This window comes from Oncorhynchus masou, chromosome 31 (genome assembly GCF_036934945.1).
Source record: "Oncorhynchus masou masou isolate Uvic2021 chromosome 31, UVic_Omas_1.1, whole genome shotgun sequence".
Taxonomy (NCBI): domain Eukaryota; kingdom Metazoa; phylum Chordata; class Actinopteri; order Salmoniformes; family Salmonidae; genus Oncorhynchus; species Oncorhynchus masou.
This window is the reverse complement of record NC_088242.1, coordinates 11,639,881-11,747,456: the sequence shown is the minus strand read 5'-3', so window position 1 is coordinate 11,747,456 and position 107,576 is coordinate 11,639,881. Positions and strand designations below refer to the sequence as shown.

The window sequence follows — 107,576 nt, the reverse complement described above, 5'->3', positions numbered from 1 at the left end:
TGTACATACCCCAACCAGAAGCCATGGATTACAGGCAACATCCGCACTGAGCCAAAGAGTAGAGCTGCTGCTTTCAAGAAACTTATAAGAAATCCCGCTATGCCCTCCGACGTGCCAGCTCCAATGCGGGTCGATGTGGCAGGGCTTGCAAACGATTACAGACTACAAAGGGAAGCATAGACAAGAGCTGCCCAGTGACACGAGCCTACCAGACGAGCTAAATAACTTCTATGCTCGCTTCGAGGCAAGTAACACTGAAACATGCATGAGAGCATCAGCTGTTCCAGATGACTGTGTGATCACACTCTCCACAGCTGATGTAAGACCTTTAAACAGGTCAATATTGACAAAGCCGCAGGGCCAGACGGATTACCAGGACGTGTACTCCAAGCATGCGCTGACCAACTGGCAAGTGTCTTCACTGACATTTTCAACCTCTCCCTGTCTGAGTCTGTAATACCAACATGTTTCAAGCAGACCATCATAGTCCCTGTGCCCAACAGCACTAAGGTAACTTGACTAAATGACTACCGACCCATAGCACTCACGTCTGAAGCCAGGAAATGCTTTGAAAGGCTGGTCATGACTCACATCATCACCATTATGCCAGGAACCCGAGACCCACTCAAATTTGCATACCACACCAACAGATCCACAGATGCTGCAATCTTTATTGCACTCCACACTGACCTTTCACACCTGGACAAAAGGAACACCTACGTGAGAATGCTATTCATTGACTACAGCTCAGCGTTCAACACCATAGTGCCCTCAAACCTCATCACTAAACCAAGGACCCTGGGACTAAACACCTCCCTCTGCAACTGGATCCTGGAGTTCCTGACGGGCCATCCATCCTAGCCATAGACTGTTCTCTCTGCTACGCACAACAAGCGGTACCGGAGCGCCAAGTCTAAGTCCAAGAGGCTTCTGAACAGCTTCTACCCCAAGCCATAAGACTCCTGAACAGGTAATCAAATGGCTGCCCAGACTAATTGCCTTGCCACCACCTCTTCTACGCTGCTGCTACTCCCTATTATTATCTATGCATAGTTACTTTAATAACTCTACCTAGATGTACATATTAACTCAATTACTTCGACACCGGTACCCCCTGTATATAGCCCCATTGTTGGTTAAGGGCTTGTAAGTAACCATTTCACTGTTGTATTTGGCGCATGTGACAAATAACATTTTATTTGATCATTTACAAGCGAAGCATGTGTTTAGTGAGTCCGCCAGATCAGAGGTAGTAGGGATGACCAGGGACGTTCTCTTGATAAGAGTGTGAATTAGACAATATTCCTGTCCTGCTAAGCATTCAGAATGTAACGAGTACTTTTGGGTTTCAGGGAAAATGTATGGAATTAAAAGTACATCATTTTCTTTAGGAATGTAGTGAAGTAAAAGTTGTCAAAAATATAAATAGTAAAGATACCCCAAAAAACGACTTAAGTACAGATACTTTGTAAGTACTACTTAAGTACTTTACACCACTAATAAATAAATGCATAGGCATGTGACATGTAAAGACATTTTAGGAGAAACATTTCAAATCCCAAAAGCGTTAGCAATACATTTAATGTGTAAGCTAAATAAAGCCTTACTGTAGACGTGTCTTATTGTCTTTGGAGAAGATGTTGCACAATCGTTCATGGAATGGATGGCTGATGTCATCGCCTTATCTGTTGCTTCTTCAAAAACAGTTTCAAACTTAGTGTAAAAAGCATGCAGTATGAATGCAGTAAGTATGCAACTCTGCACAGCTTTGATTTCTGTCTGTAAACGAAAAGGTCTCCACAAATAAAATCTATTATTCATTATTATTATTATTACAGACATTTAGTCAGCCACACACTTGCACACACAGGGGAGACGACAAAATCCAGAATTGACACAACGATGACGCCATTACTTGTATCAAATACACAGTGTTTATTGCTTTGAATGGTATATAAAAGTAATAAAAAGCAGAAGCCGTGTTGGAGTATCTAATGTACATGTTTGTGTTCGCACCTATGATGTGTTTGTTCAAACAGAGGCGTCTAGAGGGAAAGGGTGTTCATGGGAAAGGGTGAGGAGAGATAGCAATGGACGAGATAAGGATACGGCAGAGGCAAGGCAGGGAATAGCTGAAAGGAGAAAGATCTGTTCAGATAAGAGTTCGATGTGAGGCTTGCTGAAACTGTTGGCTTTCATGGGTGTGTACGATATAAGAACCTCGTATTTTATCAGACCAATCAAATCACTCAGGCCCAACTATCCAAAGCCTGATTTGCCATCACCTCAGAATCTTTAGAGAAGAGTATGTGCCTCAAAACAGAGTGGACCTTTGAAAAACACCACCTTTGAAACCCAGTGGACCATGTGAATGCACTTTAATCTTGATTGTGAGCTTTATGTGGGATTAACATAGAGTAGAGTTTGGGGAAAGTAGAGTTAAACGTAGTACAGTCGACTGTGAGTAGACTAGGGGTTTAGATGGAGTAGAGTTGCTCCTCCACGTCTCTCTCTGACACCTCCCCAAACGTCTCCTGGTTCTCCTTCGGCAGCTGGAAGATGGCTGCCAGCTGCTCCTGTTGCACCCTGGGAAAAACACAAAGGTTTACAAATCTGAGTGTCCACTCTGCTGCCCTCACCTGGCCATGGAAAAAGATAAAACACATTGGGACAGGCTGGTTTATAAACATCAACTCTAGTCTACATTCATGCACAGATGGTTAACGACAACTGGTTCATGAAAAAAAGTGCAGAACCTAGGTCAGCAAAGCTAGATGATGGTACAGCCCAGACAGAAAAAGCTATACGGACACTACTTACCTGCAACCTGACATTTAATTTCAGAATTGGATAAATGTGGTTATGTTTTAGATTTTGGTTATTTGTTTTTCAGGTCAGCAGTATTTTATAGTGTCTCCCAGCCCAACCCAACTCAGCCAAGCGCAGCATGGAGAAACACAAAACAGTGAATATGGTGTGAGTAAAATGGCCACTGAACCGATCTCTAAAAACAAAAACATATGACCAGGCAGGGTCATGCAATTATCCTACATGGATAGATTTGGATCAAATCTGAAACTAAAATAAAGTCAATTAATTGTTTAATCTTGATTAGCACACCAGCAAGCCAGGTACAAACTAATTAGCAAAAAGCGTTTGGTAATGCAGTGTACCACTCATTGGGGAATTGCTATCTGAGTTGTATTAAATGGGGGAAATGTCATCTGGCCTGCCGTCTGAGGTGATCACTAGAGACACACAGGTGACTGTTGGGTCCCAATCAACACCTTACCTACCATTGGGAAACACCTGATTTGTACTTAACACCTGGGAAGCATGGCAATGGCCTCAGGGGAGCTGGGGAGATGGAGCAGGGAAGGGGCTGTATCCATGTGGTGTTGTAGGGATGAAGGATATGGGACGGGTCCTTGAAGGCAGCAGTGTCTGCTGGTCTCTCGAGGAATGGAGTTGCGACATTGGTATTAGTGTAAGGCCAGGGGACTAGATGGTAGGTTACTAGATGATGATAGGTCACTAGATGATGGTAGGTCATTAGAAGATGGTAGGTCACTAGAAGGTGGTCGGTCCCTAGAAGATGGTAGGTCACTAGAAGATGGTGGTAGGTCACTAGAAGATGGTGGTCGGTCACTAGAAGATGGTAGGTGATTAGAAGATGGTAGGTCACTTGAAGATGGTAGGTCCCTAGAAGATGGTAGGTCCCTAGATGTCCATGCTAGAAAAGACAATGGGCTTCAAAACTGAATACCTTTGTTTTCTGGTAACAGTTTAATTTAGATTAAGTTTCAAAATCACATCGGAGGTTCGAGTTTAAGCATTGCACATCCATCCGCTTTAGCATGGTCAGGCAATGACGACCCTAATGAATTAGGGCAAATCATATGTTCATACTTTACCATGCTTTTATTACAACGCCCGCCCGCCCGTCCGTCCGCCCGCCCGTCCGTCCGCCCGCCCGTCCGTCTGTCCGATCGGCTTACAGAGAGATAAAGTCAGTGGTGAACTCTACCCTGCAGAAATAGAGATCAGGATACAGATGTTAAAGACAGACACCAGGCCTGGTTGAGTCTCTGAATACAGATGTTTACAGACAGACACCAGGCCTGGTTGAGTCTCTGAATACAGATGTTTACAGACAGACACCAGGCCTGGTTGAGTCTCTGAATACAGATGTTACAGACAGACACCAGACACCCTGGGTTTCTGCTGGAGTAAAATTAAGCTGCCCTCCAACACTGATCCAAGGTCTTATTTGTGTATCTCCCTCAACTCGTTGGGGGGTTTCCTCCTCTTTCTTTCTTTCGCCTTGTTTTCGGAGCCTTGGTCAGTCCTAAGTCCCCAGTGGTGCCGTGGATAGAAGTAGCTGCTAAGCAAAATCACCTCACAGAGACAACACTCACTGAAACACACACTGACGCTTGGAGAAAGGGAGGGGGGTTGTAAGGTAGCAGAGGACACTGGACAGGAGAGGGTTATACTGAGTTGGAAAGACTATTTACAATGGCCGTGTCTGAAATCTGTCTTGTCTACTACATCCGAAATCTACATACTGTGTACTAATCATACTACATAGCATTTAGAACATACTTTTTTAGTAAAAATGTATGCAGTAAGCAACAAAGATGAACATTCTAAGCTCATTCATACTGAGAATTTTTAAAATTTTAATTTTACCTTTATTTAACCAGGCAAGTCAGTTAAGAACAAATTCTTATTTTCAATGACAGCCTGGGAACAGTGGGTTAACTGCCTGTTCAGGGGCAGAACGACAGATTTGTACCTTGTCAGCTCGGGGGTTTGAACTCGCAACCTTCCGGTTACTAGTCCAACGCTCTAACCACTAGGCTACCCTGCCGCCCCAGAAGGTGTCATGTAATGCAAAATGGCGCTTGTTCCACGCCGCATTCACTAATCGGATAATTAGCTGTTGTCAAACGCATGTGGGTCTCAAAAGACTATCGTCTTCCTCAACAGTGTGCTGCAAATTCTACGAGATGAAAAGCTGAAATTAGTATGACATCCTGGCCTTTACTACATTTTCTAAATCTCACATCCTATAAAACATATTTTGGCATACCCAAAAAGCCTACTATATAGAACACAAGTATGGGTATCTGGACATGGCCAGTTACTGCTGGTAAGCAGTGTCACTTAAATAAGTGTAAAGGAGAGGAGACGAGGAGAGGAAGCCACGTCAGAGTATTGAGATGCAGCCCAGTCCAGTACAGACCTCTGTTCCTCCTCCAGCTCCTCATCTTCTCCATCTGGCTGGTCCGCTGCATCCTGGGGGCGTATTTCATGGGCGCACATTCTGCATCCACTTTCTTCCATATCTGCTAAAAGAAAAGACCACCCCTCAGGGAACTGTAGGTGAGCAAAGTATCTTCCTGGAATGTCCACCGGCGCTGAGGCGGGGTTTGAGTTCCAGCACTGTTGGCCAGACTGTCATAGATGAAGAGAGAGAGGAAGAGAGAGATGGAAGGAGAAAGTGAGGTTGAGAAACATTGGACTCAGGGCCGGCTCCAGGCACAAGCAGCATAAGTGGCCTCTCAGGACCACTGACCTTACGGCTTGGTTTTTGCACCGTGTCAATCATGGGACCTTATATAGACAGGTGTGTGCATTTCCAAATCATGTCCAATCAATGGAATTTACCACAAGTGGACTCCAATCATGTTGTAGAAACATCTCAACGATGATCAATGGAAACAGGATGCATCGGAGCTCAATTTCGAGTCTCATAGCAAAGGGTCTGAATACTTATGTAAAATAATGTATCTATTTTTTGTTGTTGTTGCTAAAATAAAATTTAAAAATACAGTTTTCACTTTGTTATGTTATTTTTTGTGTAGATCGAGGAGGAAAACATTTTTTTAAATCCATTTTAGAATAAGGCTGTAATGTAACAAAATGTGGAAAAAGTGAAGGGGTCTGAATACTCTCCGAAGGCGCTGTATGTTGTGCTGCTGCGGTGATTTCATGCCAGTCAAAGCGTGTTATGTAAATCAATTATATAGCTCATGTTTTTGACTTCTCCCTTTATCTGCTAGGTGCTGATCTAGCACTTGACTGTCTGTCTGACCAAGTCTCCTCTACTCCTCACTATTTATCTTCTCCTCCTTCTCCTTCTCCTTCTTCTCCCATTGCTTTACCCCGCTCTCTCTCTCTCAGGCTACTGACCTGACACCTAACGCTCCCCTTGTGTCACCTTGACACTCCCAATGACATAGGTCTGCTCCCTTTCTCTTTCCCTCCCTCCAAGGTGCTGACTGACACCTTAGCGTTTCTTCTCAGTATCTAAGGTGATGGTTTAGTCAGTCAGACAGTGGACTGGACTGCCACCCAACGTGCACTTCAGAAAATCTTGCTACAAGTAGCTTGTAGGCTACTAGCAGCATGGGCATGGCTAATTCAAAACTAAGGAGATGATTGTGGACTTCAGGAAACAGCAGAGGGAACACCCCCCTATCCACATCGATGGAACAGTAGTGGAGAGAGTAGCAAGTTTTAAGTTCCTCGGCATACACATCACAGACAAACTGAATTGGTCCACTCACACAGACAGCATCGTGAAGAAGGCGCAGTAGCGCCTCTTCAACCTCAGGAGGCTGAAGAAATTCGGCTTGTCACCAAAAGCACTCACAAACTTCTACAGATGCGCAATCGAGAGCATCCTGGCGGGCTGTATCACCGCCTGGTACGGCAACTGCTCCGCCCTCAACCGTAAGGCTCTCCAGAGGGTAGTGAGGTCTGCACAACGCATCACCGGGGGCAAACTACCTGCCCTCCAGGACACCTACACCACCCGATGTTACAGGAAGGCCATAAAGATCATCAAGGACATCAACCACCCGAGCCACTGCCTGTTCACCCCGCTATCATCCAGAAGGCGAGGTCAGTACAGGTGCATCAAAGCTGGGACCGAGAGACTGAAAAACAGCTTCTATCTCAAGGCCATCAGACTGTTAAACAGCCACCACTAACATTGAGTGGCTGCTGCCAACACACTGACACTGACTCAACTCCAGCCACTTTAATAATGGGAATTGATGGGAAATGATGTAAATATATCACTAGCCACTTTAAACAATGCTACCTTATATAATGTTACTTACCCTACATTATTCATCTCATATGCATACGTATATACTGTACTCTATATCATCGACTGCATCCTTATGTAATACATGTATCACTAGCCACTTTAACTATGCCACTTTGTTTACATACTCATCTCATATGTATATACTGTACTCGATACCATCTACTGTATCTTGCCTATGCTGCTCTGTACCATCACTCATTAATATATCCTTATGTACATATTCTTTATCCCCTTACACTGTGTATAAGACAGTAGTTTAGGAATTGTTAGTTAGATTACTTGTTGGTTATTACTGCATTGTCGGAACTAGAAGCACACGCATTTCGCTACACTCGCATTAACATCTGCTAACCATGTGTATGTGACAAATAGAATTTGATTTGAATTAGAGGTGTGACCGTGCTTCTACACCCACATTGCTTTCTGTTTGGGGTTTTAGGCTGGGTTTCTGTATAGCACTTCGTGACATCAGCTGATGTAAAAAGGGATTTTTGATTGATCATGTAAATTAGTTGGATGTGCAGCAAATATTTTCACCTTGGTCATGCGCATGACCTGCAATACCTTCCGGACCAAGGTGAGAAACTGTGTATTCTAATACATCAATAATGTTATTATTAAACATAATGGGATAGGCTACTCATACAGAACATTATATTACCATAATGCCAGATTTCACCATTTCCTGGTGCACGGCAGCGTGGATCCTCTCCTCCCAAACTGTCCTTCTGTCCGCTGCCACCGGATCCGTTATCTTCCCCACGAATCGGCATTCACTGTCCTCCTCCGGTTTGTCCGCAGAGGTTAGCCCTGCTACTGTCCCCTGTTTCTCCATAAGATTTACCGACGGTCCTGATTTAACTAATCCAGTTTTCACCTCATCGCTTACGGATTGCACCAACGAGCCCCCCTCCCCTGAGTGATCTGCTTTGGATGCTGCAAAGCCAGAGGACGAGTCAGCAGCAGAGTATCGCTGTTACTGAACAATGAGGTCACCAGAGTCGTAGCAAGAAACGTGAAGAGAATAGGCAATATAAAACTAAATTCCATTGTTGCTGACAGAAAGTGTTTAGAATATTCGAGTCAGCAAAAGATGATCTGTTTATCATATTGTCTTCTATTTGTGTCTGTAGGCTCTACCGTTTAGCCTATACCGGAGAAATACCGTTAAATTAGCCTTGGTATTCTCACTCATGTGGTAGTCAGTCCCAGTTTGCCTCCCCGCGTCCGGATGGCTTTGTTGCTGTAATATTACGGTTAACTGTGTCCACTAGTGTAGCTCGGAAAATGTATGGTGCTTTCAAGTCAACTGGTAACTCGTACAAAACGTGGTCAAATCAAGACGTCAGTGATCTTCTTTGGATGACGGTTCAAAACGATTTTACCCAATCGGAGCTATTTTTCCCGAGTTTCCAGTTGTTATGGACGCAATGACGACGGGATGCATCCGAATAACCAGTTTTTTGAACGCGACAAAGGTTTTAGGAAAGAAAAGGTGTTTTGACCACGGTGACACGCATGGAAAGGAAACGTAATTTCCTTAATCGATGCAGTGCACAGGTCTATGGTTCGTCACAGTGAACGGCCAAAGGCGGCGAGAGGAGCGCACGTCTCAAACGGTCAGTGCTATCCGGGGTACTTGGGACGTTCCTACACTAAACCCTCACCTTAACCTCTACCTTTAAACGTGTTAAATGTCCACGTCAAAGGTTAAGGGACTTCCCAATGATCCCGGATAGCATTGACCCTTCTCAAATCTAACAATCTTCACAGCACAACCATGTCGTCAACAAGCATTGGAGTGGCACACACCCAATGACAAGAGTGTGCAAAGCTGTCAAGGCAACGGGTGGCTACTTTGAAGAATCTCAAATATAAAACATTTGAATTTGTTTATCAATACCCCATAATGCATGATCCCATGTGTTATTTCATAGTTTTAAGTTTTCACTAGTATTCTACAATGCAGACGATAGTTTTAAAAAATAAAGAAAATCCCTTGGATGAGTAGGTGTATCCAAACTTTTGACTGGTATTGTACATCTCTTTTCCGTTAAATATGTTTCATTAGGAAGGCAGATATTTACATTTTATTTTAATCTGCCAGTCGGTTGAGAACAAATTCTTATTTTCAATGACAGCCTTGGAACAGTGGGTCAACTGCCTTGTTCAGGGACAGAACGACAGATTTTTAGCTTGTCAGCTCGGGGATTCGCTCTTGCAACCTTTCGGTTACGAGTCCAACGCTCTAACCACTAGGCTACCTGCCGCAGATGAAGTGTTATGAAAAGCACTCTTTTTTTTTTTTACGTGAAAACACAGAATCCTACTCATGACTCCACATGCCTATCTATGGTGCTTTCAAGACAACCGGGGGAAGAAATAGGTTAAATCATGACGTCAAACTTCAGGTCACTAAATTGGAGCTCAAGAAAGATTCCAGAGAATGACTTGGAATTCTGAGTTCCCAGTTTTCATGAACGCACTGAAGTCAGAGATAAATTCCCAGTTGTTTTGAACGTGGCAATAAGTGGTTAGCTGATGTTAAATACCCATCCAGACGTTGTAATATCCGGCAGGCGTCAGCAATGTCTGGGCAGAGGACCGCACCCATGACGTGGTTAGCTGTTATATAAAATACCCAAGGAGGTGCACGTTTTGTCTTTTGCCCTAACACCACACAGCTGAGATCTATTAGGCGTCAGTAACGCCTGGGCAGCGGAACATGCCCAAAGCTTTAGTAAGCTTGAACCTAGCAGCACCAAAACAAAGGGACTGAGTATTGGGTGACCATTACATTGCAAGCTTCTCACTTACACGTTGCCCTTTCAGCATGGCATACTTTGACTGAGAAAATGGCCTATGGGAATAGAGCAGAGGTATTCAAATTTTTACCAAGGTCCGGAACCTGCTCATTTTCTGTTCTACATGATAATTCATTGCATCCACCTAGTGTGCCAGGGTGAAAGCACTGGGTTATAAAGGAATGGCACTAATTGAGATCCAAATCGGTTTGAGTCAAGGGCTATGCAGTGGTTCTCAAACCTCTCCTCATAAACCCAAGACGTTTCATTTATGTTGTAGCCCAGAATTAGCTTACCTGGCTCACCTATTCAAGAGCTTGATAATGAGTTGACAAGTAAAATCATGCGTGCTTGCGCTGGAATAGCTCAAATACAGAGAACGGATGGAGGTCCCACAGGAAAGGTTTGAGAACCACTTGTATAGAGGAAGCACTGTGTCAAGAACTGGCTTGTGCACAGTGAAGGAATGGGTCTCACATTGTCTTTTGGGTACATAAGGTCTGTAGACCTATAGACTTTGTGTTTAATGGAAGATGAGCAAAGAGGAGAGCTGATGCCCATATTAAAGCAGACACATACTTGGTAAATATGGCCATCAGCTTCATTCAAGGTGTAGCAATACAATCATTGACTAAATAATATTACAAACATGTTTTTTTCATTTTCAGAGGTGTAGAATTGCTAAAATTGTAGTATGCTGTAACAACTCATGAGGAATCTAGTTTGAAAATCACTTAATGGGTATTGGCTAGCGGTGTGAAGGAGCCATTACCGACAGGCTCAAGGACTGTTAGGGCAGATCTTGTAACAAAATAGTGAATCAAATTAACCACAAATGTTTATTAGCATTCACCTAAAGCAGTTACAAGAAATCTTGCGAGGGTACACAAAATCCACAGATTCATTTGTTAAGCTAGTGGAATGCCCTTCATCAAACCCTCCCCTATCAAGCCTTTTCCATCAACAATGTACAACCAGCTCACAACAGAGGGACTAAACCACAGTTGGAGGGGGGTTTGGGATAGGCTGGTGGAACAAGCTTGATCGAACAAACGTTAAACGCGGGGATCAGGCTGGTTCCACCAGGCTAGGGTTGGGAGAGAGAGAATGGGAAAAAGGAGTGTATTTGCACATCAGGAATGGGAAGAGACCACATGAGAACAACACAGGGGGAGAGATGGCGTGATCAGATCTACCACCACAGCTGTAATTGACTCTTACAAACCAGAACAAGGCAAACGGCAGCAGTAGCACCAAGACGAGCGCCAGGCGACAACTGCACCGGGCACTCACAGGGTACCGCAACACCCCCGCCAGCCACTGCACTGCCACCTCACCATCAGCACTGCATCGCACCTTAACAGCTAACCAGCAATACTCAACTGCTACACAACTGCGCCTAATGCACAAAAGATAACAAGAGAGGAGGGTTAGAATTCACAGGAAAGCAAACGTAGAACAGAGAAACGGCAAGAAAAAAAAGATCTAGTATACATACGTTAGGCAAAAACAAAAACTGCTAGGCAGGTTAACCAATTACATAACACCTGACATTTGATACAATATTGGCTTATTATTGTTCCTTCTCACTTCCCTCTACATGTTACTGCTTTTGCTTAGAAAATAATGGAAAATATTTAGGGGCTATTCACTCTCCCTTTGCTAAAATCAACTCTGCAAAAAAACAAAACAAACAAAGTTAACTCAAAAACCAGAATCTGTCTGTAGAGAATAAAAGACTACTAAATACAGAGAAAAGCTGTAGCTACTTCACCATAAAATGTTTTATTAACAAGATCAAATCAAAATGCAACAAACCAGCACTAACAATAAGACAAAATCCAGTATTCACCTTACAAAACCTTTAAACGTGTCCTCTACTCTAGTCATGGGAGTTACATCGCCTTGGTAATTATATAGTAGAGTCTTTCTGGGCAACTGAAACCAAATAAATCATTTTAGACCAAGTCACAATAACCTTTTGGTCAGTATTCTGTGGGGCATAGAGGGGTGTCCACTGGCAGACTTATGATCTGGTTGGCGTCCGCAGCGAAGAAGTCTCCATCATATCTCACCTGGAAAGAAAAGACAAGCGGTGTTGGTGGCGGTCAAATGATACGCTGCTAGTTTGAGAACAGTTTGATTGTCTAGTTGTGTCAATCTAAAGTCAAATGTACAGATTGACCATTCCATCGTGGACTTGTCGGTTTGTTTTTAAATGGCGATTTAACATGTCAACTGTCCATGTTACTGGTACAGAACTGATCCTTTCCCTTGTGGGCAGGAAATAAGTTCTTAACAGCGTCAGTCGTCTTCACACTCCAAGGGCCCCCCACCCAAAGCTACCTCTCAATATCACAATTGTTTGCTTATTTTTACTCAGGCATTTATTGGACAACAAACCTTGGGGTCCTCCCTCCTTCACCAGTGAGACCACAGACACAGCGGTACAGCCAGCAGAATTCTGTCTGTGGTCCTGTGAAAGTTCCGTACCTCACCACCACCTCACACCTCACCAACTGACAGCACGGACCACGCGTCGCCATTGACGACCTGCTCCATAGCAACCGCCATCGCACCCACCAACTCAGCAACAGGCAGGTCACATGGGCGGGTCGCGTCACACCACACTAACTGCTCTCACACTGCCATCTCAGCCACACCCCCACCTCTCTGTTTGACAAGAGGACCGCAGCTTGGAGGAGAGAATTCCACATTTAGGTAAACGAATGTTTGATTTTAGCACCCCGCCATAAATATAGCATCTCAAAAATAATAGGCCCATTTTGAAAATATTGTAAAGAATTTTAGCTTACTTTACTTCTGACCTTCCATGTAGATAAAATCCTAATGTTGGCTGATGTGTCAGTTTGGTTGGATGTAAAACATTGGTAGACACCCACACACTTAAATAAATGCATTCAAGTGTACAGATATCCAGATTTATTTCCTGACTTGACTTTTGTACCCTGCAACTGCATTTTACTTGATGTGCACTACTTTCTGAACTGGTTCTAAAACCTAGTTTACAGTAGTTTCCCCTGCAACAAAACCCAGGGTCAGGATTCTGCAGTCTTGACTGGTACGCTGCAACGCTGGTGACTAAATAAGACTAAAGTGTCACACTCAATATCAGACTGTCAAGGCTGCAGAACACTGTCCAACTGCATTTGAATTTAAACCTACCCTGTAGTCTCTCCTACACGAACCAAACTATCCTTGCATATATGTGATGGTCACACCCCTTCTCCCCTTCCCTGTGTACCGTTTTAATGGCTCCGGGTTGGAGCTGTTGTTACTAAGAGTCGGTTCCGTTGTCCTCGGGGGACTTGGGCCTGCTCTTGGACCGCGACCTGGATTTGGAGCCTTTGTTGGAAGCCGGGCTGCGGGAGCGGGACCTGGAAGCACCGCGGGACCTCGATCGAGATGGGGACTTGCTCTTGCGGGGGGTGCGGGACTTGGAACGGGACCTAGAGTAGGAACGAGACCGGGAGCGGCTGTAGTCACGGCCACGGGAACGGCTCCGGGAACGACTGCGTCTGCGTCGACGGGGGCTGGCGGAACGACTGAGGGGGAAGAGGAGAAACATGGAGAAATCTTTACCCAGAGAAATTAACAGCAACGCGGGTTAAACAAGTCCCTGTCCTTTTGCTAGACTAATTGGAGATTTGCAACTCACAAACTCAACTGAAAACATGGTACCTAGTTCTCTACAAAAAGTAAACAAACTACTTCGCCAGACAAAAACCCATGCAAATGCTTAACTTGCCAACCAGTTAGCTTAGGTTTAAAGTAGTAGCCCAGTGAAAAAAATTGCAATTTCAAAAAACTCCTACCCAAACAAAGTGGACTCATCCTATAGTTTTATTTGTGGCCAACTCATAAAAAAAAAAATCTAAAACCCCACCTCAAAATTTTATCTCGTTTGAGATGGCAATTTCCCCAGAGGATGATGTCATCCTGAGGATTAGTTTACCAATCAGCCGTCTACTTGCATTTTTTTAACAGCGGTATATGCCCACACTATTCGGTTGGGGTACACCCACACAACTTCAACACAGGAAAGTTACTTTAACATACTGCCCAACTACAGTTAAAAAGCCGTGCTCAGCTGTTAGCAGCCAATACCCTGGTAACCGCACACAAGCGGCACACCGTGCTTCTACACCTACATTTGTTTGCAGTTTGTGGTTTTAGGAAGGGCTTTATAAATACATTTGATTTGACATTTCAGCAAAAAAAAAAAAAACTTGTATTGCTTACGAAGTTTAATGCTCAATGAAATAATTTGGTAATGACTCAAATTGCAATCATCCTATTTTAAATTGCCAGTAAGAAACTGCTAGCCATTGGCTGCTAACAGCAGAGAACTGGTAGCTAAATAACAAGCACCAACAGGGCCGATCGCCCTCTAGTGGCGAAAGTAAGAACAGCCGAAATTGCAGTCAGGATTTTTTTTTTTTTTTTCACATTGGAGGCTACCGTTACGTAACTCAAAATACATTTACATACTGTGTTAAGTTTAAGTGCAGGAGATTACAAAATGTATAAAAATGCTGGAAGTGAATGCTGTAATTAAACAATTAACCCATGCAAAAGAGAAAAACCCGTGTGCATTAAGGAAATAAGACACCTGGCTCAAATAAATACCATCTCTAATAACACTGATGTGTTTAGTGATTTAAGCAAATACACACGCATGGGCCACTAATTTAAGTTTTACGGCACTTAATTAGCATTATTTTTTAAGGAAAATTACTTAAAATATCGTATAATGATTCATGAAGATGTTATTCACGAGGGTTAATATTTTAATAAGGTAAGGCCAGTTACGTCATCGTTGCTGTAGTTTTCAACAATTGCAAGTTACGATGTTTTTTTCAAACTGAACCAATAACTTACCTCCTGCTCCTGCGACCATAGCCTCCGTGCCTCCTTGGAGGTCCACCGCCGCCTCGGCGCCCGAAGTGAGAGTCTGGTGGACGGCCATAGCGCGCCATCTGGACTCGCAGTTCCCGCCCGTCAAGCAAGGCCCCGTCCATGGCGTCCATCGCGTCTTCAGCGTCGCGGTTATCGTGGAACCGCACGAAAGCGAACCCGCGGCTCTCCTTGGTGTACCGATCGCGGGGGATGTACACGTCTCCCACCCGGCCGTACTTCTCGAAAACTCGTCGTAGTGTCTCAGGAGAAGTTCGGTAGGTGAGATTGTCCACTTTGAGCGAGGTCATACCCTCGACATCGGGCGGGGGCCTTCCGTAGCTCATCTTTACTCCTCAATATGAAACAGCCAGACGATTACAAATCGAAAACAAACTATTCAAGACTTGTTTTCCGATTAAAATAGTTATTTTTGGTAAAATGCGATGTTGTTTTGCTGATTTCCAGGCCTACCTCACACACGTTCTCTCAACTCCTTGCACGTGAAATGGCGGCGCCAGAGCTTCCTTGTTCTGTGTGGGCGGGTTCAGAACTCCTCCCGGTGCTCTACAGTGCCCCATAGAGGACTGGAGTAGTACAACAGTTAACGCTCACTGATCATGTCAAGGTGGAAATAGCAACATTGTTCAAGTGTATTTTACGCCTGCTACATTAGGTTATACAAAAGCATACCGTTTGTACATTATAGGCTGCAACGCTGTAGCTATCTAGCCTACGTGGCATGTTATCAGTTTCTCATATTATTTTATCACTGTTCAGTTCAGATACAAGCCTATACTTGCCAAATTGCCTATCAATAATGATGCGTGTAGCCTAAATTGATTGTCTATTTCTGTCCAAATTTCAAAGACACATTTCATTTTATATATATAATTACGCAGCTCTGCATGTCGTTGTAACAGTCACTCTACATTGCATTATTAAGCCATCATCTGCTGCAGCATTGCAGTGATTCGTTCCCACATTTGGGGAAGGTCACGTTATAGCGAACCGGGAGCTGCCTGCCTGCTGATATTGTACTGCGCAAAACCCATAGTCCGGATTTGTGCCTGACGTCATGGGTAGCCACCATTAGATTCGTTCTTTGACAATTGGAGCACGGAGAGTCCAAGCAAAGATAGCCATCAGCATCCCCGCACGGCCTTACAAACGGGAGAGAACAAACAGAAAAGATGTCGAGTGGACCGTTATACTGCGCTACATAGGGAGATACCTCGTTTTCCTCCTCAAAGCGGCCCCCGAAAAGCGCTGCAGTGAAGAGGAGAATGCGTCTCTAAGTGAAAGGATACATAGCTTTGCTGTTAAAGGGACGCAGTTGTTGCTTTTCTGCCTCTAAACAAACAGTGACAGTTCCACGGGGCTTTGGATAAAGCAATAACAACAACTAATCCCCAGAACGAGCACAACAACTAGGCTACGGCTGCTAACGGCAGGGAACCAAGGACATAAACCAAGAATAACAATGGAAACGGCAGCAGGAACTGGTTTAAGTTAAAGACAATAGAGATTTTTGAGAATAGCGAATGTTTTCTTGGTATGTACGTTAATTTGAGCTTTTATATTCTGTGGAAATGGGAGCTTTGACCAGCAGACAAAATGCAGGAGTGGAAGAGGTCGATATACCGTCCAACTCGGTGTACCGCTATCCACCGAAATCTGGTAAGTGGTGCCTGTGCCTCATTGGCGACAGCACACTCATGAATAGGAGCGAACCTAGCCTGGAAACGCCACATTGAATTCTATGTCAGGCATAAATGAGTTTATCAGGATAGTTTCCTGTTATGAGCTGTACAAGCCAGAATGTTGAATAGAATTATATTTTAAAGGCCCTTTGCAGTCAAAAACATGATTTTTTCCCCGTGTTTTTTATATATATTTCCATAATGAGGTAGGAATAATACTGTGAAATTGTGAACATGAGGATATGCCTTTTTTTGTGTTAGAGCTGTTTGAAAATACCGCCTGACATTTCAACCTTTTTTGGTGGGATGGAGTTTTGGCCTTCCATGCTTATAATCACCATGTGTTAAATTCACCAATAGACCAATAAGAAAGAGAGTTCCAAACCTCTCTGCCAATAATATCTCATTTTCAGTTTTCCCCTCTCAGACCAGTCCCCAAATTCTTGCTTGAGAAATTGCTCTTGCTAAGAAGCTATTTTTGTTTGTTTTTGACCATTTTAGTTGAGACCAATCACAGTAAGTCACTTAATTGTTACCCATACAATATTTGATATTAAAGTGTCCACTTACATTTTTCAAATAACCGATTTTAAATTCTGTTTATTTATGGCCCTGTAAATCGAACCCTGCCCTTATGCTAGGTATAAGATACAACATGAGTGGTAACGGATGTGTGTGTGTGGAGGAGGGTTGATATCCAAGGACACAGAGACGGCCAGTGTAACCAGACTCCCTGTCTGCCATTCTACTGCATCTGAATCTCTGGCTGCAGGTCCTTAGATTATGTGGAGGAGTATGTCTGGCTGCAGGTCCTTAGATTATGTCTCCCTTTGTCTCTGGTTATGTCCAAAAATGGCACCCTTCTTAACTGTGCTACTTCTGACCAGGGCCCATCGTTCACCATGGGTATAGGGTACCATTCCAGACTCAAACCTTGTTTCTGCAAAGGGAAGGATCCCTGCCGCTACCTCGCTCTACAACCAAGGTGCATAAATTTAAGCGCAAACTGAAGAAGAGAGGCTATTCAGCAACACTTGGAGGACAATGAAATTAAGTAAATAAACATCTTTATTGCTAATACCCATCCTCCCAAATGATCTGCATTCAGTTTGGATTCCCATAGGCATACTTTCACCCAGCGGTGCAAATTTGGTTTTAGAAGTGGGGGGGGGGGGACATCATTTTTATAATATTTTTTTAAAATCTAGCTGGATAACCACTCCAAAACAGTTTACACGACCGCTTGGAGGCATCAACATGGTCCTAAAGCACACCAGTGCCTCGTTTTGTATCACATTCCAATGATAAAACCGGGGGGGGGGGCAAAAATGCTATTTTAGAATTTGGGGGGGACGTGTCCCCTCGTTCCCAGTGAAAGTTGCGCCCCTGCGTTCACTTATCCAGTCATGACAGATATCAGTCATTGAGTTAAGAAGAGAGAATTGTTTTTTTTTTTTTTTTAAGAATGTGGTATAAGACTGTGTTAGCATGCTGAGCTAAAGCGTATGAATTAGTCTAGGGAGCTAACACAAGCCTTAAGGTGTGAGGCAAGGTGGCTCATCACTTGAGCGTTGTTTACTGAACCACTTCCATCACCGTTATTGAGTAGCAATGGCCTGGCCTGGGATCTCTTACTTGGATTGCTCAGCTTCAGCTTCGTGTGTGTGTCTGTGCAGAAATACACACAGTGGGCATTCAAGGGCAGTTGATAGGCTTACAATCCCTACAGCTGATTATAATTTGAATGGGGTCTGGCTGTCTGCGTTTCTATGACCCTTTCAAAACATACATTCTAATTATTTCTCTACCAGGCAGTGTCACAACAAAGGTGTTTTGTTCCTGATCAGAATCATCTATTTATTTAAACTGTACCTTTAGTTAACTAAGCAAGTCAGTTAAGAACAAATTCTTATTTTCAATGATGGCCTAGGAACAGTGGGTTAACTTCTGGGGCAGAACGACAGATTTGTACCTTGTTAGCTCGGGGGTTTGAACTTGCAACCTTTCAATTACTAGTCCAACACTCTAACCACTAGGCTACCCTGCTGCCCCAATTTCTGAGTTGAAAAACACAAAGTGCTTTTACAAGCACTGCGTGTGGGGTGGAAACAGCCAGAACAGCTACGTTGATTCAGACCAGCCAACCCGAGTCTGCTGTTTACCAGACATTACTTTACTGTGTAACCACAGATCTAGGATCAGTTACATTACCACAAACCGTAATTTAGAAAATAGGGGGTTAAAGACATTTCTGATATAAAATCAGTGCTTAGAGGCAATGTCTACTCTACCTATTCCCTATCTGTTTCTCCCCCTATTGGCTAAGATTAGAACCAGGGTTGGAAAACCTTGTCCTAGCTCGGTGAACTCCTTTAACTGTCCTCTGTTCAAGTAAAAGGGGAGAAACCTATTTGGGCTGTAGTGTCTGTATTGGGATCAGGTTTGCTCACTTCCTCTTCTTGTTCCCACAGGAAGCTACTTTGCCAACCACTTCATCATGGGCGGGGAGAAGTTTGACTCCACCCACCCCGAGGGATACCTGTTCGGAGAGAACACTGACCTCAACTTCCTGGGAATCAGACCAGTGGCGGTACTGATTCTCACACTAAGCTACACTACACTAAACTAAACCTGGGTTCAAATATGACTTACTATTTAAGGTATTTAAATTACTTTCAAAGACATTTGGAAGTAAGTATTCAAATATTTTTTATTTTAAAAGGCAAATTGTTGAATATTGGAATGTATTTAGAAATACACTTGGCAAGCATTTGAAGATACTCACATACACGACATCTCTCTCTCTCTCTCTCTGTGCCTTGCTCTCTCTACATTTTAGTCATTTAGTAGAAGCTTTTATCCAGAGTGACTTACAGTAAGTAGTGAGTGCATACATTTTTGTATTGGTCTCCTGTGAGAATCAAACCCACAACCCTGGCATTGCAAGCACCATGCTGTACCAACTGAGCTACACAGGATATCTCTGTGTCTCTCTCTTTCTCTGTCTCTCTCAAATTCTGTTATATAAGTCATCCTGCCCTCTCTAAGCAGATGGCAATGTAGAGCCACATCTCTCTTCCCCACTCACTACATCTCTCTCCCGGAGTTGTTAACTGTGATCTGCAGCACAGGTCTAGTGTATTTCAGATGACCCCTACTCTGGATTTGTACAGCTGTGTGTGTGTGTGTGTGTGTGTGTGTGTGTGTGTGTGTGTGTGTGTGTGTGTGTGTGTGTGTGTGTGTGTGTGTGTGTTGGTGTGTGTGTTGGTGTGTGCGTGTGTGTGTGTGTGTGACTGGAAGTACACACGCCTGTGATGTTGGGGATTTAGACAACAGCTTACTGCAGTAATTATGGTTGGAAAAGGAGAGTATATTACTGGAAACTTTTAAAGTTTACCAGTAAACTACCAGAATTCAATCTATCTTTCAAGGATTTGAAGTAATCTCACACGACATGTCGTGGCCCTTTTGGGTATTTTAGATAATCACAGGTGTCTGTAATTATCTCTGGCCCTCTGTGTGACCTTATCACGTGTCAATTATATCACACCATTAAATAAGATGATTTAAAAATAAACAAATGGTATGACAAAGTTTTAAAGCATTATCTTAAATATAAACCACAAAGTTAATGAATACCATTGGTGTTTAATGTGAGCATTTCAGCATAATATCCTTTTTAGGCACTTTTATTTATTTGACTAAAACAATATGTATTTGTTATCAATGTTTTGTGGTCAAACTGGTGGCAGTTGTGAAGAAAAGTCAATAACTGGAAGTGTTGAAGAGTTAATTGAAAATAATGCCGTTGTTGATTGGTTGTTTTTGTTCATTAATTAGGCTATTTTCTCTTGAACCATATGGTCTATCTACTAGAACGTCATGGAAAATATTGACATACAGTTGAAGTCTGAAGTTTACATACACCTAAGCCAAATGCATTTAAACTCAGTTTTTCACAGTTCCTGACACTTAATCCTAATAAAAATTCCCTGTCAGTTGGGATCACCACTTTATTTTAAGAATGTGAAATGTCAGAATAATAGTAGAGAGTGATTTATTTAAGCTTTTATTTCTTTCATCACATTCCCAGTGGGTCAGAAGTTTACATACACTCAATTAGTATTTGGTAGCATTGCCTTTAAATTGTTTAACTTGGGTCAAACGTTTCGGGTAGCCTTCCACAAGCTACCCACAATAAGTTGGGTAATTTTGGCCCATTCCTTCTGACAGAGGTTTGTAGGCCTCCATATATATATATAGCACTCACATCCATAGCCATGAAGTGCTTTGAAAGGTTGGTAATGGCTCACATCAACACCATTATCCCAGAAACCCTAGACCCACTCCAATTTGCATACCGCCCAAATAGATCAACAGATGATGCAATCTCTATTGCACTCCACACTGCCTTTTTCCACCTGGACAAAAGGAACACTTATGTGAGAATGCTATTCATTGACTACAGCTCAGAGTTCAACACCATAGTGTCCTCAAAGCGCATTACTAAGCTAAGGATCCTAGGACTAAACATCTCCCTCTGCAACTGGATCCTGGACTTCCTGACGGGCCGACCCCAGGTGGTGAGGGTAGGTAACACATCTGCCATGCTGATCCTCAACACTGGAGCTCCCCAGGGGTGTATGCTCAATTCCCTCCTGTACTCCCTGTTCACCCACGACTGCATGGCCTGGCACGACTCCAACACCATCATTAAGTTTGCAGACGACACAACAGTGGTAGGCCTGATCACCGACAATGACGAGACAGCCTATAAGGAGGAGGTCAGAGACCTGTCCGGGTGGTGCCAGAATGACAGCCTATCCCTCAACGTAACTAAGACAAAGGAGATGATTGTGGACTACAGGAAATGGAGGACCGAGCATGCCCTCATTCTCATCGATGGGGCTGTTGAGCAGGTTGAGAGCTTCAAGTTCCTTTGTATCAACAACAAACTATAATGGTCCAAACACACCTAGACAGTCGTGAAGAGGGCACGACAAAGCCTATTCCCCCTCAGGAAACTAAAAAGATTTGGCATGGGTCCTGAGATCCTCAAAAAGTTCTACAGCTGCAACATCGAGAGCATCCTGACTGGTTGCATCACTGCCTGGTATGGCAATTGCTCGTCCTCCGACCGCAAGGCACTACAGGGGGTAGTGCGTACGGCTCAGTACATCACTGGGGCTCAGCTGCCTGCCTTCCAGGACCTCTACACCAGGCGCTGTCCGAGGAAGGCCCTAAAAATTTTCAAAGACCCCAGCCACCCCAGTCATAGACTGTTCTTTCTACTATCGCATTGTAAGCGGTACCGGAGTGCCAAGTCTAGGACAAAAAGGCTTCAGTTTTTACCCCCAAGCCAAAAGAGTCCTGAACAGGTAATCAAATGGCTACCCGGACTATTTGCATTGTGTGCCCCACCCCAACCCCCTCTAACCCCTCTTTTACGCTGCTGCTACTCTCTGTTTATCATATATGCATAGTCACTTTAACTATACATTCATGTACAGTCGTGGCCAAAAGTTTTGAGAATCACACAAATATTAATTTCCACTAAGTTTGCTGCCTCATTGTGATATTTTTGTCAGATGTTACTATGGAATACTGAAGTATAATTACAAGTGTTTCATAAGTGTCAAAGGCTTTTATTGACAATTACATCAAGTTGATGCAAAGAGTCAATATTTGCAGTGTTGACCCTTCTTTTTCAAGACCTCTGCAATCTGCCCTGGCATGCTGTCAATTAACTTCTGGGCCACATCCTGACTGATGGCAGCCCATTCTTGCATAATAAATGCTTGGAGTTTGTCAGAATTTGTGTGTTTTTGTTTGTCCACCCGCCTCTTGAGGATTGACCACAAGTTCTCAATGGGATTAAGGTCTGGGGAGTTTCCTGGCCTTGGACCCAAAATATTGATGCTTTGTTCCCCGAGCCACTTAGTTATCACTTTTTCCTTATGGCAAGGTGCTCCATCATGCTGGAAAAGGCATTGCTCATCACCAAACTGTTCCTGGATGGTTGGGAGAAGTTGCTCTCGGAGGATGTGTTGGTACCATTCTTTATTAATGGCTGTGTTCTGAGGCAAAATTGAGTGAGCCCACTCCCCTGGCTGAGAAGAAACCCCACACATGAATGGTCTCAGGAGGCTTTACTGTTGGCATGACACAGGACTGATGGTAGCGCTCACCTTGTCTTCTCCGGACAAGCTTTTTTCCGGATGCCCCAAACAATCGGAAAGGGGATTCATCAGAGAAGATGACTTTACCCCAGTCCTCAGCAGTCCAATCCCTATACCTTTTGCAGAATATCAATCTGTCCCTGATGTTTTTCCTGGAGAGAAGTGGTTTCTTTGCTGCCCTTCTTGACACCAGGCCATCCTCCAAAAGTCTATGCCTCACTGTGCGTGCAGATGCACTCACACCTGCCTGCTGCCATTCCTGAGCAAGCTCTGTACTGGTGGTGCTCCGATCCCGCAGCTGAATCAACTAGGAGATTCAGGAGACAGGAGACAGTCCTGGAGACAGTCCTGGCTCTTGCTGGACTTTCTTGGGTGCCCTGAAGCCTTCTTCACAACAATTGAACCACTCTCCTTGAAGTTCTTGATGATCTGATAAATGGTTGATTTTAGGTGCAATCATACTGGCAGCAATATCCTTGCCTCTGAAGCACTTTTTGTGCAATGCAATGGTGACAGCACGTGTTTCCTTGCAGGTAACCATGGTTGACAGAGGAAGAACAATGATTCCAAGCACCACCCTCCTTTTGAAGCTTCCAGTCTGTTATTCAAACTCAATCAGCATGACAGAGTGATCTCCAGCCTTGTCCTCGTCAACACTCATGCCTGTGTTTTTAAAATTTTATTTCACCTTTATTTAACCAGGTAGGCTAGTTGAGAACAAGTTCTCATTTGCAACTGCGACCTGGCCAAGATAAAGCATAGCAGTGTGAACAGACAACACAGAGTTACACATGGAGTAAACAATTAACAAGTCAATAACACAGTAGAAAAAAAGGGGAGTCTATATACATTGTGTGCAAAAGGCATGAGGTAGGCGAATAATTCCAATTTTGCAGATTAACACTGGAGTGATAAATGATCAGATGGTCATGTACAGGTAGAGATATTGGTGTGCAAAAGAGCAGAAAAGTAAATAAATAAAAACAGTATGGGGATGAGGTAGGTCAAATTGGGTGGGCTATTTACCAATAGACTATGTACAGCTGCAGCGATCGGTTAGCTGTTCAGATAGCAGTGTTAATGATAGAATCACTGACATGATGTTAGCTGGTCCTTTTGTGGCAGGGCTGAAATGGAGTGGAATTTTTTGGGGGGGATTCAGTTCAGTTCATTTGCATGGCAAAGAGGGACTTTGCAATTCATTGCAATTCATCTGATCACTCTTCATAACATACTGGAGTATATGCAAATTGCCATCATACAAATTGAGGCGGCAGACTTTGTGAAAAATTAATATTTGTGTCATTCTCAAAACTTTTGGCCACGACTTTACATACTACCTCAATTGGCCCGACCAATCAGTGCTCCCGCACATTGGCTAACCGGGCTATCTGCATTGTGTCCCACCACCCGCCAACCCCTCTTATACTCTACTGCTACTCTCTGTTCATCATATATGCATAGTCACTTTAACCATATCTACATGCTACCTCAATCAGCCTGACTAACTGGTGTCTGTATATAGCCTCACTACTTTTATAGCCTCCCTACTGTATATAGCCTGTCTTTTTACTGTTGTTTTATTTCTTTTCTTACCTAACACCTTTTTTGCACTATTGGTTAGAGCCTGTAAGTAAGCATTTCACTGTAAGGTCTACACTTGATGTATTCGGCACACGTGACAAACTTTGATTTGATTTGAAGGTCCTTTGCTGTTGTCCTGGAATTGATTTGCACTTTTCCCACCAAAGTAGGTTCATCTCTAGGAGACAGAACGCATCTCCTTCCTGAGCTGTATGACGGCTGCGTGGTCCCATGGTGTTTATACTTGCGTACTATTGTTTGTACAGATGAACGTGGTACCTTCAGGTGTTTGGACATTGCTCCCAAGGATCAACCAGACTTGTGGAGGTCTACAATTATTTTTCTGAGGTCTTGGCTGATTACATTTGATTTTCCAATGATGTAAAGCAAAGCTGCACTGAGTTTGAAGGTAGGCCTTGAAATATATCCATAGTTAAACCTCCAACTGACTCAAATTATGTCAATAGCCTATCAAAGCTTCTAAAGCCATGACATTTTTTGGGATTTTCCAAGCTGTTTAAAGGCACAGTCAACTTAGTTTATGTACATTTCTGACCCACTGGAATAGTGATACTGTGAATTATAAGTGAAACAATCTTTCTATAAACAATTGTTGGAAAAATGACTTGTGTCATGCAGGAAGTAGACGTCCTAACCAACATGCCGTAACTATAGTTTGTTAAAGAAATTTGTGGAGTGGTTGAAAAACAAGTTTTAATGACTCCAACCTAAGTGTATGTAAACATCCGACTTTAACTGTACATAAAAAAATAGTACTATATATTCATACTTTAAAAAAAAAAGTTATTGAAGTATAAATTACCAAATTTATAATAGATTGTCACACATTTTCTGATAATTACTGAAGATTCCCGGTAACTTTGGTAGATTACTGGTAGCTTTGCGAACCTACCTGTAAAACAGAGTCACTTTAAGACTATAGAGAGAAAGAGGGGTGTGTGTGTGTGTGTGTGTGTGTGCTTGCATGTTCAGATCTCATAGCAGAACTCTTACTGGAGTGTGTTTTTTTTAATGTGTCGGTATTCCGTATTTTAACAGAAGGACCCTTTCCTGGAAACCACACACACACACACACACACACACACACACACACACACACACACACACACACACATCTCCCCCCACAAGAGCGGTGTAGAGATATCCAACCACATCCTCCCTCCCTACTGGATGGCATGTTCCATAGAGGTTCTTCTATACACATTTTACAGTACATTCAGTCATTTAGCAGACACTTATCCAGAATGACTTACAAAAAGTGCATTCGTCTAAAATAAGGAAACAACCGCAGATCAAGGTCACTAAACCTGTTTTCTAAAATGGCACGTTATCAGCCTGACCGTGCCAGGATGAATAAAGAAGTATAAACCACACCTTCAACATAATGCATTTGAGATGGTTTAATGCAGGAAAAGGTTACAATGTATGAATGTAGAATAATGTTATATTCAGAATTAATTTGAGCTCGGAATGAGGTTGGATGATTGTTAGATGGTTGTAGAATGGAAGAGTCATGAAAGGTGCCGTCAGAGATGGTGTTGTAAGACGAAGAGGAAAACTTGATGATTTAAGTGATGGTTCGGGATGGTTGAAGCATCGTGATGGTTCGGGATGGTTGATGGCTTGATGGCTCAGGATGTTTGGTGGCGCTTGATGGTTGGTGGAGGTTGATGGTTGGTGGAGGTTGATGGTTGGTGGAGGTTGATGGTTGGTGGAGGATGATGGTTGGTGGAGGATGATGGTTGGTGGAGGATGATGGTTGGTGGAGGATGATGGTTGGTGGAGGTTGATGGAGGTTGATGGTTGGTGGAGGTTGGTGGAGGTTGATGGTTGGTGGAGGTTGGTGGAGGATGATGGTTGGTGGAGGATGATGGTTGGTGGAGGATGATGGTTGGTGGAGGATGGTGGTTGGTGGAGGATGATGGTTGGTGGAGGTTGATGGTTGGTGGAGGATGATGGTTGGTGGAGGATGATGGTTGGTGGAGGATGATGGTTGGTGGAGGATGATGGTTGGTGGAGGATGATGGTTGGTGGAGGATGATGGTTGGTGGAGGTTGATGGTTGGTGGAGGATGATGGTTGGTGGAGGTTGATGGAGGTTGATGGTTGATGGAGGTTGATGGTTGGTGGAGGTTGATGGTTGGTGGAGGTTGGTGGAGGTTGATGGTTGGTGGAGGTTGGTGGAGGATGATGGTTGGTGGAGGATGATGGTTGGTGGAGGATGATGGTTGGTGGAGGATGATGGTTGGTGGAGGATGGTGGTTGGTGGAGGTTGATGGTTGGTGGAGGTTGATGGTTGGTGGAGGATGATGGTTGGTGGATGTTGATGGTTGGTGGAGGTTGATGGTTGGTGGAGTTTGATGGTTGGTGGAGTTTGATGGTTGGTGGAGGTTGATGGTTGGTGGAGGTTGATGGTTGGTGGAGGTTGATGGTTGGTGGAGGTTGATGGTTGGTGGAGGTTGATGGTTGGTGGAGGTTGATGGTTGGTGGAGGTTGATGGTTGGTGGAGGTTGATGGTTTGTGGAGGTTGATGGTTTGTGGAGGTTGATGGTTTGTGGAGGTTGATGGTTGGTGGAGGATGATGGTTGGTGGAGGTTGATGGAGGTTGATGGTTGGTGGAGGTTGATGGTTGGTGGAGGTTGGTGGAGGTTGATGGTTGGTGGAGGTTGGTGGAGGATGATGGTTGGTGGAGGATGATGGTTGGTGGAGGATGATGGTTGGTGGAGGTTGATGGTTGGTGGAGGTTGATGGTTGGTGGAGGATGATGGTTGGTGGAGGATGATGGTTGGTGGAGGATGATGGTTGGTGGAGGATGATGGTTGGTGGAGGATGATGGTTGGTGGAGGATGATGGTTGGTGGAGGTTGATGGTTGGTGGAGGTTGATGGTTGGTGGAGGTTGATGGTTGGTGGAGGTTGATGTTTGGTGGAGGATGATGGTTGGTGGAGGATGATGGTTGGTGGAGGATGATGGTTGGTGGAGGATGATGGTTGGTGGAGGGATGATGGTTGGTGGAGGATGATGGTTGGTGGAGGATGATGGTTGGTGGAGGGATGATGGTTGGTGGAGGATGATGGTTGGTGGAGGATGATGGTTGGTGGAGGATGATGGTTGGTGGAGGATGATGGTTGGTGGAGGTTGATGGTTTGTGGAGGTTGATGGTTTGTGGAGGTTGATGGTTTGTGGAGGTTGATGGTTTGTGGAGGTTGATGGTTTGTGGAGGATGATGGTTGGTGGAGGTTGATGGAGGTTGATGTTTGGTGGAGGATGATGGTTGGTGGAGGATGGTGGTTGGTGGAGGTTGATGGTTGGTGGAGGATGATGGTTGGTGGAGGATGATGGTTGGTGGAGGATGATGGTTGGTGGAGGATGGTGGTTGGTGGAGGATGATGGTTGGTGGAGGTTGATGGTTGGTGGAGGATGATGGTTGGTGGAGGATGATGGTTGGTGGAGGATGATGGTTGGTGGAGGTTGATGGTTGGTGGAGGATGATGGTTGGTGGAGGTTGATGGAGGTTGATGGTTGGTGGAGGTTGATGGTTGGTGGAGGTTGGTGGAGGATGATGGTTGGTGGAGGATGATGGTTGGTGGAGGATGATGGTTGGTGGAGGATGATGGTTGGTGGAGGATGGTGGTTGGTGGAGGTTGATGGTTGGTGGAGGTTGATGGTTGGTGGAGGATGATGGTTGGTGGATGTTGATGGTTGGTGGAGGTTGATGGTTGGTGGAGTTTGATGGTTGGTGGAGGTTGATGGTTGGTGGAGGTTGATGGTTGGTGGAGGTTGATGGTTGGTGGAGGTTGATGGTTGGTGGAGGTTGATGGTTGGTGGAGGTTGATGGTTGGTGGAGGTTGATGGTTTGTGGAGGTTGATGGTTTGTGGAGGTTGATGGTTTGTGGAGGTTGATGGTTTGTGGAGGTTGATGGTTTGTGGAGGTTGATGGTTTGTGGAGGTTGATGGTTTGTGGAGGTTGATGGTTTGTGGAGGTTGATGGTTGGTGGAGGATGATGGTTGGTGGAGGTTGATGGAGGTTGATGGTTGGTGGAGGTTGATGGTTGGTGGAGGTTGGTGGAGGTTGATGGTTGGTGGAGGTTGGTGGAGGATGATGGTTGGTGGAGGATGATGGTTGGTGGAGGATGATGGTTGGTGGAGGATGATGGTTGGTGGAGGATGGTGGTTGGTGGAGGTTGATGGTTGGTGGAGGTTGATGGTTGGTGGAGGATGATGGTTGGTGGAGGATGATGGTTGGTGGAGGATGATGGTTGGTGGAGGATGATGGTTGGTGGAGGATGATGGTTGGTGGAGGATGATGGTTGGTGGAGGTTGATGGTTGGTGGAGGTTGATGGTTGGTGGAGGTTGATGGTTGGTGGAGGTTGATGTTTGGTGGAGGATGATGGTTGGTGGAGGATGATGGTTGGTGGAGGATGATGGTTGGTGGAGGATGATGGTTGGTGGAGGATGATGGTTGGTGGAGGGATGAGAAATACAACAACAGATCACTGTTGACTGGTGAGGAGATTGATTGTTGAGTGGGGAGGAGATTGATTGTTGAGAGGGGAGGAGATTGATTGTTGAGAGGGGAGGAGATTGATTGTTGAGAGGGGAGGAGATTTAATTTGTTACAGGTGTCGTCTTTCCTCCCAAACTTTAGTTACTTTACACAAACATCATAATGTCAGTTAAATAGTTAAGCGTTGGACATTTTGTATTTTTGACCCACTCAACTCTCTTCTTACACAGTCAGCAACAAAAACACAGTACACCGGGGAAAGACACTCAGATTGTGCAAAGTCCAGTAATAAAAGTGGGGAAAGGAAATGTATCTATTGTTTTAAGTGGGTGAAGTATCCAGGACAATGCTTAGCACTAACCCACCTGATTCAACTGATCAAGGGCTTGGTGATTAGTTGATCAGATCATGTGACGCTTTTGTCATTGTTATTGATGTGACCTTTTGTGATTGGTTCCTTTACAGTTTCCCTATGCGGCCCCGCCTCCTCAGGAGCCAGTAAAGACGCTACGAAGCCTTATAAACATCCGTAAAGATACACTGAGGCTCGTACGGTGAGTATCTCACACAATTTACTTCTAGTTTATATCCCCTTCATTATTATTTTACTTATGCTTACAGATGTAAGATCTTAATTGCATCACCCTTTTGTTACTGAGAATTTTACCGCACAGTAGGAAACTTGTAGTGTGTTTGAGGTTTAAAAGGCTTCCAAAGTTTGTAATTTCCACTTTTAAAATGTTAGACTTGATTTTCTCAAAGGAAAATGTATCAACCCCTACAAAAAAGATCCATTAACTATAATCCACATAATAATTCATAATTCTTTAGGATTCTTTCCATCCTGTCTCAAACCGGCTCAAATTAAAATCCTACATCTGTAGTCTGTTTTATTGCACTAGTCCAACATCTCAACTTCTCCCCCCAGAACCAAATAGCTGGCCGGAGGCTTTCACAAGCTTTGGTTGTGGGTTGCCGAGTTTACTCCCTATACTGTAATTACATTATTGGAATGGTGTGTAGGTGACGCTACCTGTGTTTCTGCATGCTGCCAGGTGTAGTGAGGACCTGAAACTGCCAGGGGAAGATGTGGCAGGGAAAAGCAAAGCCTGTTACAACATAGAGTTCACCTTCGACGCTGACACACAGGTGGCCATCACCATCTACTATCAAGCTATAGAGGAGTTCCACAACGGAGTGCCTATGTAAGTGTGTGTGCGTGTGTGTGTGTGTGTGTGTGTGCGTGTGCGTGCGTGCGTGTACATGTTTATCTCTCTTAACTCTCTGCATCTCTCCTATAGCTACATTCCCCAGGACAGCTCTCTCCAGTCAGAGACAGTGCACTTTAAGAGAGGAGTCTGTCAGCAGTTCTGTCTGCCCTCCCACTCCATCAATCTGTCAGAGTGGGCCGATGAGGAGGTACGGTCTGTGTGTGTGTTTATGCTTATTACTAACGAAGTATGCGTGTTTTCAGTGTATAACCTCTCTTTCTCACCCTCTTTTCTCTCTTTTACACCAACCCCTCTGTGTCTCGCTCTCTCTCTTTTCCTCCACCCTCTCTCTCTGTCTCTGTCTCTCTCTCTGTCTCTCTCTCTCTCTCTCTCTCTCTCTCTCTCTCTTTTCCTCCACCCTCTCTCTCTGTCTCTGTCTCTCTCTCTGTCTCTCTCTCTCTCTCTCTTTTCCTCCACCCTCTCTCTCTCTCTCTCTCTCTCTCTCTCTCTTTTTCTCCACCCCCTCTCTCTCTCTCTATCCCTCTTTCTAGTTGCTGTTTGACATGGATAAGGATGTGTTTCCCATGGTCGTTCAAGCGACAGTAGACGAGGGGGAAGATCACATGGGTCACTCCCATGTCCTCCTGGCCACCTTTGAGAAGGTAAGGAGCTTTAAGTCTGATGTGCTGTAGGATCGTAAGTGAAGTGTTACATTTACAACGTGTTGAAGTATGTTAACTTTGACTCATTAGGTATCTTAATGTTTGTCTGAAATGTTTTGAAATGTTTGACTCTTAAAAGTATCCCACTGGGCACAAACTGGTTGAATCAACGTTGTTTCCACATCATTTCAAACACAAAAAGTCTATATAATAACATTGAATCAAGTTGGAAAACTGATTTCAGTCATCATCATTTTCAGTCATCCAACTTTTAAGCTCAATCCATTGACATGCTTCAAATGTTTGTTGATTTCACATTGAATTCACTTTGGTTGTCAACTCAACCAAATGTAAATGTAAAAGCCAGATGTTGAAATGCAGTCTGTGTCCAGTGGGATTGGATTGTTGTAAGCGTCAGCTAAGTATCTACTGTTTGTTCCACAGCACATGGATGGGAGCTACTGTGTCAAACCTCTGAAACAGAAACAAGTGGTGAGTCTGTTTCCACCAGGTCCTTTTCCTCTCTCTCACTCTCTTCTCTTTGTATTATCTCTCTCACTCTCTTCTCTCTCCTCTCTCTTCTCTCTCTCACTCTCTCCTCTCTCTTCTCTCTCTCTCTCTCTCTTCTCTCTCTCACTCTCTTCTCTCTCTTCTCTCCTCTCTCTTCTCTCTCTCACTCTCTTCTCACTCTCTTCTCTCCTCTCTCTCTCTTCTCTCTCTCACTCTCTTCTCTCTCTCCTCTCTCACACTCTTCTCTCTCTCTCACTCTTCTCTCACTCTTCTCACTCTTCTCACTCTCTTCTCACTCTCTTCTCTCACTCTTCTCACTCTCTTCTCTCTCTTCTCTCTCCTCTCTCTTCTCTCTCTCACTCTCTTCTCACTCTCTTCTCTCCTCTCTCTCTCTTCTCTCTCTCACTCTCTTCTCTCTCTCACTCTTCTCTCACTCTTCTCTCACTCTTCTCTCACTCTTCTCTCACTCTTCTCTCACTCTTCTCTCACTCTTCTCTCACTCTTCTCTCACTCTTCTCACTCTCTTCTCACTCTCTTCTCACTCTTCTCTCTTCTCTCTCTCACTCTTCTCTCTTCTCACTCTCACTCTCTTCTCTCTCTCTTCTCTCTCTTCTCTCTCTTCTCTCTCTTCTCTCTCTCTCTTCTCTCTCTCACTCTTCTCTCTCTTCTCTCTCGCTCACTCTCTTCTCTCTTCTCTCTCTCTCTGTCTTTTCTCTTCTCTCTGTCTTCTCACTCTGTATTCTATCTTGCCTCCTCTCTTTCCTGCCTGTTATTGCCTCTCCCTTCTCCTCCAAACCCTCTCTCCCTCTTTCACCATCCTTCCTGGTATGTTATATAGTGAAACCTTCTCTCTCTCATCCCCAACATGTTTCTTCTCCAGGTGGATGGGGTGAGTTACCTTCTTCAGGAGATCTACGGCATCGAGAACAAGTACAACAGCCAAGAATCAAAGGTACCAAGTTGAGAATTTGGTTGTTTAGGACATGGACTAGTGAACACCTGATTTAACTCATTGAGGGCATGATGATTAGTTGCCAAGTTGAATCAGGTGGTTTTTGTTGTTGTCCGGGGCTACAATAAAACTATGTTGGAGGGACTGGAGTTGGGAACCATTGCTCTAACCAGTTCTACAGAGAGTCATTTTGAATGTTTTGAACAAAAAGCATTGTGTGCAGTAGTCCATGCCCTAAACACACTGGGTTAGAGTATATGGACAGTGAATCTCATTTTTACTGTGTTTGACCAAGCTACCATACTGCTCTCGGAATGTAACGATGTGGTGATGTATTAATTGATTGATTGATGATGTTGTCACCAGGTTGCGGATGATGAGATCAGTGATAACAGTGCGGAGTGTGTGGTGTGTCTGTCAGACGTCCGTGACACACTTATCCTGCCCTGCAGACACCTGTGTCTCTGTAATGCCTGCGCCGACACTCTCCGCTACCAGGCCAACTGCTGCCCCATATGCAGACTGCGTGAGTCTATAATGTCTGTAATGCTACAAAAGACCTTTGTAAGCCATACGACGGCATTTGTGAGCTTCATAGCAAATACATCTAATACATTCTCAGTTAAATCAAATCACATTTTATTTGTTACATGCGCCAAATACGACAGGTGTAGACCTTACAGTGACATTCTTACTTACAAGCCCTTAACCAACAATGCAGTTTTAAGAAAAATAAGTGTTAAGTAAAAAATAACAAATGGTTAAAGAGCAGCAGTAAGATAACCGTAGCAAGGCTATATACAGGGTATTACGGTACAGAGTCAATGTGGAGGCTATATACAGGGTATTACGGTACAGAGTCAATGTGGAGGCTATATGCAGGGTATTACGGTACAGAGTCAATGTGGAGGCTATATACAGGGTATTACGGTACAGAGTCAATGTGGAGGCTATATACAGGGTATTACGGTACAGAGTCAATGTGGAGGCTATATACAGGGTATTATGGTACAGAGTCAATGTGGAGGCTAAATACAGGGTATTACGGTACAGAGTCAATGTGGAGGCTGTATACAGGGGGTACCAGTACAGAGTCAATGTGGAGGCTATATACAGGGGGTACTGGTACAGAGTCAATGTGGAGGCTATATACAGCGGGTACCGGTACAGAGTCAATGTGTGGGGGGACACGTTAGTCGAGGTAAATGAGGCAATATGTACATGTAGGTAGAGTTAAAGTGACTATACATAGATACTAAACAGAGAGGAGCAGCAGCGTAAACGAGGGGCGGGGACAATGCAAATAGTTCGATTAGCTGTTCAGGAGTCTAATGGCTTGGGGGTGAAAGCTGCTTAAGAAGCCTTTTGAACCTAGACTTGGCGCTCCGGTACCGCTTGCCATGCGGTAGCAGAGAGAATAGTCTATGACTGGGGTGGCTGGAGTCTTTGGCAAATTCTTGGGCCTTCCTCTGACACGGCCTGGTATAGAGGTCCTGGATGGCAGGAAGCTTGGCTCCAGTGATGTACTGGGCCGTTCGCACTACCCTCTGTACTGCCTTGCGGTTGGAGGCCGAGCAGTTACCATACCAGCCAGTGATGCAACCAGGATGCTCTCTGGTTCGGCTGTAGAACTTTTTGAGGATTTGAGGACCCATGCCAAATCTTTTCTCCTGAGGGGGAATAGGCTTTGTCGTGCCCTCTTCATGACTGTTTGGACCATGAAAGTTTGTTGGTGATGTGGACACCAAGGAACTTGAAGCTCTCAACCTGCTCCACTACGGCCCCGTTGATATGAATGGGGGAGTGTTCGGTCCTCCTTTTCCTGTAGTCCACGATCAGCTTCTTTGTCTTGCTCATGTTGAGGGAGAGGTTGTTGTCCTGGCAGTGCTCTGACCTCCTGCCTATCGGCTGTCTCATCGTTGTCGGTGATCAGGCCATACCACTGTTGTGTCGTCGGCAGACTTAATGATGGTGTTGGAATCGTGTTTGGCCATGCAGTCATGGGTGAACAAGGAGTACAGGAGGGGACTGAGCACGCATCCCTGAGGGGAACCCGAGTTGAGGATCAGCGTGGCAGATGTGCTGTTACCTACCCTCACCACCTGGGGGCAGCCCGTCAGGAAGTCCAGGATCCAGTTGCAGAGGGAGGTGTTTAGTCCCAGGGTCCGTAGCTTAGTGATGAGCTTTGAGGGCACTATGGTGTTGAACGCTGAGCTGTAGTCAATTAATAGCATTCTCACGTAGGTGTTCCTTTTGTTCAGGTGGGAAAGGGCAGTGTGGAGTGCAATAGAGATTGCATCATCTGTGGATCTGTTTGGGCGGTATGCAAATTGGAGTGGGTCTAGGGTTTCTGGGATAATGGTGTTGATGTGAGCCATGACTAGCCTTTCAAAGCACTTCATGGCAGACGTGATTGCTACGGGTCGGTAGTCATTTAGGCAGGTTACCTTAGTGTTCTTGGGCACAGGGACTATTAGCCTAACTGTTACCCCATCTGCAGACTATGTGAGTCTATAATGCTGCAGAAGACTTTCGTAAGCCATACTCTGGTATGCATAAGACCACCACATCAATACTTAAAGGCCCACCTCAGAGGAAGTTGCTGCACCCATTTCGAGTAATTCCCATCCTAGAGCTGAAATTCTCGTTTAGGTTACACCTCAAAGACTGTTAATACATGTTCAGGAATTGGAGGGTGGAAAATGTTGTGATTTTCACGTGTAGCAGAGAAATAACAACCAGTAAGGCATTGACTTTCAGCTGTCAGTGTAACTAACTAGCATGCTAACCTTTGCTAGCTAATGAAAGTTATGTGAGCACCATTTCAGTTTAGACGGGCACACTGTAAGTCAGGTGAAAATGATTATTTCAGAAAGAGACTAGCAGCCGACCTGTCGAGGTCAGTCACAGCTCTTACTGTTTGATAATTCCATGAAACTGTGTCGGATTCCAGATGTCATTAGTGTTTGGACATGCACACGGATAGGATCAAATAGCTCTTTGTTCTCTCTGTTAGCATTTTAGCTACCTCGCTAAATATCAATGCATTATCTAAACTGCACAGCTAGATATGAAAGCATTATCTAAACTGCACAGCTGTAAATTAATGCATTATCTAAACTGCACAGCTATATATTAATGCATTATCTAAACTGCGCAGCTATATATTAATGCATTATCTAAACTGCACAGCTATATATGAAAGCATTATCTAAACTGCACAGCTGTATATTAATTCATTATCTAAACTGCACAGCTATATATTAATGCATTATCTAAACTGCACAGCTATATATTAATGCATTATCTAAACTGCACAGCTATATATTAATGCATTATCTAAACTGCACAGCTATATATTAATGCATTATCTAAACTGCACAGCTATATATTAATGCATTATCTAAACTGCACAGCTATATATTAATGCATTATCTAAACTGCACAGCTATATATTAATGCATTATCTAAACTGCACAGCTGTATATTAATGCATTATCTAAACTGCACAGCTGTATATTAATGCATTATCTAAACGGCACAGCTGTATATTAATGCATTATCTAAACGGCACAGCTGTATATTAATGCATTATCTAAACGGCACAGCTGTATATTAATGCATTATCTAAACTGCACAGCTGTATATTAATGCATTATCTAAACGGCACAGCTGTATATTAATGCATTATCTAAACGGCACAGCTGTATATTACTGCATTATCTAAACGGCACAGCTGTAGATTACTGCATTATCTAAACGGCACAGCTATATATTACTGCATTATCTAAACGGCACAGCTATATATTACTGCATTATCTAAACGGCACAGCTATATATTACTGCATTATCTAAACTGCACAGCTATATATTACTGCATTATCTAAACTGCACAGCTATATATTAATGCATTATCTAAACTGCACAGCTATATATCAATGCATTATCTAAACTGCACAGCTATATATCAATGCATTATCTAAACTGCACAGCTATATATTAATGCATTATCTAAACTGCGTCTGTGAACCTACCATAGAAATAGAAAGAATATGAGCTCCAGTAATATGGAGAGCCTAAATATTAAAGCAATGGGCGAATTTGTTTTGCATGGCCCGGTGCCCCGGGTGGGTGGAGATTTCTCTTTAGGATCAACTGAATGGTCAAAAAGGAGCAAACCCCGCACACCCGGGGCCTCAGGCATTGCAAAACCATTTATCTTCGGGCGACAAGGGGAGTCGGGGTTCCAAAGTGCAATCATATCATGCAATTTTACTATCTATAATATGGTCATATTTTTTTGACAAAATAACCAATGCATTATGATCATTTTCTGGTAAAAAAAAAGGGGAGGTGCAAAAACTGTTTCACCGCGACTCACAAATGTTGTAGGTGTTTCTGATTAATAAACAATGCCATATTGGTGGGTGGAACCATTCAAATAAAACCCAGCACTGAAACAAACTTAGGCAAAAAATACTTTTGTGGTAATTTCATAGTAAAATAAATGTAATTGGCACGAATTTGCACAAAGCGTGCAGTTTTTGTCACTTCAAGCCCAAATTATATCATACTTTGACTAAAACAATTACTTATTGACTTACATTGTTGTGCAGCATCATGGGTAAGCTCTGGCCACCTTTCAACTCGAAAAAATGGAATTCTACAGATGTGGGCGTTTTAGTGATGTTATAATGCGTCCTTAGCGTTCCGGGCCCTACTGCAGATCCGAGCCATGAGGAAGAAGCTGAGTCCTCTCTCTCCTGCCGGGTTTAACCCCGTTATCACCTCCCAGACCTCCGACTCAGAGGAACACTCGGTATGATATATATACATACACAGCTTTTTTTCTTTTTAAATACAGCGCATAGCAACATGACAACTCATCTCCGTTTTTCGTTCACCCCAGGCGTCAGACCACATCCCCCCAGGTTATGAGGCTGTGTCTCTCCTGGAGGCTCTGAACGGGCCCCTGAGCGTGTCTCCCTCGGCTCCCCCTCTGCAGGAACTCTCTGGGGGCCACGTCTCAGGGACCCTGCCCCACTATAGCAGTGAGCCCCACCCAGCCCCGGCACGCTCCATGTCCCCCCTGGACCACTCCAACTCCAGCCAGGGACTCAAACTGAAGAAGAGCGGCTCCAAGTGAGAGGAGCATACACTTGAAGACACAGGTTGTGTCCCAAATGACACCAAATTCCCTAAATAATGCGCGACTTTTGACCACTACCCTATGGGCCCTGGTCAAAAGTAGTGCACTACCTGGGGAATAGAGTGCCATTTGGGATGCATACAAACATACTGTATATTTGAATATGAATTCATTTCCTAGGACTGTTAAAGGTTTAGCTAATATAATATATTTCTTTCAGGACAAAGGTAGTGTTGTGAGTGTTTGTTGTGGCGTTTATGATTCTGACTGCTACATTATGGGATGTATCAGGTCTCTCTCCCAGAATTCCTCGGTGCTGCCCGAGGAGGAGGACGAGAAGTCAGAACGCAGCGAATCAGAAGTTCAGGCCTGCCGCCGGAAACAACAACCGGAGGTACAGTGACACAGTGTGTGCGTGACTGTTGGTGTCTGTCTGTCTCCGGTGTGTGTGTGTTTGACCTTATTCTGTCTGCTCTCTGTTCCAGACTGGTGTAACTCCAGAGAGTGAGAATCTGACTCTATCCTCGTCTGGAGCCATCGACCAGTCCTCCTGTACTGGGACACCTTTCTCCTCCACCATCACCTCCCCTGAAGGTGGGCCTTCTGCTGGGGCTGGCTGGCAGGCCCTGCTAGGGGGTGGCTAGTGGGCAATAGAAAATGTGTCAAATTATAATACATTGTTAATTGTCTCTTCTTCTCTCTGTCTCTCCCCCTCTCAGACCAAGTGAGCAGTAGCCTGGCCCAGTCAGTCATGTCCATGGCTTCGTCCCACAGCCATCACTCTCAGATCAGCACTGACACCCTGTCTTCCATGTCTGGCTCCTACCTGGCTGGGCCGGAGGGGGAGGTAGAGGGGGAGGAGGGGGGAGAAGCAGAGGGGGAGGAGAACCAGGATGCACCCATGGAGAGCCGGGGACCCTCACAGCAGGATGGGGAAGTGAGACGGGGGAGAGAAGGGAGAACAGGGGTGGAGAGAGTGAGGGAACACCTAGAGAAGTGGCTTGTTGAAATCTCTGACATGGAGAATAACCCCCCCCCCTCTTTCTTTCTCCCTCTTTTTTTTGTCTCTCTCTCTCAGGAGCTACCCATGGAACCAAAAGAACAGAACTTCTCAGTCGCTGTGTCAGACGAGCAGGATTCAGAGGTGCATATATAGTAGGGTCGTTCCACGAAGAGTGCATGTGTAGTTGGGTCGTTCCACGAAGAGTGCCTGTGTAGAAGGGTTGTTCCACGAAGAGTGCCTGTGTAGTAGGGTCGTTCCACGAAGAGTGCCTGTGTAGTAGGGTCGTTCCACGAAGAGTGCCTGTGTAGAAGGGTTGTTCCACGAAGAGTGCCTGTGTAGTAGGGTCGTTCCACGAAGAGTGCCATTTGCGTCCCTTTGATATTTTAAGTAGAAACTGTGAGCAAATATTGCATTGTAAAAGCCAGGTATGTGGTGGCCTTTAATATAGACCACATGGAGAATTCAATAAATCACGTTGTTTACATGAATAAAGGCTTGCTAAAGTGACACAATGCAGGATTTTCACATGTCCCTCTGTCAACCCTGCGTTACTTCAAGGAACATTTTAACCCACTTAATCCCCCTCAAAAATGTTTCACCTTCATTGTAAAGTCTTCGTTTTTTTTGTTGCTTTAACAAATTCCTTTCTGAAGATGATTATTTATTTAATGTTAGTAGAGATTGTGGGGCAGAAGAGCCAAGCCGAGCCAGCATGTGGAATGCACTCTCCAGCACTGTTCCGTTAACGAGGGTGGGGCAGCCCTCTAATTGACTGCCTAAAGACTTAAAGGTGTGCCGCTCTGACTCTGTGGGGAGAGCATTCTGGAGAGCATTCTGGAGAGCATTGATTTGCAGCGCTTAAGCTTTTGCTTGTCCTGTAGACTTTATGTTAAAGTCTGACCCTGTAGAGCTCTGCAAGAGCCAGGATGCCATTTTCATTTTCTTCATAAAAGCCTCTGTTTGCGCTGCGTTCCTGTCTCCTGGGCCTTTACCTATGAGTCATTGCCTGTGAGTCATTGCCTGTGAGTCATTGCCTGTGAGTCATTGCCTATGAGTCATTGCCTATGAGTCATTGCCTATGAGTCATTGCCTATGAGTCATTGTGCCTATGAGTCATTACCTATGAGTCATTGTGCCTATGAGTCATTACCTATGAGTCATTGTGCCTATGAGTCATTGTGCCTATGAGTCATTGTGCCTATGAGTCATTGCCTATGAGTCATTGTGCCTATGAGTCATTGCCTATGAGTCATTGCCTATGAGTCATTGTGCCTGTGAGTCATTGCCTATGAGTCATTGCCTATGAGTCATTGCCTATGAGTCATTGCCTATGAGTCATTGCCTATGAGTCATTGCCTATGAGTCATTGCCTATGAGTCATTGCCTATGAGTCATTGCCTATGAGTCATTGTGCCTATGAGTCATTGCCTATGAGTCATTGTGCCTATGAGTCATTGCCTATGAGTCATTGTGCCTATGAGTCATTGCCTATGAGTCATTGCCTATGAGTCATTGTGCCTGTGAGTCATTGCCTATGAGTCATTGCCTATGAGTCATTGCCTATGAGTCATTGTGCCTGTGAGTCATTGCCTATGAGTCATTGCCTATGAGTCATTGCCTATGAGTCATTGCCTATGAGTCATTGCCTATGAGTCATTGCCTATGAGTCATTGTGCCTGTGAGTCATTGCCTATGAGTCATTGCCTATGAGTCATTGCCTATGAGTCATTGTGCCTGTGAGTCATTACCTATGAGTCATTGCCTATGAGTCATTGTGCCTATGAGTCATTGCCTATGAGTCATTGTGCCTATGAGTCATTACCTATGAGTCATTGCCTATGAGTCATTGCCTATGAGTCATTACCTATGAGTCATTGCCTATGAGTCATTGCCTATGAGTCATTGTGCCTATGAGTCATTGCCTATGAGTCATTACCTATGAGTCATTACCTATGAGTCATTGCCTATGAGTCATTGCCTATGAGTCATTACCTATGAGTCATTGCCTATGAGTCATTACCTATGAGTCATTGTGCCTATGAGTCATTACCTATGAGTCATTGCCTATGAGTCATTGCCTATGAGTCATTGCCTATGAGTCATTGCCTATGAGTCATTGTGCCTATGAGTCATTACCTATGAGTCATTGCCTATGAGTCATTGCCTATGAGTCATTACCTATGAGTCATTGTGCCTATGAGTCATTACCTATGAGTCATTGCCTATGAGTCATTGCCTATGAGTCATTACCTATGAGTCATTGTGCCTATGAGTCATTACCTATGAGTCATTACCAATGAGTCATTACCTATGAGTCATTGTGCCTATGAGTCATTGCCTATGAGTCATTACCTATGAGTCATTACCTATGAGTCATTGTGCCTATGAGTCATTGCCTATGAGTCATTACCTATGAGTCATTACCTATGAGTCATTACCTATGCCTAACAGCCTAGACGGTGTAAAACCCCTTGCACTGTCACAGTGATTAATTTTACATCTGTCCCTCATTTTAAGGTCAACCCTGTTACGTGAACTGAACTCTCGTTTTAATATGGTGAAACTATTCCTTGTTCAATGTATCTTTAGATGACTTAAAATCGAATAGTCAAATCATAGAGTTAAATCAGTTGAGCTGGTTCTACTCTTTTTGGCCATTTTCATTTTTTATTTTGTGGTGGAAAACTGAGTGGGTCGAGGATAACATGTCAAGCCTGTTACCTATAGATAGACATATATATATATATTGTAGGGGTGGGTGACACTTCAATTTAATTGGCACTCCTGTTGCACACAACAAGCTTCCATTCCCCCTGTCACAAGGGAATTTATGGCTGATATTAAGATTAAATCGTCAACCCTGTTACTTAATTTGGCACTTAACATGCTCTTTGTGACAGAATTTTTTAAAATGAGATGAAATCAAAAAAAAATTGTAGCCAAGTTGCACTTCTCAAAAGGCCCCGAATTGGTGGAATGTACCTAGACTATATAAATGGATATAGATACAAAACATATAAAATATACATTATAAAATAAATCTAACTGTCTCTCTCCTTCTCACAGGGGAATGATGTCACAGAGGAAGACTGCCCCTCACCTTCACACGAGCAGGGTAACTATGTGACCTCTTATTGACCTTTCCCCTCTCACCTCTGACTCCTCTGTTTTATCCTCCTCACTATTTGGCCATGCTGGAAAGGACAGAAGTATGGGGCAGTCTAACCACCAATACAATGTTATCCACTAATCTTAAAGCCTCCTGACCATTGCCATACATTAAAAAACCCATATAATAATAATCTCCAATACTCTCATCAATTCTGACGACATTGCCACTTTTGTCCTTTCTAACATGGCATTCTAGTGACTCACTACCCTGGTACAGCACCCTATACTTTGACCTACCATAGAAAGACCATTATTAGTGAGATAGCAGGGTGTTTTAAGTGGTGCCATGTGAGATTCTCTCTACTGTAAATTAAAATGTGGGCTAAAATACTGGCCATCGGTGAAATCATCCCAAATCATGCGTTTGCACCTGTGCACTTGGCTTAGTTTGCTCTGTATGTGTGTGTCAGTCAGACCTGGTTCAAATACCTATGTTATGTGTATTTGAGTATTTTCTAATACTGTAACCAAAATAAACGAGCCTACTTCTATTGAAATGATTTTCAAACAATTTCCTATAAAGAGTATACTATTGGAAATTATTTTCAAATACTATTTTCAAATACCTGGGTTAAATTGGAGTATATTTGAGTCAGTGTATTTGAGTATTTTAAAATACTTTCCAAGTGTATTTACAAATACATTCCAATATTCAACTACTTGTCTTTTCAAATAAAATATACAGTATTTAAATACTTACTTCCAAATGTCGTTGAAAGTACTTGAAATCCCCTAAATAGTATTTGTATCCAGGTCAGCTGTGTATGTGTGTGGGTTGTTAGCTTGCCAATGCTTGTGTGTTTGCCTGCTGTGCTCTGCATGTGCTGCTTTGATTCCACACCCTAATATGCAGTTGTATGTACAGTATATTTGTGTGAGTGTGAGTCTCTCTCTCTCTCTCTCTCTCTCTCTCTCTCTCTCTCTCTCTCTCTTTCTGTGTGGAGTTATACTCCATCTCCTCATCCTCCTCTCTTCCTCCTCCACTCCAAAGTGATAAATTGGGCTTCAATCTCTAACCCTGCCTCTCTGTGTCCCCAGAGTTTGAATGCAATGTGACCCCAGAGTTTGAATGCGTGTGATCCCAGAGTTTGAATGCGTGTGACCCCAGAGTTTGAATGCCTGTGACCCCAGAGTTTGAATGTGTGTATGTAATTTATGAATGTGTGTTTAAATGCTTGTATGTCTGCATGTTTGTGTATCTTGTGTGTATGTTTGTGACATCTTAATCACCATGCATGTTCTGACTAGTATACAACTTCTTAAGGTTTATTTTTCTCCAGCCGTAGTCGGTTTGCATGTGCGTGCGTGTGTACACATTTTACTATAATTGTGTGTGTGTGTACACATTTTACTATAATTGTGTGTGTGTGTACACATTTTACTATAATTGTGTGTGTGTGTACACATTTTACTATAATTGTGTGTGTGTGTACACATTTTACTATAATTGTGTGTGTGTGTACACATTTTACTATAATTGTGTGTGTGCGTGTGTACATGTTTTACTGTAATTGTGTGCGTGTGTACACATTTTACTATAATTGTGTGTGTGTGCGTGTGTACACATTTTACTATAATTGTGTGTGTGTACACATTTTACTATAATTGTGTGTGTGTGTACACATTTTACTATAATTGTGTGTGTGTGTACACATTTTACTATAATTGTGTGTGTGTGTACACATTTTACTATAATTGTGTGTGTGCGTGTGTACATGTTTTACTGTAATTGTGTGCGTGTGTACACATTTTACTATAATTGTGTGTGTGTGCGTGTGTACACATTTTACTATAATTGTGTGTGTGTACACATTTTACTATAATTGTGTGTGTGTGTGTGTACACATTTTACTATAATTGTGTGTGTGCGTGTGTACATGTTTTACTGTAATTGTGTGTGTGTACATGTTTTACTATAATTGTGTGCGTGTGTACACGTTTTACTATAATTGTGTGTGTGTGCGTGTGTACATGTTACTGTACTTGCATGTGTGTGTACATGTTTTACTATTATTGTGTGTGTGTGTGTGTGTGTACATGTTTTACTGTAATTGTGTGTGTGTACATGTTTTACTATAATTGTGTGTGTGTGTGTGTGTGTGTGTACATGTTTTACTATAATTGTGTGCGTGTGTACACGTTTTACTATAATTGTGTGCGTGTGTACATGTTTTACTATAATTGTGTGCGTGTGTACACATTTTAATATAATTGTGTGTGTGTGTGTACACATTTTACTATAATTGTGTGTGCGTGTGTACACGTTTTACTGTAATTGTGTGTGCGTGTGTACATGTTTTACTATAATTGTGTGCGTGTGTACACGTTTTACTATAATTGTGTGCGTGTGTACACGTTTTACTATAATTGTGTGCGTGTGTACATGTTTTACTATAATTGTGTGTGTGTGCGTGTGTACATGTTACTGTACTTGCGTGTGTGTGTACATGTTTTACTATTATTGTGTGTGTGTGTACATGTTTTACTATAATTGTGTGTGTACATGTTTTACTATAATTGTGTGTGTGTGTGTGTGTGTACATGTTTTACTATAATTGCGTGTGTGTGTACATGTTACTGTACTTGCGTGTGTGTGTACATGTTTTACTGTACTTGCGTGTGTGTGTACATGTTTTACTGTAATTGTGTGTGTGTGTACATGTTTTACTGTAATTGTGTGTGTACATGTTTTACTATAATTGTGTGTGCGTGTGTACATGTTTTACTGTAATTGTGTGTGTGTGTGTGTGTGTGTGTGTGTGTGTGTACATGTTTTACTATAATTGTGTGCGTGTGTACATGTTTTACTGTAATTGTGTGCGTGTGTACATGTTTTACTGTAATTGTGTGCGTGTGTACATGTTTTACTGTAATTGTGTGTGTGTGTACATGTTTTACTGTAATTGTGTGTGTACATGTTTTACTGTAATTTTGTGTGTACATGTTTTACTGTAATTGTGTGTACACACTTTATTATTCTTGTGAGTACCAGAAGTCCTCACAAGAATACTAAACCAACTAAAATTCAGAGAAGTGAGGATATTTTGTCGGTCCTCACTTGTAAAAAGACTATTTTAGGCTTAGAGGTTAGGTTTAGGGAAAATAAGATGTTGAATGGGAATCAATTGTTGGTCACCAAAAAGTCCTCACAAGTATAGTAAAACGTGTGTGTGTGTGTGTGTGTGTGTATGTTTATATGGAGTGGTGCCATTGGCTGTGGGCATTAAATAAACAATAACAAACAATGAATAAATGAGTTAATAAGGAAACCAAATGAATCCTGTCTCTATATATGTTCATGTGCGTATGATGTATGTTTGCATGTATCAGTCCCTGCTGCACCGTGTGCCAGCTTCCATGTGCATCCTCTGAGCCTGCTGAGCCACATGCTACTCATCACATGATCTATCCCATGCCCTCCTTTACTTACACACACACACACACACACACACACACACACACAAAAAAACTTGCTACACCCCTGGCCCCGTCCCCTGCTGTGCCTGGCTGCTGTTGTTTGACCTTTGCCCTCGCTTGCAGGTGGGCGGAGCAGGTGTCCAGAGTTGGCCAATAACAATCAGGGCGTCGCCCTCTGCGACACGCACTGTTTGGGGGGGCTGGACAATGAGCAGGTTCCCGACTGCCGATTCGCCGGTGAGTGGCAACCTACCGAACATGGACCAATCAGAGCTGAGACTGGGGCGAATGGGGAGAGAAATGGGTGTCAGTGTAAGGAAATAAGAAGTGAGCGAGGGATCCTGGACGAGAGGAAAAACAGAAGTAGATTGAGAGGGTGGAGAGGGCAGGAAGTGGCAGACAGACAGGTCTACAGAGCTTTAAGTCAAAGCTGAGGCTCCGATGTATCTAGCCAAGATTTGTTTAGCGTAAACATTTGCCCTTCAAATGTCTGTCTACTACTGTTGTTTCATCTCAAAGGGCTCAGTAAATAGATGCAGGAAGGGAATGAATGAGCCAGACTAAATCAGGCTGTAATTGGCGTCAGCAGTGGGATCCATCCGTACCGAACACTGACAGCATGTCTTTTTCAGCAGTTAGAACAGGAGGCTTCCTTCTCATCCTCCACCCTTCTTTCACTGTTGTGGTTGTCGTCTGTTGTTGTTTTTCTCAATAGCGGGTAGTTGTGCAATCTCTTCCTACTCTACCCACAGTAAAAGAAAACTCCTGTGTGCGTGTCTTTATGTTTGTGAGTGTGTCTGACTGTGGATATGTGAGAGTGTGTGTGTGTGTGTGTGTGTGTGTGTGTTTGAGCATGTTTTATTTGTTTGTGTGTGAGCTTTTGTGGTGTTCTATCTGTCCGTGTTGTGTGTGTGTGTGTGTGTGTGTGTGTGTGTGGGGGGGGTGAGCGCGTGTGGGTGAGCGCGTGTGGGTGTTCTATTTGTCCGTGGTGTGTCAGAGCGTGAGAGCGTGTGTGGGTGTTCTATCCGGTTCATCCCAGAGCTCCAAGTTCATGTTCAGTGTCTGCCAGTTCCGAGCCGCTTTGCTAATCGTCTGCGACTCATCCCTCCCTCCATCCATCTCTCCCTCTCCTCTGCTTCTCCCTTGCTTGCTAGATGTGCCCCTCTGTTGTGCTGACCAGAAGCAGGTTACAGTGAGGGAGGGGTGAAAGGCTTTGTTTCTCAAGAGAAAATCCCAGTACCAGGCAGTGTGTCAAAAGCAGCACCTGGATCTTGACAAGAACAACAAGTATCCAAAACCAGTGAGAAAACGTTGTTTTAACTTTACCTCTGTGGCGCTCTAACATGGGCAATGTTTCTGCGGCCACCAACTCTCAAACTATTATTCCCTGTTTTCTGACCTTTTTGTTTCAAGGCTCAAGCCGCAAAGTGAACGCAAAGATTTAGACATCTGGCTACTTGAGAACAGTCCCTATTTTAATCATTACAGACGAAGCCTTAGCTCCTCCCATTCCTGTAACTCCCAACTTATTGACCTCTGACCCCAGTCCCTCGCTCTCCCTTGGTCGCCCTTGTACCCACCCACCCCCTCACCCCTTCTCTTTGTGGTATTTGAATTATCTGTGCCGTAAATGTGTTCTATTCTCTGTTTCTCTCCTTTATCCATCATTTCATATTTTCCGTCTCCTCTTCGATGTCTCTCTCTCTCTCTCGCTCTCTCTCGCTCTCTCTCGCTCTCTCTCGCTCTCTCTCGCTCTCTCTCTCTGCTCTCTCTCTGCTCTCTCTCGCTCTCTCTCGCTCTCTCTCTCTGCTCTCTCTCTTTCTCTCTGCTCCCTTTTGGATGGACAGATGCGGATTCGTGCCCTGTGCACATTGAGGAATAGGTATGGCTATAGCTGTGGCTAGCTGGTAGGTCAGAGGATATTCACTAAACTAAAACCATAGGCTCACGCTATTGACACTGTAGACTGCACTACTATCTGGTAAATAATTGCTACCTGGGATATAAACACGACATGGCTACCTGGTAAATAACCCCAACCTGGTAAATAACCACTACCTATTAAATAAATACCTGGTAAATAACCACCACCTATTAAATAAATACCTGGTACATAACCACCAGCTATTAAATAATTATCTGGTACATAACCACCACCTATTAAATAAATAAATGGTACATAACCACCACTTATTAAATAAACACCTGGTACATAACCACTACCCACTAAATGCATATATGGTACATAACCACAACTCACTAAATGCATATATGGTACATAACCACTACCCACTAAATACATATATGGTACATAACCACTACCCACTAAATAAATATATGGTACATAATCATTACATATTAAATAAATGAACGGTACATAACCACCACCTATTAAATAAATACCTGGTACATAACCACCACCTACTAAATAAATACATGGTACATAACCACCACCTATTAAATAAATAATTGGTACATAACCACCACCTATTAAATAAATACATTGGTACATAATAGCTACCTGAAAAATAGCCGCTACCTGGTAAATAGCCGCTACCTGGTAAATAACCACTACCTGGTAAATAACCGCTACCCAGTAAATAGCCACTACCTGGTAAATAGCCGCTACCTGGTAAATAACCACTACCTGGTAAATAACCGCTACCTGGTAACCACTACCTATTAAATAAATACCTGGTACATAACCACCAACGGGTACATAACCACTGCATTGGTAAATAACCGCTACCTGGTAAATGACCACTAACTAACCACTACCTGTTAAATAACCACTACCTGTTAAATAACCACTACCTGGTAAATAACCACATTTTAAATAACCATTACCTGTAAATAACCACTACCTTGCTACCTGGTAAATGACCACTAACTAACCACTACCTGTTAAATAACTGCTACCTGGTATATAACTACTACCTGGTAAATAGCCACTACCTGGTAAATAGCCACTACCTGGTAAATAACGGCTACCTGGTGAACAACCACTACCTGGCTACCTGGTAAATAACTTGTAACTGGTAAATAGCCACTACCTGGTAAATAACCGCTACCTGGTAAATAACCGCTACCTGGTTACCTGGTAAATAACTGCTACCTGGTAAATAACCACAACCTGGTAAATAACCGCTACCTGGTAAATAACCACATTTTTAAATAACCACTACCTGGTAAATAACCACTACCTGGTAAATAGCCACTATTTGGTAAAAAACCACTACCTGGTAAATAACCACTACCTGGTAAATAACCGCTACCTGGTAAATAACCACCACCTGGTAAATAACCACTTGTTAAATAACCACTACCTGGTAAATAACCACTTGTTAAATAACCACTACCTGGTAAATAACCGCTACCTGGTAAAGCACCGCTAACTGGTAAATAACCGCTACCTGGTAAATAACCACTACCTGGTTACCTGGTAAATAACAATTTTTTTTTAAATAACCACTACCTGGTAAATAACCACATCTTAAATAACCATTACGTGGCTACCTGGTAAATAACTGCTACCTGGTAAATAACTTCTACCTGGTAATTAAACGCTACCTGGTAAATAACTGCTACCTGGTAATTAACTTCTACCTGGTAAATAACTTCTACCTGGTAATTAAACGCTACCTGGTAAATAACTGCTACCTGGTAATTAACTGCTACCTGGTAAATAACTGCTACCTGGTAAATAACTGGTTATTAACCACTACCTGGTAATTAACCGCTACCTGGTAATTAACCGCTACCTGGTAATTAACCGCTACCTGGTAAATAACCGCTACCTGGTAAATAACTGGTTATTAACCACTACCTGGTAATTAACTGGTTATTAACCACTACCTGGTAATTAACCGCTACCTGGTAATTAACCACTACCTGGTAATTAACTGCTACCTGGTAATTAACCGCTACCTGGTAAATAACTGCTACCTGGTAATTAACCACTACCTGGTAAATAACCGCTACCTGGTAAATAACTGGTTATTAACCACTACCTGGTAATTAACCGCTACCTGGTAATTAACCACTACCTGGTAATTAACTGCTACCTGGTAATTAACCGCTACCTGGTAAATAACCGCTACCTGGTAATTAACCGCTACCTGGTAAATAACCGCTACCTGGTAAATAACTGCTACCTGGTAAATAACTGCTACCTGGTAATTAACCGCTACCTGGTAATTAACCGCTACCTGGTAATTAACCGCTACCTGGTAAATAACCGGTTATTAACCACTACCTGGTAATTAACCGCTACCTGGTAAATAACTGGTTATTAACCACTACCTGGTAATTAACCGCTACCTGGTAAATAACTGCTACCTGGTAAATAACCGCTACCTGGTAATTAACCGCTACCTGGTAAATAACTGCTACCTGGTAATTAACCGCTACCTGGTAAATAACTGCTACCTGGTAAATAACCGCTACCTGGTAAATAACTGCTACCTGGTAATTAACCGCTACCTGGTAATTAACCGCTACCTGGTAAATAACTGGTTATTAACCACTACCTGGTAATTAACCGCTACCTGGTAAATAACTGGTTATTAACCACTACCTGGTAATTAACCGCTACCTGGTAAATAACTGGTTATTAACCACTACCTGGTAATTAACCGCTACCTGGTAATTAACCACTACCTGGTAATTAACCGCTACCTGGTAATTAACCGCTACCTGGTAAATAACTGCTACCTGGTAAATAACTGCTACCTGGTAAATAACTGCTACCTGGTAATTAACCGCTACCTGGTAATTAACTGGTTATTAACCACTACCTGGTAATTAACCGCTACCTGGTAAATAACTGGTTATTAACCACTACCTGGTAATTAACCGCTACCTGGTAATTAACCGCTACCTGGTAATTAACTGGTTATTAACCACTACCTGGTAAATAACTGCTACCTGGTAATTAACCGCTACCTGGTAAATAACCTCTACCTGGTAAATAACTGGTTATTAACCACTACCTGGTAATTAACCGCTACCTGGTAAATAACCTCTACCTGGTAAATAGCCACTACCTGGTAAATAACTGCTACCTGGTAATTAACCGCTACCTGGTAAATAACCTCTACCTGGTAAATAACTGCTACCTGGTAATTAACCGCTACCTGGTAAATAGCCACTACCTGGTAAATAGTCACTTCCTGGTAAATAACTGTTAAATAACCGCTACCTGGTAAATAGCCACTACCTGGTAAATAGCCACTTCCTGGTAAATAACTGGTAAATAACCTCTACCTGGTAAATGACCGCTACCTGGTAAATAACTGCTACCTGGTAATTAACCACTACCTGGTAAATAACCGCTACCTGGTAAATAACTGGTTATTAACCACTACCTGGTAATTAACCGCTACCTGGTAAATAGCCACTACCTGGTAAATAGCCACTACCTGGTAAATAACTGCTACCTGGTAATTAACCGCTACCTGGTAAATAGCCACTACCTGGTAAATAGTCACTTCCTGGTAAATAACTGTTAAATAACCGCTACCTGGTAAATAGCCACTACCTGGTAAATAGCCACTTCCTGGTAAATAACTGGTAAATAACCTCTACCTGGTAAATAACCGCTACCTGGTAAATAACTGCTACCTGGTAAATAGCCGCTACCTGGTAAATAACTGGTTATTAACCACTACCTGGTAATTAACCGCTACCTGGTAAATAACCTCTACCTGGTAAATAACCGCTACCTGGTAAATAACCGCTACCCGGTAAATGACCGCTACCTGGTAAATAACTGCTACCTGGTAAATAACCGCTACCTGTTAATTAACCACTACCTGGTAATTAACCGCTACCTGGTAAATAACCTCTACCTGGTAAATAACTGCTACCTGGTAAATAACTGGTTATTAACCGCTACCCGGTAAATAACCGCTACCTGGCAAATAACCACTTGTTAAATAACCACTTGTTAAATAACCACTACCTGGTAAATAACCACTACCTGGTAAATAACCACTTGTTAAATAACCACCACCTGGTAAATAACCACTACCTGGTAAATAACCACTTGTTAAATAACCACTACCTGGTAAATAACCACTACCTGGTAAATAGCCATAGTGTGATCTAGATCAGTGATGTCTTACCTTTCTCCTGGAGAGCCAAACGGTGTTTATATTAGTTTCAGCCCAGCACTCAATCATCCATCATTTACTAATCCTCAAGAAAACCTTGATTAGTTTAATCAGGTGCTTTAAGTGCTGGGCTGGTACAAAACCCTGCATATAGCTACCGTAACTCTCCTATCTTTCAGGGAAGAATCCCAACTTGAGAAACACATCTGGTAAAAGTGTTTTGTGCACATTTCTGAAGTTGGGATTAGGTCCCTTATTGAATGTGCATGTGGCTCAATAGGCCTGACTTTAACTCCCCATTGCAATGACCAGGTAGGTAGCCTAGTGGATAAGCGTGTTGGACCAGTAGCTGAAAGGTCGCTGGTTTGAATCCCCGAGCCAGCAAGGTGTAAATATCTGCAGTTAACCTTCAGCAAGGCAGTTAACCCCCAGCAACAACTGCTCCCTGGTTGCCGATGACGTCATCCCACATCTCTCTGATTCAGAGGGGTTGGGTTAAATGCGGAGGACACATTTTGGTTGAATGCATGCGCAACTGACTAGGTATCCCCTTTTACCACTTTCCCTCCAATTAGACTGGTCCGCCACAGACTTTAGACACTACCATTATCACCCACTAGATGGCGATAGAATAGAACAGTCCTCAACATGTTGTTTTTCTTTTATATCCTTTGTTTTCTCTCTCTCTCTCTCTCTCTCTCTCTCTCTCTCAGGTCTGATGTATCTGGGAGGCTATAGGCCCGTGTTGGAGCCTCTCCCCCACCACGCCTCAACCAGTAATATCAACCTGGAGGAGCAGGGGGCGGAGACTAGGGATGGCCAGAGTCCCAAACAAACACCTCACACACCACGCCGCGGACCACTCAAAGTGTAACACGCACACACCCGTCCAATTCCGACCTCAGCGTCATAACAGCACAGACTGATATTTTAGCCATTTTACACAACCTCATGATTACGCAGTAGACCTTCCTCCCTGCATCTCCTCAACTAATCAACCAATGCCCATGTCCTGAGGCAGTCTCCTCACTGAACCGTCCTGCACCTCTCCTCACTGAACCGTCCTGCACCTCTCCTCAATCAACCGTCCTGCATCTCTCCTCACTCAACCGTCCTGCATCTCTCTTCACTCAACCTTCCTGCACCTCTCCTTGCTCTGGACAATAGATGAGAAGCATCTATCTCAGTTGCTAAATCTAAATCTAACAGGAAAATCTTGAAGAGGATTTAACTTATCCACAGTCCAAAAGGAGACTGCTAGAGTTAGACCATTCTTCCCCTCAATGTGTCATAATGGCTTTCTTGTGTTTCGTGTCATTGGTAGACCTTTGGGACTCCTCCCCTTGCCTCTACCAACCAACCAATCAGGGGTTAGTGTGATCTGCAATCTAATTAATATTCATGTATTTCTGTTTGACCTTCTAACGAGTGGTCGAACACTATAAAAACAACAGTTAGCTTCACTAGACGACCAAACTGGATTGTACTGGACTCACCAGCTCCAGTCCATGAACCAGTAGACTCTGGCCCTGGTTTTGCATGCAGCTCTTTTATGTCTCCAATCAGCCCTACTGTACTCAACTGTGATCTATCCTGAATGGGACTTGCCTCGTTAGCTAAGAAACTGGACATGCTGGTGAAAGGAGGATTTGATCCAAAATGGTGGTGGTAGATAGATACTGAACTGTAAAGAAGACAGTGGAGTCCCTGAGAATGTACGATGCCGATGGAGGATGTGCAACACTCAGAGGAGAATGTAACGTAATGATTTGTTTTGGGGTTATTAACTGTAGAAGAATGACCTCTGAACTTTGAACTACCACCTGTGTCCCTTGCACACCTTTCCTAACGCACACACCAGATTATCTGTCTGACTCACTGGTGTAAAGAGCTTTACCACAAAGACACTAAAGCAATACAGAACCTGTACCTGTAAACAAGTAACACACATCACCCTACAAAAACACCTGTGCTGTTCGTTAGACAAACCTGAACCTTCTCATTTTGTGAAAACCTTTAGTTAGTTTAATTTTCTATTATATTGTTTTTAGTGTATGCTCTACTGTTAATGTCGTCACATGTTCTGTGTTTTATTTGTTTAAACAAAAATGTGTTGCTCATTACGTGGATGATAAGTGAAATTAATAATTGTATTTGAGAAGAAAAAAAAATACATAAAAAAACGGGATGATGACACCAACATGGAATGCACTTCTTGTTGTTACCCAGGCAACACACTTTGCGGTGCATGAGGCGATTGTAGAGTAAAGCATGGTAGTCTAGGTCAGTCTCCACCCCTGTAGAGTACCCACAGTGGTATGCTCCACAGATCCTCACACCCCTAAAGAGTACCCATAGTGGTACACCCCTCTGACCTTTCTGTTTTGTCATATTGTCTCCAAATGACACCCTATTCCCTGTATAGTGCACTACTTTGACCAGAACCCAATTCCCTGTATTGTGCACTAAATTTGACCAGAGCCTTATTCCCTTTTAAGTGAAGGTAGCGAGCCATATGGGGCAATAGGGTGAAATTTGAGATGCATAGATAGCCTATAAGATACACTACAGATGCTCTCTTCCTTATCCTCAACTACAGGCTGGCTGCAGCTGTTAGCTAGTGTTCACACCGTCAGCTCATACACCCCTACCTGTATCCCTCTCACCTACAGTATACTGGACCATGGGTCACTTTTGTAGAATGCTGATTGAAAATGTCAACTGCAAGAAAAAAAATAAAGTTTTTCGAACTAAAGTCCTTTACCATTTCTTGTTTACATCCAGTGAATGAGACAACTTATTTCGCCGTGGTTCAGGTGGGGTTTTTTTTCGATTTAAAAGCTGCTTTCAAACACCAACCTCTACTGGACATCGTACTTACAAGTATAGTTCGAATTTTGTACAAAAAAGTTTCAACTGACCGGTAGTTTAGGAGGTGGCTTCTCAGAACATTTTGTATGATTCTGTACGTAAATCCGAAGACACTCCATTTAATATGATAAATTACGAATTACAATTCGTATTATCTGTTACAAATTGCGTACAATATGTTACGATTTTCCAAAATGTATGATATGTTACGAATTCTAGCTAGGTTGCTAACGTTAGCTGGGTTATGGTTCAATTTAGGAGTTAGGTTAAAGGGGAAGGGTTAGCTAAAATGGTTAAGGTTATGGAAAGGGTTAGCTTTAACATGCTAAGTAGTTGTAAAGTAGCTATAAAGTACTAATTAGCAAAAATGCTAAAGTTGTCCATGTTGAAATTTGAACCCTCAACCTTTTGGGTTGCAAGACGTTCACGTCATATGCCCACCATGCACCCTGACCAAACATCTTATATAACCCTACCAAACAAAACATAATATATTATTTTGAGTGCCGGATTTACTTTGACTATGTTACGTCTAGTCTATGACATCAGGCGTAGGGAACTATGGGACATTCAGGGAGGTGAGGGTATGAGGTTGAATCCCGTTGAAGGCACATTGTTTTAGAATAAATCGAATTAAAACAATTGTACTGTTGTTCAAATAATTTGTTTTTATTTAGTATAGTATAAGATTCTGTCTTAAGCATCCTACATTAATGCAATAGATTTCGTTTTGGAAAAATAGTAAAGTTGTAGGCGAAAAAGGAAGCGTGATGTAAGATTTAAACCTGCTATTCCAACGGATTATAAACTACTAAAGCCAACGATTTACCGCTGCACCACAAAGGTTTAGTGAAAATAGTGGAGGAAAAAAAACGTCTTTCTGATATTCACACGCTGCTATATTGCTGATCAGATATTGCTGACCAAAAGGAATCGAACAAAACAACCCTGGCGTTGCGAGCACCATGCTCAACCAACTGAGCCACACAAGACCTGTAGGGAACACGTTATATGGTCTATACTTGGCATTTAGGTTTCTCACTTATGGGTGGGGTCCCGCTTTAAATGACGTGCAGATTATAAAGGCATCATAATGCATTCATAAATGCTACATAAATGTGTTCGAAATAATCTATAACCGTATGTCATGCTTTATAAAGGGTTCAAAAGTGTTGCCTAACTGTGTTACATAATCACCCATGTCAAATGTGACATAACCCACTATGTCAAATATGACATAAACCTGTGCTTTATCAAGGGTGTCATAAGCACCACTTAATAAAGGCCTTATAAATCATATTAAATTGAGGCTGCACAAAGCATGTATAACCCTGTCGTGCATCTTGGTAGAACATTGTAATGTCAGGATATTGGGTTCAATTCCCAGGATCACCCATAAGTAAAAATGTATTCATGCATGACTGTAAGTCGCTTTGGATAAAAATTTCACATTTTAAATTTCACAAAAACATTTCTAGGATGGCACAACGCTTTCCCTCTTAGGTGCATAGTCAATAGTGGACCTGACCTCAACTTCCCCCGAAGTGCTGTGCCGCAGGATAACACAGACTAAAGTGCAGTCATGCACAGGAAAACACATTGAGAGGGCCTTTTGAAATCAGTTTACATTTTTTGGGCCGGGAGTCTTTTTAGTTATTTTTCTTCCAGGTTTTGGATTTCCCCAAAAAACTCTGATTTCCCCATTTTCTCACAATGATTTTTACGATAAAAACAACAAAATTAGATTTGCTGTGTTTACAACAATGCTTAAAACACATCAGGGGATGATTTTTTTAGGTCTTGGAAAAATCTAAGAAACTTAGATTTTGAGTGTAGTTGCCTGTTAATTCAATGAGCGGTTCCCTGCACTAGTTGTGATGTAAATTGGTAGCCAATGGAATGGGTGGAGTAAGAGGCCAGCAACATTCTGTATTATTCAGAGCCCCATGAAATGACACCATATATACAATCTACAGACCCTACGGAGTATTTCCTACAATATTTTTTACTGCGGCACCCAGAATAGTTCTTGCTCTAAGCCAATATGTATTCAATATACAGCAATTTGCATTGGGGGCATTTATTTGACCTTGGAACATGTTTTAAAACCCACATGTAATGCAAATGTCACTTAAATATGAACAAATATGAATCATTGTTAATGCTGAGACAATTATTTTTCATATACAGTGCATTCAGAAATTATTCAGACCCCTTAACTTTTTCCCCTTTTTGTTATGTTACAGCCTTATTCTATTTCCTCATCAATCTACACACAATGCCCCCTATTGACAAAGTGAAAACAGGTTTTTAGACATTTTTTTGCAAATGTCTTACAAATAAAAAACAGAAATACCTTATTTACACAAGTATTTAGACCTTTTGCTATGAGACTTGAAAGTGAGCTCAGGTGCATCCTGTTTCCACAACTTGATTGGAGTCCACCTCTGGTAAATTCAATTGATTGTACATGATTTGGAAAGGCACACACCTTTCTTTATAAGGTCCCACAGTTGACAGTGCATGTCAGAGCAAAAACCAAGCCATGAGGTCGAAGGAATTGTCCCTAGAGCTCCGAGACAGGATTGTGTCGAGGCACAAATCTGGGGAAGGGAACCAAAACATTTCTGCAGAATCCCCTGGAACACACTGGCCACAGAGAGTCAGGACACCCATTTAACATCCCATCCAAAAGACAGCACCCTACACAGGGCAATGTCCCCAATCACTGCCCTGGGATTTTATTTTTTAGACCAGAGAAAAGGGTGCCTCTTACACCACTTCCAGCATCATCTGGTCTCCGGTCCAGGGACTGACCAAGACCAACTCTGCTTAGCTTCAGAAGCAAGTCAGCAGTGGGATGTAGGGTGGTATGCTGCTGGCTTGAGAGGAGCTCCAGAGAAGAATGGTAGAAACTCCCCAAATACAGGTTTGACAAGCTTGTAGTGTCATACCCAAGAAAACTCAAGACTGTAATCGCTGTCAAAGGGCCTTCAACAAAGTACTGAGTAAATGGTCTGAATACATATGTAAATATGATATTCCATTTTTTAAATATATTTTGTGTACATTTGCAAACATTTCTACAAACTTGTTTTTGCTTGTCATTAGTGAGTATTGTATGTAAATTGATGAGGGGGAAAACTATTTAATCAATTTTAGAATAAGGCTGTAATGTAACATATTTTTTATCAGTAGCATAAATGCTAACAGTATGAGGTTCATACTGGTGTTTCCATGTTTTTTGAGATAACAGCTTTTTCAGCATACACCTTCCTACTAGTGCCCTCAATACACTATCAGTTTCAAGTGAATAGAGCGAAGAGAAGTCGAGGTATTAGGGTATTTTTGTTGTTTTTAAAAGTTGAGATTTTCTCTATATTTTGACATATTGCTTAGCTTTTTTCAAACTTAGTAGAGGCTGACACAATGAACATAGATGATTGATTGAGTTTATTTGCATGTAAAAAAAACACAACAACACATATTTTAAAAACTTCACAGGGATAACAGAAAAAATACAGAGACTTATTTCTATTGTGGTCCCTAATGAGCATGGTACAACAACAACAAAAAAACATACATGTAGAATTGACATAGAGCGAAGAGAAGTTGAGTTATTAGGGGTTGATTGAGAACGCAATATTTATTTTTAGAAAGTTGCGATTTTCTCTTCCATCTTTTAAAGTGTCACTTAGCTTTCAAATTTAGTAGAGACTGACATCATGAACATCCTTTCTGAGTTGCGAGTCAATCCGAATGACGGTTTATGAGAAGATCTTTTAAGATTCACCCGTATTTACATTTGTGGTTAAATAAGTTCAACGATGTTTGTGTTCTTTCATCAATTTCATCATGTACAGTGTCAATGGGTGTTTTGAAAGGCACTTGTGTGTTTTCTCATGTACATAAAATATACACCATGTATCTATAGAATAGTTTATCAATACGTGTGTAGGTTTGCATATTCAAATGGCAATTCATTTTGAAATGTAACCTTTAATTAACCAGGCAAGTCAGTTAAGAACAAATTCTTATTTACAATGACGGTCTAGGAACAGTGGGTTAACTGCCTTGTTCAGAGGCATAAAGACAGATTTGTACTTTGTCAGCTCGGATATTCGATCCAGAAATTTGTCGGTTCCTGGCCCAACGATCTAACCACAAGACTACCTGCTGCCCCAAGAGTATTTATGTTACCCAACATTGTTTCTTCTTAACTGGTTATAATAAACGGTACATACTTTTCGTGTCTTATGTGTTCATGAAACAAAAAAAATGCTATTGTTGACTATGCTGAACAGCAATAAAGAAAGAACTGAAAGACCTTCCAGTGCGTGTATGTGTGTGTGAGAGAGAGTATCTTGCCAGTTGCTCCTCCAAGCTGTAGGTGGCGATATGCTCTGAAATATCGCGTCATTGGCACAACTGTATCTTTCTATCAATGACGTGGACTTTCATTGTAAGAATTTACTGCAGCCTCGCTGCTTTACACACAATATATTTGTCTGCGATATAATTGCATGCTACGACTATTTTGACAATTGTCTATAAAGTAGCCATTATTGTAGTATTTATTAGTAGGAATAGAAGGTCTGAGACGTTTGTAAACGGTGGTGATTTCTCAGTGAAACAGGTAAGTACTTTCACTAACGTTACTGTACCAAGAAAAGGTTACTTTGCTGCGCTGTCACCACGTTAGCTGCCAACGTAGAAACTGTCGCACGCTAGAAGAGAAACAAAGTGTAACGTTAGCTAGTCAGCTTAGTTACTAAGTAATTGCAATGACATTAAAATAAGGTTGGAACAACGTATCTTACAGTAGCTAGCTCCTATATGCCTCCTCAATTTGTTTTGTCTAGATAGGCTACATACAGATAGCAAACCATGGTAGTCAACATGTCAGTTAGCTTTTCTATTGTGTTTGACTGTGAAAACAGAAACTTTCATTTGTATTCTCCCCCAGCCCCCCACCCAAAACTCAGGATGAATAAAAACAAGGTGTTGAATCTGAAGGACAAAGTCGATGGCAACGAGATGGATCTGAGCCTCTGTAACCTCACTGAAGTCCCTGTTAAAGAACTGGTAGGCCAACAACGACACACTCACACCACATTACTGTTTATAACGCCATGTATTATAGGCAGTAGTCTTGTTGTCATACTGTTATGTGTGCGCTTTCAGGCTGCCTTCCCGAAAGTTACAGTCCTGGATCTGTCCTGCAACAACATCACCTCCCTGCCTGTGAGTAACCTTGAATGACCCCATCCTTAAAGCCAAACACTGGTCACCGCAATCTTCAGTTCGGTCAGTTGTGTTAGTGCTGGACTGGAACAAAATCCTGCTCACAGTGTTGCTCTCCTCTGAAGACAAGTGGCTAATGTCTTTAAAGTAGATATTCTGGTAGCCAACCCAGCCAGATGGTCAAGGAATTGTACTACATTATATTAACAAGAGGTATATGGGTAGAGGGGTGTAAGAGTTAGCACTAGTGTACCTTGAGTTTCCTCTGAACGTTGAACTTGTGCAGACATTCCACTTTCTCCTGCCTGTGGATCATAGAAGCCACGGCGGAATGTTGCTGTAGGAGGGGAGAGAGATGAGTATTACAGACTGTACATAACTGTGTGTGTGTCCAGCTGGAGTTCTGCAGCCTGAGCCACCTGGTCAAGGTGGACCTCAGTAAGAACCAGCTGACTGTTCTACCTGATGATCTGGGTCGCCTTGGCAACCTGCAACACCTGGATCTGTACAACAACAAGCTGACCATTCTGCCGGTCAGCTTCTCACAGCTCAAGGTAGGTAATACACACACTAGAACTGGGAATTGCCAGGGACCTCATGATACTAAATGGTGTTTAACTACTGAAGTCATTAACCAGACAAAGATCTGCCCACTATTTAATTAGAAAACAAAGGAGTTGGCATGCTTCACCATTGGCACCCATGTAACTTTTTTTTTTAACCAGGTAAGTTAGCTGAGAACATGTTCTCAATGACCTGGAAATAGTAATAAGCCAATTGGAAGCTGGGGAGGATTAGGTGGCCACACCCCTACAATAAGTGCCATTAGATTGTTAGTGACCATAGAGTCAGGACACTCATTTAACATCCCATCTGAAAGACAGCACCCTACACAGGTCAATGTCCCCAATCACTGCCCTGGGCCATTGGGATGTTTTTAGAGCAGAGGAAAGAGTGCCTCCTACTGCCCCTCCAACAACACTACTAGCAGCATCTGGTCTCCCATCCAGGGACTGACCAGGACCAAACCTGCTTAGCTTCAAAGACAAGCCAGCAGTGTGATGCAGGATGGTATGCTGCTGGCCAAGATCTGCCTGGGTATAGTAGTTAGTTCCCCTCCGAGGCTCTCCTGGAACACTAGTTCTACCTGGAACTAGAGTGAATTTATTCAGAGCAATTACGAGTCCCAAATAAGTGGTCTTAATGCGTGGGTGTATGGAAATACTGCTGACTTGGCAAAATGAGTTCGTGATGATACTTCTCATGGAATAGAGGAAAAATAGACATTTCCCAAACATCAGCGTACAGACAGCTCAAATGTATTCACCCCCTGGGTCCCAAAAGTCCCAGTATTCTCCTGGCATTTTACTACTATTATTAATTAATATGGTCATCTGCTTAATTCTATAATATATAGCAATATTTACTGTTCATTTATTTTTGGTGGACACAGATATTAATCTGAAAAATGTGTTACGCTGTGTGAATGAGATAGGAATACACGTTGAATCCAACCATCAACAGTACGAAAGGCTAACTGTACTCCGTTAACCTTTTACGACAATCTGAAAATTCTATTGTTAGACAGTTTTAAAAACATATGTGCCTTTCGTCACCAAGACTACACAGTAAACTCTACAATTAGCCGGTTATCTTTGAGCTGGGTAATATGGGTGAACTCAACACGACCACAGTGGCATATGGATGGAGGCTGGAGACAGAAAACACTTCACACAGTCTCAACAGTCTTCTTTTTCCCCCTTTGTCTGTGTGTTTGTGTCCGCAGAACCTGAAGTGGCTGGATCTGAAGGACAACCCTCTGGAAATCAACCTGGCCAAGGCTGCAGGAGACTGTCTGGATGAGAAACAGTGTAAACAATGTGCTGCCAAGGTAAGACTGGGATGAAGGTAGGCAGAGGGAAGTTGAGGAGATTCAGCAACTCTTGGAGGACAATGGAAGTTGATAATAAAGTTTCTTCATAAGAGATTACATTTTTATTTAACTAGGCAAGTCAGTTAAGAACAAACTCTTATTTACAATGACGGCCTACCCCGGCCAAACCAATTGTGCACTGCCCTATGGGGCTCCCAATCATGGCCAGTTGTGATACAGCCTGGAATTGAACCAGGGTCTGTAGTGATGCCTTTAGCCCTGAGATGCAGACTGGTGCGCCACTCAGGAGGATAGAGAGAGGAAGGAGACGTTGAGATGGACTAGAGGTTTGTTGGGTTCTAGCATGGTGCAGTGTAATTTCAACTACAATGTGATTGTAGGTTCTCCAGCACATGAGGATCCTTCAGGAAGAGGTAGACAAAGAGAGGGAGCGGCGCCTCCTAAAGGACAAAGGTAGGTACTACGATACCGTTGCCAGTGGTCAGTCATTGGGCTCCTCCTGGGGCTGCGTCCAACATGGCGCCCTTTTCCCTCTGTAGTGCAGTACTTTTGACCAAAGCATAGGGCTCTAATCAAAAGTAGTGCACTATATGGGGGAAAAGGGTGCCACTTTTCCCCATATAGCCTAGGATTGCTAGAAGCTATGAAATAAAATGCTATTGGTCGCATACACATTTAGCAGATGTTATTGCAGGTGTAGCGAAATGCTTGTGTTCTGAGCTCCAACAGTGCAGTAATATCTAACAATACACACAAATCTAAAAGTAAAAGAATGGAATTAAGAAATATTAGGATGAGCAATGTCGTAGTCTGGAGTATAAATATGTATATGTGTGTGTGTGTGTGTGTGTGTGTGGTAGGCTGTATAGACATTATGGACAGTATGTGGATATAATATGTAGTATATCTGAAGAATACGTGGATAGAATAGTATATGTACAGTAATAGTTGAATAGGATGGTATTGACTAGAATACAATATATACATTTTGAACAGTATGTTATCATTATTTAAGTGACCAGTGTTCTATTGTTAGTGTTCCATGTCTATGTACATAGGGCATTAGCTGCAGTGAAATGTCCCCACACATCAAATAGTGCCTGTGGCATTTTTCTGTTGCGCCTTCTTTACCACACTATGCGGGTGGACCATTTTCAAATAGTCAGTGATTGGTACGCAGAGGAACTTGAAGCTTTTTACCTTCTCCACTGCGGCCCCGTCGATGTGGATAGGGGCATGCTCCCTTTGCTGTCTCCTGAAGTTCCACAATCTGTTCTTTCGTTTTGTGGGCGTTGAGGGAGAGGTTATTGTCCTGGCATCATCCGTCAGGGCCCTCACCTCCTCCCTGTAGGCTGTCTTGTGGTTGTTGGTAATCAGGCCTACTACTGTCGTGTCGTCTGCAGACTTGATGATTGAGTTGGACGCGTGCGTAGCTACGCAGTCATGGGTGAACAGGGAGTACAGGAGGGGGCTGAGCATGCACCCATGTGGGGCCCCTGTGTTGAGGATCATGGTGGTTACAGGTGTTGTTTCCCATCTTCAGCACCTGAGGGCGGCCTGTCAGGAAGTTCAGGACCCAGTTGCACAGGGCGGGGTCAGACCCAGGGCCCTGAGCTTATTCATGAGCTTGGAGGGTACTCTGGTGTTGAAGGCTGAGTTATAGTCAATGATTAGCATTCTTGCAGTGCGATGACATCATCCGTGGCTCTATTGGGGCGGTCTAGGGCAGGTATTCCCAAACTAGCCTTGTTTCACGCAATGCCATCGGCGGTACGCCAAATACAAATGTGATTCACATTCTTCACATTTTCAAACAGTACATTTATATTTTCCAACGGGGCTATGCATTTGGGTGAGATTTTTTTTTCTTCTCCTGAGTAGCCTCGTTTCACTGCCAAAAATAAAATTAAACCATCTAGTGTTCAGCGAAATAACAAAACAATGTCAAATACAGGTAGCCTAGTCAAATAATTAACAACCAATCACATTAACCGTTACTATCTCGCGGGGAAACCTTTACTCTTGCACAGACATTTAGAAACTAAACATAACTATTTGAAAAATAAGCCACGGGAGTTTTTGGAGCGAGAATAAAGACAACTTTTGAGTAGTAAGACGTGTAAAAGCAACAGATACCATTAATAAGAAGGGACTAGAAGCCTCTTATATGGCGAGCTACTGAGTGGCTAGAACAGGCAAGCCTCATACTATTGTGGAGGACTTAATTCTTCCTGCTGCTGTGGATATGGCTGGGACAATGCTGGGGGAAAAGCCCCAAAAAACTGTACAATGTCTTCATCAAACAAACACTGTTTCACGACTCATCAGTGACGTGGCAAGAGATGTTTTGAAACAATTACTGCTTCGCATACAAGCCAGTGAATTATATGCACTACAACTGGATGAGTCAACAGATGAGGCGGGCCTGGCACAGCTCCTGGGGTTCAATTAGGAAAGACATTTTCTTCTGCAAATGACTGGAAACCAGGACAACATGAGAGGATATTTAAGTACTGGACAGCTTTGTGACATAAATGGACTTTGGTGGTCAAGATGTGTTGGTATCTGTACTGATGGAGCAAAAGCCATGACAGGGAGATATAGTGGAGTGGTAACGCGCGTGCAAGCAGTTGCTCCCGATGCCACTTGGGTTCACTGCAGCATCCACCAAGAGGCTCTGCTGCCAGGGGAATACCTGACAGCTTGAAAGACGTTTTGGACACGACAGTGAAAATGGTTAACTTTGTTAATTAAAGCAAGGCCATTGAACTCTCGTGTATTTTCTGCATTATGCAATGATATGGGCAGCGACCATGTAACGCTTTTACAACATACAGAAGTGCGCTGGTTATCAAGGGACAAAGTATTGACATGCTTTTTTTGAATTGAAAGAAGTGCTTAAAGTTTACTTTACTGACCATAATTTTCACTTGTCTGACCGCTTGCATGATGAGTTTCTCACACAACTGGCCTATCTGGGTGATGTTTTTATCACCTGAATGATCTGAATCTAGTATTACAGGGACTCTCTGCAACTATATTCAATGTGCGGGACAAAATTGAGGCTTATGATTAAGAAGTTGGAGCTCTTCTCTGTCTGCATTAACAAGGGCAACACACAGGGCTTTCCATCATTTTTTGTGTGCAAATGAACTCAAGCTTACAGACAATGTCAAACGGGATATAGCGATGCATCTGAGTGAGCTGGGTGCGCAATTTACGCAGGTACTTTCCCGAAAACGGACGACACAAACAACTGGATTCGTTATCCCTTTCATGCCCTGCCTCCAGTCCCTGTACCGATATCTGAAAAAGTGAGCCTCATTGGAATTGCAACAAGCGGTTCTGTGAAAATTGAATTTAATCAGAAGCCACTGCCAGATTTCTGGATAGGGCTGCACTCAGTGTATCCTGCCTTGGCAAATTGTGCTGGGAAGACACTGATGCCCTTTGCAACCATGTACCTCTGTGAGAGTAGATTCTTGGCCCTCACTAGCATGAAAACTAATACAAGCACAGACTGTGTGTGGAAAATGATTTAAGACTGAGACTCTCTCCAATACAACACAACATTGTAGAGTTATGTGCATCCTTTCAAGCACACCCTTCTCATTAACCTGTGGTGAGTTATTCACAATTGTTGATGAACAAAATTCAGCTAACTAAAGAGCTAAAATATTGATTATTATATTATTATTTGTGCCCTGGTCCTATAAGAGCTCTTTGTCACTTCCCACGAGCCGGGTTGTGACACAAACTCTCACTCATTCTTATGTTTAATAAATGTATCGTATAGTGTGTGTGTGGCAGGCTTACAATGTTGGCAAAAAACAACATTTGAGAGTGCGTTGACCCTGGTGCTAGAGGGGGTATGCAGCTGGAGGTTGAATGTTTGAAGGGGTACGGGACTATAAAACGTTTGGGAACCACTGGTCTAGGGTGTCAAGTAAGGTGATATGATCCTTAACTAGCCTCTTAATGCACTTCATGATGACAGAAGTGAGTGCTACCGGTCGATAGTCATTTCATTCAGTTACCTTTGCATTCTTGGGTACAGGAACAATAGTGGACATCTCGAAATAAGGGTGGAAGGCAGCCCGGGGAAGGGAGAGATTGAATATGTCCGTAAACACTCCAGCCAGCTGGTCTCTGCATGCTCTGAGGACGCGGCTAGGGATGCTGTCTGGGCCGGGAGTCTTGCGGGGGTTATCACGTGGTTAATATGTCTTACTCACGTCGGCCACGGAGAAGGAGAGCCCACAGAACTCGGGAGTGTCCAGCGTTGGTGGCACTGTATTATCCTCAAAGCGGGCGAAGAAGGTGTTTAGCTTGTCCAAGGGCAAGACGTCGGTGTCCGCGACGTTGCTGGTATTCCCTCTGTAATCTGTGAATGTCTGGAGTCCCTGCTGCATACGTCTCACTATGGGTTCACTCGTGATATTTCATAGTGTTTTAGCATTGTTCGCTCAGAGCAGCTGATAGTCAGTAATATCTAGCTTGCCATGATTATAGCTAGGAATTTGATTAAATTCAATAAACATTATTATTCCCCACTGGGCAATCATTGAATGAGACAACAAACATGTTAATGGAAGCTGCAGGAGAGTGTACAACACATTAAGAACACAGAGTGAACGTATCAAAACTTATGTTCATCTTTTTTCTTTCTTCCATGGCATTAGAACTGGAAAAGAAGAAAGAGACGAAACAGAGAGAGAGGGAGGCGAAAGAGAGGGAGGCTCGTAAACGAGAGAAGGCAGAGGGGAAGGAGAGGAAGAGGAAGGAGTACAACGCTCACATGGCTGCCTTAGCTGTCCAGGAACAGAAGAATAAGAGAAAGGAGGAGAAGAAGAAGCGGAATGGACAGATGGCAGCAGGTATGTAATGGGCGCGTTCCAGGTTGTCTTTAATGCAGTTGTGCAGTGCACGTGTTGACTATACAGCGAACATCACTTACTCACTTCTCTCTCTCCAGATAAGAAAGCAGCAGCTGAATCCACCCCTAAAACCCAAAGACGTTCTCTCATTGGCGTGCTTTTTAAGCTCCTCCTCCTGGTGCTGCTGGGATTGGCTGGAGTTGTCGGGGTATGTCATCTGACCGGGCTAAAGGAGGAGGCAGTGTGCGCGCCAATCAACATTGCTGTGGATGACGGCCTATCCTGGATCCGGGAACAGGAAATAGATGTGAGGGTCAGAGAGCTGGTACAGGAAGTTGATATCAGAGCCAGAGAGCTGCTGCAGAAACTAACCTCTCTGGCGCCGCATTTCCTCGAACCGCTCGGCGTCGCACCCACGGCAACGGAACCTGTGGAAACGTTAGAAAACTGAGTCAGGAAGGAAGGTAGGACTGACGAGAAAAAAAAGAAAGATAGACGACCAGCTTAAATTCCTATGGAATTGTCCTTTCGTCGCTCCTGGTTTCCTCTGTTTTGTATGCTCTCTTTTTAACCAGTGGCTGTCTGCGTCACAAGTTACTCACACCCTAGTCTCACACCCTAGTTCCCTAAAGTGTGGGACTCTGTTGCAAAGTAGTGCACTATTAAAAAGGGAATAGGGTGTGATTGGAGACTTTCCCTGTGACTCATGTGCACACTCCCAAGTCAACCCCCAGCCCCTACTACCCCCTAGGCACGGTAGATCTGAAAGGTCTGGATAAGTGTATTCAATATGGTGGAAACTCAAACTTCCCCATCACAGGGCAAGGTCAAGATACAATATATATACCACACCTGTCCATTCCTTTCATATCTACACAGGTGCGCAGGACGTAAAGGGTAGGGGTTGATTTGGGATTGGGCAATAGTCTTAAGAGTCCAACTGGGCCTCCCGAGTGGCGCAGCGGTCTAAGGCACTGCAGTGCTAGAGGCGTCACTACAGATCTGGGTTAGATCCCTGGCTGTGACAGGATACCCATGAGGCGGCGCACAATTGGCCCAGCGTCGTCCGGGTTAGGGGAGGGTTTGGCCGGATGGGGATGTCCTTGTCCCATTGCGCTCTAGCGACTCCTCGGTCGTCAGTTGCACAGTGTTTTTTCCAACACATTGGTGCGGCTGGCTTCTGGGTTAAGCGGGCAGTGTGTCAAGAAGCAGTGCGGCTTGGCAGGGTCATGTTTCGGAGGACGCATGGCTGTCCACCTTAGCCTCTCCCGTGTCCGTATGCGAGTTGCAGCGATGGGACAAAACTTTAACGACCAATTGGATATCACGAAATTGGGAAGCAAAAGGGGTAAAATATTATTCTTTTTTTTTTTTAAATAGAGTCCAACTGCCAATCAGAGCCAGGTATTGGCCAGAATTTGAGCCAATCAGATCATAATATAAATGGTATCTGTGGTTGGTTGGGGCAGTCTGAGCATGTGCAGTGAGGCTGTAAATATGGAGTAATCCTGTGTCTTCCATGTGGGGCAAGTTGGCTGCATTCATTTTTGTAACGCTACATCTCTGCTCAAGGACTGTCAACATCAATAAATGCCTTTAAGCTGGAGGATTGTCTCTGTAGTTTTTGCAGAGATGTGTCTGTGAGAATGGAGCATTGTGGCATGCCTCAGTTTATTGAATCAATGGAAAACCTTCTTCTATAGCAGCCACAGGCCAGGGGAACCTTCTTCTATAGCAGCCACAGGCCAGGGGAACCTTCTTCTATAGCAGCCACAGGCCAGGGGAACCTTCTTCTATAGCAGCCACAGGCCAGGGGAACCTTCTTCTATAGCAGCCACAGGCCAGGGGAACCTTCTTCTATAGCAGCCACAGGCCAGGGGAACCTTCTTCTATAGCAGCCACAGGCCAGGGGAACCTTCTTCAAATCAAAACGCACCATTCCAGGTATCCGACTGTACCCAGAATGCCTTGCTCTGACACGGGAGGAGAAGGAGGAAGTTGCCCCTAAACACTGATCTAAGGTCTGTTTTCTGTTGCCTACCTGAATGGTTAAGGTTAGGTTTGGGATGGGGAAGCTGGTTTCCTTCCAGGTGGACAGGAAATGCACCTGGACCCCCCCACCCCCCCCGCCCTCCTTGGGGAAGGCTATTGGACCAGGTGTCACATAAGTGTCCTACTACATACTCCATACAAGTGGACATGGGAGTGAACAAGTGCATACAGGTATGTTAATCATGGTTAAACAGGTTCCCCAAGTCCTTTCGTGGCTCAAGTAAGTCGGATCCAGAATGGCCCATAGTTGAGTTGTTATCAAAGACTCAAAACTAGCTCCTATAGTATTTGCAAAAATAATCCCTTCCACTATATTATCAAATGACTGTAAATTATTTTGTGAGGGGCCTCCCGGGTGGTCGCAGTGGTTAAGGGCGCTGTACTGCAGCGCCAGCTGTGCCATCAGAGTCCCTGGGTTCGCGCCCAGGCTCTGTCGTAACCGGCTGCGACCGGGAGGTCTGTGGGGCGACGCACAATTGGCCGAGCGTCGTCCGGGTTAGGGAGGGCTTGGTCGGTAGGGGTGTCCTTGTCTCATCGCGCACCAACCCACCTCCTCAACCGAGAAACCTTGCGAGGGCAGTGCCTCACCTCCATCTTTCTTCCTCTTCTTTTTCCCCGCCCCCTTTCTTGCTGCTTGTTTCTTTTGGCTCTGGGGCTTCTGGAGTCTAAAAGCAAAACAAGCTGTTATTTCTTTTTGTATTCCTAAATATACTCAACTAGCAGAAACCCACCTTGACAATAAGTAAAACAAGTAAAACAAACAAAAAAGCCTTGCTCAAATCTTTAGACTAAACCGTTAATTCATTTATAATGAATTCGCACATGTAAAAATGTATTTGGTTGCAAATGCAACTGGGGCATGTAAATAATTTCTAGGCTACTAATTTTAAATTCAAAGGTGACTACTTTGTGTGACCATAAAAATATAGTTGTGACCGGGTACAACAAACTCATTTGGTTGCCAAGGTGAATGGCTTCGCCTTATGTCATGTAAAAAATCTTCCCAGCTTGAAAATGTTCCCAATCATGTTCAGATTGTGAAGTCGTGTTGTAAAATTTCTCACAGTGTGAAAATGTTCACAGTTCAATAATTGCACATACATCTCTATGTGGATGGCTGAGCTTGTGTGGAAAATAACATATTTGAACAATGTCAAATAACTAGTGGAGACCTGAAACAGTTTAAACTTTAGCTAAAACCTAGCTTTTATATTAGGTTTATTTAGCTATACAAACAATGTATCGAGTTAATTTTCCCACCGCTAAAGAAATATCTGGTTTTACTCTAAACCACCCACGGGCTGGATTTTAAAGCATATTGGTGTACATAAATCCAATGGCACACAACAGTTTGCATGTGGCTTGTGTGTGTGAATAAACCTATGGCCATTAACTGCTGACATTGCTCCCCAACGTGCACATTCCAGCTCGTCAGCAGAAACACGAAGTGGAATCAAACCGCCCTGCACAGATATTGTAGCTGTGGATCAGGTTGATGAAGTCATCAACATGTACTTGCATCACTGTGTGGGCCTCGGATACACACACATGGTAGAAATGTGAAACTACTAAAATATGGTGGAAACTCCTCTGTGGAGCCTTTGTTTACAAGTGTATATTCCGGGGAGAAACGTAGGGAATGGAGCCACGGCCTCTCTTCCACCCACCTGGATCCACAGCCACGGCCTCTCTTCCACCCACCTGGATCCACAGCCACGGCCTCTCTTCCACCCACCTGGATCCACAGCCACGGCCTCTCTTCCACCCACCTGGATCCACAGCCACGGCCTCTCTTCCACCCACCTGGATCCACAGCCACGGCCTTTCTTCCACCCACCTGGATCCACAGCCACGGCCTCTCTTCCACCCACCTGGATCCACAGCCACGGCCTCTATTCCACTCACCTGGATCCACAGCTACCACTATGTGTTTCCACTGGGATTCTCTGCCTCTAACCCTATTACAGGGGCTGAGTCACTGGCTTGCTGGGGCTCTCTCATGCCGTCCCTGGAGGGGGTGCGTCACCTGAGTGGGTTGATTCACTGATGTGGTCATCCTGTCTGGGTTGGCGCCCCCCCCCTTTTGTTGTGCCGTGGCGGAGATCTTTGCGGGCTATACTCAGCTTTGTCTCAGGATGGTAAGTTGGTGGTTGAAGATATCCCTCCAGTGGTGTGGGGGCTGTGCTTTGGCAAAGTGGGTGGGGTTATATCCTTCCTGTTTGGCCCTGTCCGGGGGTGTCCTCGGGTGGGGCCACAGTGTCTCCTGACCCCTCCTGTCTCAGCCTCCAGTATTTATGCTGCAGTAGTTTATGTGTCGGGGGGCTGGGGTCAGTTTGTTATATCTGGAGTACTTCTCCTGTCCAATTCGGTGTCCTGTGTGAATCTAAGTGTGCGTTCTCTAATTCTCTCCTTCTCTCTCTCGGAGGACCTGAGCCCTAGGACCATGCCCCAGGACTACCTGACATGATGACTCCTTGCTGTCCCCAGTCCACCTGGCCGTGCTGCTGCTCCAGTTTCAACTGACCTGAGCCCTAGGACCATGCCCCAGGACTACTTGACATGATGACTCCTTGCTGTCCCCAGTCCACCTGGCCGTGCTGCTGCTCCAGTTTCAACTGTTCTGCCTTATTATTATTCGACCATGCTGGTCATTTATGAACATTTGAACATCTTGGCCATGTTCTGTTATAATCTCTACCCGGCACAGCCAGAAGAGGACTGGCCACCCCACATAGCCTGGTTCCTCTCTAGGTTTCTTCCTAGGTTTTGGCTTTTCTAGGGAGTTTTTCCTAGCCACCGTGCTTCTACACCTGCATTGCTTGCTGTTTGGGGTTTTAGGCTGGGTTTCTGTACAGCACTTTGAGATATCAGCTGATGTACGAAGGGCTATATAAATAAATTTGATTTGATTTGATGTGTTTGATACACTCCTCTGGTCGCAGTGCTTTCACAGCCTCCGCCAGGGCCTTCTCTGTCTTCTGCCTCTCCTGCTCTAGCCTCCGCGCCTCCTTTTCCCCCTGCTATCTCTCCAGGGCCTCCCTCCTCCTCAGCGCCTTCTCTCTGGAAGCCTGGATCTTCTCAGCAGTCCTCTTGGAGGGCTTCCTCTTAGCAGGGGAGCTGGAGGTGCTCCCAGCCCTGGAGAAGAGCTTTGGCAGGGGCCATAGCTGAGGGAGAGATGCCTCTGATGCCTGCCTCGGTCATTCCAGTCTGGTCCTTCACCTCCACCTTCCTCCATCCTACGGTGAATGTTTAGGCTCTGGTATGAGGTGAATAGAGGTTTGGACTCTGCGTAACCATTCGGTGCCAACAGGCCTAAACCACTAGGGGGGTCAGGGGAAGAGGGATGGTTGTCCTGTCCATTCCTGAGAGTGGAGTATGTAGGCTCCACACCCTCCTATCTTTGTTTGAGTCTCCGCTTCCTCATCAACACTACTGATCATCATAACATCAGCCACCCCATCCCTGCACCCAAACCCCCTATTGCCCACAGCCTCCCTACCACTCCCTCTGAGGCGGAGACAGGGGAGGAGGAGATGGGGATCTCTATATCGGAGCTGTCCAGGACCACCAGGTTTGGTTGGTCTATGTGGTTCTGGGAGGCTCGGCTGAGGCTACGGCCGGGCTGCAGGAAGTCATACACAGGGAGATCCTCGTCCAGGACACTGGTGGAGTCACTGTAGCTGCCCATGGTGGCTCCGGTTTCAGACAGATGATGGACAAAGCTGGCTAAAATCAGAAGGATGGTGTTATATTGCTGGTACCATTGGACATACATATTTAATTTGCAATCTATTATGTTCTACTTTGAGACGGCCTAAAAGGCATATACTATTTTGTATAGCATATGCATCTTTATTGGCGTTCGTCTCTGGCCATATTAGCCTGGAGAAACATCTATCGGGTTATTCTGATGTTGTAGTTCCGCTTTAGAGGACAATGTCAGTAACATGCTTCAGATCTCTTGAGGATGCTTTTTTACAAGTGGGATGCACTGGCCTACCCTGATTACCAACAATGACGAGACTGCCTACAGGGAGGAGGTGAGGGCCCTGGGAGAGAGGTGCCAGGAAAATAACCTCTCACTCAATGTCAACAAAACAAAGTAGGTGATTGTGGACTTCAGGAAACAGCAGAGGCTGCACGCCCCTATCCACATTGATGGGATCGCAGTGAAGGAGGTGGAAAGCTTCAAGTTCCTCGGTGTACACATCACTGACTATCTGAAATTGTCCACCCACACAGACAGTGTGGTGAAGAAGGCGCAACAGCGCCTCTTCAACCTCAGGATGCACATTTGAGAGCATCCTGTCGGGCTGTATCACCGCCTAGTACGGCAACTGCAGCGCCCGCAACCGCAGGGCTCTCCATAGGGTGGTGCGGTCTGCCAAACGTATCACTGGGGGCAAACTACCTGCCCTCCAGGACACCTACAGCACTCGATGTCACAGGAAGGCCAAAGAGATGATCAAGGACATCAACCACCTGAGCTACGGCCTGTTCACTCCGCTATCATCCAGAAAGCAAGGTCAGTACAGGTGCATCAAAGCCGGGACCGAGAGACTGAAAAACAGCTTCTATCTCAAGGCCATCAGACTTAAATAGCCATCACTAGCTGGCTTCCACCCAGTTACGCAACCCTGCACGTTAGAGGCTGCTGCGCTATATACATAGACTTGAAATCACTGGCCACTTTAATAATGGAACACTAGTCTCTTTAAATATGTTTACATACTGCTTTACTCATCTCATATGTGTATATACTGTACTCTACTGTATTTTTGTCTATGCCACTCTGAGCAATGTCAATCTAATATTTATACATTTCTTAATTCCATTCTTTTACTTTTAGATGTGTGTGTGTGTGTGTATTGTTGTGAATTGTTAGAACTACTGCACTGTTGGAGCTAGGAACACAAATATTTTGCTACACCTGCAATAACATCTGTTAAATACGTGTATGTGACCAATAAAATATGATTTGAGGGCTACATCCCGAGGGGCTCATGTTGATTGTATGGAGATTGTGACCGCCGGTTGTTAAATGGTGTGCCTTGACAAGGCAAGAATCATAATTATCATAAGGAGGCTTATACTTGGAATACGGAGGAGGAATGGAGGAAAAAAGAGAGGCAGAGGAGGTCTGAGAGAGAGAGGGAGGGAGAGGGTGAGCTTGAGTCAGTTAAAAATGGCAGAAAAAAGGGAGATGGTTTGTTAAAGAAGAATGGTAGAAAGTGTAAGCAGAGTGAATTGAAGATTTGAGGAGAACGAAGTGAATGAGGGCGAAGTATCGGAGGTGGTAGGTGTGGTGAAGTTCTCACAGCCAGAGGCTTGCACCGAGGGTCAGGATAAAGATGTTTTTGAAAAAAGTGAAGATGTGAATGGTTTTGCTCTCAAGAAAAGGGTGCCATTGAAAGGAGTGATTACTGGGGTAGGGGTAAATGTGAAAGTTGACCAACTGAAGGGGCGGATTCCTGGTGTTTTGATGCTCAACGTTTTGTGCGACGCAGACAGGGTGGTGAGTGGTGAAACTGAAGAGTCATTGTCTGTTCTTTTGACTTTTGATGAGACTTTGCCCGGCAAAGTGTTGTTAGGATGTATAAGTTATCCTGTATGAGATTTTGTGCCAAATACATTACGTTGTTACAGGTGTCAAGCTCATTGGCATGTGGCAGTAGTGTGTAGGAGAGAGGTTCCTAGGTGTGAGAAGTGTGCAGAAGGGCATGAGACAAAGGAATGTGAAGCCTTGGGGAAAGTAGTGGTATGTGTTAATTGTAGCAGTGCCAATGGTGCTGGGGATCAGAAATGTCCCATGCGAGAGAGGCAGGTTGACATTTCCAGGGTTAGAGTCGTGCAGAAGTTGTCATATGCTGAGGCAGTGAAGAAAGCACAGAAAGATGGGTCGGGGGGGGGGGGTCCTGAAAGGAGTGGTGGGAGTAGTAGAGCTGTACCAGTACAGAGGGATAAACCAGCAAGTGATATACGTTCCAGTAAGATTGCATTTTTGGCATTTATAGCAATAGTTATCAACTGTACTGCTGGGATGGAAAGTAAATCACAGAAAATGGAGGTTGTGGTGGCAGCTGCAGAGAGGTATTTGGGTGTGCGAGACTTGACATCAGAAGAGTTATGGGGTGTGTTAAGTGGTGGTGTCCCATCATTTCAGACTGTTGGCCTGAAGTAGGACTAAATATATTTAAATAGTGGACTGATATATTAATTTTTGTGAGTGTAGTGTTAGGTGGTAGGGTATTTGTTTAATGATTTTTTTTCATGTATAAGGGAGTTATACTCCAGTCTAGTAGGTGGCGGTAATGCCAACCGCCGTTAAATCTAATCGAAGAAAGTCTCTCGGCTATAATGCCATACTTAGCCCATATACACGGGTTCGTTGTCGTGCAGCTAGCTAGTTATATAGTTCATAATTTGTAAGTAATTATTGTAACAGTAACATTGGCGACATATTATAGTCAGGGCTAATGGCATACTATTACATTTAGCTACATTAGCTAAGAAATGTTGCCGAGGTAAAACACGAACCTCGCAAGCTACAGTAACGTTTAGCTACCAATACATTAGCTAGCGTTAATAGTTGGCGACATATTGTCAAAGTAAAAAAAAAAAAAAAAGCTACTCACATTGTTATTAAACCATTATTGTATAATGTATTTTATTTTCAAAAGAATAAAAGTAATTCGCTATTTATCTCGACTGGCAAGCCGTTACAACTTTGGTTCCGCGGGTGTGGTGGTTGACGGGAGGGTTTTGATGTGACACAAGGTCACGGCTAAACCCCGCCTATTTCTACAATTTTCCTTAAAATACGTTTTTAACCCAAACCTTAACCACACTGCTAACCTTATGCCTAACCTTAAATTAAGACAAAAAAAACTCCTTTTTGATTTCATGAATTGTTATTATATAGACCATTTTGACTTTGCGGTTCTGGTAACTAGTAAAACAAGATGGCTGCGCTCTCGTCCTTGATGTTCAAGTCCAGAGCAGGTAAAATATTCAAATCATAATTTATTTTCGTTAATTAAAACCTCTATGAAACACGTCTTTAGACCTAATATACGCCAATGACGCGTATTTATTATAAAGCTATTTAGCTGGATAACGTGTTTTTGAAGCTAGCATGACAATAGCCAATCGCTCGTTCTCTGTCATCAGCTTGCTTAAAGCTGCAATAGGGTCAGACGGCATTCATGTATTTACAGTATTAAGACACCGTGGAGCCGGCGAGAGATATGGGTCGAAAAATGTACCTCATTCCAGGGATGAGAAAGGCGTTGTACTCCGAATTGTTCCATTATCCTAACTGTTACACCAACCAAATTTAACACAATGTAATCTTCTGTATAATAGTTAGTATAGTAGTGTAATAGTTAGGATAATGGGACAATAAAATGCATTTCTCATCCCTGGATTGAGATACACAGGAATGTTGTGCAGCTGTAAGCAAGCTGGTCGGGATCTGCTGGCGAGTTCGTTCTGCATTTAGTTAGCTCACTATCACCGGCTGGTGTACTCCTTGCCCGTATGACTCAAATTGCAAAAGTGTAATAGATTGAGGCATTCCACGTACCTATATGCCGCCTAAGGGTTATGCCCGGCTCGCCGACCCTCTGCCTACACGCAAATACACCTCGCTTGCAATATGGTTTTGGGAACATAACTTTCATATAAGAGAATTGTTCAAATACAAAAGCTACACATAGCAGATTCGCACCCGTTTGTGTTTTGACAAACGCCTGCTTCCAGCTGAAAATATGAAATGGAATTGTCAAATGGAAATGTGAGCACAAGGTGACATACCTCTGCTGGAGGTTGTAATTGAAAACAGCCTGGTGCAACTTTTCTCACCTGCATACAGTAAGTGTAACTTTTGTATGTATTTTTTTATTTAAGCTTTATTTAACTAGGCAAGTCAATTAAGAACAAATTCTTATTTATAATGATGGCTTACTGCAGCCAAAACCCTGCTTTTTGGTTGAATTGAACAGTATAAAACAATCAGAATGGAGAAAGACCCATTGAAATAATTTAGAATGTATGTGTTGCCACCGTACGGTCAGGCACTACTCATAAAGCAAATGTAGAACTTTTATTGTTAAACATAAAATACCGTCAGTTTTTTTAAAGATACTGGGATCTGATATTTTGACCATATCGTCCAGCCCTAATTCTTTCTTGCTGAAATTATTAAGTTCCAAATGTTTCCAAAACTGTATCGCAAGCGATGGTTAATAAGGTTTCTAAATGTTAACAGAGCGTCCAGATTGTAATTCACAGTGAGCCAGCTGGGCTCAATACCTTCAACTGGTATTGGGGAGGGAGGGGAGGCTGTAAAGCCCCCTTGGCTTATCAATAACTAGTGTAGTCCCGACATGACCATGCTATCCAATCCCTGGACAGCAGGGCCCCTTCTATTAGACTTATCTTGTCTATCACAAATGTTGATTTTAAAATGATATTTGAACATTTCAGTTTTTGTATATGTAATAATTGCGTGGCCATGCTGCCGAGGGATTGGATTGCATGGTCATGTCTAGCTCTTGATCATGACTCTCAGTTCCATTAGATTATACATAAGTCATTGGACGAAGGCGTCTTCTGTATGGGGAAGTTTTGTTAATGTAAAAACCGAGCGTCGGGGGATCTTAACATGCATCACTTGCAGTATGTTTAAAAATATAATTTTTTTAAGGTTGAATTGATACATACCTTGATAGGGTTAGTGTTCCCACACGGCCATATCTCCATGTTACAGTACTTGTTTACAGAAAACAGACAGAAGCCAAGAGCCGACCTCCTGTTCTAATTAGCTATCTAGAATGCTCTGAACACCTGTGTGTAAGTGTAACTCAGTAAGTGTCGTTTCGTCGGGTGGCGGCTCCATAACTGTGGATCAGTGCACAACTGCTACAGTAACTGTCTTTTATTTGAAGGATTGTTTCTCGCCGATGAAAGTTAAGGGCCATATGTTTTCGATTGTTGTTCACATGAGGCAGTCGTGGGTGAAACGAATGCCTGAGAACTGTAAGGAGAAGGCAGAATGCTGCCTTGAGTCTGAGAGATTGGTCATGTCGGGACTACAACTGGTGTATCCGACAACTAGCTACCTACATTGGAAAGAAGTTGCTAGCATTGCATGAGCATCACAAATGGCATTGAACAGCCCACTGTCATTATACAAGCCAGACAGTCATTGTATCCCCTTGCTACAACTGTTACAAAGTTTCCAAACTACAATGTTAACTCAATGAAATTGCAGGTCTTCTGCTCCCTTGCCAGTCCTCTCTCGTGGACTGGGTGCGGTTCGCGTCCAAGAAGGCAGGCGGCAGCAGCAAGAACATCGGTGGAAAGAGCCCTGGTCGCAGATATGGCTTCAAGAAAACAGATGGTAGCTACGTTAATGCTGTTTATTTGTCAGTATGCTTAGTTCTGACATCTCTGAGGTGCATGTTATGTCTTTCACCCCACTAGGGCAGTCACGATACCAGTATTGTGATACTCGAGAGGTATCGAGGCAGGGAAACAAAACATGAATAGGACTACACTTCTTGAGGAAATCAGTCCTAATGTTGGGGGAAAAAACATCAGATTTTGTCACCCAGAATCACGTGTTTCTTTTCCAAGCTATATCACTATGTCACACACTGTCTCACACTGAACTCAGCAAAAAAAAAAGTCCTCTCACTGTCAGCTTCGTTTATTTTCAGCAAACTTAACATGTGTAAATATTTGTATGAACATAACAAGATTCAACAACTGAGACATAAGCTGAACAAGTTCCACAGACATGTGACTAACATACATGTGACTAACTTTGTCATGCTGGTGGGTCATGTCAGGATGAGCCTGCAGGAAGGGTACCACATGAGGGAGGAGGAAGTCTTCCCTGTAATGCACAGTGTTGAGATTGCCTGAAATGACAATAAACTCAGTCCGATGATGCTGTGACACACCGCCCCAGACCATGACGGACCCTCCACCTCCAAATCGATCCCGCTCCAGAGTACAGGCCTCGGTGTAACGCCCATTCCTTCGACGATAAACGTGAATCCGACCATCACCCCTGGTGAGACAAAACCATGACTCGTCAGAAAAGAGCACCTTTTGCCAGTCCTTTCTGGTCCAGCGACGGTGGGTTAGTGCTCATAGATAATGTTGTCGCCGGTGAGGACCTGCCTTACAACAGGCCTACAAGCCCTCAGTCCAGCCTCTCTCAGCCTATTGAGGACAGTCTGAGCACTGATGGAGGGATTGTGCGTTCCTGGTGTAACTCGGGCAGTTGTTGTTGCCATCCTGTACCTGTCCCGCAGGTGTGATGTTCGGATGTACCGATCCTGTGCAGGTCTTGTTACACGTGGTCTGCCACTGCGAGGATGATCAGCTGCCCGTCCTGTCTCCCTGTCATGCTGTCTTAGGCGTCTCACAGTACGGAGATTGCAATGTATTGCCCTGGCCACATCTGCAGTCCTCATGTCTCCTTGCAGCATGCCTAAGGCACATTCACGCAGATGAGCAGGGACCCTGGGTGTCTTTCTTTCGGTGTTTTTCAGAGTCAGGAGAAAGGCCTCTTTAGTGTCCTAAGTTTTCATAACTGTCCTTAATTGCCTACCGTCTGTCGTGTCTTAATGACCGTTCCACAGGTGCAAGTTCATTAATTGTTTATGGTTCATTGAAAAAGCATGGGAAACGGTGTTCAAACCCTTTACAAGGAAGATCTGTGAAGGAATTAGGATTTATTACGAATTATATTTGAAAGACAGGGTCCTGAAAAAGGGATGTTTCTTTTTTTGCTGAGTTTGTCACACTATTTCATACAGTTGTTTTTGAAAGTCCAAAGTGTTTATTCTGCTTTGTTTTCTTTTTGCCATGGAAAATTAGGTATCGTGATATCGCGATACTGGTATCGTGACAACATTAGATCCTACACACCGTGTTTGCATTATCTAACAAACACTTCTGTTTTGTTGTCATCCATCTTCAGGGAACTTTGTCCATGCTGGCAACATCCTAGCAACACAGAGGCTCATGAGGTGGCAACCAGGAGCACATGTAAGGTTTCACACGGTCACTGTTAATATCCTGGGGTGTATTCATTAGACGGACATCTTAGCAAAACATTTTTCAAAAGAAACTGTTTACTCCAAAGAACTATATGTTTCTATTAGGACAAATTCAGTTAGGTCCCTCGCTGTTTCGTTTGGTTCCTAGTGAGTACACCCCTGGAAGTTTTCAAATGTCTGTAGGTGGCTGGTTGATTGTCAACTAATCTCTCTTCCCCCTCCTCTTTCTGTCTCCCCCCACCTCTCTTTCTCTCTCAGGTGGGGATTGGAACCAACAACACCCTGTATGCCCTGGAGGACGGCATTGTCAGGTTCACTAAGGAGGTGTATGTTCCAGCCCCACGCAGCTCTGAGACCTTCAAGGTCATCACCAAGCTGCCCACAGGAACTGTACTCTACAAGACCTTCATCAACGTAGTGCCCAACAAACAGGAGGGCAAATTCAAACTGGTTGGCATGTTCTGAAGACTGTTGTCTCATTCCTATTCCACTCTGTGTAGGTACAAACCTTACTCTTTCTATGGACTGGGCAGTTTGGATTTGAAAGGTTCTGTTCAACCGCAGACTCATTTATCGTGAATGTTGTGGAACTGAGCCAAAGCGTGATGAGGATTCGGGATGTTCCATGGGAATTCCTCAAAGCTTCCTGTGTTACCTGTGGTGACCGTTGTCATCGATCCTGCACTCTGGAAATGTGACTGGTCAAAACTTTATGACTTTTTGTGCTGTAAGAAGACATACCAATGTCATTCCATCCAATAAAGTTTTATATATAATCATGACATCAGCAGTCTGTTGGAATTTTAAGCTTAGTTAAGAGAACAATTTCCTGTGTATCCAAAGGTATTTAATTGTTGGGAATATTTTAGTATCATTTGGGGGGAAAAAATCAATATCGAAAACCACCCCTGTATCAAGTGTGAATGTGGTCTATAGTTCTTGAAGTAACCACAGGGTGGCTCAAGTTTCCCATCTGTTTTCTCCATACAGACCACGGAGGCTAATGTAAAAACGTGTTTGTTTTTTTAAAGAACCTGTGAAGCAGATTGAAGTAATAAATCACACTTTTTAGCAGCAGACTGTATTCTAAAGAACTCTCATTAATCATTAACTCATAACACTATGCGTTATCTTATAGCCAACTACCTCACATCATTTTGTGTTGATGACCCTGGTTCAAGAAATGTTGGGTGTTGATTTGTAATTTCCTGTGAATTATTTATAAAACCCATTCACATTCTGCTCGTACCAGGATTGATCCATTTGGGAGAAAAACAAGTCTCCAAATAGACATCACACTGGGCAAAAACTGGTTGAATCAATGTTTCTATCTTATTTCAACGTGTAAAACTGATTTAATTTGAACAAAAGTCATGAATGTAAGGGAATTTGTCTTTTGCCAAACTTTGAACCTAAATCCAATGACATGTTGAATTCACAGTAGTTGACAACTCCACCAAATGTAAATCAAAACTAGAAGTTAGACTGATGTCTGTGCCCAGTGTGATGGCAGCATGTGTGTATAGCATTTTACAGATCATACTTTACTCAGAACTTGCAGAGTGAGTTAGGTGCCATTTATTTTGAGAGTATGAGTTACAGATAGTATGTCAACTCCTCCCAGTGGAATGCAGGGGAGTGTGAAATACATTACGAATGCCCTGGTACATTCACCACAACAGACAGCTTGTCGAAACACTTCTGATGGAGGCCCTCTAATAACTGATGAGCGCTGTAGTATGTGTTTCTAAGATTAGTAAGTGCTTAGGGGAAGATTGGGGAGAGAAACTGCAAAAAAAGGGAGAGGTCAAAATGAGTTCTCTACTCCCTTCGCGTACATTACTCAACATCTATTCTAGGTTGTGGACATATTTGTGCCTGGTAGAGAAAAACGGACACATTTCAACTCACTTTGACAAACGTCAATGAATAGAAGCAGGAGTGTTCCCCTTTGACAGTAAGGTTGATAGCAATCCTATCAGTTTTTTTTAAATTTTACCTTTATTTAACTAGGCAAGTCAGTTAAGAACAAATTCTTATTTTCAATGACGGCCTAGGAAAAGTGGGCAGGGGCAGAACGACCTTGTCAGCTGGGGGGTTTGAACTTGCAACCTTCCGGTTACTAGTCCATCGCACTTAACCACTAGGCTACCCTGCCACCCCGATTAATATAGGTCAAGTTAATAAAACAAGTCTGAACTAAAACATGTATATTTTCTCACCAATGGTGTATTTTAAACTGACTTGTTGCAAATTAAAATCAGTGAGCGATGTTGTAGTACACACACAATTTTCTTTTTTGCTTTAAGTTTTAATGTACTAAACAAAAGTTTAAGTTCAATATGTTGTCATCGCATTTTCACCTCTACCGATAGTTTTGACACCAAAAAACTGTTACGTTAAATAGCAAATATGCCTACTCTGCAATGGAGGCTGGTTTGGGGAGCTGTAGGAGGATAGGCTCATTGGTCTTGGCACGTTCGCTCTAGCCAACAGCTTGTAGATACAGTGCGGGTAGGCTAGTCTACATGATGAGATTATTATGGATAGGAGCAAGAATATTTGTTTTTGTCAAATGGCAGTCATGAATCGATCAAAAGAATAAGACCCTCAATATTTATTGGAAAAGAGCATCAAGATCACTGCACTTTCACCACCCTGTGAAGTTCATAATTGATTTATTCTATATTCTAATAAACTGCATGGATTCCCCAGTTGTAGTGGGAGAACCACACACACCACGTCATCGCGTGACTCCAAGTGTACTTCGCCACGGTTGTTATATCAATATTTGTGCATAAACGAGATTCCACCACCATTTCTCGCATAACACATTTTACAGACACAAAAAGATCCCACCATGTCGAACGAACAAATGATCTGTCAGCATTTAGAAAATTGTATTGAAACTTCGTTTCCATCACAGCTGTCGTGATTAAAATTTATCAAAGGTATGACTTTTCTCGCATAAAAACGGTATGGAAACAGAGTCAACTTTTTTTTAAAGCGGATAGGCCATTTATATCTACTTTAGTTACCCTTTTTGGTTCAGCTATTGAACTATTACTTTCACATTTTTTTTTGTTTGATTTGGGTTACACATAATATGAATGTTTTGCATAGTTACATACTGTATCTCAGTCTAAACATATTGACAAACCCATTCCAGTTTAGCCCAGGAGGTAAATCAAATCAAATGTTATTAGTCACATGCGCTGAGTACAACAGGTGTAGTAGACCTTGCAGTGAAATGCTTACTTACGAGCCCCTAGTGCAGTTTCAAAAAATATGGAACGTCATGGTGTTTCTCTGTGCATAGTTAGTTTGACCTGGGTTAAGACAAATGGTCCCTGGTCAACTGTCCCTGAGTGAACACACTTTGATTGTGTCTCAAATGGGACCCTATTTCCTATGTAGTGCACTACATGGGGATTAGGGTGCCATTTGGGACATAAGCCTTCAGTAGAGTTAATAATTAGTGATGTGTTCAACCACAACAGCTCTATGGTCTGGCCCTACACTCACCAGCCATCATCATCACATGTCAGGTAGCTGGGTATTCATAGCTCGGTGTTCTTTTGAAACGAGGAGATTTAGATTTTTCATTAACCCGAAACAATGTCCTTGTTTTGTGGTCGTCTACGACATTAGATGTTGTGATGAAGCATAATATGTCTGCTTGTGAGGTGCGGACATCTTCTTTTCCACACACCCGAGCATGTCTAGAGTTTGACATGTAGGCTGATTTGATTATTTAGCTGATAAAGGATATCATTGCCAGTGGAAGGATATCAAGCCATTTACAGCATACAGTCATGTTAAAACCACTCACTACACCAACAGACGACAGTCAAGAGTTGAGAGCGTTAGTCTCAGGAGGACAAACTCTTGAGTGAAACTGACTCATGCATTATCATGATAATGTCTCTTTCTTTATTGATTTGTCTTCTTTTCTCTTGCAAAGGGTAGAAACATGAGTCTCTTGTTAAAATGCGAAGTTGAAAACCAGGAGTGTTCCGACCCTCAAATAACTCCTGGTCTAGACAGAGACGGGTTCCCGGGTCGGGCTCTGAATAGGGCGGTAGGGTGACGGGGCTGCATCTATTGTCACTGTGTGTTCAATGCTGGAGTTACAGGTGGAGAGAGGGAGGTCTGAGGGAAGTGCCTCAACACACTGAAGGTCTTCAGAGGAGATGATCATGGCCTGGCCAAGAGTCTCCTCGTACGTCGGAGGAGGCTGTAGGTACAGAGACATTTTATGAGATCAAATTTACTGTAATAAATCAATATTCTATGTATGAATATATTAATTTTTTATTTGACCTCGATCTCAACAGGGATTCCCATTGAGAGCAAGGTCTCTTTTACAAGGGAGCCCTGTAACATCCTTCCACAATTTCATTTGATGTAAATGAGAATGTGTTCTTTAGTCAACTTACATGGTAAAATAAGGCTTGAATAAATCAATGACAAAATAGATATTTACATATGCAGTGAACAATACATAATAAAAATAGGTCCAGAACAGAGGAGTGACTGACCTCCGTTTCAGACTGCGTGGGGCTGATACCAAAGCGGTCGGCTATCATAGAGTGGATCTGTCTCTGACGGTCCTTCTTACGGACGCTCTCGTAGGACGGAAGGCGGGGCAGGATCCCATCCAGGTGATAGCTGCTGGGCTTACCGATGATAAACAGCCTTCCTGGAAGCTGCAGACACACACCAAACATCTTTATATGATATCACTTTTTCTATTTTTCAAGAGTTGATCTGATTGGTCAAAAGACCAGTTAGAGGAAAAAGATCAGAATTGGGCTGCCTGTGTAAACGCATCCTAATTACAAACGGCACTGGGCATCAATAACAACGTGAAAGCAGCTCAGATGGTTTTTAAATAGAGATTATAATATGGAGAAGTGAATTAATTGATTAATACCTAAATCTCTATGTGTAATAGGGGAGAGTGGGGTACGCTGAGCCACCCTTGTTCCTAGTAAATCATATACAAAATGTATAATTTTACGGAATATTTAGGAAGAGGTCATAATTTCATGGAGTTTTGTGGAGGAAGTAACCACATGGCAAAAGTGTTTAAGCAAGTTAGGTACAAAAAAACAAGCTTCTCTATAAGCTTCAATATGAGGTCCTAAACCTAGCATGAAAGTGCATCCTTGTAGCTGTGTGGGCTAATATAGTTAAAAATGTTTGCCTTGGGGTAAATTGAGCCAATGGCCATGTGGTCATTTGAGTCAATAGTTTGAGTCAAATTGAGCATATTGAAATGTTTTCTTCCCCAGATATGAGGTAACAGGGCCTTGCCTGTGTTAAAAGTGTTTTAAAAAGTATAAAGTGTTTGTTAGGTGTTAAGCCTGTGTTAAAACCCTCGAGTCCATTTCCCCCCGTGGAAATATAATTAGCATAAAAAGAAAAATCCCCATAAAAACCTGTCTGTTAGAGGCTAGAGATCTCTATTATGGTTTTGCTCTACAACCGCCACAAGCGTCACATGACTCGTCTGAAGCACAAGCGTCACATGACTCGTCTGAAGCACAAGCGGCACATGACTCGTCTGAAGCACAAGCGGCACATGACTCGTCTGAAGCACAAGCGGCACATGACTCGTCTGAAGCACAAGCGGCACATGACTCGTCTGAAGCACAAGCGGCACATGACTCGTCTGAAGCACAAGCGTCACATGACTCGTCTGAAGCACAAGCGGCACATGACTCGTCTGAAGTCGGTACCGCCGATCGGCCAACTTCTGTCTGTAGTGTCCAAACGTCTTGGGCTACACACTAACATGACCCCCCTTCGGAAAGATGACTCTTTCATTACATGTACAGTGCATGTCGGATGTCTTGCTCTAGGACACCGACAAGCCTCACAAGACTCGCCTGAAGGTAGCCCAGTACCAGTTTTAAAACATGAATGGAAGTACATTCTGTGTGGAAGTAGTTCAGTGCCTAAAAAAAATGGGATAAATATGTGTAAAAATAAACACACCTCCTGAGCTTTATTTAATCTCTCAGATATAGGACATCTGTTTTTCCATGTACGAATCTGTTATTCATTGCATTTCTATAGGCTAATAGCAGTAAGGCCAAATTCAATTTTTCATTAAAAAGAAAAAGTCAAATACATTTGGGATACCTAAAGGGGTTGTAAAATTCAAAATCAAATAGCTAAATGATCCTTGGTATGGCCACCTTAAAACAATTCCATATGTTAGCTTAGTAGAACTCCACAGGCTTAGACAAGAGAGTCTAGAGGGCTAAAATATGATTGTGATTTTGTGTTGAATTGAATTTTGTTTGGGAAATAATGATAGACATGGTTTAAAAAAAGTAGTGGCAATATTTCATTCAGTACAGAAATGTGTAGGTGGCTTAACTTACCCTGCTCCGCGGCTCAATTTACCCCATACCCTGAGTAAGTTATGATGAAAAAAACACTTTTTTTGGACAAGCTATGTTTTCAAAACTGTAAAGTTTACATGTATTCTGATTATTACCAGGTATACACAACATCCGGAAATAAATGTAGATATCTTTGTTGGAAAGAATACCATATTTCCCTTGACAGAGTGATGCTGAATGAACAAAATTCCTAAACTTACCCCACTCTACCCTACTATGTAAAGACAGAGGGGTTTTTTTCACCTGGGATCCAATGTTTCCGTGGGCCACGGCAGCAGTATGTTCATTGTAGGGAGACACCACTAGAGACTGTCTTCTGTTGTACTGGGGTGGAGCATCCTGGGTAGGGAGAGAAGAGGGAAGACTGGTTAAAGTCTGTCTACACTACAGTGGAAAATTGTCTTATATCTTACCAAAGTTCAGTCGGTGTAAAATAAAGTTATTCTATTCTGTTCTATTCTAATATGCTCTATTCTGTTCTATTCTAATATGCTCTATTCTGTTCTATTCTAATATGCTCTATTCTGTTCTATTCTATCTTTACAATTAGTAACGTAGCAGCAACAACAAAGGCATGACAACAGTTCAATACAAATCTCCAATGAATTAACCCCAGGCCAGGTTACTAGGCGGTGATTGAGGACTTGGCTATAGAGCTGTAATTACATTTTCTTCATGCCCGATAATATACTCCACTCAGTATACTCCAATAAGTCTTGTTAAGGGATACCAGAGCTGTTCTCCTGATCTGATGCATGTTATGCACAATCGACCACACAATGGAAAATGCGTTTGCCAAAATCTACAGTTAGATCCAACCGTTTATTTCTTTATCCCTCTGTCTCGGCTCTGACACTCTGTTGCAGTCTCCCTACTGATAACGCTATATGGGTTTTAACATGAGACATCATCGTGCAACACACAATCCCCTGGCAGCCTCCATAATATCACAGCATCATTTGTAATATAATCAACTATTACTGGTTTAATAAAGCGACAGTGTTGATATTTTCAATGTTAATATTGAAAATGTTTGGCTTGAATGAGTGGAAGGAAAGGAGGTGGAGGCAAATGGGGCTGGAGGATGGCCTTCACTGTAACTGACTAGCATGTGATGCAAAGGAAAAACACACTCATGTAAGGTTCTCAGATGAGTAGCCTTTGGTTGAATATAAAAAAAGGCCATATATTAACAGAAGAATATCAGTGTTTTTGATACAACCAACCAAAAGGTCAAAGGTAGCGTTTATCTGTGGTTGCATTCTCAATAGGGGAGAAAAAAATGGATACAAAAAGCTGGGGGTAATGACCTTAACCTTATCAAATGAGCTGTGCACTGCATGCTCTCTCAGCTCTGTATCATAACAAATACAGAAAACAGAGTTGCACAGGGAAATATGATTCACGTTAACCTTTTTAAACAGCCACTAGGGTTTGGCTGGGGTAGGCTGTCATTGTAAATAAGAATTTGTTCTTAACTGACTTGCCTAAATAAATAAATCTACTGTACGGTACACTATAGGACTGTGCTCTACTGTACTGTGCTCCAGTTTACTCTACTTGAGTTTCTTACAATTGCAGAAAGGGCCCATAGACTTGACATTTTTTTTTTTACTTGTCATATCCCAACTCACTGGATCTGGATCTTGGGACCAATTTCCTGGCATAAATCTTGGTCTTGGCTCCTGGATAGCGCCTTAGTGTAACGTTGTGGGTGTCGTAAGTGGGAAGTCAGGCGCAGGAAACAGAGAGATCAATATAGTGCTCTTTTAATGCACACACGGTGAACAACGGGCACCCCACGAAACACTGGGTGCTCAAAACAAATGCCCCAGACACGGGGGACGAAAAGTGTCCAGCAAACTCCACGAACATAGACCAACACGTTCGTCTACACCAAACACAAAGGTTACAATAATTAATCCCGCACAAAGAAACGGGCGGGCCAGCTGACTAATAAAGCCCAACTAATTACAACAAACTCAAAACAGGTGTAATCAATAAACACATTAGGAGGGGGAGGAAATAATCAGTGGCAGCTCGTAAGCCGGTGACGACGACTGCTGAGTGCCACCCGAACGGGAAGGGGAGCCACCTTCGGTCGGAGTCGTGACACTTAGTTTTTGGTTTACAAACCATAGGCATCCCAATTTGAAGAAGACAATGCTCTCTGATCAATGGCTGATCACTCCCAACCCATATTTATCCCCACCCAGTTGACTACTTTTAAATAGTGGATGCCCACAATGGCAATCTCTGTACGAAAACGAGTTATATCCAATGTTCCCTCTAATTTCTTTCGTCATTGAACAAATTGCAGGTCTGCTGAGCGCAAACTTGAACGTTGTGAAAATTCTGTGCAACTTCTGGAATGTGTTTACTTTGAACACTGAGGCCGTACCCGCTTTAAGTTAGTTTTGACAGTGCTAAAGTAGGCTACTGTGGTTATTTGAACATAATGTAGGTCTACCAGAGTGGCCCACCATCATAAACAATGGAGAAAATACATCCCATAACATTTTAACATGGAAATAGCTGTTCTATATATCACTAGCCACTTTAACAATGCTACTTAATATAATGTTTACATACCCTACATTACTCATCTCATATGTACATGTATATACTGTATTCTATATCATCTACTGCATCTTTATGTAATACATGTATCACTAGCCACTTTAAACTATGCCACTTTGTTTACATACCCTACATTACTCATCTCATATGTATATACTGTACTCGATACCATCTACTGCATCTTAGCTATGCCGTTCTGTACCATCACTCATTCATATATCTTTATGTACATATTATAGAATTCACCAATTTGTAAGTCGCTCTGGATAAGAGCGTCTGCTAAATGACTTAAATGTAAATGTAAATTTATCCCTTTACACTTGTGTGTATAAGGTAGTAGTTTTGGAATTGTTAGGTTAGATTACTTGTTGGTTATTACTGCATTGTCGGAACTAGAAGCACAAGCATTTCGCTACACTCACATTAACATCTGCTAACCATGTGTATGTGACAAATAAATGTGATTTGATTTGATCGATCATCCAGCCTACAGTAGCAGCCAATGTGTGGTGTTCAATGTAGGTCTACATTGCATGTGATTTTGAAAATGAACATGCAGGGCTTGACATTAACCCGTTTATCCACTTTTCATTCAGATAAGGTGGTAATGCTGGAAACCACTTTTCAAAATAAAATGCATAATCATTTCCATACCAAATTATGTCTGTCTCAAAATACAACACTGCCCCTTTAAGACAACTGGCTCCTTTCAAAGATGTCTAGAAATGTACACGTTTTGTGTTCTTGGAGGAAGTAATCACTCCCCATTGCTGACTACAAATGATCTATAACTGGGCTAATAACTCACTAACTAGCAAAGGATATGAACAAAATGTGACTCACCACCTGGATTCAGTCTTACGTAACAACATTTGAAATTGTGTTTTTTACATTGGATAAAAGTAGAGATTCAGAGCTCCAAAATGGTACACTACATTTGAGGAAAAATGGGAAAGTAATTCTGCTTTGAAAGTTGATCAACTTGTAAACTCACTTTTGAGAAAATGGCCTTTGAATGTTTTGGTATCTAGTGAAGAGCTCTTCTTTGTCTACACCCATTCAGCATTGCTCACACCCTCTTAAGGGCTCCCGAGTGGCGCAGCGTTCTAAGGCACTGCATCTCAGTACAAGAGGTGTCACTACAGTCCCTGGTTTGAATCCAGGCTGTATCACCTCCAGCTGTGATTGGGAGTCCCATAGGCTGGCGCCCAGTGTCGTCTGGGTTTGGCTGGTATAGAATTATTTCAATTTCATTACGCTTTTTTGCAGATGTTTACTGACACTGGCCATATTCAACGGGTGTTTTACACACGTCACGTAACGTGCTCACTTTAGCTCTCACTTTGATCTCAAAATAAACGCATCTACTCACGATCGCTCATGCTTGTAAAAACAGTCCAGTTCAAAGTGAATGGCACAGATCCACATATGGCAATGGTCTATTTGCATATAGGCCTACTGCAGCTCTGATTGGTTATGGCGCACTAGTCTGTGTAGAGTACAGCCATGAGTCGTGCCTGTCAATTAAATAAAATCCTACTCTGCTGCATTCTGCCTACAACAACCTCTCTTGCATAGTTAGTTTTGCATACTAAGTTTTGCATAGTTAGTTTTGTTTCAGTATGTTGCATTGAAAGTGGCTAATATTGCATTGATTTGATCACAATTCCCACAGTAAAGGAAAACATTGGTAGTGTTAATTAAAGGGGGAGAACTCTAGAAAGTTGAGTGAAGTTCAATCTCGTGCTTCTCTGCGCAGGCTGATATTTCTTCTGCACTGCAATTCCGGGGGAGCTGCATGTCCACGCAGTTTAGAGGGAACATTGGTTATATCCAGCTAGAGTCCTCTATTTATCTCTATAATTGACACTAGCCTGTTATTTTGCCAAAAGAAAGATCGGTAAAAGGATAATTTCCACCTCTAACAACATAATTATATAGATGCATATTTATTTAAATCTACAAGTTTCAGATTCATACAATCAACATGGAACATTTTACAGAGAATAATAGAGATAATATTTCTCTAAATTAAATATAAAGGTTTTGAAAATCTGGTTAAAAGTCATGTTTTTACTCTTGTTTAAATTTGGTATGCCAATAACATTTCTAATCTGTAACAGAAGGTTAAATGATCCCTACTGTACACGGTTCTCCCTTTATTTAAACTTTTCCACTTTGTTTTGGTAGTAACAAATTTAGTGGGGTGGTAATGAATTCAGGTAAATATTTCAAATATGCAATAAAAAAACAAAGTGTGTGAATAGTATATGTCTACTTCACATATGTTGGAAGATGTGTGCTGAAAGTTTGGGAGAAATACGATCACCACTGGTGTCCCCCAGGGCTCTGTTCTAGGCCCTCTCCTATTCTCGCTATACACCAAGTCACTTGGCTCTGTCATAACCTCACATGGTCTCTCCTATCATTGCTATGCAGACGACACACAATTAATCTTCTCCTTTCCCTCTTCTGATGACCAGGTGGCGAATCGCATCTCTGCATGTCTGGCAGACATATCAGTGTGGATGACGGATCACCACCTCAAGCTGAACCTCGGCAAGACGGAACTGCTCTTCCTCCCGGGGAAGGACTGCCCGTTCCATGATCTCGCCATCACGGTTGACAACTCCATTGTGTCCTCCTCCCAGAGCGCTAAGAACCTTGGCGTGATCCTGGACAACACCCTGTCGTTCTCAACTAACATCAAGGCGGTGGCCCGTTCCTGTAGGTTCATGCTCTACAACATCCGCAGAGTACGACCCTGCCTCACACAGGAAGCGGCGCAGGTCCTAATCCAGGCACTTGTCATCTCCCGTCTGGATTACTGCAACTCGCTGTTGGCTGGGCTCCCTGCCTGTGCCATTAAACCCCTACAACTCATCCAGAACGCCGCAGCCCGTCTGGTGTTCAACCTTCCCAAGTTCTCTCACGTCACCCCGCTCCTCCGCTCTCTCCACTGGCTTCCAGTTGAAGCTCGCATCCGCTACAAGACCATGGTGCTTGCCTACGGAGCTGTGAGGGGAACGGCACCGCAGTACCTCCAGGCTCTGATCAGGCCCTACACCCAAACAAGGGCACTGCGTTCATCCACCTCTGGCCTGCTCGCCTCCCTACCACTGAGGAAGTACAGTTCCCGCTCAGCCCAGTCAAAACTGTTCGCTGCTCTGGCCCCCCAATGGTGGAACAAACTCCCTCACGACGCCAGGACAGCGGAGTCAATCACCACCTTCCGGAGACACCTGAAACCCCACCTCTTTAAGGAATACCTAGGATAGGATAAGGTAATCCTTCTCACCCCCCCCTTAAATGATTTAGATGCACTATTGTAAAGTGGCTGTTCCACTGGATGTCATAAGGTGAATTCACCAATTTGTAAGTCGCTCTGGATAAGAGCGTCTGCCAAATGACTTAAATGTAAATGTAATGTAAATGATACAAATGTAAATTGATTTCCAACCCCCAATTTGCACCACGTCTGTAGAATAGCCCATATACTGCATTACTTTTGACCAGGGCCCATAAGGTCTGGTCTGGTCTGCTTGCTGCAGAAAAACAAACAGGAATCTCTCTTCACCTGAACTAACTTGGGAATGTTTCATGCTAGAGCAAATGTATAATCACATCATTCTTCTTTATCACATCTCGCTCTTATTGGTTACTGAAATCCATTATTACACATTTATACAAAGTTCCAAAGAGTTTATAGTACTCTATTGTACCTGTGTTCATGATGTTTTGTCACAGTGTTTACATAATGGTTTATGGATGTTTCTCTAGCCTCGTTTACCAGACTCCTGTTACTGAAATCAGGCTCCCAGCTGCTGAACATGTTAATGATATTGCAGCGATCTCCGCTATATGATCCACGTTACATTCCCACCAAGTGGGTTAACTCTATTGGTTGCGATGCGGTGAGTGTTTGCCTTTCACACCAGAGACCTGGGTTTGTAATGATAATGAGCTCCCTGGTAAGGCCTGACCTTGCAGCCTTAAAATAAGGGGTTATAGCACATGTATAATACCATTATAGCCATTTGTAAATAACCTTAGTGATGAGATTAGCGTAAACCCTATAGATGTTTATATCACATTTGTAAATGACCTTAGTGATGAGATTAGGGTAAGCCCTATAGATGTTTATATCACATTTGTAAATGACCTTAGTGATGAGATTAGCGTAAACCCTATAGATGTTTATATCACATTTGTAAATGACCTTAGTGATGAGATTAGGGTAAGCCCTATAGATGTTTATATCACATTTGTAAATGACCTTAGTGATGAGATTAGGGTAAGCCCTATAGATGTTTATATCACATTTGTAAATGACCTTAGTGATGAGATTAGCGTAAACCCTATAGATGTTTATATCACATTTGTAAATGACCTTAGTGATGAGATTAGGGTAAGCCCTATAGATGTTTATATCACATTTGTAAATGACCTTAGTGATGAGATTAGCGTAAACCCTATAGATGTTTATATCACATTTGTAAGGTGTATATGTCCTTACTGTACATATGTACAATATACACTAGGCGTTAATAACATGTTTCCCTGTTAATTACATATGTATAACATGCATAGCCTTCCTGTATAGTGTTGGAAGACCCTGCATCAGAGAGGGTAATAATATACATTAGGCGTTTATAACATGTTATCCCTGTTTATAAAAAATAATATAGAAATGAGATTTTATCCAAAGCAATTTATAGACTTATAGTCATGCTGCATACATTTTTTTGCGTATGGGTAGTCCCGGGATTCGAACCCACTATCCTGGAATTGCAAGTGCCATGTCCTACCAACCGAGCTACTTATATCCTTACTGTACAGCGCTGGTTGGCCTGGTAGTTCGACACCCTGCAGCAGAAAGGGTCTTTCCTGTACAAGACCACCAGGAGCATGAGAATCACTACGAAGAACACCAGGCAGGACACTACAGAAATGAGGCAACAAGAACACAGACGTGACTACGAAGCTTTATAAAACATATCTGGCATTAACGTAAACATATAGGTTATACATGATTCCTTTTTAATGTGTATTTATAACACATGCAAAACATACATAACCTAAACGATCAACGGTTAGCCAGTACTGTATCAGAGCAACAGGTTTATGTCGACTGAATATATATATGTTCATGGTTTAGTAGCAGCCTACTTAAGTTTTTGTGACTGCCATCACTCACCGGAGGCCACGATGACCGTCAGCTGATCCGCTGTCAGCGCAGGTGGGATAGTTGTAGATGCAGATAAAGACATATTGAACTAAAATCAATCAGCATGTAAACGAGGTTCCGCTGTGTAAACGGCCCACATAAAAATGTTGGCTTTCACTGGCATGATATTAGACTACTCCTGTCCAAACCAAGAAGATTAAAATAAATCGATTATCTTCCTCTTCATTCGAGGGCAGAGCCGGACACTGAAGTTAAATCCAGTTTAACTGCAGGATTCTGCCACCTATCTTGCTGCTTCGATTCAGCCTGGTCTCATAGACTAGACGTAACATAGTAAACTTAAATCAGGATACTCAAATTAGTATTATAAACTTTAAAACATATATTTTATATGACATTTTAGTCATTTAGCAGAAGCTCTTATCCAGAGTGACTTACAATTAGTGTATTAATTTTAAGATAGCTAGGTGAGACAACAACCCATCACAATCGTATCAAGTACATTTTCCCTCAACAAAGTATTTATCAGCAAAGTCAGTGGTAGTGGGATAAGATAGGTATTTATTATATTATCATTTTTACAACAGTTTTTATTGGGGGTGGGGAGGTATGATCACATGAGACAGAAGGTTATTTAAAGGGATAGTTCACCCAAATTCCAAAAGTACATTTTTAAAAAACAAAACCAGTCTATGGACCAGGTATGACAGTTCTTAACTGACTTGCCTAGTTAAATAAAGATAAAATAAATAAATACAAAACGTTACATTTACTATATTACGTCTACCACTCAGTCCAGGTTGTTCGATTCTGCTGCAAGGTTGTTCTTTCAGAATGCCAGAGCGCGCTAGATGGAGAGAAGGGGGTATGCTGGGCAGCGTGTGCTCTGTGCTCTCCACAACAAAATACTACCTCGCAAACCTTTGCTTGTGAATGAGGCGCAGCCTACTGGACTCACATGGGATATGTTGGAAATGACACTATATACAGAAGTATGTGGACACCCCTTAAAATTAGTTGCTGACGGGTGTATAAAATTGAGCACACAGAAATGCAATCTCCATAGACAAACAACATGTCCCTGCTGCTATGCAGAATATCAGAAAGAGAATAGGGCCAAGGAGGTCAGAAGAGAACATTGTTTCCATAGGTGAATGTGCATCTAATAGGAACCATGTGAAGGGATGGTGTGAGTAATGGGGAACCAATCACTTGTCTCCACAATATCTGTGCGTCAGTCACCCCCTCCTTGGGCCTTGGGGGAGATTGTCCTCTCCCCTGGATCCATTTTTTTTAGCAAGGTGGAGACTAAGTAACGAAATATGTCCTTTTGTGTTCTTAGTACTGAACAAAACAACACGTTCTTTATACTGGAGGCCAAGTGCTGGCACAGGATGTGTTGACGTTTGGAGCCATTGTTCGTCATCTGTGAGGTTGCACCTATCTTGAGATGGTATATAACCCAGAGGCTCACTCCACTCAGTGGGCTCTCACTCTGTTCACTTTTGTGTGGGTAAAATACTTATATCGATAAGTTATTTTAATAAAATTAATATCCTGATTGTTGATTGACCTTGTCTCTCCTCATTATTGATTCAAATATCTACTTCAAGTTCCAAAAATGCAGGTGTTTCAGCCGAGCTTTGTGCTTTCTGTGGTGGTGGGGCAGCCAGTGGAAAATGCATTGGTTAGGGGTTGGTAATGTTCTCTGGTTGCGCCGTGATAGGCTCAGTGTTCTGTCACTCAAGGAGACACTACGTCACAGCAAAATCTACGGGTAGAGCTCGAAAATTCAAGCCTCTTGGATATTGCCATAGCATTACATTAGGAGTGCCCATCCAAGAAGGCTTACGGTACAGGGGACACAGGGGTATACAGGGGACACAGGGGATACAGAGGACACATGGAATACAGGGGACACAGGGGACACATGGAATACAGGGGATACGGGGGACACATGGAATACAGGGGGCACATGGAATACAGGGGACACATGGAATACAGGGGATACAGGGGACATGGAATACAGGGGACACAGGGTATACAGGGGATACAGAGGACACATGGAATACAGGGGACACAAGGGATACATGGAATACAGGGGACACAGGGAATACAGGGGACACATGGATTACAGGGGATACAGGGGACACAGGGTCCCCATAGGGTATACAGGGAACACAGGGGATACAGAGGACACAGGGGATACAGAGGACACAGGGGATACAGGGAACACAGAGGACACAGGGGATACAGGGAACACAGAGGACACAGGGGATACAGAGGACACAGGGGATACAGAGGACACGGGGGATACAGAAGACACAGGGAACACAGAGGACACAGGGGATACAGCATTTCCGACAGTTAAATGAGACAACAAAACATTATTTATTAAACACATTGATATCGTTTTTGAACGTGATAGCTGTACCTTTAGTTTATGGTTGACACAGCTTGTTTGCCATCAGCCAATCGCCGTTCTCAACGAGTTCAAAGCACATGAACGCACACAACTCGTTCCTCCCGGTTTACAAGTAGCATTGTCAGAGTTTCCCACTTGTTATGAATGCAGCCTTAGTTGTGGTCCCGTGACCTCCCTTCTTGTCCTCTGATTGTCTGTTTCTCCCTCTGCACACAAATGACTTAATAAATGTATGTGTCCAGACACCCGTGTGTATGCTTGTTCCCCCTACCTCACACAAATGACTTAATAAATGTATGTGTCCAGACAGCCGTGTATGCTTGTTCCCCCTACCTCACACAAATGACTTAATAAATGTATGTGTCCAGACAGCCGTGTGTATGCTTGTTCCCCCTACCTCACACAAATGACTTAATAAATGTATGTGTCCAGACACCCGTGTGTATGCTTGTTCCCCCTACCTCACACAAATGACTTAATAAATGTATGTGTCCAGACAGTCGTGTGTATGCTTGTTCCCCCTACCTCACACAAATGACTTAATAAATGTATGTGTCCAGACAGTCGTGTGTATGCTTGTTCCCCCTACCTCACACAAATGACTTAATAAATGTATGTGTCCAGACAGCCGTGTGTATGCTTGTTCACCCTACCTCACACAAATTACTGAAATATATCTGGACACCTACATTTAAGTCATTTATCAGACACTCTTATTCAGAGCGACTTACAGTACTGAGTGTATACATTTTTGTACTTGGATATTTGGCCTTTCTCTTCTCCAATGGTGTGAATCTCTGTTTCCCCTGCAGGCAGACATGGACAGTGAGTGATCAGGAGAGATGAAGGAGACAAGCTGGCCAGGGTGAGCAGCACAGTCCATTCTGAACTAAATCATGCTTTGTTGTGAAGAACACATACGGAACATTTACGGTTACACACATATCTAGATACTCATCTCAAGTTACGATTCAGCACATTCTAAATTGACTATCTAATCCTTACCCAAGTTAAATGGTAATCATTCTGTTGTCCTCTCCTGTGTTTCTCTCCGAGGGGTATTCTGTTCCTTTCCTGCCCTAGCAAAACTGAAACGTACTTGAAGGTAACTGAAACTTGCTTTTGGGCTCCCGAGTGACACTGAATCTCAGTGCTAGAGACATCACTACAGACAACCTTGTTTGATTCCAGGCTGTATCATAACTGGTCATGATTGAGAGTCCCATAGGGCGGAGCACAATTGGCCCAGTGTCGTCTGGGTTTGGCTGGTGTAGGCCGTCACTGTAAATAAGAATGAGTTCTTAACTGACTTGGATAGTTAAATAAAAAAAAATAAAAAAACAGCTGTTGCTCGGAGTGCCTGGTTTCCAAGTCATCTCCTATGTCAAGTACTGATTTGTATCAGGGGTGACCTGGCTGGCCATCTAAGGCCTACACAGCAAGGACCTGATCAGCAGTTCAGCTTTGGAGACTTGTGGGAGAATTGGCTATTTGAGGTTTTTGTATTTCTCTTTTACTTATACAAGTACAGAAATTCCATAGAGATGTTTCCCCTTTCACAAGGGAGACCTGTCTCAAGATTAATACATTTTCCCTAAGGTCAAATACACCGTTTCAAAAATAAAATAATATCACATTTTGTGTCATGACTACCATGCAGTGTGATGTACGTGTCACAACGTGGAAAAGGACAGCTTCAAGGTCTTATCTTTCAAGGAAGGATTTTCTCCACATAAGTTGCAAATCAAAGTTCCAGCATGTTCTCTGTTCACATTCTTACATCAGTGTTGTAATTTGTTATTTCCCTTTTAGCTCATGTTCTTTTACTTTGAGGTTTGAAAATCATGCTGGTTAAAACCAGAGACATACGAACGGAACAAAACAAAACGGGTCACAGGAAGTGATGCAGCCCAGGAAGCAGGTGCCCATTTTCTCAAGATCTCCATTTCAGCTTGACCAAACTCGATAAGACATGTGCTCTCACCAAACAAAGCCATAACACCTTCTGACACAACCTGGGATCCACCATGTCCTCAGACTGCATTCACTTGTTGGTGGGTGGCTATCTGCAACACACAAAAAAAAAGGGGGTTTAAGTTTTCGTAATCTTGCTGCTGAAGTAATTTCCGGTTGCTCTTTTGAATATAAACTTGTGTATTTTATTCAGAATATTATAATATGTTATTTACCAGGTCAGTTTCTTGTGAGAATGCCAAATGTTGTAGTGACCTATGCTGCATAAAAAGTATATATTCTAACACGTCTTATACTTTTTTTTGTCTCTTCTCTGTGAATAGTGTGTGTGAGAGAAAGAGAGAGAGAAACTGAGAGTGACAGAGAGCAAGAGAGAGAGAGTTCATAGCTGGTACACACCACCAGAGGGCCTTGTCTTATCATTTATGTTCTGTAATTCGCTGGAAGACTGAAGGCACCTTTCATCATGATCAAAGGTAAAACAATGAATGTAATGTTATTATATTTACAATTGTGTGCTACATTGAAAAGGATTTTATTTGCGTGTCTATTTTTTACCAATAATGTTTTTTTAGTATTTCAGTTTGGATAAAATCAAACGTGTCGTCTTACATTTGTCTAGATGAGGATTCATGAAGAAGCTTTGCATGATAGAATTAGAAATTAGAGTACTGGAATGAACACAAACCTTGTTGTGATGTTTGTGACTAGAGGGAGGAGCTTACAGCTACGATTGGAAGTGACTTTTCACAGCCGGTTAGGAGATCATTTTAGCTAACCCTTTTCCTAACCTTAACTTAAATCTCCTAACATGCCACGTTAATTATCCTAGCCTGCTGTGTAAAAAGCAACTTCCGGTCATAGCTGTAGCCTACTACCTCTAGGGGTCAGCAGCATCCCACCCTGTATCCCACTGCTGGCTTGCCTCTTAAGATAAGCAGGGTTGGTCCCTGGATGGGAGACCAGATGCTGCTAGAAGTGGTGTTGGAGAGCCAGTAGGAGGCACTTTTTCCTCTGGTCTAAACAAATGCCCCAGGGCAGTGATTGGGGAAATTGCCCTGCATAGGGTGCTGTCTTTCAGATGGGATGTTAAATGTGTGTCCTGACTGTCTGTGGTTGTTAAAGATCCCATAGCACTTATTGTAAGAGTAAGGGTGTTAACCCTGGGTGTCCTGGCTAAATTCCCAATCTCGCCATCATGGCCATGTAATCATCCTCAGTTTCCAATTGGCTCATTCATCACCCCTCCTCTCCCCTGTAACTATTCTCCAGGTTGTTGCTGTAAATGAGAATGTGTTCTCAGTCAACTTACCTGGTAAAAATAAATAGTCAGAACCTCTTCTGATGGTATAAAGGTTAGGGAGTTGGTCAACCATGGTTTGCCAGTGCAGTGATAAGACATTGTGTAAAACAACGACTTTGAAGAATTGATCTGCACTGTATGTTTGTAAGCTAGTCAGTTTTAGACAAATGATTACATACATTTTTCAAATTAACTGCCAATATTTAAACATTCAAACAATGTAGTACATCCACAGCTATAAACTGGCTGAAATCAGTTGATGATTAAGTGATAATGCCTGAGAAGCCGGTGTTTGGAGGATATATTGGCACGGGTGGTGTTAGGCCTGTGCCAATATATCCTCCAAACACCGGCTTTTAAGGCATTATCACTTCTATACAATGGATTACCAACATATTCAAATAATGATTGACATATTTTCATTAAAAATGTTATTTTGGTGAATTTATTCATAGTATTTCATCCTTCCACAATATATAATCCCGACACAAATTTAGGGTAGCTACCCACGCCGGCTGGTTGTTTGTTCTATCGGTTCGGTCGCTATAGACGCAACCCAGTCATTCAGTCTTTTTGTTCTGTATCTGTGGAAGTAATTTGTTCCAAACGCTCCATTGCCATAAGGCTGGCAAAGATCTTATCCCTTGCTAACCTAGCCTAGCCAACTACAACTAACTTACAGTCACCTCAAAAAGTGCAGACAGAATAACAACAAAGTAGGGTCATTTGCATTTGTTTAAGTTGTTTTCTAATTACATTTATTTGGATACATCCATAACAATTAGCTAATGAGGCGCAATTTTGCCTGTCATAGAAAATGTGCTCACTCATCAGGACAATTCACTCATCAAGCCAACAACACAGCCAACATAATCACTTCAAACTGAAGGTGCAAAGACGGCAAACTTGCTGCACTTCATTTCGTTGTACCTTTTTTCAATTGACAATTCTTTGTATATATCCATAAAAATGATGCCAGCTGATTCATGATTTAGACTAGCTGAGAAACGCTGCCTGCATGTCTGTCTTGTCCTGACTCCCGACACGTTCATTACTATGGTCCAGCTGGTGATCTAATTTGAATACTGAAACAATGTTGCAAATGTCGGAGAGACAGACAACAAGGTTTATACAAATCTCCTCTGTTGAAAACTAAATGTTAGTCTAAAAGAAATGGGAGATGATGTCTAAATGTTTTTTATAGTGGAGATCAAGTTTATAAATTGCCTGGCTGGGCTGATGAGACAGTGGATTGTGCAGACAGATGGACCAGAGTAAATAGGCATTTTAACACCATTGATTTAACCATTGGTAACTAGTGGAATAGACACCGGCTGGAATGTGGTTTTAACCAATCATCATTCAGGATTAGACCCAGACGTTTTATTATAGGACTTAAACAAGTTATATATGTAACAACAACTGATATTGTGTCATGAAAATAATAATACATGTTTATATATATATATATATTTTAGGGGCTATTTATACAGTATACAACCTCCATAAACGGTATTTATAATTAGGCCTACATGACAATATTTTGACAATAATTCTATTACACAATTTCTGATTTATCACATGCATTAAAATCAGGATAATGCCTCTACTGCTATTCATTCCAATTAGACCGGTTTGGATTTCTCCCTGACCAATATGGCTGCAATTTCCTTCCCAACCTGGATCTTAAAGGGTTTGTGACATTGCCTTTCTAGTAATTTAATGGGACCTCTATGCTTTGAATTCACATAAATAGCTTAGCTATAAACCCCTTTCCATAAAAAAATATGTACATGCTAGAACTGATACACATAAGAAATAATGGCTTTAGGCGCACTAGATAAATTCCTTGGTAGAGGTGGTTCTATATTAAGCTAACATATAGAATTATTTTTAAGATGGTTATTCTACGGATCATTTAGCTATTTGATTTTGAATATGAGGACCCCTCACACAGGTTCAAAAGTTTGGAGCCACTTAGAAATGTCCTTGTTTTTGAAAGAAAAAATAACATCAAATTGATCAGAAATACAGTGTACATTTACATTACATTTAAGTCATTTAGCAGACGCTCTTATCCAGAGCGACTTACAAATTGGTGAATTCACCTTCTGACATCCAGTGGAACAGCCACTTTACAATAGTGCATCTAAATCATTTAAGGGGGGGGTGAGAAGGATTACTTATCCTATCCTAGGTATTCCTTGAAGAGGTGGGGTTTCAGGTGTCTCCGGAAGGTGGTGATTGACTCCGCTGTCCTGGCGTCGTGAGGGAGTTTGTTCCACCATTGGGGGCCAGAGCAGCGAACAGTTTTGACTGGGCTGAGCGGGAACTGTACTTCCTCAGTGGTAGGGAGGCGAGCAGGCCAGAGGTGGATGAACGCAGTGCCCTTGTTTGGGTGTAGGGCCTGATCAGAGCCTGGAGGTACTGCGGTGCCGTTCCCCTCACAGCTCCGTAGGCAAGCACCATGGTCTTGTAGCTGATGCGAGCTTCAACTGGAAGCCAGTGGAGAGAGCGGAGGAGCGGGGTGACGTGAGAGAACTTGGGAAGGTTGAACACCAGACGGGCTGCGGCGTTCTGGATGAGTTGTAGGGGTTTAATGGCACAGGCAGGGAGCCCAGCCAACAGCGAGTTGCAGTAATCCAGACGGGAGATGACAAGTGCCTGGATTAGGACCTGCGCCGCTTCCTGTGTGAGGCAGGGTCGTACTCTGCGGATGTTGTAGAGCATGAACCTACAGGAACGGGCCACCGCCATGATGTTGGTTGAGAACGACAGGGTGTTGTCCAGGATCACGCCAAGGTTCTTAGCGCTCTGGGAGGAGGACACAATGGAGTTGTCAACCGTGATGGCGAGATCATGGAACGGGCAGTCCTTCCCCGGGAGGAAGAGCAGCTCCGTCTTGCCGAGGTTCAGCTTGAGGTGGTGATCCGTCATCCACACTGATATGTCTGCCAGACATGCAGAGATGCGATTCGCCACCTGGTCATCAGAAGGGGGAAAGGAGAAGATTAATTGTGTGTCGTCTGCATAGCAATGATAGGAGAGACCATGTGAGGTTATGACAGAGCCAAGTGACTTGGTGTATAGCGAGAATAGGAGAGGGCCTAGAACAGAGCCCTGGGGGACACCAGTGGTTCTCGCCACGCCACCTGGTAGGAGCGACCTGTCAGGTAGGACGCAATCCAAGCGTGGGCCGCGCCGGAGATGCCCAACTCGGAGAGGGTGAAGAGGAGGATCTGATGGTTCACAGTATCGAAGGCAGCCGATAGGTCTAGAAGGATGAGAGCAGAGGAGAGAGAGTTAGCTTTAGCAGTGCGGAGCGCCTCCGTGATACAGAGAAGAGCAGTCTCAGTTGAATGACTAGTCTTGAAACCTGACTGATTTGGATCAAGAAGGTCATTTTGAGAGAGATAGCGGGAGAGCTGGCCAAGGACGGCACGTTCAAGAGTTTTGGAGAGAAAAGAAAGAAGGGATACTGGTCTGTAGTTGTTGACATCGGAGGGATCGAGTGTAGTTTTTTTCAGAAGGGGTGCAACTCTCGCTCTCTTGAAGACGGAAGGGACGTAGCCAGCGGTCAGGGATGAGTTGATGAGCGAGGTGAGGTAAGGGAGAAGGTCTCCGGAAATGGTCTGGAGAAGAGAGGAGGGGATAGGGTCAAGCGGGCAGGTTGTTGGGCGGCCGGCCGTCACAAGAAGCGAGATTTCATCTGGAGAGAGAGGGAGAAAGAGGTCAGAGCACAGGGTAGGGCAGTGTGAGCAGAACCAGCGGTGTCGTTTGACTTAGCAAACGAGGATCGGATGTCGTCGACCTTCTTTTCAAAATGGTTGACGAAGTCATCTGCAGAGAGGGAGGAGGGGGGGGGAGGAGGATTCAGGAGGGAGGAGAAGGTGGCAAAGAGCTTCCTAGGGTTAGAGGCAGATGCTTGGAATTTAGAGTGGTAGAAAGTGGCTTTAGCAGCAGAGACAGAGGAGGAAAATGTAGAGAGGAGGGAGTGAAAGGATGCCAGGTCCGGAGGGAGGCGAGTTTTCCTCCATTTCCGCTCGGCTGCCCGGAGCACTGTTCTGTGAGCTCGCAATGAGTCATCGAGCCACGGAGCGGAAGGGGAGGACCGAGCCGGCCTGGAGGATAGGGGACATAGAGGGTCAAAGGATGCAGAAAGGGAAGAGGAGGGTTGAGGAGGCAGAATCAGGAGATAGGTTGGAGAAGGTATGAGCAGAGGGAAGAGATGATAGGATGGAAGAGGAGAGAGTAGCGGGGGAGAGAGAGCGAAGGTTGGGACGGCGCGATACCATCCGAGTAGGGGCAGTGTGGGAAGTGTTGGATGAGAGCGAGAGGGAAAAGGATACAAGGTAGTGGTCGGAGACTTGGAGGGGAGTTGCAATGAGGTTAGTGGAAGAACAGCATCTAGTAAAGATGAGGTCGAGCGTATTGCCTGCCTTGTGAGTAGGGGGGAAGGTGAGAGGGTGAGGTCAAAAGAGGAGAGGAGTGGAAAGAAGGAGGCAGAGAGGAATGAGTCAAAGGTAGACGTGGGGAGGTTAAAGTCGCCCAGGACTGTGAGAGGTGAGCCGTCCTCAGGAAAGGAGCTTATCAAGGCATCAAGCTCATTGATGAACTCTCAGAGGGAACCTGGAGGGCGATAAATGATAAGGATGTTAAGCTTGAAAGGGCTGGTAACTGTGACAGCATGGAATTCAAAGGAGGCGATAGACAGATGGGTAAGGGGAGAAAGAGAGAATGACCACTTGGGAGAGATGAGGATCCCGGTGCCACCACCCCGCTGACCAGAAGCTCTCGGGTGTGCGAGAACACGTGGGCGGACGAAGAGAGAGCAGTAGGAGTAGCAGTGTTATCTGTGGTGATCCATGTTTCCGTCAGTGCCAAGAAGTCGAGGGACTGGAGGGAGGCATAGGCTGAGATGAACTCTGCCTTGTTGGCCGCAGATCGGCAGTTCCAGAGGCTACCGGAGACCTGGAACTCCACGTGGGTCGTGCGAGCTGGGACCACCAGATTAGGTGGCGCGGCCACGCGGTGTGGAGCGTTTGTATGGTCTGTGCAGAGAGGAGAGAACAGGGATAGATAGACACATAGTTGACAGGCTACAGAAGAGGCTACGCTAATGCAAAGGAGATTGGAATGACAAGTGGACTACACGTCTCGAATGTTCAGAAAGTTAAGCTTACGTAGCAAGAATCTTATTGACTAAAATGATTGAAATGATACAGTACTGCTGGAGTAGGCTAGCTGGCAGTGGCTGCGTTGTTGACTTTGTAGGCTAGCTGGCAGTGGCTGCGATGTTGACACTACACTAATCAAGTCGTTCCGTCGAGTGTAATAGTTCCTACAGTGCTGCTATTCGGGGGCTAGCTGGCTAGCTAGCAGTGTTGATTGCGTTACGTTACGTTAAAAGAACGACAATAGCTGGCTAGCTAACCTAGAAAATCGCTCTAGACTACACAATTGTCTTAGATACAAAGACGGCTATGTAGCTAGCTAGCTACGATCAAACAAATCAAACCGTTGTACTGTAATAGTTTCTACAGTGCTGCTATTCGGGGGCTAGCTGGCTAGCTAGCAGTGTTGATTGCGTTACGTTACGTTAAAAGAACGACAATAGCTGGCTAGCTAACCTAGAAAATCGCTCTAGACTACACAATTGTCTTAGATACAAAGACGGCTATGTAGCTAGCTAGCTACGATCAAACAAATCAAACCGTTGTACTGTAATGAAGTGAAATGAAAATGTGATACTACCTGTGGAGCGAAGCGGAATGTTGACCGGGTAGTTGAAGTTCTATTCGGTAGAGGTTGGCTAGCTGTTGGCTAGCTAGCTAGCAGCATCTCCTATATTAAGGACGACAAATAGCTGGCTAGCTAACCTCAGTAAATTAAGATAATCACTCTAAGTCTACACACTCTAAACTACACAATTATCTTGGATACGAAGACAGCAAAGACAACTATGTAGCTAGCTAACACTTCACTAATCGAGTCGTTCAGTTGAGTGTAATAGTTTCTACAGTGCTGGTGGACAGTGGACGTTAGCTAGCTGCTTAGCTAGCTGCTGGGCAGATAGCAGTGTAGACTACGTTAGGACGACGAAATACGATAATTACGCAATGTGTAGACATTGTTAATGTTGTAAATTACTATTGTAGCTAGAAACGGCTGATCTTTTATGGAATATCTACATAGGCGTACAGAGGCCCATTGTCAGCAACCATCACTCCTGTGTTCCAATGGGACGTTGTGTTAGCTAATCCAAGTTTATCATTTTAAAAGGCTAATTGATCATTAGAAAAACCTTTTGCAATTATGTTAGCACAGCTGAAAACTTGTCCTGATTAAAGAAGCAATAAAATGGGCCTTCTTTAGACTAGTTGAGTATCTGGAGCATCAGCATTTGTGGGTTCGATTACAGGCTCAAAATGGCCAGAAACAAAGACCTTTCTTCTGAAACTCGTCAGTCTATTCTTGTTCTGAGAAATGAAGGCTATTCCATGCGAGAAATTGCTAAGAAACTGAAGATCTAGTACAATGCTGTGTACTACTCCCTTCACAGAACAGTGCAAACTGGAACTAACCAGAATAGAAAGAGGAGTGGGGGGCCCCGGTGCACAACTGAGCAAGAGGACAAGTACATTAGAGTGTCTAGTTTGAGAAACAGACACTTCACAAGGCCTCAACTGGCAGCTTTATTAAATAGTACCCGCAAAACACCAGTCTCAACGTCAATGGTGAAGAGGCGACTCCGGGATGCTGGTCTTCAAGCCATGTACAAGGTTGTGTGTGTATATATATATATACAGTGCCTTGCGAAAGTATTCGGCCCCCTTGAACTAACACCTGGATATGTTTATTTTTTAACCATTCCATTGTAGATTTTGCTTTATGTTTTGGATCATTGTCTTGTTGGAAGACAAATCTCCGTCCCAGTCTCAGGTCTTTTGCAGACTCCATCAGGTTTTCTTCCAGAATGGTCCTGTATTTGGCTCCATCCATCTTCCCATCAATTTTAACCATCTTCCCTGTCCCTGCTGAAGAAAAGCAGGCCCAAACCATGATGCTGCCAGCACCATGTTTGACAGTGGGTATGGTGTGTTCAGGGTGATGAGCTGTGTTGCTTTTACACCAAACATAACGTTTTGTATTGTTGCCAAAAAGTTCAATTTTGGTTTCATCTGACCAGAGCACCTTCTTCCACATGTTTGGTGTGTCTCCCAGGTGGCTTGTGCCAAACTTTAAACGACACTTTTTATGGATATCTTTAAGAAATGGCTTTCTTCTTGCCACTCTTCAATAAAGGCCAGATTTGTGCAATAGACGACTGATTGTTGTCCCACCTCAGCTGTAGATCTCTGCAGTTCATCCAGAGTGATCATGGGCCTCTTGGCTGCATCTCTGATCAGTCTTCTCCTTGTATGAGCTGAAAGTTTAGAGGGACGGCCAGGTCTTGGTAGCTTTGCAGTGGTCCGATACTCCTTCCATTTCAATATTATCGCTTGCACAGTGCTCCTTGGGATGTTTAAAGCTTGGGAAATCTTTTTGTATCCAAATCCGGCTTTAAACTTCTTCACAACAGTATCTCGGACCTGCCTGGTGTGTTCATTGTTCTTCATGATGCTCTCTGCGCTTTTAACGGACCTCTGAGACTATCACAGTGCAGGTGCATTTACACGGAGACTTGATTACACACAGGTGGATTGTATTTATCATCATTAGTCATTTAGGTCAACATTGGATCATTCAGAGATCCTCACTGAACTTCTGGAGAGAGTTTGCTGCACTGAAAGTAAAGGGGCTGAATACTTTTGCACGCCCAATCTTTCAGTTTTTGATTTGTTAAACAAGTTTGAAATATCCAATAAATGTCGTTCCACTTCATGATTGTGTCCCACTTGTTGTTGATTCTTCACAAAAAAATACAGTTTTATATCTTTATGTTTGAAGCCTGAAATGTGGCAAAAGGTCGCAAAGTTCAAGGGGGCCGAATACTTTCGCAAGGCACTGTATGTGTGTGTGTGTTTATTATTTTATAAAATTTACTGCTATAGCCCAAATAAATGCATTGCATAACACATTCATCAATTGCAAAACAGACAGTCAAAAAATAAATCATAAGGGGTAAGTTTTCAAGTGTCAGGTAGCAGAGCTCTACACTGGAGTCATTGCAAATCAAATTGTGCCACTTGTACCCTACCGTGAGCTGCCGCAAACATATTTAAATAGCCTATAACTTCAATTTAGGCTATTGCAGCCTTGTGTTATCATGCAATTAATGACCATGTTTAAATTAAATTGGAAGCAATTGTGGTCATGGTCACAGCTCTATCGCAATTGCCGATCAGAGTACATTAGATTGATGGTAACAGTCAGTCATATTTGGCTACATGTAAACAAAAACAAAACACTGGCTGTTGTTGGCAAACGTATTCAGTTCATATCAATAGCATATTAATAACATTTGATGGAAATTACGACCCGTCCTCAGTAGTCAATTCCAGCACTAGCTTAGGCCTACAGAGTAATTAATGGGCAACACGAGCTCTCTTGGCTCTAAATCGTATCACTGTTCACAACACTATTCATGATGAATAAATTAGTCTGTCAATTTGAACTAAGCAAGATGCTAAAGCGTTCAGCTTACATTTT

General features: G+C 43.2%; 5 protein-coding genes and 1 pseudogene across 17 annotated transcripts; 3 read left to right on the top strand and 3 right to left on the bottom strand.

Moving 5' to 3' along the window:
- Window positions 1-10,752: 10,752 nt before the first annotated feature.
- LOC135523416 (serine/arginine-rich splicing factor 2-like) lies at window positions 10,753-15,360 on the bottom strand. 7 transcript variants are annotated; one of them, XR_010452829.1, is made up of 4 exons: window positions 14,830-15,360; window positions 12,331-13,493; window positions 11,906-12,002; window positions 10,753-11,326 (listed from the first exon to the last, which is right to left on the bottom strand). XR_010452829.1 is itself a non-coding variant. In XM_064950075.1 (3 exons), exons 1-2 carry the CDS (start codon window positions 15,189-15,191, stop codon window positions 13,226-13,228), a joined length of 630 nt encoding a protein of 209 aa, XP_064806147.1. In that variant the 5' UTR covers window positions 15,192-15,360; the 3' UTR covers window positions 10,753-12,622; window positions 13,193-13,225. The 7 variants fall into 7 exon arrangements, 3 of the variants coding, with proteins under 3 accessions (XP_064806147.1, XP_064806148.1, XP_064806146.1); XR_010452828.1 differs by having other exon boundaries at window positions 11,906-13,493; XR_010452826.1 differs by having other exon boundaries at window positions 10,753-12,002.
- Window positions 15,361-15,475: 115 nt separating this feature from the next.
- LOC135523415 (E3 ubiquitin ligase RNF157-like) lies at window positions 15,476-53,780 on the top strand. 7 transcript variants are annotated; one of them, XM_064950071.1, is made up of 18 exons: window positions 15,476-16,524; window positions 19,019-19,137; window positions 29,303-29,391; window positions 29,893-30,042; window positions 30,139-30,256; window positions 30,600-30,710; window positions 31,155-31,202; window positions 32,101-32,172; window positions 32,539-32,698; window positions 36,879-36,991; window positions 37,082-37,314; window positions 37,613-37,715; window positions 37,807-37,915; window positions 38,041-38,258; window positions 38,400-38,465; window positions 41,391-41,439; window positions 45,036-45,149; window positions 51,739-53,780. In XM_064950071.1, the coding sequence occupies exons 1-18, from the start codon at window positions 16,437-16,439 to the stop codon at window positions 51,897-51,899; spliced, it is 2,121 nt and encodes a 706-aa protein (XP_064806143.1). In that variant the 5' UTR covers window positions 15,476-16,436; the 3' UTR covers window positions 51,900-53,780. The 7 variants fall into 7 exon arrangements, with proteins under 7 accessions (XP_064806143.1, XP_064806142.1, XP_064806141.1 ...); XM_064950070.1 differs by adding an exon at window positions 46,760-46,819 and having other exon boundaries at window positions 38,041-38,465; window positions 51,739-51,828; XM_064950069.1 differs by adding an exon at window positions 46,760-46,794 and having other exon boundaries at window positions 38,041-38,465; window positions 51,739-51,826.
- Window positions 53,781-58,333: 4,553 nt separating this feature from the next.
- Window positions 58,334-67,517, top strand: LOC135523412 (leucine-rich repeat-containing protein 59-like). Its single transcript, XM_064950064.1, has 8 exons — window positions 58,334-58,532; window positions 58,863-58,981; window positions 59,081-59,140; window positions 59,536-59,694; window positions 60,927-61,031; window positions 61,415-61,487; window positions 65,717-65,911; window positions 66,010-67,517. The coding sequence occupies exons 2-8, from the start codon at window positions 58,883-58,885 to the stop codon at window positions 66,360-66,362; spliced, it is 1,044 nt and encodes a 347-aa protein (XP_064806136.1). The 5' UTR covers window positions 58,334-58,532; window positions 58,863-58,882; the 3' UTR covers window positions 66,363-67,517.
- Window positions 67,518-69,394: 1,877 nt separating this feature from the next.
- On the bottom strand, window positions 69,395-71,651 carry LOC135525356 (crossover junction endonuclease EME1-like; annotated as a pseudogene).
- Window positions 71,652-74,736: 3,085 nt separating this feature from the next.
- Window positions 74,737-80,115, top strand: LOC135523414 (large ribosomal subunit protein bL27m-like). The gene is made up of 4 exons (XM_064950065.1): window positions 74,737-74,965; window positions 77,238-77,366; window positions 78,960-79,027; window positions 79,297-80,115. The coding sequence occupies exons 1-4, from the start codon at window positions 74,926-74,928 to the stop codon at window positions 79,501-79,503; spliced, it is 444 nt and encodes a 147-aa protein (XP_064806137.1). The 5' UTR covers window positions 74,737-74,925; the 3' UTR covers window positions 79,504-80,115.
- Window positions 80,116-81,295: 1,180 nt separating this feature from the next.
- On the bottom strand, window positions 81,296-93,500 carry LOC135523411 (uncharacterized). Its single transcript, XM_064950063.1, has 5 exons — window positions 93,232-93,500; window positions 92,867-92,976; window positions 85,698-85,793; window positions 83,580-83,747; window positions 81,296-83,275 (listed from the first exon to the last, which is right to left on the bottom strand). The coding sequence occupies exons 1-5, from the start codon at window positions 93,302-93,304 to the stop codon at window positions 83,078-83,080; spliced, it is 645 nt and encodes a 214-aa protein (XP_064806135.1). The 5' UTR covers window positions 93,305-93,500; the 3' UTR covers window positions 81,296-83,077.
- Between the last annotated feature and the right edge of the window lie 14,076 nt (window positions 93,501-107,576).

Coding starts and splice junctions, on each gene's coding strand:
- LOC135523414 (XM_064950065.1), top strand. CDS start 74,926: ATGGCTGCGCTCTCGTCCTTGATGTTCAAGTCCAGAGCAG. Junction 74,966..77,237: donor GATGTTCAAGTCCAGAGCAG/GTAAAATATTCA, acceptor ATGAAATTGCAG/GTCTTCTGCTCCCTTGCCAG. Junction 77,367..78,959: donor TGGCTTCAAGAAAACAGATG/GTAGCTACGTTA, acceptor ATCCATCTTCAG/GGAACTTTGTCCATGCTGGC.
- LOC135523411 (XM_064950063.1), bottom strand. CDS start 93,304: ATGTCTTTATCTGCATCTACAACTATCCCACCTGCGCTGACAGCGGAT. Junction 83,748..85,697: donor ACGGAAACATTGGATCCCAG/GTGAAAAAAACC, acceptor GTGTGTCTGCAG/CTTCCAGGAAGGCTGTTTAT. Junction 83,276..83,579: donor CCACGCAGTCTGAAACGGAG/GTCAGTCACTCC, acceptor CTGTACCTACAG/CCTCCTCCGACGTACGAGGA.
- LOC135523412 (XM_064950064.1), top strand. CDS start 58,883: ATGAATAAAAACAAGGTGTTGAATCTGAAGGACAAAGTCGATGGCAAC. Junction 58,982..59,080: donor AAGTCCCTGTTAAAGAACTG/GTAGGCCAACAA, acceptor GTGCGCTTTCAG/GCTGCCTTCCCGAAAGTTAC. Junction 65,912..66,009: donor GAATGGACAGATGGCAGCAG/GTATGTAATGGG, acceptor CTCTCTCTCCAG/ATAAGAAAGCAGCAGCTGAA.
- LOC135523415 (XM_064950066.1), top strand. CDS start 16,437: ATGGGAGCTTTGACCAGCAGACAAAATGCAGGAGTGGAAGAGGTCGAT. Junction 32,699..36,878: donor CTGCCCCATATGCAGACTGC/GTGAGTCTATAA, acceptor ATGCGTCCTTAG/CGTTCCGGGCCCTACTGCAG. Junction 37,315..37,612: donor CTGAAGAAGAGCGGCTCCAA/GTGAGAGGAGCA, acceptor GGGATGTATCAG/GTCTCTCTCCCAGAATTCCT.
- LOC135523416 (XM_064950074.1), bottom strand. CDS start 15,191: ATGAGCTACGGAAGGCCCCCGCCCGATGTCGAGGGTATGACCTCGCTC. Junction 13,494..14,829: donor TATGGTCGCAGGAGCAGGAG/GTAAGTTATTGG, acceptor CTTCCCCCTCAG/TCGTTCCGCCAGCCCCCGTC.